Below are 131,485 nucleotides of genomic sequence, written 5' to 3'. Positions count from 1 at the left end.
GTAAACAAGGTATTCTCTAATCCTTTTACGTTATATACATTCATATTATTCCGGCATAACATACACCACGTTATATACATTCAATCATTATGTGTAGGGGTGAGCACAACAGGGTACCCTGTTGAAATTTCAGGAACCGGAACCTGTTGCAACAGGTTCCGATTCAGGTTACCCTGTAATTTTGAAATTTTAAATAAAATATTTATATTTTATTGAAAAACTATCTACTTTAATTTATAGTTGGGTTTTGATTGTTTTATAATTTGGGTTTAAGTTGTAATTCTATATTTATATTTTCCAAAAATTAGCTTGGAGTGTTTTATATTTTGGGCATATGAAGCATTTTCATATGGCCCATTTTCTTATTTTGGGTACCCACGTTAAAATTAGTGTGTACAGGGTACCCAACAGGGTACCCGTTCTAAAAATTTGTTACTCGGAACCGGAATCTGTTGCAACAGGTTCCCAAATTTGTTACCCGAAACCGTAGGTTCCTAACAGGTTCCGGTTCCAATTCAGGGCACCCTGACTTTTTACTCACCCCTAATTATGTGTATTGTTGAGTGTATATTTTTTATTTAATAGCACCTGAATAAATTAAATATGGAACTTAGGAGGAGTTTTTGCGGGATTGTTACCTAAAGAAGAGTACTTCAGTCGTGCTTTATATACGTTTGATATTGGCCAAAATGACATCACTACTGGCTATAGACTAAACTTGACCTCTGAGGACATCAAGGCCTACATCCCCGGTGTTATTGATCAATTCACCGAAGTCGTAAAGGTATGTTACATAGTTACACTTTGTTAAAATAATACTTTATCTGTTTGGAAATACTCGTAATTAGGGATGGAAATATCCAGTGGAGATGAAAACCCGAATTAAATGGATGAGAAACGGGTGATGGGTGAAGCGGGTGATGGATGCGGGTGGGATGCGGTGATGTTTTTTAATCTATCACCCAACCCACCACCCGTTTATCATCCGATCTATCAACCATTTATTATATATATTATTTTTATTTTTGTTTTAAACATAAAAAGGTGTTAGTAAATCCATTATTTATTAAATTTAGTGTTTGTTTAATTTTTTTTGTGTTACAAGTTATGCATGATGAGAAACATTTATATGTTTCGGTAGTAAATATAGGTATATAATATTGTTTTTTTTTGGTTAATTATTATTCATATTCTTAGGTGGTGAATTTGTAGTGGTTAATAGTTTTTACCCGAATATCACCCGGTCAACCCGTTTCATCCGCGGGTGATGGATGGACGGAATGCGGGTGACGGATGGACCGGGTGTAGCGGATGAGAATGGGTGATGAATGCGGGTGATGCTCCACCTATCCAAATCCCACCTATTTTCATCCCTACTCGTAATGTTGCATATGACAATGCAAAATTTTAATCATTAATATCTTAAAATCTTTTCAAGCAAAATTTATTCAAAGTAAAAAATAAATATTTTGAAAATACGCATTAAGCTGAATCTAACAAGATCTCATATGACTTTGTTGTCCTCCTCTAGGGTGTGTATGGAAAAGGAGGACGGGTATTTTGGATCCACAACACAGGCCCATTGGGCTGCCTAGCATATATGCTAGAACGCCTTCAACCTGCACCGGCCCAAATTGATAAACTTGGATGTGCAAGCCCATTAAATGAGGTTTCCCAATACTATAACAGTAAGCTTAAAGAGGCTGTGGTTCAGCTAAGGAAGGATATGCCTTTGGCTACAATCACATTTGTTGATATGTACTCTCTTAAACTCAACCTCATCTCCGAAGCCAAAAATTTTGGTAAGCATTTTTTTCCTTTCTCTTCTCAGTATTTTGAGAAATTTATACGTAGTAATTAAATTGTAACGTTATACTACCTCGGTTTCAAAAAGTTCTTTACACTTACTATTTGTACGGACTCCAGTGGAATATTTGACCGTTAATAATATTCTATTCTGTATGACAAAAAATTATAAAGAAATGATATTTATAAAACATATTTTGAGACGAATCTAAAAAGATATCTCATGATAATTTTTGATGGATATAATAGTGAGAATTTGGTCAAAGTTTTTATTTTTGAACACGTTTTACAAAGTGTAAAGAAGTTTATGAAACGGAGATAGTACAAGTTAAGAAATACGATCATGTCACCGGTTATAGTGTTGTACTATGGAAATCCGCGATCCCCCGTGTGTAAGAAAAGAAATACGGTGTAGGAAAAGTTATACAAGTTCTAAAAGGTTACAAAAAGACCCGATTAGACATATTTTGTTTCAAGTTTTTTTTTTTTTGGTCATTCTACCTCCGTTCCAATATGATCTTTACACATTTCGCTTTAGTTCGTTTCATAATGTTCTATACGCTTTGCTTTATTCTATTTTTGGACATTAAAATTTACTACTTTATCCTTCTTACCCTACAATATTTATAATTTTCCACCTACTTTCTCTTACTTTATTCATTTTTTTTTCTTACACTTACCTAAATTTTTACACATTTCTCTTACTTTATCTATATTTTATTTTATTTAATCAATTTTCTATTTTTGTCTTAATATTTGTGCAAAATGTAACTGTAAATATCTTTATGAAACAGAGGTAGTAAGATTTTCAATGATTTCTAATAAGTTAAATTATATGAAAATTGCAGGATTTGAGGAACCTCTAGTAGCTTGTTGTGGCAATGGAGGAAAATACAACTTCAACAGCACAACGAAGTGTGGAAACACAGACACTGTGAATGGCAAAGAGATTTTGATTGCAAAATCATGCCCTAATCCATTGAAACGGGTAATTTGGGATGGAATTCATTACAGTGAGGCAGCTAATAAGTGGATATTTGATCAAATAAGCAAAAATCCCTCATATTTAGACCCACCAATCTCTTTGAGTAGGGTTTGTCGACAGAGGCGGAACCATTAACCACATTGTCTACCCTCTTTAAAACAAATTTATTGTATACTACCTCGTGACCTGAGTTTAAAATCTTTTCTGAACACTTTAATTTTGATTTGATTATTTTATTTCCCATTCTTTTTAATTAGTTTGTCCACACATTTTTTTTTCTTCAATGTTTTTATTAATTCAACCTTTATTAATTATTGGAAAATTCGTTAAAAAAGACTTTTTATAACCCAAATTTTGCAAAAAATGACCTTATATAAATTTTTTGTGAAATCACACCTTAATGTAATTTTTTTTTTTTTGCGAAAGACAACCAAAAGTAAATTTCCGGCATTGACTGAGCTTTTTCGGCCATTGACTTGCGCGTGAGAAGCACGTGTGACTTTATTTTGCTAATCACACCCAAATTTCCTCCAAAATTCTAAGCTTTAAAACCTAAAGTTGGAAAAAAACTTCGAAATAAAATCAAGTTTGAAAATTCAAGACTCGGGAAAATCAATGTCTTTAGCCAACGTAAGCCACACGTGCTGCTCACGTGCAAGTCAATGTCCGGAAAAGCTCAGTCAATGCCGGAAACTTCCCTTAGGTCCTTTCTCGCAAAAAAAATACTTTAAGGTGTGTTTTCACAAAAAAATAATTATATAAGGCCCTGGCTCGCAAAATTTGAGTTATAAAAGGTCATTTTTAACAAATTTACCTTAATTATTATCATGATTTAAATTTTAACTAAAAAATATACTCTTATATTGACATTTTTTTTTTTGCATCAAATGGACAAATATTTAAAAATGAATCGATAGGATAATTTAATGCGGTTTTACATGTTATTAAAGAAAATTGGAACTGTTATACTGAGTATTATAATTTTGCACACCCTCTTTTCAATTCCGAGTCACGCCATTGCTTGTCGAAACTCAAAAGTATAAGTAAACTAGGTTAGGTCCCGTGCAACGCACAGTTATTACTACTCCGTAAAATATTTTATTATTTCAATAGTATCCAAATAAAAGACTTGTGATATTAGGAACACGTGAAAGTAAAATAGAATATATGCAAAAGTATGAATTCATAGTGTATAAAATAAATATCCAAATAAGTTAAATATGCATATTAGTACAATACAGAGTACAAAGTTAAGGATTATATAGTTGTATACCACTTATTATTATTATTTTAATTAACATCCGTACTCACCGTGTACTATTATTAGACTAACATTAGAAATCAATTCTTCAATATTATATAAATTAATTAAAAAGTTATAACAATACATAAATAAAATCAAATTGTAAAGGAGAAAATAATATTGATTCATCTTTCCTCCAATAATATATCATGTACTACGTAGTTACATTTATGGTTGTGAGAAATAATTCCCCTCACTTTCATTGATTGTGTATTGTAAATATGTATACAAACTATTTGTTGTACAATAGCATGATATGAGGCTATTAATTAGGAATCTAATTAATACATAATATTTACAAAATAACTGCATCAATGGTAATTCAATTATATTTTTATTTCATGTTTTATCTTAGTTTCCTAAATAAAATGCAAAGTAAAATCTTTTAAAGAAAGTTTTAAAAAATATATTTTGGCGGGAAAAAATCGCACCAGGAAATGACACGTGTCATTCCTGATGTATCTTTTAGTATATAGTAATAGAAGTAATAGATGGGCGATCAAGACTATGGTCATCATGTTTATATGTGCTCTGCTGTATGGATTATTTTATCTGAGCTCATTTGATCTTATGATATTTAGAATGTAAACTCGAATAACTTGTGTTTTAGTGTAGCTTAATACAACTCTTGACTTATTAGTTATTACTTAGTCATCTATAGAGTGAAATATCAAATAATCTATAAAAAGAATTGTAATAAGTTCGTGACTACTACATCTGTTTCAAAATGATCTTTACATTATCTGATTTAGTATGTTTATTATATTATTTACACTTTACTTTATTCTAGTTTGGACAAGAAAATTTATTACCTTACCCTTTTTAGTTTTTACCCCACAATATTTACAGTTTCCCACTTATTTTCTCTTACTTCGTTTTTTTCTTACATCCATTCACATTTTTGCACATCTCTTATTTTATCCATATTTTATTATATTCAACTAATTTTTTTACTTTTATCTTAATATTTGTGCAAATAGTAACCGTAAAAATCTGTATGAAACAGAGGTAGTAATATATATAGTGCTCCAATAGGTTGCTTCAAGTAATTATTTTGTTTGTGTCTTAGCTATATCTTGTATTTGAAAGAAAGACTGTTTATTTTGGCTCGAAACTATTTGCCCAAACTCAAAAAAGTTAGGCGTGACTCGAAAGAGTATCAATCAGAAACTCAGAAAGGACCGAAAATAGCAAACTAGATAAGCTAACATATTAATTACCTGCCCTTCTTACATGAAATTACGGAGTATGAAAATAGAGAATTTATTAATCTGTTTCATAATGATTAATTATTATTTGTACAAATATTAAGATAAAAGAGGGAAAATGTATAGGTGACGAATATAATAAAATGTGAATAAATAAGATACATGTCAACATGTGTAAAAAAATGAATAAGTGTAAAAAAAAAAGTTAATAAAGTAAGTGAAATGAGTGGAGACTGGAGAGTTGCAAAATACTGTGGGGTAAGATGGAAAAGATAATGAATTTTTAAGACTAAACATAGTATAAAGTACAATATAAAGAACATTACAAAATGGAATAATTAAAACAGAAAATATAAAGATCATTTTGAAACAACCGAGGTAGTGCAAACTCGATCGATTCTTCATATGTACGTTCACAGTAACAAAATTAATAAAAGATATACCCGTAGTTGTATAATTTGAGAGGATGGCATCTTCATTAATTGTAAATTCAATAAAAGATATAATTGCAATTTATATTCAATGTTATTTGCTAAATGGATCGGAGAATAACATTGTCTCCGATGTAATTGCAAGATCGATGATCGATGTGTAGATAATAAACATACATCCGTCCACGTACTCTTTTGCAAAACTAAATCATGTAACAACGCAATCAATATAGAATTAAAGATAAAAATAGAGCTAGATAATAGTATTCCTCTTTTTTTTTGGAAAAAGATAATAATATTCCTTAATTAATAAATAGGAGTAACCAAGAAAATACCGATAACAATAGTACGAGTACTTTATAAACGTACTTTTATTTAACATAACATTTTCGGTAACGAACTTAGAAGTTGCTTGCATAAAAAAAACTAAGAAGTAATAACCCAGTAGTAAAGTTGAAATCACACACAAAACCCAGTAGTAGTAAGAGTAGTAATGTAGTAGAAATTGCTCAACCTCATGCATGATGTATCGATATATCATGATTGTGATTATGACCATTTGTGGACCAAGTATACTGCATGGTGGAGCACGTGCCCTATCGTTATTTTTGGCAAAAATGAAATAAGTTATACAAACTTACAAAGCAATACTCCCTCCGTCCCGGAATACTTGACCTGTTTTCCTTATCGGGCCGTCCCTTAATACTTGACCTGTTTCTAAAAATGGAAATATTCTAACAATATTATATTATTTCTCACTCCACCCCTATTAACCCACCTACCCCCTACTCCATACAAAAAATAATTAAAAATTCAACCCCTACTCTCCCCCAACCCCACCTCTTAACCAACGCTCAGATTGTGCAGGGGTGTGCATGGTGCTCTTGGTGCACCTGTCCCAAAACGCACATAAATAACAATAAAACGCAACAAAAATAAAAACCGCAAAAAAAAAGAACATTAACAAAAGAACATTAACAAAAAGAACATTAACAAAAAGAACACTAACAAAAAGAACACTAATATTGACAAATCAGACAAAAGGTACAAATATAAAAAGCAGTTATATTTTTTCTTGTTCTTTTAAGTTCAGGAAATGTTCTTTTCCAACCAATTTACAGTATGTTCTAATTAAAAAATAAAACGACGAACCTTTGATGAATTTTAAAACCAGATTTATAATTTTTCTTGTTCTTTTAAGTTCTGGAAATGTTCTTTTCCAACCAATTTATGTTCTAATTAAAAAATAAAACGACAAACCTTTGATGAACTTTAAAACCAGATCTATATTTTTTCTTGTTCTTTTAAGTTCTGGAAATGTTCTTTTTCAACCAATTTATGTTCTAATTCCGTTATTTTATTTATCAAAAGATATCTGAAAACAACACTATAAATATGTAAAAAGAACAATTGCTGATTCTAAAAAAGAACACACTGTTTTGATGCCACAGAAATAGAAAGTTATAAGAAAAGAACATTAAAATTTAAAAAGAACATAGAATTAAGAACGAGAAAATTTACCTTAATCACCCGATGCACCTTCATCAACAGCATAAACCTCTTTGAATGAATAAAAAAATTCAAAAAATAGCGAAATTGAAATAGTATTTCGCTTAATAAACTAGTTTTTGTAAACGTAATTCAATTAAAATCACATTTCAGAGAAAGAAGGAGGAGAAAATTTGTTTTGAACTTTCTCTCTCATAAAATCTCTCTTTTGTTGGGAGAAACTAAAAGCACTCCTCTTTCTCTCTCAAGAATGTATTTCTAAAATGAGAAGTTATGAATCCAATAGGAGAAATATTATATATATAGAAAATGAAAAATAAAAAAAATAAAAAAAAGAGGGGGAAGGAGAAGAAATACAAGCCATGTTCATGATAAGAACGGTGCACTTGTTTTTTTTTTTTTTTTGGGTTTTGTTGTTCTGTTCTTTTATGTTTATTAGATATAAATCTTAATGTTCTTTTATGTTTGTTCTTTTTTCAAAAGTACAATATTGAAGAGCAAAGGAAGCTTTTACTTGACCCGCAACAAATGATGTTAAATCTTCAAAAACAGCTGAAAGAACAAGAAGAAAGGCTGAATAAACAGAGCAATTCCTCAAAAGAACAAAAAGATGATGAACCTAAAAGAACATTATAAATAAAGAAAAAGAACATTATAAATACAGAAAAGAACATATCATGTAGAACACTTATTTTAACCATGTAAAACAACATTACCAATAAAAAAACGAACAACAATATAGCATAAAAGAACATAATAAAGTAAAGAAAAAGAACATTAAAAATAGCAGAAAAGAACATATCATGTAGAACACTTATTTTAACCATGTGAAAAAAGAACAAAAAATAAATAAAAGAACAACAAAAATGGTAAAAGAACAATTTGATCTGAAGTGTGTAATATCAAAAGAACAACAAGTTAAAGCAAAAAAGAACAAAGAACAACAACCTAAAGCAAAAAAGAACAACATGTTCAATAATTACTTTCTGTATTATTACAATCTCTTAATACATATATGAGAACCAATATATAAAAGAACAAAAGATAAGACTAAAAGAACATATAAAATCGAAAAAAGAACAGAAATCAAAATCATCAGAAATATATAATCAAGATACATTAATCATCAAAATTATCAAAATATAGAATCAAAATACATTAATCAAGGTTATTGAGAAATGCAGAAATCGAAATGATCAAAAAAATCAAAATAAATTGAAATGATGAAAATAATGAACATGGAAATCAAAATCATCATAAATAAGTAATTCGTTTTAAAAAATTGAAAAATTACCTTCACAAATCGGATTATCAGCAGAGGAATTCAAATTTGAAGAAGAAGAATCAATAGAATTTGATATTGAAGTAGAAAAATCAACCAATATCTGAGAATTTTCTATTACTTTCTCTCTCCTCTTCACAGTTTCTCTCTGATTTCCATAGTTTTTCTCTCCCCTCTTCACAAATTCTGATTTGAAAATTATAAAAAAGAAGGTATATATACCAGAAAAATAGAGTGAAAAACAAAAGAACGAAAAAAAAGGGACAAAGCAGTCATTGTTCTTTTTTTAACAAAAGAACGTTTGTTTTTTTTTAACAAAAGAACAACGTTTGTTCTTTTTTTTTATCAAAAAAACAACGTTTGTTCTTTTCTTCTCCGGATTCAACAAGATATCCGCGTTTTATATTTATTGCATGTCGTTTGGGCACCAGTGCACCAAGAGCACTGTGCACACCCCTGCACCATCATATTTGCGCCTCTTAACCCACCTCCCACTAACTACATTAAAATAATACTCCACTATCAACTACTACCTATTAAATTAAATAAGTCAATTCAAGTTCTTTAAACTCTGTGCCGGTCAAACCGGGTCGAGAATTCCGGGACGGAGGGAGTATATATCATCCGCACGTGCACCACTAATAGGGAATTATAGTGGTGGATCAGTAGTTAGATCACTTTCTGTGCACATGTTCCGTGTTCGTACCAGGCTACCAACGGGTGCATCTGTATGATTTTTCAATGGTTTTAACCCCTTTTCTTTCATTGTTTGCTTTTCTATTCGCTTTGTTATGTGTATTTCTCGATGGTTTACCCATTTTATTTCATTTTATTTATTTGTCTTTTTCATTTTTTCTTTTCATTTGCTTTTGCTTTCCCCCTCCTTTTCCTTTTCCTAATTTCCCTTTTAGTTGATTTGCGGTACAATTTTTGTTTAAAAGGACATTTTGTATGGCGAATGAGGCAAATTGAATCAGCCCCACAAGTTAGATGTCATGTGCAAAACAAACCTTTAAATTTTAAATGTAGCAATTAAGCCCACAACGATTATATAATGTGAGAGTGGGGGATAGCTCAGTTGGTTAGAGCTTCTCTCCCGGTTCCAGGTGATCCTGGGATCGATTCTCATCCCCGCCATTCTTGGCTCATTTGCACCAAAAAACAACGATTATATAATGTGCAGTAAATTTCCTAGGTTAATTTTCCCCCTAAAATTATAATTGTCACAAGAAAACCAAGAGGTTAATTTCCCCCTTGAATATATTTATATTTGTATTACGGATTATTGATTTACTGTATTGTGAAAGATTTTTTTGGTACTTTTTTCACCCAACTTGTGAATAGAGGTGCTTAATTTCAGTGTTTTCTCTCCATATTAGTGTTTCAGTGTTTTCGTGAATGGAGGTGATTAATTTTTCCTTTTTATTACCAAAAACAAAAAGAAAATAAAAATGAATTCTTGATAATCTCAAACGAGACATTTGTATTTGGAGAGATAAGAAATTATTGACGGTAATTTCGGTTTTCAATTTTTTTCCTTACTAGATCGTATAATTTTATTTTCCGGTTACAATTTCAATTTCCGGAAAAATTGGACGGAAAATGACTAAAAGTACTTAATTACGCATTGCTTAATAGTTACGGGGTTAATTTGCTACAATTGAAAGTTAGATGACTGATTTACACATTACACTGAAGTTATGAGGCTGATTTGCCACTTTCCCCCATTTTGTATCGTAAACTTAAGTTTGTAATAATATGCTATTCTACCCATAAATTTCGGAATTCGACAAATCTAATATATACATATATAAAGGAGGCATATTTGCTGAAATATTAGAGCGCCACCTAGGATTACTATTGGTTTCGGCCAATGAAAAATAAGATTTCTAATTTATTTTTGAAATTTAAAAAATCGTGTGCCATGTAGATAATTATTAGGTGCCACGTAGATATTTTAATTAATTAATTATTAATATATACAACTCCATACAAAAACAAACACTCTAATAATTAAAAAATAATTCTAAAATAAAATTCATCCAAAATAAAAACACTAAAAAATAAAAAATTTCCAAAATTAAACACTAATCTAAAAAGCGCCACCTAGGATTACTAATGGTTTCGGCAATGAAAAATATGATTTCTAATTTATTTTTGAATTAAAAAAATCGAGTGCCACTTAGATAATTAATTAGGTGCCACGTAAATATTCAAATTAATTAGTTAATTACTGGAGTAATATATACAATTCCATCCAAAATCAAACACTCTAATAATTAAAAAATAAATCTAAAATAAAATTCGTCCAAAATAGTTTCGGCCAATGAAAAATAAGACTTCAAAATTATTTTTGAATTAAATATTCGAATGACACGTAGATAAATAATTAGGTGTCACGTAGATATTTTTATTAATTAATTTCTTATATACAATTTTGTCCAAAATCAAACACTATTATAATTAAAAAATAAATATAAAATAAAATAAAATCCAAAATAAAAAAACCAATCTAATCTAATATATAAAATATAGCAGTAGATATATATAGGAGTTTTATTTTAACGTAACAATTTAATAGAAACCGTGCATCGCACGGGTTAAAATCTAGTGTACTAAAATTTTGAACCACAAAGTTATTTCAAAATTTTCATATTAGCTAAAAGTTAAACAATTATTTACGGCTTCTGAAGTTTTATATTATGTGTCCTACCATACTTAGATTTCTGGGTCCGCCATCGATCATGATAATATGTATTGGCAGTAGATATGTGGAATATTGAAATTCCAAAATCTCTATAAAAACTTGAGAAGATCGGTGACAAGTATCATACACACATTGGTAGAATTATACTCACACGATGAACGACACGAGAAAATGGGCGTGGGGTGCTTGTACCATTCATCCTCATTTGAAAGCCACGAAAAACATGACAAAGAAGAGAAATATAATTCAATATCCAAAATCAATAATGTAGCCAAAAAGTTGAATGGAGTGAAAAAAAAAATCACAATAAGATCTTGATTCAATATGGTAGCAAAAATACGCAAATGTCGGAAGAACGGAAGTTCATAAATTTGTGTGCTAATTGAAAGATTTGGTAGGTATACTACCGCTAAGAAACCCTAATTCCATATCTTTGATCTCTTTCAAGAAATCAACCTATTGAGTTTATTAATTTAATTTAAAGTTAATGATCAAGTTTTTGTTTGTGGAAATATACAATTACATTTTGTGGTGTATTATGAGAGTTGTACTTTATTTAATATTGTAATTATATTCTTCTGTTTTCTTGGTACAACTTGCCTAGGTTTGTAGTTAGTTAGTGCTAACAGGGTATTAATACCATTTTGTACACCGATTTATTTTTTTCATCAAAAACAAGATAATTACATTTTATTTCTTTTCTCCTCCTCCCCTAATTACAGTCAGTTTTCTTGATTGTTTTCATGTATTAATATTTAAATTCTCATTTACTTTATATGAATATGAAATAAAAACTAGCGTGTGGCCCGGGCGATACCCTAATTGCTACTTTGAATAATTATGTTTTACAGAAATTTAAATTTTGACTATGTTGTTATTTTTAATTTGTATCCCTCTCAATCACACCTAATAAATACAAATAAAATTTATTTATTAAATTTTTTCATAATTATATATTATTGTTTACGAGTAATAAATAATACTATGTTAATGAATTTAATAACATTCATGTGTGTACACGAGTCCTAAGCTAGTAATAGAAAAATTGGGTGTCGAATCTGAAATTTCGGAATGCATAAAACACGCAATTGAATATTTGTTTTCTCGAATGGGATCATGATATCCAAAACATCATATTTTAAAATATGAATTTTTATATTGTTAAAGTGTTTATTGACACGAATAAGACAAAACCCACATGTTTTAAAACATCTAATCACATTTTGTGATATCTTAATATTTTAATTCTCATTTACGAAGTGTGTCACATGTCAAAATATCTACAGGAAACGATTTGTATTGATATGTAATGTAGACAAATCGTATATTTGATCCGATCTGAAATATTTCGTATTAGATATCTAGAAGATTTCTAATCATAAAATCCGTTATGAACAAAACCTATTACTAATATGAAATTTACCGAATATAAATAAATCGGATATTGGTTATTCTTTTCCCCATGATATTCATGTATTTTTTCTATTATTTTTTAATAATAGAAAAAATGAGAATCGGTTCTGAAATATCCGAATGTTTAAAACACACAATTGAATAACCGTTTTCTCAAATCGGATCATCTGAATCACGAATCGAGTCAACCGGGTCGAACTTTATTTCGCATCTGTACAAGCTGGTCAATTATACAATTATACATAGCGCCTAAATCACTTTCCTCAACCAGAACACAAAACTCCAAAAATAAAAACTTTACATCCGATCAGTTAATAAAAAAAATGGGATCGAAATGTGGAATGACAAAGAGGGCAATGAGATTTGGCGTGATTATTTGGGTAATTTTGGTAGTTGCCAATAATTTGGGGGTGTCATTAGCGTTAACAACTTCCAAAATCAAGCATTTCCCAGCAATTTTCAACTTTGGTGATTCGAACTCCGATACCGGCGGCCTCACTGCGGTGTATGGACAGGCGCCTCCTCCCAATGGAGAAACCTTCTTCGGTGGTTCTGCTGGCCGTTTCTGCGACGGTCGCCTCGTTATCGATTTCTTAGGTACTCCCTTTATTTTTATTTTATTTTATTATCAACTTGTTTTAATAATTTAGTGCTCGTGAGTCGTGAGTGAGTCGAGATGTTGTTTATTATGCGATTGGTAGTTTATTACATTTTTAAATTAACGGTTTGCTCGACAAAATTAGCTATACTCTGGAGTAATTGTTTTACAAATTACAAGTGATTAGTTATAAAAGCAGTGTTTAAGGTACTTCACCCGTTAATCTAGAGTCCACTATACTCCAATAAATCCAAAATTTAAGTCGGTTCTAGGCTATACTCCTTAACAAATGTGGTTGTATTCCAAGACTCAAACCAATGACTTTGATTACGATTGAACAAATCTCCAAGTAACTGATCAAAACATTTGTTGGTAGCTACTATGTTACTTGGACTTGGGTACAAGTGTCGGACACAGGTATGTGTCCAAGTGTCCAACTCGGCTAAATTGTGAAAAAAATTCGGGATTTAAGTCGAAAATGAAGTGTCGGAGTGTCCGTACCCATATCAGAGGGTCGAGGATCCGACACGGGTATTTGAGGTAAAATGAAGAGTTTGAGTACTCCGTAACATAGGCTACGGAGTACCCCGTATATATAAGGGCGGTTGTGTACATACGTAGTACTCCTTATATTGAACCATTGTGGATATTCAAGTAGTAAAAGGGAAACAAAAATGAAGTATCACTATTGAAATATAATCACACATCGATTTGTATACTTTATACGAAGTATTTAGTATGAGTCAATATTATCACTTTTAGCTTCTTATATGTAGCTTGCATATATCATTTCTCAAAAAGAGTTATTGAGGTAATACTAAATAAACACGTGGGCTTTTAGTAAATAAATAAATTTACTTTATGGCCATTTTTTGTGCAATGATTATATTATTTGTCAATTCTATGAGCATTTGTTTGTGATTATTAAAAAAAGATGAAGTTGATGCAACAATACTCTGTAACGGACTTACATTTGATTTGGTTCAGCTGAAAGTTTGGGATTAGCATATTTGAGTCCATACCTAGACTCAATAGGCTCAAATTTTAGCCATGGAGCCAATTTTGCAACAGCAGGTTCAACAGTCAGACCTCAAAACACCACCAGGTCTCAAAGCGGATACAGCCCAATCTCTTTGGACGTCCAATTCGCCGAATACTCCGCCTTTTATAAAAGGTCCCAACTACTCCGGAAACACGGTAATGCTATTTCCTTTTACCGTCTTATTGTATAATCAAATTCCGCCATACCAAATTAAGCTTATGTCAAAAAAAATAAAAAAATAATCCGGCATACATACACCACGGACACGGTGGATGTGTCATGTGGCACAACGTGCATTGTGCACGTGCTCCTAGTGGTGCCGCAGGCCTACTGGCCTTGTTAGACAAGGCTTTGTTCTCTTCCCCTTGTTCTTATTACTTACTAGATCATACTAGGAAAAAGAAAAAGAAAAACCACTAACATAAAACATTCAAACTAGAACAGACCAGATCAGACCAGACCCTAACTAGAACTTCGAAAAATAAGACCAAACCAGGTGAATAGAACAAACCTAATTCCGTGCACACTCTACATTGTTCATTGTGGAGTGTATCTGTGTTTAATTACACCCGAGTAAACATACAATTTTCGATTGTGTATGCCACAAATTAATTGAAGAAATGTTATTTATGATATGGTGATGATGTAGGAGGATTTTTTGCGGGGTTGTTACCAGAAGAAGACTACTTCAGTCGTGCTCTATACACCTTTGATATTGGCCAAAATGATATTACTGCTGGCTACAAACTAAACTTGACCACAGAGCAGGTCAAGGCCTATATCCCCGATGTTGTTGATCAGTTTTCCAAAGTTGTTAAGGTAAGCATAGTCCTATATAGCTTAGGCTTTGTTCTGTTCACATTATTTCCACTTATTTCAGGAAAAATATGTTCAGTTAAGTTCAGTTAAGTTCAGGTATGATAAGTTCAGGAAAAATAAGAGTTGATCAAGTATAATTTCTAACTAAAATAAGTTTTGATAAATTCTAATAAGTTCAGATAAGTTCAGAAAAATTAAGTAAAAATCAGGTGAATAGAACGCACCCTTAGCTCGAGTTGAGTAATTAGAATGCAGTAATACTCTGTACTTCGTATATACTACCTCCGTTCCTATTTATTCTTTACGATTACTGTTTTCACGCGAATTAAGGGTGAGCAAGTGGGGTAGTTATTTGCAAGTGGATGAAAGTGACAATTTATTAATTGTGCAGGGTGTGTATACACAAGGAGGACGGGCATTCTGGATCCACAACACGGGCCCATTGGGCTGTCTACCGTATATGCTAGACTACTTTATCTTTACACCGGCCCAAATTGATGAGTTTGGATGTGCAAGGTCATTGAATGAGGTTTCCCAATACTATAACAGTGAGCTGAAACAGGCTGTGGTTCAGCTAAGGAAGGATATGCCTTTGGCTTCAATCACATTTGTTGATATATACTCGATCAAGCGTAGGCTCATCACCCATGCCGAGAGTTTCGGTAAGCCATTAATTTAATTACTTTTCACTCGTCTCCATCTTAGAAGCAACGAGGGAGATTAACTATAGGTACAGTATAACCGGTTGTACCGTAGACAATTAGACATCCTATAAAAACAAAGGAAAACGCTAACAAGTTCTAAAAGGTTACAAAACACCCTAATTAAACAAAAATTAGTAGTATATTTCAAGAAAGAAGCTTTGTTTGTCACTACATCCGTTTCAAAATGATTTTTACACTTTTCGTTTTAGTTTGTTTCATAACGTTCTTTACACTTTGCTTTATTCTATTTTTGGACATGAATACCCCTCTCATCCCACAACTTTTCAATCGCTTTCTCTTACTTTATTCAACATTTCAACTTTTTGTTACAATCACCCACATTTTTACCCATCTACCATACTTTATCCATATTTTATTATATCCACTCACCTTTTCATACATTTTCCCTATTTTTTCTTAATATTTGTGCAAATAGTGATTGTAAAGATCATTTTGAAACGGTGGTAGTAGAAATTTTCATGAGCTTTTCAATCATCTATATTTATATTTTCATTATTTTTTGGAATCATCACGTCTTTTCCTTTCTACTCCCTCCGTCCCTTAATACTCGCACCGCTTTCCTTTTCGGGTCGTCCCTTAATACTTGCACCGCTTCTTTAAATGGAAATTTATACCAATATTATATTATTTCTCACACTTACTTACTAACCCCAACTACACACCTATTTCCTACAAAAAATCATTTAAAAATTCACACCCCCACTCATCACTCCCACCTCTTACACATTTTCCACTAACTATATTAAAAAAATACTTCACTATCAACTAACGCCCATTAAATTAATAAGTCAATTCAAATGTCTTAAACTCCGCACCGGTCAAACCGGTGCGAGTATTAAGGAACGGAGAGAGTATTCAGCTTTGATGTATGGATATGGAAATTGCAGGGTTTGAGAAACCTCTAGTAGCTTGTTGTGGCATTGGAGGGAAATACAACTTCAACAACACAATGAGATGTGGAAGCACAGAGATTGTGGGTGGCAAAGAGATTTTGATTGCAAAATCATGCAATAATCCGTCGAAACGAGTAAATTGGGATGGAATTCATTACACTGAGGCAGCTAATAAGTGGATATTTGATCAAATTAACAAAAATTCCTCATACTTAGACCCATCAATCTCTTTGGAAGTTGCTTATCAAAACCCAAATGTGTAAGAGTTCGTAAAGGGGTTACCGAGATTATGTTCATCAAGTTTATGTGAGCTCGACTGTGGCCCTGTTTGGCAATTGGCTGTTGGCTGTTGGCTGTCGGCTGTTTTACTTGGCTGGTTTGACTGGCTGTTCAAGTTGGCTGCTTTTGTTGGCTGTTTGACTATGGATTGGTTACAAATATGTTTAGTAAAATCAGTTGTTGGCTGTTGGCTGTAGCTATGTAAAATGACATTTAAGGACATTTAATGTCTTTTATTCATTTTTCAATACATACTGTGTATTGTGTACGGAGTAAAACGTAATTACAAATAAATAAATATAAATTAAAAATAAATTACTTTATGCAATAGTATTAATAAATTATTATTTTAATTAATAATTACGGAGTAATAATTAATAACTAATAATAAATAATCAATGATTAATAATTAATAATTAATAATTAATAATTAATGATTAATTATTAATTAATTATTCACTTTTAGTTATTAGTCATTAATTAATACTCCGTAATTATTAACTTTTAATTATTAATTATTAATTATTAATTATTAATTATTAATTATTAATTATTAATTATTAATTATTAATTATTAATTATTAATTATTAATTATTAATTATTAATTATTAATTATTAATTATTAATTATTAATTATTAATTATTAATTATTAATTATTAATTATTAATTATTAATTATTAATTATTAATTATTAATTATTAATTATTAATTATTAATTATTAATTATTAATTATTAATTATTAATTATTAATTATTAATTATTAATTATTAATTATTAATTATTAATTATTAATTATTAATTATTAATTATTAATTATTAATTATTAATTATTAATTATTAATTATTAATTATTAATTATTAATTATTAATTATGAATTATTCATTATTAATTATTAATTATTAATTATTAATATTAATTATTAATTATTATTAATTATTAATATTAATTATTAATTATTAAATATTAATTATTAATTACTAATTATTAATTACTAATTATTAATTATTAATTATTAATTATTAATTATATTACTAATTACTAATTATTAATTACTAATTATTAATTATTAATTATTAATTATTAATTATTAATTATTAATTATTAATTATTAATTATTAATTATTAATTATTAATTACTAATTACTAATTACTAATTACTAATTACTAATTACTAATTACTAATCACTAATCAATAATCATTAATCACTAATCACTAATCATTAATTATTAATAATTAATTATTAATCATTAATCATTAATTATTAATTATTAATTATTAATTATTAATTATTAATTATTAATTATTAATTATTAATTATTAATTATTAATTATTAATTATTAATTATTAATTATTAATTATTAATTATTAATTATTAATTATTAATTATTAATTATTAAATTAATTATTAATTATTAGTTAATTAGTAAAAACAAGGACAAAAAAGTAATTTAGATAGTGAAAAGCCAAAAGCCAACTCCAAAAAGCTAGTGTTACTAGCTTTTCATTTTTGGCGAAAAAGCTGGCTTTTCAGTAAGCTAAAAATCCAGTTACCAAACACATTTTTTGGCTGTTTGACCAGATTAAAAAGCCAACAGCCAAAAGCCAACCAAAAAGCCAGCAAAAAGCCATTTGCCAAACAAGGCCTGTATTTATTATTTTATCTGACTTTATTTGATCTTCAATCATCTTAACTAGATTAAATTGATTCCCATATAACTTGTTGAATTTGTGATATACTTAATTAGTGTGACTAAATAATATAAGTTAGAAAAAGTTACTCGTGTCTTTATGATAAACTTTTGACTACAAAAGACAATCACGTAGGTGTTATGATCACAAACTTGGATACCTATTATCGACTCAAAATTTTACCATTTCGCTCGTTGAATTAACAACTACTGTATATTTTTAAGCTTTTTGATACACTGACATAGACTCACTAGGTTAGATAATGATTTATTTTCAATGAACATTGGTAAAAAGAATCAAAAGATGTTTATTCTTTAGATTCTTTTGATTTTTTGACATAGATTCAAAAGTTGGACCATCATTCCTAGAAATTAAAAAATAAAATAAAATGGTATTTCAACAATTACCCAATCTTCTTTCCATTTGTGGGCATCTTTGACCATTATTTAGAAGCCCTTTACAAAGTCTTTTAGCCTTTTTAGGTAAATCACGTACTCTTGTGTTTCATTGACCAATTTTGACTTCTTTTCTGCTAATATAGTTATGTAGGGATGTCAGTGGGGAGGGTTTCGCGGGAGGCCCGTCCCGCATCCGTCCCAAGTAGGCGGGGATGGAGGTAGGTTTGGCGGGTGATGGGGAGGGGTTAGGTATAAAAATCGTACCCGCCATGGGTGATGGGGCGGGTGTGGAATTTGTGTTGTACCCGCCCCATCCCCGCCCCACCCCATCCCATCCCCACTTGCCCCGCTTCATACCCGCCATGGGTGATGGGGTGAGTTTGGATTTATTATCATCTTTAGGTGATAATATAAATTTTAGTGAGATTTTTTATGTTTTTTGTTTGGATTTTTTTGTTATGACGAGTATTTTTTTCGATTATATAGGTTACTTTAGTCATAAGCTATTTTTTTTCTATAGTTAACTTTTATTACTCCGTATGACCGTATATATGACAAATGTTTGCTAAATAAGAAAAATTAGGAGGGTATTAGCGTGGGTATGAAGCGGGGATAAGACGGGGATGGATACCCAGTTGGGTGGCGGGGCGGGATGGATTTTAGCTTACACTTGTTTGGGCGGGGATAGGGATGAATTTTGTACGCGCCATGGGTGATGGGGCGGGGATGGAAATGAAAATTTTAGGTGGGGATGGAGATGGAGGGACCTACATCCGCATCCGCCCCGCCCCATTAACATCCCTTATATGTCCCCATTAACTAATCCATTACACTCCTTATCATCAATGATATGCCTTAGCTTTTCCTCTTATCTTAATTCTCACATGTTTACGTGGGCTAGCTCTAATTATTTGGCCAATTACTCTCGTGTTTATGTCTCCCTTTATCATAATACACGTTACATCATCAACAAATGTTTGGATCATTGGATAAGTAGGCTATTCCATGATAACTAAGGTTTCTAATTTGATATTTAGGAACCCAAAAGTCTTGAATTATTTATTGGATTTCAGATCTGAATTTACCAAGAACAGCTAAAATGTTTTATTTTCATGGCAACTTTCAAGGTTTTGTGAATCATAACATTGCCCATGGCCCTTTAGCTCTTAATTCTAAGATATCAATTTAAATTAATACTACCATTCTTGTCTTTAGAGTTGCATATGTATAAATTTAAATGTAACTGATAGATTATGTAAATAATCTTATGTAATCGTAGATATTATTCTGTACATACATATTAGTGTACATTAAGAAGGTAGATTATACACCGAATCAATCTACGAGATACACTAAATCAATCTACGATATACAGAATAATATCTACGATTACATAAGATTATTTACATAATCTATCAGTAACCATATAAATAAGCGAATGAGAAAGGTTTAATACTTAATTGACAATATACAAACATGCATATATCAAGTTCCGATAAGGTATTATCCGGTGGGAAAAAACCCTTTAATATTGGCATAATACATATATCTTCTCAAACATGTTACATCAAAATTAATAAAACTCTAAAAAAAAGATTATATTTCAATACACCAAATTAAAACGGGTGGAATATAATTAATTTTGCAGAAATTTTAATATTTTCTTATGATATAAATGTATAAATAATTATCAAGTACACAAAAAAGCTCTTTAAATTACATGCCCATCATTTAATTATGTCCCATCCTCAAATTTATTGAGTCCCATATTGTCACAACCTAAGCTCCCTTATTGTTGTGGGCTCTTCCAATAATCCCATGTGACATGACCAACCTTTGTTCCCCTTCTCTTCAATTCCATGAAAATGCTTCCAAATTATGATAACAACAATCGTGCACAAGCTTTCAGTCTTATCATCGTCGTCGTTATCATTCAACTTTCCAAGCATAAAGAAACAACCTAAACTCCGGTGAGCCACTACTCCAACCATACTCCCTACATGCAGGATCATCTGCATGAAATGATAACGACGACGATGTCGATGACGACGACGACGGTGGTGACGACGACTTGAACAAGAACATAGCGTGTCGAGGACCAGACCCGAATATCCAATCATGAACATCCCAATACACTTCAATCTTAGTCTCCTTAACATCAATCGATTCATTCCCTCTAAACTTCCATTGTAGATGTTTAACTTGTGTTGCTAATTTCCCATCTATCTTAATATCCATTTCAGGACTACTACTAATCCCTTCACAATCAACACCCCCCTTATTATTATTAATAATATTATTATTATTATGATTATAATTATTATTATTACACTCAACTGAAATCTCATGACATTTCCCTCTTTCATGAAATTTAACCTTAGTAGAAAACCTTTTCTTACCAAAAATATGCTCTTTCCTAGAGACTAAAACAGGGTCAATAAGAGCGGGCCTACACCGGGTTCGCCGGAAAGCGTCCTTCTTCATGTCTCCGACTACGAGAACCACCTCCTCGTCGGAAACAATGGCGACGTAGTAGTCCGATTGAGGCTCAACCTCGCCGTTAAACTTGGCCGCCTTGAGATCCCAAACAATGCCGATGACTTTCCCGTCAACGACAAGCTGTTTGCTTCCTTGTTTCCTCCAGAAATACCACGGCTTAAGCTCCACCTTGCTGTGGTAGTGATCGGTGTCGCGAGGGCCGTCGACGGACACCGAGAGGCCGTGGAGGAGGAGGTTCTTGCACCATGTGATGGTGACTAATCGAGGTTGGCTTGCGATTTTGGTGCTATATACCGACATTATCAGGCTTTGTGGAGACCCTGACCCTGACCCGGATCGTGATCGGGTTAACGTGCGGGTGGCGGCGTTGGTAGCGGCGGCGGTGGTGGTGGTTGTTGTTGGTGGTGCTGGTGGTGGTTTTGGTGTCATGTAGGCGTGTACAGGGGAAAGATCATGCTCAATAGGTATACCTATAGGGTCATGCATCATTTTGTGTCACACAAATATACAAAAAAAATAACCTAAGTCATCATTTTTGTATAACAAAACAGAATGATAATAAATTATATAAGGATTTATATATATGATTCAAGAAAATAATATAAGGATTTTATATTATATTATTATAAAATAAATATAGACAAGGCTAATCAATCTTACCAGGAAGATGTTGTCCTGTATGCTGCCAAGAGGATATGATCCTGGCCTCATTGTTAGATGAATTGGTATTTAACCAATTTTCCAACTGGCAAATGTAATATAAAGTTGTTAATTAACAGTAATATTCGGAGTTGAAGTGAGTAATTATAACAAACCTTCCCCTTTTTGCATGGTTCGATGGGGATTTTCGGATTTTTAATATCTCAAGACAGGTAGGTACGTATTGAAAGGTAAACTGTCACGATATTATATGTCCTTGTATGATGTTTCTCACTCTGTGTTAGTTGTCTAACTAATTAAGAGAATATTTTTTTAATGGGTAATATTAGAATCATGATTTCATCAACTTTTTAATATGATTTGACGGCGATTTTTGTACTTTTAATATATCAAGATAGATTTGTAAAAAAATGGCGAGCCGTCATGATATTGTATGTGATTTTTTCCTTATTTAAGGTTCATCATGCTCTATAGTAGTTGTCTAACTAATTACGCGAATAATATTTTAAACGGATAAAAAGTAGGAATGATTCATGATTTCATCAACTTTTTGGAGGAGAGGAAACACATCCCTTTATTCACCAAGATGTAAAGTTTGCAATTCCTATGAACAAACACCAAAAAGCAAGGGAAAGAAAGTAGAGGTGGGAGATGTTTTAGGCAAGAGAACATGTGATGTGGGACTAGTAGACCAAGGTATAATTTAATAATTCAGTATAAGATTATAAGGTCATGTTTGGACTAACAAGTTTGGATTTCCATGATATTATCTTCATTTTTTAAAAAATAAAATAAAATAATGTAAAGGAGAGTTTTGTTCATTTAAATGTGGGATTTTGTCCAAATTTTCATGTATTCCAAACAATTATTCTTTGATAATATAGTAAAGAATTAATGGGGATTAGATATGGGCATAACAAGATCCATTCTAGTAACTTTCAAACTCCTTGACTGATGTGTTCAATAAATCCTTGAAGACATGGGTTCAAGGTTTAGTCCAACGTGTCATTTTCGATGATTGAACGAACTAGAAGCAGGATTTTTAAATCGGAGTGTAGACATGTTATTAAAACAGTTATTTAGTCTATATTAATTACTTTTTCTAATAAATATAAAGTATAAATATTTTTTTTTCTACAAAATTGGGTGGTCGGCTGCCCACCCTTGACACCCCCTGTCTCCGCCACTTAAGTGTGAATGTAGTTTCTTGTTTCCAAGGGTCACACTCACACCAAGACCTTCGCGAAAAATCAAGATATTTTATAATAAATCGGAATAAACACAACTTTGATTTGTATTCTCATAATAATCCGAAGTGTTTTAATTCTGCATTAAGACATTTGTTAGGACAATTCTAAGGAGTTAAACATGATTGTGAGTTATACCAAAAATAGGACCCCCCCCCCAAGTTGGAATTGGCAAAGAGCCAACCCTAAATGTTAGTTAAAAGTCATGTTCATGGTTAGTTAATTGTTGTTCCTGATTAACAATGAAGATTTTCAGCTCAAACTATGTTTGAATTATGTTCAGAAATCAGATTTACTATATCTATTATTAACTAACTTGATCAAATATTACAATGTGAAAAACAGAGCATTTTTAAGGTTTTCCTAATCTGAAATGCTTCAGATCAACTACCATTACAGTAATATCATCCATACTACCCCTACTTACAGCCAGATTCACAAGCTTTTTACAAGCAGCTACAAGTCCATCAGAAACAGGTCTCTTATTCTCCCTACTCGGAGATTGAGTGTTCATGCTCTTGTGCGAAAACACTGAAGTTCTTCTCATCTTTGAAGGAGGACTCTCATTTTCGTTGCAGAAGTCAGAAAAACCATTTTTAACTGTACTAGTACTTTCTGTTTTCCTGTAACTTGGAGAAGGGGAGAGAATTTTCATGTTTTCATGCGAAAAAACAGATGTTTTTCTTAACTTTGAAGCAGGACTCTCATTTTCGTTGCAGAAGTCAGAAAGACCTTCCTTTACTGTAATAGTTCTTTCTGTATTCCTGTAACTTGGAGATGAAGAAAGAGTTTTCATGTTTTCATGCGAAAAAATTGATGTTTTTCTTAACTTTTTTGAAGGAGGACTCTGATTTTCATTTTCCTGTATCGAGCTAGAATTTTCTGTAATCCTGCAGCGTGGAGATAGAGAGAGAGTTGTCTTCTTTTTCTGTTTGATTAAGGAAACTCGTTTCACTTTGGGAGAAGAGCTTGTGCTGACAAAGACATATCCATCATCATCATTCTCCTTTAGAGTTCTCTGGTTTTTATTATCTAAATCATCCAATGAAACTTCAGGTTTCTTCTCAATTACACAGGATTGCTGCACAATGTCGATGGCCTCTTGGTTTCCAACCTGTTATATTGACAAACTGATTTAATGACTGTTTTCACACTCAAATTATGACTCCAATTCTAATTCAAATAGCATGATTGTAAGGCGTAAGGAATAAGTTATGTGATTGGTGCTCAAAAGTTAAGAGCACTGTCACATTCACAACAGTTGGAAGTTACCTAACTACCTTACACTCTTTCAGCTGAATGGCTAAGTTACTTTTCGTTAGCTTAGGCTCCGTTTGTTTCAACGAAAAATATTTTCAAGGAAAATGATTCGTGCAAAACAATTTTCAAGGGAAATTAGTTTTTCATTTGTTTGTTTTCTTACGAGAAAAATTATAAAGAAAAAGAACGTGGAAGTGGAAATGAGAGGAGAGAAAAGGAAATAATGAAATATAAGGGATTAGAGTAGAAAATGTGGCATTCCTTCTTTTCAAAAGGAAAGTTGGTTTTCCTCCAGAGAAAGTTGTTTTCCACCTATAGGAATTGTTTTCCACCCTTACCAAAACAAACAAAGGAAAATGGGAAAATCATTTTCTGGAAAGGTGTTTTCTGTCAAAACAAACGGAGCCTTAGTTTCGGCAGTTCTCTCTTAGTAAAATAACTAAGCTAAGGGAGTTCAAACAGATAGTCTGCAACTCATGCATTATAGAGGAACAAACACAGAGCCACTTTCCATTCAGGCAAACTGATAAGCACAAGATGCATAAGAAATGAGAACCTTTCTAGGCTTTTATGATAATTACATGACTATATATATAGGACTAAATTTATAAGCGAATGCACATTGTCAACGAGCAAAATATATGAAGTGTGATAAGTTATTACTCGTACCTCTTCCCACAGTCCATCAGAAGCTAAGACAAGAAAATCCATATCAGGAGTCAGATCCAAAATTGTTGTATCAGGCTGTGACACCACCCAATTTTTGAGATGAGCATCTCCAATACTTCTCGAAACCGATAATATCCCGTGAACTCTCCAAGCTCCCTTGTGGAACTCTACATATCCTCCCTATACATATATGTGAATAACCCCATTAAAGCACAAATATTTCATTTCTTTAATTTGGCACTACATAATTTAACATATGACCATGACAAAATAGCAGTAATAACAGATACCTTATCCTCAATTCTTTTTCGTTCTTCCACCATCTCGGCTCTATGGTCCTTTGTGAGAGCCTCAGCCACCCCACCTCTACATAGAACAGCCCTGCAGTCTCCCAAATTCGAGACAACCATTTCCGTCCCTTCAATCAGAACAGTCACGCAACAGGAACCACTGCCTACTTCCTGAATAGAAGAAAAAGGGGAAAAGGGAACACATCAATAATAATGATTCACATGCAGCAAAGCAAACATCCAGCTTGAAAGGAAATTAATCAAATACTTCTTCTGTCCTACAATCACCATCCTGTTTAACTTTCTACAAATGATGAAAAGTACTACTAATGATCGGTATTTCAACAATACTGTGTGTACATGGACTACAACTCTACAAGACTACAAGAGAATGTTACATTGTAATGATATTCAAAACTACAGCTTTTTACATGGAATATCTTCATTGCAGAATGAAAACTGCAACATTATCCTAATTCCTCCAAATCAGTTCATATTTCAACACGAAAAGAGATTTGCACAGAACTTGCAAAAATGTGTCCATAGATCATTCAGAGGAATAGTTCTTATACCAAAGAACAGGCATTTGACCAAATAAACTAATGCAAACAGAACAAGAAAGAAAAAGAAACATATCTTTTTGCATAATCTTTTGAACGAATACTACAAGAAAAGCTTAAAGTTCAGAAATTTATGGTAAACTTTAGCATATAAAAGATCAATTTTCAAAGTTGTGCCAAAAAGTTACCTGATTCAAGAATTCTCTATCTGTTTTAAGATAAGCAGCTTTTACTGCTTCCTCCTTAGCCATATTTCCAACAGAATTACCAAGCATCTCAATCACATTCTTGTGTAAACTCTCTGCTACAAACTCTGCCGCTTTTCTTCCTCCATGCCCATCATAAACCCCAAAAAACCCCTGCAAAACCAAACAAATTTCACTAGTTTAGCAGCAGAAAAAAAAATCAAAAAACAAAGCGGCATTTTAACAAACAGTTGGTGTGCAGTATTTCACCTTCTTGGTATTCCCATTAATGCAAGAAACAATCTTGTGGGTATCCTCCATAAACTTCTTCTTACCCTTAATCGAACAAACCCCAACACCCAAATCCTCAAAAGAACAACTTCCGTCATTTTTAACAGGAGAACACCCAAATTTGATCTGGGTATCAACTGCAATTTCCTGTAATACCTTAGGGATCTGAATTTTCGGGGGTCTTTTGCGCTTCAAAGAACAAGCAAAACTGGGGTTTAAAGATTCTGACGAAGGAACTGAAAGACAGGGTTGTAAATCTGCAACTGAAGTACCCATTTCAATTGAAAGAGGTGAATTAGGAGAGAGAATTGTGATTTGGGGACTTACTGAAATGCAGGGCATTTTGAGGAAGAAGACTCAAAAGTTCTAAAATTCTAACGGCTAGAAGAAAAGGGGGGTTAAAAAATGGAGAGTGGGTCAAAGCAAGATGATCGTAGGGCTACTATTGCGTCTCGAGCCATTAAGAGACGCAACTTTAGGAGTTAGGGTCTATTGCCTATTGGTCTAAGGATGAGTGTTTTAAGAAATTGAATGGTCAAATGTTTTGAATTTAGCATGGTGGGAATTTATCAAACTTAGTCTTCCATGGCTTAATAATTAATGTGCTCACACTAAAATTTCATAAAATATATAGATTGACTATGATTAGGCGATAGAGAGTTATGGTTTTTAAGGATTGTAAGATGACTTCTTTGTTGAAAATGAAGTACAAAAGTAGTTCTATCGGTGGTACATATACCATAAAATTAGGTGGACAATATAAGTCATTCTTTCATATGAAATATATAGATTTTGAGGGGGAAAAATTGAAAAATAAGATGAAGTTTATGTTCTAGCAATCTCAGACTGTCGCGGTTTGTAAAAAGTAGGTAGACAAACTATAAATGAAGACGATGAGCCGTTTAATAGAGGTCAAACTTGAAAATCAAAAAAAGTTGAACTCGATATTATATTGTTTCGAACGGGTCGATTTCCATATTATCGAAACTAAACTTTAATCCTACTAAACCGACCCGACTTGTACCCAGGTTAAAGGTAGGGGACTTTAATTGACCTAACTTGATTTGAACATTATGTTGTCACTCTAATCACACTATATTGTTATGAAAAAGAATACAAGAACAAAAATATAAGCACACTTAGTATCTTTATATTCACAGGGTGCGTGATGTTACTGGACAAAACATGACGCAACTGAATTCGATTGACAAAATTGAACATGGACTAATATTCATGTATAAAAAGACGAAAATATATATAATTGCACATTTGAACTTAACAAAAACTAGGCCTTTAGAGTTTCCTCTATAAAAACTACATTAATAGGGCTCACATTAGGCACACCGCAATCTGGATACGAAGCAGATACAATATCACACGTCATTGGGTGCTTACTAGATACGCCACGTTTATTTTGGAAAAGCAAATTACAATTAATTTATTAAAATTTAGCCTAAACACGACACTATGAGCAAAAACCGACTAACTAAAATGTATGGGATCTATCTTATGCTAAATATAATACTAGGTCGAGCCAACCTACGACACACCATAAGAGATATACGAGATGTGCGGACTTAGACCACATTGTTTTTATATAAAACATGACAAGACACGGGACGACAAAATACACCAAAATCAGTAAATGTATCTTTTTGAGTTTGGACATGTAAGCACAATACAATAGTAAGTGGTAAGTGGTAAGTGGTAAGTGGATTAATGCATGCATGAGCCACAATTCTTTTCAATTGATCTCAACAGACCGATGAATCGTGAACAAGGTATAACTAAATCCAAATCTTACAAGTTTCGCACAAGCCACATTATAATACAACCGAGTATAACCCTCAGCTTATGTGATTGTGGTTAAAAGGCCTAGCCTAGTGCCACCTTTATGCTTTTGTGCTGAAGTATTTTAGTAGTTTGTGCTAAAAAAACCCTTTATGCTCCGTTTTATTAGACTTATTTTAACTGAACTTATATTATCTGAACTTATCTTATATTAAAAAATTTATTTTGTCTAATTTTTTTTTTGAGAGGAGAGATAAGCTAGTTCATTAATCAAGGGACAAAGTGTCCGTCAAAACATACGGAGAAATCTCCGAAGGACAATAATTTTCCCACACTTGTTCTACACCAAAAGGAACAAGCTTCGCAAGGTGATGGGCAACGAAATTACCATCCCTTTTGACATGCGACCACTTAATACTTTCAAAATAGGTGCTACAAGAAAAAATATCACCTAGTACGCTATCTAAATCAGAAAAATACATCGTGCCCTTTGTTAAACGAGAGATCCGTGCCTGGCAATATGAAATAAACCTATTTGTATGTAAAAATATCTGAAAAAACTTATTTTTGTTGAACTTATATTATCTGAACTGATCTGAACTTATTTTATCTGAAATAAGTCAAAATAAGTCGAACAAAACAGAACATGATAAAAGAAAGGGAAAAAAAAGAAAGAAATGAGGGGAAATGAGAAATTAGTTACACTCGTTAGTCGTTACCAACCACCATTTCTTATCGCCACTCTCCCTCCAAGTGATTGAGATTTGAGAGGCCTATTTTCTCACGAACACCAACACAATCATTCAAACAAACAGGATAGAGAGAGTGTGAGGATGCTTCTACTTTCTTCATTCACTCCACAACACTCAATTCTCTCAAACCCATCTCTCTTTTGCCCTAATTCCAACCCCTTTAACCATTTTCATTCCCAAAAACCCCAAAATTGTTGCTTCAAATGCTACTCCTTTTCCCCAATTCATTCAAAACCACCATTTTCAGCTAATTCCTCATCTTCGTCTTGTTCTACAGCTACTTTGCGGTATGTAAATGACCCCATTTTAGAGGAGGAAGAAGGAGGGGAGTGGGTCCCTTCTGCCTCGGCATTGGCTGCTGCCATTCGCAAGGCTTCCTCTTCTCCCATTGAATTTACCCAGAAAATTGTAAGGGACTCTAAATCTCAAGGGATTGTTCTTCCTAGCCCTGATTTTCAAAGGCTTTGCCTTGATCAATTGGCCCTTTTTCGACGCATTGTGGACCCCAATGCCCTTCTCTCTGTAAGTCTTAATTTTCCAGCTTCTTTCCTTTTAGTTAAAGCTATTTCATTGAAACTTCTGGAAAAAATTGATTTTATAGGATACCCGTTTCATAATAGGAAAGAATAGTTGAGTTTGTGATTTGATTTCTGGTAGATAAGCTAAGATTAAATGTTTTTAGGTTAAAGATGTTGTTTGGGGTTTTTTTTGGGGGAGGGTTAAGTGGTTGTTTGGTTGAAAGTAGGAAGTTATGCCTCATAGTAGAAGTTGTTTTCCCCCTGTAATTTAATTGTTTGAGGAAGTGCAAATAGTTGTTTGGTTGATCTGGGAAGTAAATAGTGTGTTCTACTTATTCAAGGACTAGGTAAAGTACTTCCTCGATTTTGTGGGAGGTTGAAAATTCAGGTTTTTGGCAACCAGATAACTCTATAAGTCTATAGTATTAAATTTCCATGCCTTTTTATGCTTTCTCAGTTTTATTGTTTTGTTGATTTAAGGTAAATGCCTTTAGCTTATTGTTAATCATGATATTTTAAACAACAAAGATGAAAATAAAAGGGCTAATATGGTTATATTAGTTTGGTCTTCAATGAAGATTTATAAAACAATGAAAAAAGGAAGGAAAAAAGAAATAAATTCATCCTCAGAACATTTAGCTCCCAAATTTCATCTCTGCGATAACAATTACAGCCGATATCTCATCACATGGTTGTATTTCTTCTAAAATACCTTATAATTTTCCAGTAATGTATGCGGTTTTCTTTCTGCATTCACCTTCAAACTGACCAGAAATTTCAGAGTTAAGGTAAGAGAAAAACCCTATTCTAGCAAATGAGATGATTGATTAAGTACTGCGATATTCTTTAACTTCAATCTTCCCCCTTGTAATATTGTTTCTCTTGTTTCCTGCTGGTTCTGTTATTGACTTAAGTGAGGTTGCTGAGCACTTGATGTTTGGGATTTCTTCTTGATTTCGGATTATGATATGATAGTTGTTTGATATCCTTTTACATGATCCTTATGTTAGTGCAGATTTATGTGAGGCCTGCTGGTAGCTATGTTATGGATCGGTTAGAACTCCGACGTGTTACCTTTTATCCATCCGTGGATGGGGCTGATATTGTCATATTAGTTGGTGATTTCAGTGTTCCAGCTGGCCTGCGTGGTGCTGAAGCTGCTCTTTCTAACCTGCAAGTACGCTTCTTAATTCAAAGTGCAAATTGAAGGTGCCTTCTGATTTGTTCCACATGGGATCTTTCATTGACTTATCTTTGATTTGATTGTCTTATGAGTTGTAGGCCAAGGCAATCCCTGAGTGTAAAGCTGTTGTCTTCCCAATGGTCAAACACCCATTTGTTGTTGGGTTTTTGATTGTTGAGCTTCCCGGTGTGGAGCCTGGAAAGGGGTCTCATGATGCTTCACAATCACCATTCCCAGAAGAGTGCTATAAATTGCCCCCTACATTTGATTTGAAGGCGACAGATATCCCACTATGCAGTGGAAATCCGCTGACGTTCTTCAACCTATCAGCTGATCAGATATTAAATGCCATAAACATTTCTCGCTCCCTGGCTATGGCTTATGTTATGGATCAGGTAATCGTCTCCGTGTACATCCTCTTTTCCTTCTCCATCTATGTTGAATGTTTGTTAATTCATTTCATATCCAATTGGGTTTAATTGTCACTGGAATCTCTGATAGTTTATGATTTGACACGTACTAGCTAGGAACTACTATGATGAGTGTAAAAGGAGGGGGAAGTAAAAATATGCTATAGTAATCTATCTGTCCTGAAAGAAATCACTAATATCTTGATTCTGATCCACTCACTTCCACTTGCCATTTTCATCCATTTTATTTTGGAAGATCTACTCGCTTTTACTTTTCTTTCTCCTACTAAAACTGAAACCCGCATGGGTAGTCCCTCTCCTGAATGCTCAGAAATTCAGAATAGTATTCACTCAGGAAAACAGAGGTAGGAGATTGTAATAATATATTGGAGTTCAAAAGTTCACGGGGATAGGAGTTTATTGTGTTTGATTCAACTTTAGTTGTGAAGTTGTTGAATAGAAAACTTCAAAGGGTACCTGAGGGTTAAGGCTTGTAAGGTGATCTCCCTCTAGCCTCTAGGCCATTTTGAGAGACTTCAGGTGCAAATATCCTTTTCTTATATTTGGGCAATTTTTTTTTTTTATCAATCCTCGTGTTTTTTTTTTTTTCAATATGAATTGCTATTAGGATTTGGGAAGCATTACTAAAAATAAAATAAAATATTGGTCTGTCTTAGGCTTATGCATTTTTCTGTTTGCCTTATGGCTACGGTCCAAAGACCACTATCACCTCAATTTTTTGTTCCCTGTTAAAACATGACATCGATGTACTCATTGGAGTTCTTTTTAAACCTAAGGTGGTTTAGTTGAAGATCAGTACCTTGATAAGTGGTTGGTGGTTTCGTTGGTGCAGAGTAAGAACCATGGAATCCTAAGGAGAGGGGGGTGGGTTAAGAAGAACTCGGTGAGACTTTTTAAAAAAATAAATAAATAAAGTGGGAATAAAGCACAAATATGTAGCTAAATTCTTTGGGAAGGACCAATGAGGGGGCATGTGGTGTGAGTAGTAGCATTGATTCAGACAGCTGATTGAACCCTTTAAGAGAAAAAGTTTTGAGTCAATTATTGTTTAAGAGGGACCAGTGAGGGGTAGGTATCATTAATGACATGTTTCAGGCAGTTGATTGGACCCTTTATCCCAATGACTATGACACTGGGATTATGAAGTTAAAAAGTGTGCGCAAGAAAATTGCATGATAATAGAACCAAATGCACTTTCTTAATGATCATAGAACATTACATTAACCTTTCCACACAGTTCAGTTCGAGTGATTGTGACCATGAAAAAAATGGTTTCATATATAGTTTCAGTGATGAAGCTACTATAAGGCTGCTAGCTGTGGAATACCGAATACTTCACACCATCAGTTAATGAAGTCCAGTAGCTGGAAATTCGGCAAAAGAGTGTGGATCTTGTCAATTGTTTCTATGCATGTTATGGTCTTTTGTTTGGAATTTTCTGTATAGGTTATATTTGTTCAAAATCTGGAGGGTTGTGTTAGGAGTCTTAGGATATTAGGAGGGTTGATGACTTACTTTTGTCGGGGCTTGCTTGGTCCTTCCAATTCTGCATCGCTTCTTCAGTTCCGTTCTGTAGACATAGGACCTCGATGCAATTTGGGTTGTTTTTTTTGTACGGATTAAGTCGCTGCACTGAAAAATCCCTTTTCTGCTCAATAAAAAGAAAGAGAAGCAAATGAGCCAATAGAGCAGCGGCCTGTGTAGGGAGGTTTTCTATTCAAAGATAATATTACATTGATGGCATGGATTTGATTATAAGCTGCTAATTTCCGTTTTGCGACAGCACATTATATTACGCTTCTTTGATTTGTGATCGTTACTACAATCACAATTCACAGTCACACCTGCAATTTAAACTCTGTAACTAGATGGTTGGTGAGACTGCAGGTGTTTTTCTTCTAAAATTATGCCTTCATTTTGGTTAAAGAAATCTAGCTTTTAGTTTATTTGCAGGATCTGTCTTTAACTTGTTTTTTCTTTGTTCTAGAAAGCAATGTTGCTTCAACAAACATCTTGGCAAAATAACATCCGGATGAGTAATCTTGTTGAACAAGTATGATATCTTTTTTCTCCCTTTTTCATTTTTCAAAACCTTGCTCTTTGATGACCCCACGTGAACTCATTATGTGTAATGTTTTGTCCAATTATCATCAGATTCGTGGGCCATTGTCCAGCTTACAGACTCTATCTAAACTGTTGTCAGTTCAAATTAAAAGAAGTGAGGTGCATATTCTCTTCTCCTAAGGCCTGATTTATGTTTTTTTACCTTGTCTTGTTCCTTTTTTTAGTTGCCAGTGTAAACTGATGACTTTGCTCTTGCAGATTGCTCATGACATTGTTGAAAACATAGTGGTCCAAGGTGATCGTATACGTGACACTTTGGAACAGCTGCAGGATGCTGTTCTCTTGACCAAGGTGTACCCTCTCTCTGTTATATTAATTTGACTTTTGATTTAGCTTTTTTCCAATCTTCGTGCTTTACAATTTCATGTCAATAAATCCATCACTGATTTTATGTAACTCATTGGTCTTCCTCGGGGGAAGAAGAACATGAATTTGAGAATGGAAAGTCATTAATCTGCTAATCTGTAGTTGTTAAGGTTTGGCTTTGCTGGGCTCTTTCCAGTTTCCTTAAATATGAAGGGAGTGATCCCCATTTAGAGAACATTGTTATTGAACATAGCTTAAAATAGATGACTGGAATTATGCCGAATTGATAAGGTTTCCGGTTATCTTATTGAATATAACATCATGTGATCTAGCTCTCTTCTAGTAGAGATATTTTATTGATGGTTCTGAAAATTTGGAGAATGGGGTGTTTGGTTGTCAAATAAGTCAGAATGAATGCAGAAATATGCTGCAGCAAGTAGTGTCGGTCTAATATATCCTACTGCTGATGGATTGAATGGATGAGGAAATCTGTAGGTGGAGAACCTAACATTATATGTAGGTGAAGTTGGGAAATTGTGAGGCTGAATATTTCATTCAAAGAATTAAATGACAATAATTTGTGTGTTTGTACTTGATTGGCATGTTATTTCAGAGTGATGTCTTTATCTCTCTTTGTTAGGCAACGAGAATGCTTGGTAAGGATTATTAAATGTTGCGACTTGCGAGCTTTTCAATTGTATAGTGACCTAGGCTGTCAGGGTTGTAGCCATTTAGGTCATGTACAAGTTCAAGCTAGCTCAACCCAAAACCAGTTAGCAAAGGGAGGATTCTAGGAGTGGGACTCACACATGCAGTATACATGGGGTTTCTACCGTATGCCTCAGACATAATAACTAATAAGCCCCATTTAATTTTGAGCTACACGACTTTTAAGTTCTAACTCCCCATGATGAAAGGCTCAAAATTTTGAAGAAGCCAACTCGGGTTTATCGCCATGTGTGCCTCCAATATTGTAAATGTTTTTGGCTGCGCCCTTGAAGAAGGAAAGTAAGAACACTCATAAGTCCAAATCTCAAAACTATTGCCAATCCAAGGAGAAAATTTTAGGCTTATAAGGTGAGAAATTTCTCTCCCGTTTTTCTATGTTTGACTGACTTGTGTACTTGCGTATTTAGAGTTTTAACAAAAATGTCGCAAATTGGATGGTACACCCGGGTGCATAGCCTGCAAATATGTGACTTGACTTAGTTCCTTTATCATTCTCTTCCTTGGAGGTAGGAAAAAGACTAGACATTTGGGATTTCTCAAGTATTACAAGCTAGTTCTTTTGCTGGTTTCCTTACCTAAAGAAGTTAGGGAAGAGAAGCTGAAGCATCGGTGAATCTGATTTGACTCTATTATCTTTCTCTCTCTTCCATCCCCCTTCAGAGCCTCCATTGCTAAGGAATCTTTGCTACATACATGCAATCCGCTGGTATATGGATTTCAGATGTGCAGCTTTGTTAAGAATTGTTTGATTATCATGTGTTTATTTTAATGTTTTCCCATAATTGGGTTCAATGGCCTGTACAGTGGCTACTAGGATTAGCCTGTTCGCATGAGGGCCGGGCAGCTTTAGGGCAGGGTTGATTTGTTGGATTTAAAAAAAAAAGTTTAGCTAACATGATGTTATGGAAAGAAGAAGAAGAAGAAGAAGAAGAAGAAGAAGAAGAAGAAGAAACCTTTTTATGGGGTTTGAGGCTGTTCTTTTAATGACTCAGTTCTGACCCACTGATGGATCAGGCTGTTCTATCTATCTTATATACAGGCCTTTGAGTTTTTTCGGGATTAGAAATTAGAAAGGCTTTTATTTTGTTTCCCACTTCAGTCTTGTGCAGAACTTCTGTCTAAAACAAACAACAAAGCCAAAGCCTTATTCCTAAAAGGGCCAGATCGTCTGCATGAAAACTTTGTTAATATGATTCTTATTTATATCCTTGTTGAATAAGGTGTTTTATTAGCCTGTAAGTGTTACAACATATTTTCCTATATTTCTAATATATTACGGAGTATAAGTCAATAATATCCTCAACAAGGAATTTTCTACAATTTATGTGCAGAGCTCTTTCTTTTTGTCGGCTTACTTGGTGATGCATGTTCTTGGTTAGATTTCGATTTTAGGTTGGAGGATACTTTTAATTCATGTTAGGAACCATTTATTTCCCATATTTATAAATGTGCAGTACTTAATGCAGAAGTTGTATTCTTGGTAACCAGATTTCTGCTTCTTGTGTATTTTTTGACACCATGCTCTGCCATTTTCTTGGGATCGCTATGGTGTCCTGTTTTGGTTGCATAATTACTCACCATTCATTTTTCCATAGCGTGAAAAGCAGAGTGGTTTAAGCAATTTCTTGTTATACTTAAACTATGTTTATGCTTTTGAGAAGCAACATTTCACTGCATCATTCATATATTTCCAGGCTAACATAATGAGGTTCAATGAAGAATCATTAAAAAAGATGGATGGCTTGACTTATGTTCAACCTGAAATGAGAACGTTTGAGTTACCAAAGGATATGCCGTCTCACACATCTGCTGATAAGACCAGATACTCTAACGAGTCTGATCAACAACGTTCTCTAAGTTTGTCTATCAAAGATTCAGAGATGCCCATGCCACCATTGGCACTAGCACCTTTACGACAGCATAGCATCAGGTACATGTAGCACCGATTCTTATTTCTTTTTTCCAACCCCCCTTGGCCTAGGCCTCTAGCTTTTTTCCATGACCACTAGGCCATGTTGTTGTGAAGTTTTTTCTTTGAGTTGTGGCATTCGATTAATTAAGGTCCTTTCTATACGGGAGATTATGTGGAGTTCATTAGCACTTGCTTTTGGATAGAAGAGGAATAGATTAGGGCACGTTCGGTATCACTGTAAGTTTCCAGTTTTTGGTTTTGGAAGTCATATGATTGAGATTGAATCATGAACTAAAAATTAATCATGTTGATTTTGAAATCTGACAACAAAAAACTGGAAACTACTTTTTGTGGTTTCATAATTTGGTTTTTAGTTTTGTGAAAAACAGAGAACTGGAAACAAAAAACAATACCGAACGGTGTTCTTCCTTGATGAGCAATCTGGATTTGCTATTGTTCTCTTTTTTTTTATAGAAAATTTCCCGTTTTCTTATGTTCTTTGCTCTTGTCAGGAAGACCGTGCAATGTTTCTGATATAGTGGTGGATTTGGTTGGAGCTGCACAACCACTTGCTCAAAACCAGAAGCGTAATTTGAAATTAAGTGAATTCTCCCAATTCCTGCCAGTTGCTGTTGAAGAACCTGCTCTGCGTCAGGCCCTCAGCAATCTATTAGAGGGTGCACTTTTGCGCACAAATGTTGGAGGAAGAGTTGAAATTGTCTCTGTTTCAGCACCTGCAGGTGGTGCTCTTGTTGTCATTGATGATGATGGCCCAGATATGCACTACATGGTAACATCATCTCTGTATTTTTTTGAACTACCCCCTCCGTCTAAAGATAATTAATTGTCTCAATGTCGTAACCTCTTAAAATCAAGCATATATTTGCTGAAAGACGATTTTCTTATAGCTGGACATTTTCCGGACTCAATTGTGTAATCTTAAGGGAGTCTTAGGCCCTGTTCTTTTTAGTTTCAAGACTTATTTGACAGTTCAGTTCAGTACATTTCAGTTCAGTACAGTTCAGGAGCGTTCAGCTCTAAAGAACAGGGCCTTAGTCTCCCTGCTACGTTGTAGATTTACATGCATTAAGTTAACATGGATAACAATTACTATTGCTGTTTAATTCCCGGTGACAAGTCTGAGCACTCACTTGCTTCCTGTAAATCTGCAGACACAGATGCGTGCGCTAACACCATTTGGGGAAGAACTATTCTCAGAGCAGATGATGGAAGATAACATGACATGGAACTTTATTGCTGGACTCACAGTAGCACGAGAGATACTTGAAAGCTACGGTTGTGTCCTCCGTGTCATCTCTCCTCGGAACACAGATGCTGCCCTCGGGTCAGGTGGGACCCGAGTGGAGATTTGGCTTCCTTCTTCGACTTCATAAATCACAGTGCTCTCCAGCTGACAGGGCATAAGAAGGTTTGGTTATTCAAGAAACCCTTCTCTGATGTATAGTCCTCTTGTAGTAATATGTTCTCATTACAAAGCAGAGCATCTGCGACCTGTAAATAACCCCTCCTTGCAGTATCAGGAAATCTCTTGTATGTTGGTGTGTTATAAATCTAGATAACATTGTAACTATAAATTATTGACAGTTATAAATTAGTTTCAGGCATTATTATTACTCTATAAATGAAAGTTTGAGAAATCGGAAGGAAACCTCTAAGCAAGTAGACCTGTTCAACGGGCCGGGCATATCCTAAATTTTTGTCAGATCGGGCTTTTACTGGGCCCCAGCCCATTGAAGAGGTCTACTCTCAAGTAACCTGGTTCAGTGCAGGAGGACAGAGTCCCGCTGTAGCGTCTAGACCCTGTAAGACGGGTTAGCCAACATTCAGCTGCTCAAACTTCCTCCTGTAACGTGCAAACATAGCATAACAGGCATATACGGAGTAATGCTTTATTTTTGAGTTATTTAGTCTTTGACATTTCAATGTCAATGTTCAACCTTCAATTCTAGAACCAGGAATGTATGATACATAGTGTACATTACGCAAATTTAGGTAGATCTGCATATAGAATTAGGCCAATTCCAACTAGTCAATACTGTATTGTTTTACTTATCTCGGTTCAAATCCACCATTCAATCTTGGTTTCTACTTTCTACAACTATTGACTTATCATAAAGGCGACTAACGTGACCCATAGGGCAATTGGGCAAAAAATATGCAGCCCATTCGGGTATAATGATCAGGCTGGGCAGGGCTTCGGGTCAACGTGGCATTCCTTTTGGCTCAGGCTTTGCATCGAAAGGTTGAAAGTCCAAAAATTCTCCGTACGTGAAATTTTCGGGCCACAATCAGATCAGGCTCTTTTGTCCACTCTACATTATACCTTAAAGAAAAGGTTTGGTCGGTTCAGGTTGTTGATGAGGTGTAATCTCATTACCTTCATAAAATTTTATCCGAATACTGCTCCCCGAATGAAAAGGTAGGGGGTTCATAGCATGTTAATTAAGTCTAGTCTCTCTTGGTCAACAAGAGGACTTCGTGTAACCGTTCTTGAGGGTGTCTTGTTTGTTCGTGAGCATTTCCCCCTGCTTACAAGATCGTTGCAACCATTTCGTGAAATTGCCATCTTTCTGTTTCTTTTGTCGTCTTTCAGGTTTTACAATCCCGGGGTTCTCCTTACTGTTTATTGCCCAAACTTCATCCCAAGTGAAAAAAGAAATGTGAATGTGCAAGGTGGAGGAGAAGATCAAAGGCCAACAAGCAGAGCTTCAATTATATTTGTAATTTGTAATGTTCTAGTTTTAATGTGTATTTTATTTCTGTATTAATATGTTGAAATTAGCGTTTGTCAAAAAAAGAAAAGAAAGAAAAGGTCGAAGTTTTCCCAAAAATCAATACTATTTTTAAAAAAAACATTTGTTAGATCTGTATAATTATTATTCTATCTATTTCTCAATTATTTCTATAATACTTGTAAATATAAATTGCAAGGGGTTAACGTTTGTTCTAGTTATTGAATTGCTTAGTTGAGTACTCCGTAAAATACTATGTTGTTGGTTTGTGTGACTGCTACTCCGTAGACCGTAGTAATGGATGCAAGTCCATGCAACATGCGTATAAGAAAAGTACGGCCCTTGTTCTAAGCAAAATGAGTATATACGTGTCTTGTTGAGGTTAATTACGTAGTACTTGTTGTATTTATTAATGTGTACTTATTTCTTACGAGATTTATGTTTAGTGTAGTTTAATAGTACTTGTATTTATTAACGTGTACTTATTTCTTACGAGATTTATGTTTAGTGTAGTTTAATATATCTTTTTATTTTAGTTAGTGTTAACATGTTTCAATTGGTGAAGTCATAAGGTTGTTACTCAAAATTCAAAAGTTCCATGAATCGATTCCTATTTGCACCACTTGTATTTGCTGACGTACTCATTTGATGGTATAAATTAACAAAATCGAAATTAAAATCGGTGAATTCACGTTAAAAGGAGTCTAATCCAATTAGTCTCCATACCAAATGTTATACCATTCTGCTATTCTGGTTCGTCTGTTGCAACGTATTATCATTTGTCCTGTCTCCGTTTCCTGGTCCCTTGCTGAGATTCGGAGTTTGTTGGACTCTCTGTCGGCTTTTGCGGTTCGCAAGGTGGCTCGTCCTCTGGTTGAGAAGGCTCATATTTTGGCAGGTCAAGCTAGGCGTCGGCGTTTTATTTCGCTTACGTTTTAATTTTGTTTGGTTTTGTTTTGTTTCCTTGTCCTCTTTGTCCAAAAAAAAAAATAAAAAAAATGTTATACCATTCAAACTATACAATCATGAAGTTTTTTGTTCATTGTCTTTAACCTTAATATGAAGTTTTTTGTTCACTTAATATTTTTCACTTTTTGTTCATTGTCCATATTAGGTTTTTAAAAAAAAAAGTAAGTCCACATAAGTACTCCCTCCGTCCCTTAATACTCGACCCATTTTGACTTTTTACACTATTCACATAATTTACTTTGACCCTATTTTATTTCTAGTATATGAAAACAAATGTTAGTATATAATATATTGTTGGATTCATCTTAATATATATTTTCAAAATATTCATATTTTATACTCCCTCCGTATTTATTTAAGGGATACACTTGCCTTTTCCGGCCGTATTTATTTAAGAAATACACTTGCCATTTTTAGTAACTTATCAACCTCACCATCTAATTAAATAATATATTTACACCCCACTCCCACCCCTTACTCTCTAAAATGACATGGTCCCCACTTGTTTTTCTTATTAAAATACTTACTCAACCCCACTTGTTTTATTACTTTATTTCATTCAATTCTTTTTCTTAATACCCGTGTCCGACCAAGTGTATCTCTTAAATAAATACGGAGGGAGTAAGTTTTTATAATATGTAATTAAAGAAATTGGTGGTCAAAGTTGTGCATTGGCAATCATGTCCAATCAAAACAGGTCGAGTATTAAGGGACGGAGTATTATTTTCTCCTTTAGTTAAAAAAAAAAATCAAAAATATGCAAATATACATAATATCCCGAGATAAATTTATCTTTAATTTGACGTTTGAAAAGCAATAAAAGAATAATGACAACATAAAATTCAAAGACTTCCGTTTCTCAAACTTCACCAACTAAAATAGTTAACAACCTACATCCACAAAGGTAACTAACCGATTTGAAATGTAAATGACATATTTTTAAATCTTGACTTATTAGAGTTAGTGTTTACTGTTTAGTAAAACCTCTTTTAAAAAAACAAAAGTTGGTACCATATATTTGCGCGCTGTGTCCCTTATGAAATTTCCAAACTTGCAAATAGAATTTGAAAACACAACAAAGAATAATCAAAACCCAAAAAAGAAAGTTCTCTCTTTCTATATCTCTCCAAGAATAGAGAGAAATTCCACGAAATTGTTGCCTTCAAATCACGAGAGAATTAAACACCTCAAATCAAATTAACATTGTGAGAAAAGAAATCCCCAGAAAAAAAAAATTAAAAAAAATTAAAGCCCTTTCTCAACAGAAATCTTCTGTTGAGAAGGGTGCTAAATCTTGTTTAATTCGATTTATTTCCGAAGTGGGTGTTGTTTTCTCGTGATTTTATCACTACCCACATAATTAATCTCCCGCATTTTCCCTGGAAAAAAAGAAAAAGATTTCAGTTTGTGAATTCAAATTATTTTGAGGTGCGTTTTTCATGATAAATAATTGAAGTTACTTTTTTATGGTAATATATAGTATTAGTTGTTGTTACAGTTTAGAACTCTAATTAATCACGGAAACTCCAATATTTCTTTGTTTTCTGGAAAACAAAACTTTCGTTCTAGGTTGTCTGAGTATAAATTTGCATTAATTAGTGAAAATTAAATAGTGCTTCAATGAAGAGAAGACTGATTGTCGGGTAACTTATTTTATACGTTTTCCTGATTTTATTTTGATATTTTGGTATGTTTTTCTGCTAATATATAGTTGTTGTTACAGTTTACTTATATTAATTTTTGGGATATGGGAAATTTATTCATATTTTTAATTTAGTAACAAGGGTTTTTGGTCAAAAGGGTAATGGTTAACTTAGTTTCTGGGTTACTTGCCAAAATTTCAGATTCATGATCACACGATAGCTTGTTAATGGTGTTGCTTGTTTAATACTTGGTAGAAAAATTAAAGCTTTAAAAAGCACATGGCTAAAAAAATTTGTCTTTATCTTTCATAAGATTGATTTGCTTCTACTTGTATAAATTGATAGGTCTTGTACTCCATGCTCATAGTTTTGTTTGGTCCTTTGCTTCATAGGTAGTGCGTTTTTTGCAATATTTCATGGTCCGTTTTTCGTTCGTTTGGCTCCATTGAAATTGAGTATTGAAGGGTAGAAGATTGTTGAGATTACTTTGGTGATTTAGTACCTGAAATTGTTGTTTGTATGTCACATAGTGGCCGCGATTTTTGGCTTCCAAGGTAGAATGCATGAATTGATGCTTATTAGTTGTTAATTTGTTATGTACTTTCTTATGCTCTTTTTCTTTTACATATATAACACTTTTGCTTTGTGTTCTTTGTTCTTTGTTCTTTGTTCATACTTCAATCTGTATATTTGCCTTTCTTTTGTTGCTTTTATGGGTATTTTCAAAGCTTATGTTCTTAATTAGAATCAATCTTTCTAATTAATATTTCGTTTCTTAATAGAATCATATCTTTCTAATTAATGTTTCCTTTTGTCTTTGATCTTCTGATCTTTTCTTTATGGTAACATATCACTGAACATTCTTCCTTGAACTGTGATTAAAAAGGCCTTATTTGTCTTTGCTTGGATTACTAATACTCAATTACAGGATCGTAAAAAAGAATTAGAAAGATGAGAAACCTTGGTAAAAAATCTCAAACTTTCAAAAAAATATGTTTTTTAATTTTGAACCTTGTTGGGTGGTGCAGAATGGGGAGCAGAAAACCGAATGACTCTTTGCGGCTTATTTTGACAACTTCCATTGGAATTATTATTGGATTTATAGTTGGTGTTTATATTTCACTCTTTTCAGTTTCTAAGGTATGCAATTCTATTTAATTTCCCAATCATAAAATATATTTTACATTTTTTGGTTTGATTTCAGTATTATTCATTCCAATCCATCTGAAAAATACAGATAAATCCAGTCATGAACTGCCTTCCTTTGGCAATTCGGCCCTTTTCTGTACAACAACTGAGCGATGGTGTTCAACAAAACCAAGTGTTAAATGATACAACAAAGGTAACTTTTATGTCATTGCTTATAATTTGATACAAATTTTATTATTTTACATGTTAAGCCTGAGAAATCAGGGATGAGGATAGGAGAGTTGCTTTGATAGTTTATCATTGTGTTCTCTTTTTTTTTGGGTAAGCAAGTTTAGATATATATTTCAATTCCCAAACATCTTTTTACAACTCAAAGGGGAGAGGGCACCATGAGTCCATGAACCATCTAGGATGGACCCTGGTACAAAAACCCAAACCACAAAACCAAAACCTAGGCATAGAGCTGTAAAAAACTGACCCGACAAATAATCAACCTGATCGAACCCGACCTGCACCCGGATGATAAAATGACCCGACCTGACCCGAGACCCGAGATGACCAGACCCGACTCGAGTAACCGTTTTGACAGCTCTAGGCATACTAGCCTAAAAAAGACCTAATTACATCAAAAGAATACATCATTTAAAAATGTTATTAAACCAAATTCTATCTTGAGAGCTAATCCTAGGATTAGCACTATATTATCTATACTTGACATCTCCTTTTAGTTTCTTTATGAAACTGTCTATGCACACTAATTTTTGGTGGCAGTAAACTTCATTTCTGGCCTGCCACAGTTGGTAAATCAGAGCTACAAAACATGTTCTATAAACCCCTTTTCTGAATTTGGAGCAGTTTCCATTTCTCAAGCCTCTGATTAAACCTTTGATACTGACAAATGATATCCCAGGCTACAGAACCAGGGACATTGCAAGCTGCTTTTCCATGCCACAAGTAGGCTCTACAAATAACATTCGTAGATTTTAAAACTGTTTTGGGAAGAACCATTTATCATTGTGTTCTTGAGCCCAATATACTTGGATGCTAAGAAGAACCATTTATCATTGTGTTCTTGCTTTCTTGTGATTGATGATTTTGGTTTGATTTAATTCCTTAAAGGTTGCCATTCCCATTATCCCGTGTTTTAGATGGTTGATGATTGTAAGTTTTATTTCTGATAAGCAATTCAATTTTTCCTGCTTACTTTCTGCAAGAAAAATTTGTGTTCAAGCATATATTACACTTATCATCTGCTTGAACCTCTAAATTAGTGAATGATGCTGTTTTATCTCCATTAATCTACTTTGTTTGTCCAATAATCACAATTGTCTATTGTACAAGTAATATTTCCTGTTACACGGTGTTTTACAGAAACCAAATTCATCCGTGTTAAACTGCTATTTAGGCAGTATGACACGGATGAATTCTTCATATTGATACTGACAAATTCTTCCGTATAATTTACTTGTGTTTATTGCTTTTAGGCATTTTCATTCTGGTGTATGAAACTGGTCTTTTACAGTTGTTATTACTTGAGATAATTAACTGAAAGATTTTTGTTATTGATCATCAGATACCAAAATGGATCCAAACAAATCCCAGAGGAGCAGAGAGACTACCGCCAGGGATAGTTGCGTCTACATCTGACCTCTATCTCCGTAGACTATGGGGTCTTCCTAGTGAGGTATGTCAACATGCTTACTACTTGCTTGACAAATGATGTTTAATTTGCTTCTCACATACACTTTTTGATTAATGGATTCTGAGTGATGTTCTGAAGGCAAAGTAAGAAACATGAGTGTATTTTCAACTTCAAAGATCTCCTGATAATATAATTCTTCAATTCACCTGGTCCATGCCTAAAACAAAGTTAACAACTTGTTTCTCATTTATTTTGGCATGTTTATTATGATTATTATGAAGAAAACATCAAATTGGTGTAGTTGATATATATTGTGCTTGAATAATGTGATTTTAAGTCACAATTCAATTTTAAAACATAGAGCTACCATGATTAAAAAATGGTTACTATATCTAAAACATTTGGTGTTATAGTCACTATATGAACAATAAATGTCACTATGTACGTAAAATGGGTATTAGAGAAAAAATATTGGTTGGTTTTGGTCCACACTAATATTATTGTGGACCAGGGTCCACGCAAGAATAATCCCTCCTGATATATCACGTAATCAGCACAAAGATTGATGTGTTTTTTCCTAGACAGTTGAATTTTGATTCTAATGTTGGTTCAAATTGGCTTTGCAGGATTTGAAAAGCAAACCTAAGTATCTTGTAACCTTCACAGTTGGTATAGATATGAGAGAAAATATTGACAAAGCAGTTAAAAAGGTTTCCTTCTAACCTTCAAGTCCTTCACCTTTCCTAGCATATCATTAACTTCATCGTTGTAGTGATTTTATGTTCTTTTTTTTTTATGGTTGCACAGTTCTCAGACAACTTCACCATTCTGCTCTTCCATTACGATGGTAAGACAACTGAGTGGGATCAATTTGAGTGGTCAAAACGCGCTATCCATGTTAGTGCTCGAAAACAGACGAAATGGTTAGTAGTTCTTTACTTTTTTCACAAGGCTGTGGTTTACTGATTCAGATTATGTTTCATATCCTAATCCTTTTTCATTGTATGGTAAAAGGTGGTATGCGAAACGGTTTCTACATCCTGACATTGTAGCACCATATGATTACATCTTTATCTGGGATGAAGATTTGGGTGTCGAGAATTTTGATTCTGAAAAGTTAGCACTCTTTCTGTATTCAAATGTCTTGAGCTATTTACTTGGTTAAATTTCCATCATTTAAATTTGGTTAATGTGCAGATACGTTGAATTGGTTAAGAAACACGGTTTGGAGATTTCGCAACCTGGTGTAGATCCTAAGAGTCCATTTACATGGCAGATGACAAGGAAAAGACATGACAGTGAAGTTCACAAGTAATAACTATATGAGATAGTTTACCAAAATTCGGTCTTTCTTTGATAATTAACCGAAAATTGAGTTCTTGGTTGTTTCTTGGGTGCACTTTTGCAGGGAAACAGAAGAGAAACCAGGCTGGTGCAAAGACCCACATCTACCCCCTTGTGCCGCGTAAGTAAACTGATTAGTATGGTTTAGGAGCAATTTCTATTTCTAAACCCGATTTTGTTTTGAAAATACATTTGCACAATAGGGGTAACTGATCTTAATATATACAGATTTGTAGAGATTATGGCACCAGTGTTCTCTCGAGAAGCATGGCGTTGTGTTTGGCATATGCTTCAGGTATACAATACTGTCTAAATTCATGGTTGTGGAGGAAAACTAACTTAGTTGATAAAGTTTTTAAGGGTAAATCCCAACAATGTTTAACATAATCGCAGATTTTCATGTGCGATTATGTTAAAATGTTGATTGTGACAGATTTGGGTTGGTCATTCTCATTTCCCTCCGTGGGCCGAGCCAGGCCCACTCTACATCGTGTCGGGCTGGACCAGGCTGAAAAGTTCAAAACAGGGCCCAAACCCACAGGTTGTCGTGCCTAAGCCTAATTTTACTAAATTTAGCTTGCCTAAGTGTGTAGGGGTAAATAAAAAGATTTAGGATCGATTCATATTTGCATAACTAGGTGCATTAATTTTCGCCATGTTAGAGCATCCCCAATGGTTTTAGCTAGGGACTAGCTTGAAATTTATAAAAGTTTCAAGCTAATAGCTAGACCATTGGAGTGAAAATAATAAATTAGCTTGGCTAAGCAAATTAGCTTAAACAAGCTAATTTGCTTGGCAACTAGCTTCCAAAATTTCCAAATAATAAATTGACAAGTGGAACAAGTGGGACCAATTTAAACAACAAGCTAGTTGCTAGCCATTGGAGCACAAATTAGCTAGACAATGAAATAGCTTGAAATCTTATGTGGCATAACAAGCTAATTGTCAAATTAGCTTACCATTGTAGATGCTCTTAGGAATATGGGCATAATTCTTCTTATTCTTAACTGCATGCTCTAATTCTAGACTATGTTTGATCAATAAAATTGCAGAATGACTTGGTTCATGGATGGGGCATCGACTTTGCCCTCAGAAAATGTGTAGAGGTTTGTGGCTCAATCTTTGAATACACCAAATGTGTCTTCAGAAAACACTTAATATTTGTGTTTACTAAAATTCTTTGTTTTGCTAATGCAATAAAAACAGCCTGCATACGAGAAAATAGGAGTTGTAGATGCTCAATGGATTGTTCATAAACGTGTTCCATCACTCGGTAACCAGGTAAATTTTCTTCAAGTATAAGAATTCTCTCTTCCTTTTGCTGTTGCATTTTCTGTTTCATTTCCTCTGAATAAAAGTTACTGATACTGTCAAATGTGGTTTATGTCAGGGCGAATCAGCAGACGGGGTTTCTCCTTGGCAAGGGGTATGTAAATTGTTTGTTCTTCGTGAATTCTGTTAAATATGAAGGATAAATTGTTTTTTTACCACCTATTAAAACCGAATAATTACTTTTTACCACCTAAAAACTAAAACTTGTATTTTACTACCTTAAAGGAATTAAAAGTTATTTTTTACCACCTAAAAACGGAAAAGTAGATGAAAAGGTTATGTGGGGCCCACTAATTTGATTTCCCTCCAAATTTTTACACACTCTCTCCCGATTTTCTTTTCTCCTTTTACCTTCCTTTCTTTAGTGCCATTGAATTTTCAATTTCGTGAATTAATGGGAGGAAAGATTATGTGAATTCATGGAAAAGAAAGAAGCAGGGGAAGAGAAAATAGTTATATACGAAGTACATGAAATTGTGGAAGATGAGAAAATATCAGACACATTACCGTTATTATGGCCTCTTACATAACAGTTTCATCTATTTATCCATTCTCATGTGGTAAAAAACAAGTTTTAATTTTTTTAGGTGGTAAATGCAAGTTTTAGTTTTTTCAGGTGGTAAAAAACAAATTTTCAATTATTTTAGGTGGTAAAAAACAATTTGCCCAAATATGCACGGAACCCTAAGTTTTTAATCTTTATCTAGTGATTTCTTATTGGTGTTGAAGTGTTGCTGATCCTTATTATCGCAGGTTCGGAAAAGATGTGAAAGGGAATGGAAGATGTTCGAGAGCCGGCTTAACAATGCCGAAAAGGCACAACAGAAGGAAATCGAAAGCTCCACATAAGTCCCGGTACACCGGTAAATGGCGAAATTTTGTGCAGGAGTTGCTATTAAGCAAAAGGAAATTTGTAGGGAAAATGATAGAAACATAAGATATAGTTGTACCAAATTGTAGGTCTATACTGGTGATAACAGGCAACAATTTTGTCCATAGGGCTCTGGTATTTTTGAGGGGTTGACAATGTTCTTTGTCAAATGTGTATAAATAAACAATTTTTAAGGGGGAGATATGTAATTTATACTTGCATAGTTATAAATTTACATGACATTTTTTAAAAGATTGGTGTAAAACCTATGTGGCTAGGACTGTCTTTGCACTCTTTTCTCTTTGGAGAAATTATTCAAATTACAAAGAAAATCACATCTGAATAAGAATACATCAAGAGTTCGAGAGTGGAGACCGAGATAGATAATTTAAGAAAAAAAAAATACTCCGTAGAGTTTAATTTTGTATAAACCACTACTGATTTCAGTTCAACTTAACTTTTTACATACTATCTCCGTTTCCAAAAGTTATTTTAAGGAACGGAGGTAGAACAATTTGATAATGTAATAATACAGTAAATCAGTGAGACATTACAAAGCTAGCCAAAAAGGCGAAAAATGATCGGTTGAATACAAAAATGTCACTTAATAAGTTTTAACATTATCTATAATTTTTTATAGTTTGCCAACTAGTAGGGGTTAACGTAATACAAGAACTCCATGATCGCAAAAACAAGATGTCATAAGTCCACAATCAATTAACAAGAGGCTTAGTTTACTTAAAACTCCATGCCAATCAAATTTGTGTTAAGTAAAACTCCATGTCAATCAAATTGGGTTAAGTAAGGGTCTGTTCACCTCACCTTAAAAGAAAAGAAAAAAAAATCCAAGTCTAATAAGTTATGATAAATCACTTAGTAATTATAATTTCAATAAGTTTCAATCGGAATATTTTTACTATCAATGCAATATTTTTACTATGAAAATATGAAGATTTCCTACCTTTTTTTGGAAACATGTATAATAGTTTATATAAGTTAAATATTTTAGTTTCCAGTTTAAATCATGACACATAAGCATGTCAGGTCATCATTGTGACATGGCTTAAAGGTTGCGACCTTTATCATTTTCGTTATGGAAATTTTTAAAGCTTATGTTCTTAATAGAATCAATATTTCTAATGTTTCCTTTTGTCTGTCTAAATGTATGATTTTCTGATCTTTTCTTTATGGTAACATATCACTGAAGATTCTTCCTTGAACTGTAATTAAAAAGGCCTTCTCTGTCTTTGCTTGGATTAATACACAATTAATCAGGATAGTAAATAGAATTAGAAAAATGAGAAACCTTGGTAAAAGACCTCAAACTTTCAAAAAAAATTGTTGTTTAATTTTGAACCTTGCTGGGTGGTGCAGAATGAGGAGCAGAAAACCGAATGATTCTTTGCGACTTATTTTGACAACTTTCATTGGAATTATTATTGGATTTATAGTTGGTGTTTGTATTTCACTCTTTTCAGTTTCTAAGGTATGCAATTCTATTTAATTTCCCAATCATAAAATATATTTTACATTTTCTGGTTTGATTTCAGTATTATTCATTCCAATCCATCTCAAAAATACAGATAAATCCAGTCATGAACTGCCTTCCTTTGGCAATTCGGCCCTTTTCTGTACAACAACTGAGCGATGGTGTTAAACAAAATCAAGTGTTAAATGATACAACAAAGGTAACTTTTTCTGTTCTTTATCATTACATGTTTGAAAGCTGTAATTATAATTTGATAAAATTATATTATTAACATGAAGTTTCTGACTCCAAAGCATATTTTTCATTGCTTATAATTTGATAGAATTTTATTATTTTACATGTTAAGTTTTAGAATCAAAGGAGGTTGGTTAAAGTGGAAAAGCGCAACGGGATTACTATGTGATCCAGGCATGCCCCAAAGATTAAAGGGAAAATTCTACCGCACGGCAATTTGACCGACGTTGTTATACGGCACGGAATGTTGGGCAGTGAAACAATGCCACGTGCATAAGATGAATGTGGCAGAGATGCGCATGTTACGTTGGATGTGTGGGCATACAAGAAAGGATCGTTTGAGGAATTAGATTTTTAGGAAGAAAGTAGGGATTGTACCGATTGAGTTTAAGATGACGGGAAATCGTTTAAGATGGTTTGGGTATGTAAGCAGAAGATCAAGTGATGTCCCAGTTAGGAGGCTAGAAGGGTGGCAAAGTGATAGAATTGCAAGGGGTAGGGGAAGACCTAAGAAAACTTGGAGGAAGGTGATTGAGCACGATATGAGCCTATATGGGATTGAAGAGAATATGGCGTTGGATATGACAAAGTAGAGGGAGACAATATACGTTGATGACTTCATTTGACTTATACATCTTCCTTTTTGACTCTCTTACTTTCACTTGCGTGTTTTTTAAAAAATAAATTATTTTAGTTTATTTATTAAAATGCTAGTATGAAATGTGCTTATTTTACTTATATTTATTTTAAACTTTATTTATTTTATTATCCCCTATAATATTTCCCACTCCTTTCTGATTTGATTTGTCACAATGACGATCTCTTAAGACGATTCATGTTAGCCGACCCCAAATCATTTTGGAACTAAGATTTTGTTGTTGTTGTACATGTTAAGTTCTAAGAAAATCAGAGATGAGGATAGGAGTTTGCTTTAATAGTTTGTAATTGTGTTCTTGCTCTCTTGTGATTGATGATTTTGGTTGGATATAATTCCTTAGGTACGTTTGGTTCACAAACTGGTATGGGTTGGAATCAGGAATGATATCAAGGTGGTATGGTTTTGGAACTTGATTCTTAATACCATATGTTTGGTTCAAATTGGGGATGAGTTTTTTCTTTTTGTTTGATACGTGGAGTAAAGGTATGAGCGATACCCACCTCCCCCTCTAGATTTCTAAACCCCATACCTTTTGGGTTTGAGGTATAGGTTTAAAACTCTTAGAATTTCCAACCAAACACATGGTATGGGTTTAGATTATTCTAAACCCATACTTCATACCTAAAATCCCCAAACCAAACACCCCGTTAAAGTTTTATGTCTGATAAGAAAAATTCATATTCAAGCATATATTTTGGTGCCGGAGGAACACTTATCATCTCCTTGAACTTCTATATTAGTGAAGAATTCTGTTTTATCTCCATTAATCTACTTTGTTTGTCCAATAATCACAATTTTCTATTGTACAAGTAATATTTCCTGTTACACAGCGTTTTACAGAAACAAAATTCATTCGTGCCATACATTGCGGACAAATTCTTCATACTGATACTGACAAATTCTTCTGTATAATTTGCTTTCTGTTTATTGCTTTTAGGCATTTTCGTTCTGGTATATGAAAATGGTCTTTTAAAGGTCTTATTACTTGAGATAATTAACTAAAACATTTTTGTTATGAATTTTCATTGAGTATCAGATACCAAAATGGATCCAATCACATCCCAGAGGAGCAGAGAGACTACCGCCAGGGATAGTTGCATCTACATCTGACCTCTATCTCCGTAGACTATGGGGTCTTCCTAGTGAGGTATGTGTGAACATGCTTAAACAACTTATAAAAATTGCAAAGATTTATGTGTATTTTCCTGGACATTTGAATTTTGTTTAAAAATGCTGGTTCAAAATGGCTTTGCAGGATCTGAAAAGCAAACCTAAGTATCTTGTAACCTTCACAGTTGGTATAGATATGAGGGAAAACATTGACAAAGCCGTTAAAAAGGTTTTCTTCTACCACTTTCTAGCCCTTTTAACTTCATCGTTGTAGTGATTTTTATGTTCTTTTTTCTATGGTTGCACAGTTCTCAGAAAACTTCACTATTCTGCTCTTCCATTACGATGGTAAGACAACTGAGTGGGATCAATTTGAGTGGTCAAAACGCGCCATCCATGTTAGTGCCCGAAAACAGGCGAAATGGTCAGTAGTTCTGTATTTTTTTACAAGGCTGTGGTTTACTGATTCAGATTATGTATCATATCATACTAATCCTTTTTCATTGTGTGGTAAAAGGTGGTATGCAAAACGGTTTCTACATCCTGACATTGTAGCACCATATGATTACATCTTTATCTGGGATGAAGATTTGGGAGTTGAGAATTTTGATTCTGAAAAGTTAGCACTCTTTATGTATCATAATATACTATAATGTCTTGAGCTGTTTACTGTGTGTGTAGCTTTCATCATTTAAACTTGGTTAAATTTCCAGATACGTTGAATTGGTTAAGAAACACGGTTTGGAGATTTCGCAACCTGGTGTTGATCCTAAGAGTCCATTTACATGGCCGATAACAAGGAAAAAAAATGACAGTGAAGTTCACAAGTACTCACAGCAATCTTTTTTGGCCACAAAATTCGGTCTTTCTATGACAATTTACCAAAGATTGACTCTCTGGTTGTTTTTCGGGTGCACTTTACAGGGAAACAGAGGAGAAACCAGAATGGTGCAAAGACCCACATCTACCCCCTTGTGCCGCGTAAGTAAACTGATTAGTATTGTTAAGGAACAATTTCTATTTCTTCAAAACCCGATTTTGTTTTGAAAATACATTTGCACAATAGGGGTAACTGAATACTGATCTTAATAAATACAGATTTGTAGAGATTATGGCACCAGTGTTTTCTCGAGAAGCATGGCGTTGCGTTTGGCATATGCTTCAGGTATTCATAATTGTGGAGGCTAATTAACTTAGTTAGTAAAGACTTTAGGGGTGATTCCCAAGATTTAGGATCAAATCATGTCTGTATTACTGAAAAACAACTACTGCATAACTAGGTGCATTAATTTTCGCTATGTGTTTAAGTACATGGACATAATTCTTCTTAAAAACATTGCAGAATGACTTGGTCCATGGATGGGGCATCGACTTTGCCCTTCGAAATTGTGTAGAGGTTATTGGCTCAATCTTTCAATACACCAAATGTATACTTCATATTGTTTTGTGTGATTTTACTGATTTACAATGTCTTTGTTGTTTTGCTTACGCTTAAAAAACAGCCTGCATACGAGAAAATAGGAGTTGTAGATTCTCAATGGATTTTTCATAAACGTGTTCCATCACTCGGTAACCAGGTAAATTTTCTTCCTTTTCTGTTTCATTTCCTTTGAATAAAAGTTACTGATACTGTCAAATGTGGTTTATATCAGGGCGAATCAGCAGACGGGGTTTCTCCTTGGCAAGGGGTATGTAAACTGTTTGTCCTTTGTAAATTCTGTTAAATATGAACCCTAAGTTTTTAATCTGTATATAGTGATTTAAGTCCTTATTTACCGGTTGCAGGTGAAGAAAAGATGTGAAACAGAATTGAAGATGTTTAAGAGCCGGATTCACAATGCCGAGAAGGCACATCAGAAGGAAATCGGAAGCTCCACATAAGTCCCGGTAAATGGCGAAATTTTGTGGAGGAGTTGCTATTAAGCAAAGGAAATTTATAGGGCAAATGATTGAAACATAAGATATAGTTGTACGGTTGTACCAAATTGTAGGTCTATATTGGTGATAACAGGCAACAATTTTGTCCATAGGGCTCTGGTATTTTTGAGGGGTTGACAATGTTCTTTGTCAAATGTGTATAATTAAACAATTTTTAAGGGGAGATATGTAATTTTTACTTGCATAGTTATACATTTACATGACATTCTTTAAGGATTGGTTTAAAACCTATGTGGCACTCTTTGCACTTTGGAGAAATTATTCAAAATTACAAAGAAAATCACATTTGAATAAGAATACATCAAGAGTTCAAGAGTGGAGATCGAGACAGAGAAAGAGGTAAATAGACTTATCATGTGGGATTATGTTAAATTGGTTAATTGTGACGGATTTGGGTTGGTCATTCTCATTTGTTGTACCATATTTTGGTGAGTTCTGATTTCGCTCGGCTTTATTTTGATTTTTATCCGATCTTGACGACCATGTGAGAGATATTCCCTGATTCATTATTTGTATGATTGCATCTTTTTGTGTTTTACTATTAGCGACCTTGATAGTTTAAGTGTCATATATTTGCTATGTTCTCTTTCATTTTAGTAAGATAAGAAATCATTTGGCAACGCTGATTGTATGAGGCGTACACCTTAAATTTCTTACATACGAAATACAAAGTATATGAGAAATAAAATGTGCGCGTAATCCACCAAACACATCGGACCCACTCAACCCGCAAAACCCACCAGGACCCATCATGTTTGTGTCCATTTTTCCCGACACAACCCGAAACTCGACCCATCCTAAGTTAACTGAGGCGGATTGTGTGTGAAGTATCTCCGACCCACGACCCACCCATGATCCACCCAACCCGCCACATCCGCCGTCTCTAGGTGCATCCCATCTCTACTCTCTCTACATAGGATCACAAATATCTTAGCACTTATCTTTCACTATTTCTTTGTTTCTTTTCACTTTTTGAACTTTTTGATCGATTTGATATCTGGGGTGTAACTTTTTATTCCAGAAATTGAGCATTTCATATTTTAAAAGGATGACATGTTGGCATATTTCCCATCTTGCTCACATTTACACGGTTTTATAAAATGTCATTGTTGTTTTCTTAGCTCTAGGCCCTGTTCGGCAAAAGTAGCGGTAGCGGGTAGCAGGTAGCGGTTCAGTAGCGGGTAGCGGTCAATAGTAGCGGGTAACGGTTAGCTGTCAAAGGTAGCGGGTAACTGATATGAGTGTTCGGTAAAAGTAGCGGTTGATATTATAAAATAAAATAAAAGGTGAAATATTATTTAAAACTTTATTATAAATTTGTCAAACACTACCCGCTACCTTAAACGCTACTAATTTTAACGTTTGATAAAAGCTACTCAACCGCTACCTCTACCGCTAACCGCTACCTAAATCGCTACCTCGCCAAACACTTACAAATTTTACAAGTAGCGTCTTGACTCGGCCAAAACGCTACCCGCTACCTCAAAAGCTACCGCCGAACACGCCCCTAGTCTAAGCTAACTTAAGAAAAATACTCCATAGAATTTAATTTTGAATAAATTATCATCGAGTTAAGGTGATATAATTTAATAATTTACGATTTTACACAATTAGATCGATCAGGCTCCAAAAATATTCTAAATAAAACAAAATAGTAAGTAATTTGTAAATAATCTAAATTGAACGATTTGTTTCCTTTATCTCTTTCTCTTTAGGAGAACAATTTTTAGGTGAGACACTACAAAGCAAGCCAAAAAGGCGAAAAATGATCCGTTGAATAGAAAAATGTCACCACCTTAATAAGTTTTAACATTATCTATAATTTTTGATATTTTGCCAACTTATAGGGGTTGACGTAATACAAGAGCTCCATTAAAAACAAGATGTCATAAGTCCACAATCAATTAACAAGAGGCTAATTAATTTACTTAAAACTCCATGTCAATCTAATTGTGTTAAGGAAGGGTATGTTCTCTTAACCTTTAAAGAAAAGAGAAAAAACAAAAACAAATCAAAGTCTAATAAGTTCTGATAAATTACAATTAGGTGTTATAATGTCAATAAGTCTCAATTAGGTCTTATAAGTTTAATCTCCCAAATTTACTACTACCTTCGCTTATCTTTACACTTTCCGTTTTAATCTGTTTTTATAATGTTCTTTATATTTTGTTTTTTGGACATAAAAATTTTCTATCCTATTCCTCTTACCCCAAAACCATTTACACAAATTTTCACTCATTTATCTTACTTTATTCATTTTTTTCTTACGCCCACGCTCCCTTTTACATATCTATCTTACTTTATCCATAGTTTATTATATTCACTCACCTTTTTACACACTCTTCCTTTTTTATCTTAATATTTGCTCAAATAGTAACTGTAAAAACCATTAATAAACGGATTTAGTATCTTGTAATTAGGTCTAATATGAATCAATAAGTTCCAATCAGATTGATTAGACATTTTCAATAAACTCAGTTCAGATAAATTCAGATTTCGTCCGATAAAAAGGAAATACACAAATACACAACTCACGAGTCTATTGAAAGCCAAGTTGCAAAATCAACGAGCTGAATCAAGGGTTGGCTTAAAACAACCGACTTAAACACTAAACCCATCAAAATGATGCCGATTGAAAAGAGAGCATCCCCACCACCACCACCAACAAATAAAGTTTGTCAAAAAAGTCTATGAAAACCTACAATTTATCTTTTATTAAAATACAACAAAATAAAACAAATAGTTATATTGTATAATTTCATGATTTCTACAATTTCATAACCACACATTGAAGATAAACTTTCACATTTTTTTGTTCTAGAACAACTTTTAAAAATAAAAATTATCTCTATAAAAGTTTAATGCAAAAAAAACTTTTTGAATTTTACAAAAGTTAAAAAGAAATTTTATAAAATGGGTCATTTTCTTAAGCAATTAATTCAATTTAAACACATCAAAAGCAAATTACTTGTTATATTGATCAAAATGGGCACCCACAATGAAAAACAATTATATGGGCTTTGTGTACCATTGAAACTTCCTTGTTGCCTACTACAACGACGGCCCACACGTAAGCAACCTAAGCATACGCGTAAATCTTGGGCTTTTTTTTATTTACATTTACATACAATCAACAAAATCATTTAAGATCTTGTTCATATGATGAGACAAGTTAAATAAAATAAGGTATTTTAAAGGCAAATTTGCCAAAAAGGACCTTTTATAACTCAAATTTTGCGAGAAAGGACCTTATATAATTTTTTTTGTGATAACACACCTTAAATTATTATTTTTTGCGAGAAAGGACCTAAGGGAAGTTTCCGGCATTGATTGAGCTTTTCCGGTCATTGACTTGCACGTGAGCAGCACGTGTGGCTTACGTTGGCTAAAGACATAGATTTTCCCGAGTCTTGAATTTTCAAACTTGACTTTATTTCGATTTTTTTTTCAACTTTATGTTTTAAAGCTTAGAATTTTGGAGGAAAATTGGGTGTGATTAGCAAAATAAAGTCACACGTGCTTCTCACGTGCAAGTCAATGGCCGAAAAAGCTCAGTCAATGCCGGAAATTTACTTTTGGTTGTCTTTCGCAAAAAAAATTACATTAAGGTGTGATTTCACAAAAAAAAAATTATATAAGGTCCTTTCTCGCAAAAAAATTTACGTTAAGGTGTGATTTCACAAAAAAAATTATATAAGGTCCTTTCTCGCAAAATTTGGGTTATAAAAGGTCTTTTTTAACAAATTGGCCTATTTTAAAATAATTTTGTACAAAAACAGATTTATGTTAAAATAAATTGATTTAACTCAAAATAAATAAGTTTTTTCAGATGAAATAAGACAGATAAAAACAATTACGATAAGATAAAATAAGTTCAGACAAAATATGTCGACTGATATTAAAACATTCACTAAAATCAAGAAAGTTCTTTCTTTCTCTCTTAGTTGGTGACAAAAAAGGGTCCACATTCATCTACCTTGCCACATTTGCTTCTCCTATTGGCTAGTCTAGAATCAAGTGGACACGTGGTTAAGTGAAACTTTCCCTTTTTATTCTCATACCGCTAAAAATAAAAAACCCAAACACGCCCTTAGTTTTTACTCAATTTGATTAAAGCCTTATTTAAATCACTTATTTTTTTCATCTAATAAACACCTTACACGTATCAACACGTGTCAACAATCCCCCACCTCAACCCCTTCAACAAAAAAAACTTAACCATGGTTTACTCATTTAACCGATACATCTAGTTAAGTTTAACCAACAAAACCCCTTTCCCTTCCTTTAATCCTTACCCTTATTTATTATTGTCCCTCCCCTTCCTTCCTACTCCTAGGCCCTTCAAAAATTCTAAAATTTTCTCTCTCTAGAAAAAAAAAATTCCCTCTTTTTCTCTCTCTAAAATCTCTCTACTTCAGAATTGAGCTTTAAACGACAAAATTTAACATTTTAGAAAGATGGGATTATCAAATTTCCCAAGTCCATCAGAAGGGGTTCTACCAGTGTTAGTGATGAACACAGTAATGTCAGTTGCGATTCTGAAGAACTTACTGCGGTCAATTCTTCAATTGACAGGGGCGATAAACTGGGGTTTTTCGAGTAATTTGGAAGAAAATCAATCATCACCAACAAACGAACCAAACAGAATGAGGAGATTGAGGGGTATTTCAATTACACAGTTCAAGTATTTGTGTGCAGACAAGAGCAAGAAAAGTGACAGTAACAGTAAAATTCACAGAGATGGAAATTCCAAAATTGCCCTTGAAGGAGAGTGCTGTGTTTGTTTGTGTAAATTTGAGGATGAAGAAGAGGTGAGTGAATTGTCATGTAAGCATTTCTTCCACAGAAATTGCTTGGAAAAATGGTTTGATAATCATCACACTACTTGCCCACTTTGCAGATCCATCCACTAAAATTCAAGCTCTAATCTTTTTTTTCTTTTTCTTTTTTTTTTGTGGGGATAATTTAGGTTATGGGGTGATTGAGGTTGAGCACTTTTTTTTTAGGAGACTTTTTGAGGAGCCTTTTTCTTTGAAATTTCTCTTTTTTTTATTTTTTATTTTTTTTTAGGAAGAGGGTTCCTTTGGTTTCTTGGAACCCTTCATTTTTATTTTCTTTTATTTTCCAGCAAAGTAGAAAAAAACATAATGAAACTTTGCTGCTGTAGACTTGTAGTTGTGTTCTTGAGTGTTTGCCCAAAACACCAATAACATCAAAAAAAAAAAGAACAAATGAAGGGTTCATGAAATTTTGTTGTATATTATTATTATTGATCTTTGCTACTATCTCTTTTCAAGTAATGCTATATCAATTATTCGATCTCATTATCTCAAAGTCTTTAAGAGTATCACGTCTTAAACCAACTAAGCTAGTTCACATCCGGAATTTTGATTGATTTCATAACATGAAATTGTTAGTACCAACTAAGTTAGTTCACATCGAGGCTAAAATAAGTAGTGTGACTTCATAACATGCAAAGAGTTGTTCAGTTGTTGCTTAATATTATCAGCACTTCAACCAACTAAGTTAGTTGACGTCAAGGGGTATCAGTATTGTGATTTCATAACATCAAAGGGGTTTGGATGCTAGTTGTTGCTTAGTGTCACCGCTAAAACTAACTAAGCTAGTACACATCCATACAAACAAATTCCATAGTGTGATTTCACAACAGGCAAAGGCCAAAGGGCAGTTAGTTGTAGCTTGGTTTTTAGGTTTGCAACAAATGATATCAGGAAATCTTTTAAATTTTTTTTTAATGAGGAAAATGAGGGTTTTGTCTGAATTTGCAACATGCAGAGGAGGGCAGTAATGGTACTAGAAATGGTCCATCACAAAAAATTTAGGCAGTTTTATTTTTGGGGCATTTTAAGTTTTTAACACCCTTCTTATTTCTGTAATACTTTCTCTGTCTTTTTTTAGTTGCCTTATTTAACATTTTAGACCATTTTTCAAAAGATTGCCCTATAAAAATAAAATGATAAAAGAAATCATAATCTTACTCTTACTTGCATAATTTGGCCCCGTCAATTCTAAACAACAAGGGTTGGAAGGATATTTTCTTTCTACAGAGTAGTATTATTATGTGACAGTTTTAATTGGCTAAACACATGGGAAAACTTCCTATTCTTGGCACTATCAATCATTGGTGGCATCTCTCAAATTGAGTGGACCTGTTTCATTTTCTTAATTTTATAGCTATTGATTGACTGCCCCTCCTAAAATATTTATGTTAAAATGTGTTCTTTCTTTCTTTCTTTATGTTGTGGTCCTGCACTTTTACTTGGTGAATGTGTAATGTGTATCCAGAATAACATTTCCTGGGTCTTATAAAGTGTGCTAAAATGACACTTTTGTTGTGTTACATTACATTACATACTTTAATATCCTGTATTTTGGTAACTTGAAAGTAATACTGCTGGTGGCCTTGGTGGGTGCCCTGGTCATGGTCTCCTAACTATGAGTTGTGAGATGTGAGTTGTGAGTTGTAGACAGATCAACCAGATCAACTAGGTTCGAGTCACACCAGATCAACTAGGTTTGAGATCACACCAGATGTGAGTTGTGAGTTGTAGACTCTAAAATATGATCTCTGAGCTAGGTTCGAGTCACGGCCATGGATCAATATTTCAGTCCTGTTTAGTTCATTTCAACTTAAATGTATTACTATTTATTTTTGTCATTTCAACTTCATAAGAAGTTGTAATTATCATGGTAAAATCTCTATATACTGAATTTTCGAACTCTTTACAGTTTACACTTTACAAGCCTTGAAAATAGCAATGATAAGTACATGACTGAGCATAGAAAGGGCAGCAAATATGTACGGAGTAATTCTTTCCATGTGCTGATATTTAGTCTCTCTTATAGGATTTTAACTAATACTAAACCATATTCAACTGTAGGCAAAAATTCATGAAAATAATCCACTTAAATATTACATGCACCAATAACATTATTTTTAACAAGTGACTACTAATACAATGGCCAATCTTTCTTTTAACAAGCCAAAATGGTATACTATCTCCAAACAAATACAGACAAGATTTCTTTTTTCTCAAGACCTAGTAAGGAGTCGAACATGTAACCTCAAAGTACAGTAGACGAACAATTGATAATATCTAGACATAGGAAAGTAACAATTAGGCACTCATACATATAGCAATATAAGTAGTAATGTAGTATTATTTCTCCTTTATAATTTGGTTCAAAGGGGGAACATATAATAATACGGAAATCATATATTTGCAACCAGGCACATTCCTCTCCAGTTATGAACAGAAAAAGCAGGTGAAAGCTTAAAAATGTGCAGGTATTTAGTATTTACCCAACATTCATGTAGACCTTGCTGAGTTCTGACTTCTTTTGCTTGATGAATTCCTCTGCTTTGGCATCTACATAGACTTCTTCTTCTTCTTGCTTGCTAGCATTATCCTTTTGTTCAACATCGCCATCCATAATAATGCGCTTAAGCTTTTGTTTGATATATTCCTCAGCCTCAATATCGAAATCTTCTTCAAATTTTCCAGGACAAGTATTTCTCTTCACATACTTGCTGGTATTGCTATTGCTCGAAGATTTAGAGACATTGAGTTTCCTGCGAGGAGACAACAAATGAGAGAAGTATATGTCATACTCGTTTAATACAGTCATGTCTCACATATATATATTGTATACACTGATACACAGTCATTCACGTATAAGTTTACATGCATAGAATTTTAATTTTAGCAGTTTAGCATGATATTCCTGAAAACAATATTGGGCAGTTATGTTGAAACTTCATGTACACTAAAATCATAGTTTCCATTAATGAGACCTAGATTATGCTTCCTTAAACAGGAAAGGCAAGGAATATAACTTTACTTTTCGTATATGATTCTCTAAAGAATAAATCCAAGTGTAGGAGATTTAACTCTGTACAACACGATAACTCTTTCGCATACACAAGAATGTTCAGATAAATCTTGAAAAAGTACCTAGCAGCAATATTAGGTAATACACTAATCAATATTGCACTGTCATTATCAAGTTAGATATATTCCGATCAATCACAGATTGTTGGTTAACTTCATCCAATACGAAAGTGTTTAAAGATCATACTAGAAGCTGAGCTGCACACAACTTTTGTTAAGATTCCTAATTAAAAACAATTTTAGTCACTTTCGCATACCTATAAAAGTATTGTTTTTTTTTTACCAGAGCAAAGTTAAGATATGTATGGGTCAATAAGCATCAATAAGGGTTTGCTTTTACTTTTGTAGGTATGCAAGGACTTTTAGGTATGGAATTTTGTTGCAAAACAGGGAGATTAAGAACTCTTAAGTAACGTTCTTATCAATTCAAATCAGTAGGGGACCGTCCTTTATTATTAAAAAAAGGGAAAAATCTACACTATATCAATATTCTATTTCCCTAAAAACAATAAGGAATCCCAACTAATCAGTACCTAAATGCTGCAGATCTGGCCTGGAACTCTGGAAGAAACGTTATCCCGAGGAAGATTGTTGCAAAGTTCTACATTAAATGGATCAAACCAGAAGCCATGAGTAGCAACGCTTCAAATGTGGCCTGTCAGACCAAATAAAAAAACGAACATTAAAAATATTACATCAAAGAAATATTTCATAATACTATCTTTCTTGATGAAATGAAAGCAAAAGGGACGTTAAGACATACTCGTAGTAAAGAATAACAAAACTCTAACATAAGTTAAAGTTTTGGACTGTCAGTCCGATATCGGGGGCACTTTGGTCATGTTAGGGGTTCTTCTAAGGACGTTTTGGGTATACTTTGAAAGTTAATATTGGATTGAAATATCCAATGAATGTTACACACTTATGCTTCTCGTACTGTCATTAAAGATTCATGATGACCAATCAATAGTGACTATTTCCAAAATTCAATAGAGATAGCAACATAATCTAAAATTGACTGAACTATTAAATCACAAGTGGCTTATCAGATAAATATAAAAACTAAAGAACTGATACAAGATATAGTTCTTAGGTATTCTAAAGCCGGTCCGAACTACCATATCTTATATCTTATGAATAATGTGGGTCATCTGTATCTGATACATAAACCAAACATTAAGAATAGGAGATTAATCAATTAGGATAATGTAAACCAAATATAGGTATTAAAAACTGGAAAATCAATGGCAAAACACGGAAGCTGCTAGCGTATAAGAGCTAAAACATAAGGGGGGGGGGGGTAAAGACACCAGAATTCATCCAATGATAGTGCAATAGTTCAGAGGCTACAAGTGATGAACTTGCTATGCAGACTTTTCTGTAGCCAAAGTGAGAAATCTGGTGATATCAACACATCAAAATCAGTGTATTTGCTAATAGAACATGCTGAGCATCTATTCGCAATCTGTGTATTCACTACTCACTAGTGTGTCTTGCCCCCCAGAACTGAACTTCAGAGTCCTACATTAAGATTATAGTATACAAAGTAACTTATCATTGATTTTGTACATCACAAAAGCCTAATTACTCCAAAACACACGCAGTTAGAAAAGATGGCTCAGCTGGCCTTGTTTCTTAGTTGGGCCATCATTTCCATTATCGCAGTCTACAGTTTTCCAGCCCGCTACATCATTTCCATTAATCTAACAACTCAGATAGAAAGTTGCGGTGCCTGCAAAACTTGGGAATTGGAAGTCAAAGGACCTTGCAGATTTATCTTAAGATATCTGTGTCGGCAGTTTAGCCAAGAAGGTAATTAAGTGATTTATATAATGAAAAGACTTATTCTGGCCAGATCATCTTTGATAAGTCCAAAACTTCTTTCAGTATATTAGTTTGATACTTCTAAGCCACAAACTTTTCAGTCATGGACCAAGTCAGAGAAAAATCTAGTGCCTATCATATTTTTGTTCCAGATTAGTTGAACACTTGAACATACCTCTCCGTGCACGTGTATGCTCCATTTCATCCACAAGAAACCAAAAAAGAAAAAAGAAGGAAAAAGGGTTTCCTAAATACATTCACTCCCTGAACCCAAGACAGTTGATACTACTATGAAATTCCACAAGGTTGCGCGCGGGACTCTGGAACTCAGTTGACTGCAAGTCTGCATAGCACCGGGAAAAGAAAAGATGTAATCTGTGCAGGGCAAGCTCTTCTATAAAAGCAAAAGAGATATAAGGAAACTGCAGTAATTGATTGCAACAATCAGGCAGAAGAGGCATCTCAGGCAGCAGAAACCAGCATAATGATCGGTCTACATAACTAGAGAGACTACCAATCCATGCTAACTCTTTTAAGCCAGCCTAAAGAACAATAAACAAATTCACCATAATGAAAATCTATACAGCAATAATATTATTTCCTAGAAATCTAAAACAGATCACAAAATCTCCTATCAGCAAATAACCCTAATCAGTTATCATCTCCTTTCCAACTTTCGAGGAATTACTATGCAGCAATTATTTCAGGAACAGAAAACTCTATGGTAGTCTCCATGTGGTTAGTGTAAGGTTGATACATCTTGACTATCCAAAAGTTTCACTGCTATGTGCCTATTTTATGTCATATAGCGTATTTTGATTAAGAATGACCCCAAAATTTCATGCCAATGACCCCAAAATTTCATGCCAATGACCCCAAAATTTCATGCCAATGACCCCAAAACATGGTTATGGTAATTCAGATGCTTTCATGCCAATGACCCCAAAATTTCAATGGTAAGCTCACTGGTCTAGCTCCATGGCACCGAAAATGATTTACCAGGGTCAACCTCTCCACAAGTGGTATTACAGTGATCTAACCTTGTAAGTTGCCTGCAATGTCACATCACATGCCTTCACGAGTTCACGTATCAGTCCAGAAGGAAAATTACATTGCCCGTAAATTTGGGAGATATATAAGGCAAAGGACTTTCACAGACAGGAAAATCAACACATGGAGTATCTTTAGACAAAGTTCAAACCTACTTCTAGTCTTCATTTCCACAATCCAACCTACAAACTTTTCCGAAAGCATCTCAGCGACGCCGCGTAAGAAGACACCTGGATCATGTCAGAGAAAAAGATGTTTTGCTTTCAAAATAATTGAGCTAGTTCCTCCTTGTAATACACCAATACCTCCATTTTGAAAAGAAGGGTGTTTCCTCCATTATCTCCCACTTCCAAAGTTCCAGGAACCAAGAGTCCCACAGTGGAACAGTATTTATCTCTTATTACAGTCTAGTCACTCAGGTTACATGTGGCATTCTAAAACTTTGCGTACGGGTGCTCCATGCCTGTGGACATCCTTTCTGAGAATCCTGGCATATTTTATCACCAGCACATCCTCATCTACTTAACATCAGGTTAAATGGGATTAAACAGGACCAATCGGCTGGCCTTGCTTGAATTCAAGGATAAGATAACAGCTGACCCGTCAGGGGTTATAAGCTCATGGAATAATACAGTCCATACCCGCAAGTGTTAAGTTATTACTGGTGACTATCGCCATCAAAGAGTCTCCAAATTGAAACTCAATTCCTTGCAATTGGCAGGCTCCATATCCACACATTGAAAATTAAGCTCTTCAAAGATACCAGTTGAAAACAATAATTGCAGCCATCGAAGCCCCCCAGGTCCCAGGTAACAGCTATTTGCAGAGGCTGCAAATCCTATACCAGTACAATAATTCACCAAGTGATGAAATTCCACCAAATCTATCTAGGTGCTCTAAGCTTAAAACGTTTAATCAATAATAACCTTGTAGGACAGATCCACAAGGAGTTGGGCTCCTAGTCAAAACTTCATTTTTTTGTCACTGAGCAAGAACCACCTAACAGGAGAAATCCCTCTTTCTGAAATTTATCTTCGCTGCGCACTCTCTCAGCAGAAGTAAACAAGTTGATAGGTAATATCCCTGATTCTCTAAGCCAATTTAGCCAACTTAAACAACTTACATTTTTGGGGACTTGGTGCAAAGCACTTGTCTGGAACTGTCCTTCCCTGAACTTTCAGTCCCTTCTCTATTATGATATAGGGGATAATCAACTCCAGGGGCATCTTCCAACAGACTTTTTCATAAATCCCTCTTCTCTGTCTTATGCTTTAAATCTACAGTATCTCTAATTGCAGGGGAGAAATTTGGTTAAAACTTTGTTTTCTCATTGAGTAATGCCACAGATTTTCTAATCGTGAAAACAAATGACAACTATCTTGAAGGTGTTTTACCTAAATGCATTAAGCATTTGTCTCTCAAACTCAAAAAATTGATGTTGGAGAAGAATCATATCTCTGGCAGAATTACGACCTGTATTCAGAATCTTGACAGCTTAACAATTTACATTTAGATAATAATAAACTCTCAGGAACTATTCCAGGGACCTTAGGAAACCTGCAAAATCTGGTAGTGATGACCTTTTACCAAAACAAGCTCTTTGCCTCTCCGGGGAGATTCCAGCACCTCTAAGAACGTTGCCAGGTTAAACAGACTTCAACGGAAGATAAAATCCTATATTTGCAGCTTTTGATCTTTCCTTCGACATCAGCCTTAGATCCTTGTCAATATATCTGGGTTTATCTCAGAATCAACTAATTGGCACCCTCCCAAGTCCCTAACAGAAGTTGGTCAGTCTCTTGCCCCCAGAGGTAATCAACCTTACATCCTTGTCAATATATCTGGATTTCTCTCAGAATCAACTAACTGGCCCCCTCCCAACAAGGCAACAATAGTTGGTCAGTTGAAAGACTTAGGCATACTGGATATTTCTGATAAAAAAGTTATTGGGTGAGATACTGAGCAGACTAACGAGCTGTACAAGTCTAAATTACATATACATGAAGGGAAACTTCATCCAAGGGCCTATCCCCGCCTGTCCCTTCAACTTTGAGTACATTAAAAGGTCTTTGGATCCTAGAAATTTCCCGCAACAAGTTACCTTGGGAAAGCCTAGAATTTCTGAGAACTCTTGTTTTATTTAGACCTGTCTAACTATGGCATTGAAGGCAAAGTTCCAGTTGATAAAGATTTTAAAGGAGCACAATTTTAATTATGGGAAACAGTAAAATCTGTTGAGGGATACATGGGCTTCATATTCCTCCATGTGGCCTTAAGAGAAGCAACAAGAAAGATTGTCTAGCAAAGCAAAATTGGCCATTGCTATTCTATAAGGTTTCTGGAAGTAATTTCACTGTTATGTCTTCCTACATCTGCTGAAATACAGAAACAAGCATCAAGTCTATGCCATGCACTCGCTTTTACAAATAACCTACTTGGAACTCCACAGAGGGGTCAGAGCCACAAATTGATTCTCTCCGGAAATTCTGGTTTGGTGTGGGTAGCTGCATCTGTTTGCAAAAGGATCCTCCATAAATGATCCCCTATTGCTGTGAAGGTGCTCAACCTCCAACGAGCACCCAAAAATAGAGTGTGAAGCATTAGGAAATGTTAGATATCAGAACCTTGTGAAGATGTCACAACATGCTCTAGCGCTAACTATCAAGGTAATGGTTTTAAACCTCCATTTTATGAGTTCAAGCCTACCAGTAGCTTATAAGAGTGGTTACATCCAGTTGCCAATGGAGATGAGGCTCAAAAAGGGTCAAAAAAAGGTAATCTTCAGATATGCACTTGATTTTGCTTCTATGCTGGCATAACTCCTTTGATTCATTGTGATCTTAAGCCAAACAATGTTCTTCTAGACAATGAACTGAAGGGAACAGTACTTCCGGCCATGGTAGTACCATTGGTGTACGAGCAACAATAGGTTATCAGCTTCATTCTTTTCATCACATGTCATTTATTTGAGCATAACTTTTGCACCCAATATCAATCGAATGATGTTCATGGGTCAAACAACCTTCTTCAACTGTAGGATACTAATGTTGTTCTATATGAACCCTTTCATAATATCCTAGATTATGCAATTCATCATCAAATTCTTTCCCATTACCCAGGCTCTCAGCTGATTATTTACCCCACCAAGACAGCCATACCACATTCTACCAACTCGCCCACATGATTTTAACTTCAATCAGTAATGCCAATGTATTCTCGTCTTTTATCTAACTGAAAAAGTCGTATTACTCTTCTAGTGCTAGGTAAAACCAGTACTCTACGGTTTGTACTTTGTACACAATAGCTAATATAATCAATTTGCTATTTCCCTATGTACGAACATTGTCCTTGTTTTGATGATAACGTCCTACCGATAAGGTCTACAACATACATGACTTCATCTATACAAGCCCGAAAGACGGTTTGCTCCCACCCGAAAATAATACAGAGAAAACTCCTATACAATACAAACACCCTGATTCTATTCTAGGACGTCTCGAAAAGGCCGTCACACTAGTAAAAGGTCGTTTAATGTGACCATTTCATATCCACAAAATATGCATGAGGCGTCAGCATAATACTAACCATTTACTGGTTGTGATTAGAATTGCAAACAACTAATTTGTTAAAACTCTAAAGCTAAGCTAATAATTGCCAAAATCCTCTCTATCCACCAAAAATCAGTCGCAGAAACCCGAATTAATGAAGTCTTAGATCAGTAAGTGAATCATTAATGAAGTCTAAAATCAGTAAGTGAATCATAATACAAACAATCCAGTTCCGAAAGAGATAAGGAAAATTGAATTCAGGAATCGATAAATTCAATGAACTTTGCTAATTTTTGCAATTACTATGATTTATCAAGAAATTGAGAAAAAATTAAATTGAAAAACAGCATGAAATTAGGGTTTAAGATGCTCACAATCAAATATTTCGCTTCATATCCTGCGCTTCGGCTTGTGCTGTGAGTCGTCGACTGCGAAACGGGTGGCGTTTCATTGCTGAAAACCTTAGAAATGAAACGGGGAAGATGGAACGCCGGGAAAGTTAGCCGCCAGACCCGCTATATCCTTAGGTGCAAATTGGGCTCGGGCTCGGGCTCGGTCTAATAAAAATGAGCCGAACTTGAACAACTTTTGAAGCTCCTCCGTTAATACACAAGCTTGAACATGAACATATATATGCTTGTTCATTTAAGTGTATGAACAAGCTCATCTATTTATTTTCATAATCAAATTAGCAACATAATTATTTTATCACAGAAAAAAGTATTTTTAAAGTTGAATTTATATTGCTAAATTAGTGTACATTTCAATTTATGTTTTCAAATGGTTAAACTCTAAAGCGCAAATCTCATTTGAGGGGAAAATGTTTGTTTATAAACTCGCGCCGATTAATAAGCGAGCCGTTTACGAACACAAAACCCTTTGAACGAACAAAGCTTGAACGTACTTTTTGAGCTCGGTTGAAAGCTCGGGCTTGGACTCGCACTCGAGCTCGCAAAAATAAGATGAACATGATAGTACTCGACTCAATTTGTTTTCAATCCTACATATCCTCGGAAGTGGGACCAATACTATCCACAAGTACCCATTAGAAAGTTCGTTATCGAATTTCGCTATACAGGCCATTATGTTGGGCTTCATCCTGACTCTAATTCAAATAATTGCGGAGTACTAATAAATGTGTTGTAGCGAGAGCAATAAAAATAAACAAAGAAAACAAATATTATGTGGTTCAACAACTATTTGTAAATTAGGTCTACGTATAGAGGATATGAGGTTTTATTGAAGTAGATGAAAAACATTTACAACTATAAGTTAAGTTATGATCTAAAGAGTTTATTTTCCGTTACAATGATCAGAAAAAATTGCGAAATAACTTTTGAAAATGCCTATAACCCGACTTACCAGAAATCATAAGGGACTAACTTGTTAAATGCATACTCTAACACACAAAAATGTCTATCATTTTTGTGGTTTAAAGCTTAGACAATCATGTTTTATAATAGTTACTAACCTCAATTAACCATAAAATGCCCTCACTTGTTTACAAATGTTACTTCGACACTTTGGTTGACAGAGAGTGTCGAGTGTCAGCTTTCCCAATCTTCGACACAACATGGCACCTACATATTGACCTTGTATAAAATTTATTACAGAGTACATATATAGTGTCAAAGGAGAATACGAGTCTAAGCAAGTTAAGTTTACATTTTTGAAATGCATGGGCATTTCTTTCCTCAAGGACCCCAAAATCTAATTCTGTGTCATTTTACTCGTCTCAACTCTCAACTGCCATTTCCTATTTTTATTTGTGGTCCTTTATATATTTTCCCTTTCTTATTTCTTTCTCGTTATTGCCCCCCCAACTATTTTATCTGACCTATTTTAACCATTTGAAAAAATAAACATTTTATGTCTAGTCAATTTTTTACCTGCACCGACCTTAACCTCGCCGGCTCAACCCCACTAACTATTGGTGGGGGCCGGGCTGCGGTAAGTTTGCACCGGTGGGAGAAAAAAACAAGAAAAGAAACGTCTTCTTTTGCAAAAATTGGCATGAACTGAACTGAAGCCCCTTTGCCTCTGATACCAGTGAGCAAAAATGGCTTCAACCCATCTTCTTCCTCAGAGTTCAATTCTCTACAATTCTTTCAACAATTCAACCAAAAGAAGTAATTTTTCTGCATTTCGGATACATGGGTCTCCTTCAATTACCCAAAAGTTCAATCTTCGAAAGCACCCATCTTTCAAAACCATGTGTTCTATTGACCCACAATCTGAAAGAAAAAAACAAGTAGAGGTAATCCCTAATTTTTGTAAAAATTATTTTGGAATTTATGTATAATATTTGTTCTCATTTCTCAATTTATTATTATTTTTGTTTAGATAGTATTTGACCCAGAAGAAAGATTTAACAAATTAGCTGATAAAGTGGATAAGGAAGCTGGTCTTTCAAGGCTCACTCTTTTTTCACCTTGTAAGGTCTGAAATTGTCAAACTTTTCTTGCTAAATTCATTTAATTGTCATTTTATTTCAATTTGTTGGTGTTTAATTGCATGAGTTCTTGGTGTTTTCAATTGTTTTGATTTGTTGGTGCTTAATTGCATGCTTTCTTGGTGTTTTTGGTGTTGTTTGAATTACAGGTGAATGTGTTTTTGAGAATAACTGGAAAAAGAGACGATGGATACCATGATTTAGCATCTCTATTTCATGTATGTTCTTTCAATTATGGATTTTTCGTATTAATTTCAAATTTCAATTACTTAAATATAGTTTGTACATATCATATGAATTTGAGCTCATTAACGAACCATAACGGAGACGAGTTTTGATCCCATGTCTTTTGGTTACCACTATTAGGACTTGGGATTAGGTATGCAAATTGAGCATTTTATGAAGGATAATATCATAATATTTGTTGTTTTATCTTTGTTTTTTAGGTAATAAGTTTGGGGGATAAAATTAAGTTCTCTTTGTCACCTTCAAAGATCAAGGATAGTCTATCAACAAATGTGGGTGGAGTTCCTCTTGATGATAGAAATCTGGTAAATGCTGCAGTATGTAGTCTACATGTTGAATTGTGCTACAAATTATGTTTTTGATGGCCTGAAGTTTAAACTTTCATCTTCAGATAATCAAAGCCCTAAAGTTGTATCGGCAAAAGACTGGCAGCAACAAGTATTTTTGGGTAATTGAATGTATTCAGATACTCAAAGCCCTTAGAAGTGAATTCTGACATTTACTTCAGAATGCAGATAAGGTATTAACCTTAGTAAATGTGAATGTTGATGAACAGATTCATCTTGATAAGAAGGTTCCTACAGGAGCCGGGCTTGGTGGAGGAAGTAGCAATGCTGCTACTGCACTTTGGGCAGCGAATCAATTCAGTGGTGGGATTGCGACAGAGAAGGAACTTCAAGAATGGTCAAGTGAAATAGGTTCTGATATTCCTTTTTTCTTCTCTCGGGGAGCAGCATATTGTACTGGCAGGGGTGAGGTATGTTATTAAGAGAGAAATAAACCAAATTATTAAGGGTGCGCTCTATTCACCTGATTTTCACTTATTTTTCTTGAATTTATCTTGTCTGAACTTATCTGAACTTATTTTACTTATAAATTATACTTGGTGAACCCTTATTTTTACTGAACTTATCTTATATGAACTTATTTTTCCTGAAGTAAGTGAAAATAAGGTGAACAAAACAGGGCCTTAAGAGAGATACAAACCAAATTTCAAGCAATTTACTCTTTCACTCGCTTTACTTTTTAGTTCCATTCTGAACAGTTATGGATTTAATCCGTAGTTTTTTTCTGCTTCCTCTAATCTGCTTCTATTTTCTAGGTAGTTAAAGATATTCCACCACCTATACCTTTGGACACTCCAATGGTCCTAATAAAGCCTCAAGAAGCATGCTCCACTGCTCATGTTTACAAGGTACGCAGTACTGGGGTAGCTCTTGCAGAATGTTACGAAGTATATGTGTAGTGAAATCTTCGACTTCTGAATAGCATGTATTTATAAGAGTATTTACCATTTCCACAGACCTTTCGTTTGGATCAAACTCGCGAGGTTGATCCGTTATCTTTGCTGGAGAAAATTTCGAAAGAAGGAATCTCTCAAGATGTCTGTATCAATGATTTGGGTAGGTATTACATAGGAATTTCAACTGGATTTTCTCTGCCTCTTATTTCAGTTAATTTCAAGCTAACCTTTGGGATGGTTATATCAGAAGCTTTTATCCTAGGAAATGAATACAACTTTGTAATTATGGATTGGGTTGGTGATACACTAAACAGATCAGAGTCAGACTAGATTTGGATGATGTTTCATATATAGTGTAGTTATCCTTTCCGTGAAATTCATAAAGTTAACTGTAATTCTATTATTATCACTCATATTCTGTTTCTGCATGGAACCTATACAGAATATTACAAAAATTTAGTATAAGAAATCTCAATATATCCCTTGGCTGAATCTCTAATTACAACATCTCCAGAGTCCCCTGCATTTGAAGTGCTTCCAGGTCTGCGAAGATTAAAACAGCGCATAATTGCAGCCAGCCGTGGACAGTATGATGCTGTTTTTATGTCTGGAAGGTGAGATTCTGTTTGTATGTTAAAGCTCCCTGTACATGCTAATGTTCTTAAATGAATTTGAACAAGCTTATGTCATACTTCGTAGAATATTTCAGATCTAAATGAATACTGTGCTGAGCCATTACCCTCAAAACCCTTGTTTCTGCAGTTTAAGTGGATGGAACATGCTTGCTTATTCAATAACGTCATATAAATGTATAATGCATTCATTAGTTCCCTACAATTGCAATGTCTTTCCAGACAGTAGGTTTCTCGCAGACTACATGTAGTTATGAAGTTATGAACATAAACTCCTATTTGCAGTATACTACAGCTCTTAAGTTCAAATTTTACATTTTAATTTATGTAGTGAAAATGTGAAATGATATTTGGAGTGAAGATTAAGGCTCCGTTTGGTTTGGTGTAAAATGTTTTCAGTGTAAAATGATTTTCCATGGAAAACAATTTCCAAGTAAAAACACAATTCCAAGTGAAAACACAATTCCAAATTATTTTTCCTTTATTTGGTTCCTTAAAAGAAAATGGGAGAAGATGGTGAAAATTGAGGGGAAGAAGGGGGAAGGAGGAAAGGTGGAAAAGTGGTTTTCATCCCTTTCAAATGGAAAAGGTTTTTCCATCTTTGACGGAGTTATGGAAAATTGTTTTATCTCTTGCCAAACCAAACAACGTAAAATGATTGAAAGGGGGAAAATCGTTCTCCATGAAAACGTTTTACACCCTACCAAACGGAGCCTAAAAGAAAAAAGACTATACATTTCCGCAAGGATAATGGAATTTGGGTCACAGAATTTATTTAGTGAAAGGATCAGCTACTCATTATTATAGCTCTTGATACTGTATAGACTGCAATGACTGAAAGGATCTTCTATAATATGCATTAATGTGTGGTGCAACCGTAATTATTCTTTTGCATTATGTTCAATGCAGTGGAAGCACTATTGTTGGGATTGGTTCTCCTGATCCACCACAGTTTATCTACGATGATGAAGCATACAAGGATGTCTTCTTATCTGGTATAGTTTACGCAATCTCAGATGAAGATTTTCCTTTTCTGTATTAAGAACCTGAAATAAAATGATGAATTTGCACTGTCAAATTACCTTATTCTGTACCTCTCATGTATCTTTGTGCTATATCATTTTTCCCTCCAAGCTAACATATGGAGTTCATGCATTGTTCATGCAGAGGCTACCTTCATCACCCGAGAAGAGAACCAATGGTATTCAGAACCTTCTTCAAGTAGTTCTGCCGACTCAGTCGCTGAGTTTTCCCGTCCACTTAGTGATGGAATTACACAGTAAACGTGATGGTATTTTCCGAACGATTTCATTTGCACCATATTTGTTGTCAAATCCTTTCGTAGTTGACAGTCAACTTTTTCTCTGTTTCGATTAATTTTGTATCTTTGTATTTTTTTAGATTTTACAGAAATACCGGGACATGTCTTCTTGCTGCTTCAGTTAACTTTGAGGTGAACTTTCCGAAAGAAAGAATATTTCATTGTATAGAGCAAACGGAAAACCTATCATTTTACTGTTGAATGAAGGTTAGTATACACATTTTGATCTTTCAATTAAGTGAATTGTATTCTAATGTTTCAATGAAAAACTTCTTCTCTCTGTAACATTTGTTCTCCCCGGTCACACATCAAAGTTTCTGTTACTTATGACTATGACCTGTAAGGCTGTAAGTCTAGACCTGTCAAACGGTTTTAGGGTCGGGTTTCCGGTCGGGTCGATTTTTGACAGGTCTAGGCTGTAACTCTTAAAAGGAGGAAATAAATATGTTCTTGCCTTGCTTTTAAATTCGATCATGGTTTTACCTATATTTTACGGATAGTAATCGAGTATATGGTGATAATATGCAAGAACATATATAGGTTATGCTTTTGGAGATCTCCTTGAGGCTCTGATGAAGGATGTCTAATGAATAACAGAATTAGACAAGAAAAGTAAATAACTTCAGATGACCGCAAACAACGTTAGTGAAACAAACGAGTGTGCTTAGTTGGCAAAAGATGAATCTCTCAAAAGATTGAAAGTGACAAGTAAAATGACAGGCATTATTATGTAGTTGAATGTTGAGTATTCAATCTCCATCATCAATACTTGTGGACAATCCGTTTGCTATGTTCAAACTTGAGGTGCTCGTGGTGGATGAATTCCTCAGCTTCAGCATCAACATCTTCTTCTTTTTGCTTCTTTTGAGCACCATTCTTATGGTTTCTCTGTATGAACTTTTCAGCATCAGAATCAATATTGTCTGCATATTTGATATACCCACTTTGATCCTTTGGAGGTTCATCTTTGTGCTTCTTCTTCGGCATTGAGAATAGGTGCGCGAAATAAGAATCACTTTCATTCAAGTTATTCATTTTGGTAGCTGATGATTTTGTTGTAGATGATGATTTTGTTTTTGAGTCACAGACTTCTAAATCTAATTATATGAAGTAATTTTTAGATGACTGACTGTGCTCCCTTTGAACAGAATCGTATTCCTTTCTGACTTTTTTTGCATGTGCAACTGAGTTTCTATTGCTGATGGCAGCTGTGATCGATGCAGATCTTGTTTAAGAATTGGTTTATTATCTGAAGATTCTTTGATGCAAGACTTTTGTTTTATGTTCTTTTGTTTTAGGAACATTATTATTACCTTTCCCCTTGTTCATCAACTGATAAACTTTTGTGCATTAGCTGATTTATTTGAATTCGCTTGTGGATCTTTCACTATTCACCAATATTTCGCAATTAAATCGGTAGGAAAACTTTTAAAAAAAAGGGAAATAAAAAAAGAAACAAAAAATGTGAGGTTAAATGAATAAAAATTGATAAATGCATATCTTGAAAGTCTATTTATTTACGATTATGTCGATTTGTACTATTAATTAATATTCGTTATTGATTAAGAACCACTCGGGGATTATTGTATGATCGATCCGTGCTATTGCTCCCTCCCCTCACGCGGCTCACGCCTCGTTACTAAATTTTAGTTAGGGGTTAAGAGCCTTATTGTTAGTCATGGGCTCATGGCCTTGTGGATCTAAGATGATTCCCACAAAACTAGAAGGGTATAATGCGAATTGTAATTTTGTTTTAGAGTACTGTATGTAACTAGTGCCGAAGTTAAGCTCTGTTTTCTTTACCTTATTCTTATTGTGTTGTTTATTAGACCACATCAGAAAAATTCTGACAAGACTAAAAATTATTATCATACCAGATAAAGCAAAAAATACTAACATAAAACATTCGTCTAGTCCATACCACACCAGATCAAGAATTAGAAAAATCAGACTAGACCAGGCCAGATGAAGAGAACAAAGTCTTAGAGCAGTCATTGTTTACTAATCTAAGTGACATCCATTATTGTTTGCGTTTGGTAAGCTATCCAGTGTGCAGATGATCGTTGATGGTATCGGGCATGATACAAGAAACCGAAGAAATATTGACTGAAGGATGTTGAAATTGAAAGGCTGCTACCTACATTCAACTTTGAGAATTCCAGAGTAACTTGGGATATTCTCTCCTTCATAAGTATTTGAATTAGTTTTATTTTTTTGTGTTAGTACCCGGTTCACCCTTATGGCTAATTCGGATTCGGGACGAGTTATAGGTGGATAGGTTCCAGTCCACTCCCAATTGTTGTTGCGGGGGATCGAACACGGGTTCTCTCAACCAAGTTTAGCCACAATATATCACCACTGAACTAACACGCAATTGGTCGGGTATTCGAATTAGTAATAAGTAATACGTAGCTTACTTTGGATATCCAGAGATCTTATGGTAGGCTAGCTGGTAGCAAGGGGAAATTCAAACAAGGAATAAAGGGTATACCTAAAATGGTGTACACTTTCTACTTTAAGAAAAAACTCATTCAACAATCAACGCTACTTTTGGGCGGCAACTATTTTTCAAACGGGCAAAGGGTATCGGATTCCCTCATATCATTAATCAATTTGCATGTACCACACACACTACCACGTAAAATCGATTGCTTGCATATAAATAGGCCTTCGTCCTAGTTTGTATTTATATATTTGTATCATAAAAACTCGAGTGAAAATGAAGCAGCCAAAATCTAATGTTAACAACAACAATAGCATTTATAGCCTAGATGAACGCGATAGTTACTTCCCTTACATATTGTCGCCTTATAGGGATTCGAAAATCCACCAAAAGAAACCACTAGATAGTCGTTTCAAGGTGGAGAACGCGATCAGGCATGGTGATTATAAGAAATGTCAAGGGGATATTGATTGTGAGGCCGAGGTTTTTATTCGACAGAAGCGCAAGAAGTTTGAGCTTAGTAGTTCTACGTTTATAATTATCGAATAAGACTATTGTATTATGCATGTTGTTTCAATAATGATATTCATCCTAATTTTTAGTTACTTGTAAGTTGTAATGCATGTGAAATGCAAGTTAGTAGCCAATAAGTTGTACTACCTTATATTGATTTTTTATTTTATGCTATTGTTTTGTAAGAATTGTGACTTGTTCTTGAAATATATTCGAATTTTTGAATTTCATTGCAAATGTTTTGTTGAAAGCTTTTACTTATATATTGATTTTTTATTTTATGCTATTGTTTTGTAAGAATTGTGACTTGTTCTTGAAATATATTCGAATTTTGAACTATGAATGAATTTCATTGCAAATGTTTTGTTGAAAGCTTTTACTTATGGATTTTGAGATTCAATCTCATTTTCATCAATATTTGAATCAAATTATAGTAGTACGTGGGTTCTTGAATCCCGTTGCGTCAATTGAATCAAATTTAATTCACAAACATCACGATGAGTTCAAACTCTTGAATTACCATCAAGATTGATTAAATTCAATTTCATTTTGAGGTTAAAGATGTATGTTTTCGGTCCGCAAAACTTAAAATTGCGTTGTTTACTTGGATGACTTGAAGCTGCTCTTCGCTGGATTTCCATCAAGATGAGTCCTTAATAAATATAATACCACGTATGTGGTTAAAGGTTAGTGAAAACCAGGTGAAATGATAAAGGTCGCAAGTTGCGACAACATTTAATTGTCGCAATTTTACGTGTCGGAGTTTAATTGGTACATACATATAAGTGCCACGTAGGTTATGCGTCATCATGATATTTTTTCTATGAATACAATATTTTTACTATGAAAATATGTAAATAAGATATTTGATATAAGGAAGGAAACAACTTAGAATATTAAGATATTCGATGAACATATGCTAGACTTTAAGTTATCTCTAGCTTATTTTATTTGAACTTATTCTTATTTTATGAAACTTATTCTTATAAGTGATTCGCTAAACTAAACTTATATTTTATTTTCGAAACTGGATAATATCGAAGAGTTTTTAATTAGTATTAACACACCATGATCGATCTCACGAACATGGTTAATCTAATCAATATATCACGTTCAATTTACTGAAAGTTACGTAGTTTTATTGATAATTTACAACAATTAAACTTTCGATCACACAAGTGAAAATTATACTTGGTATTCAAATACGTGATTACGCATGTACTGCGTACATTTATACATACGTATTCCACGCTATTTAATTAATACTTCCAAAGGCTTAGCTCAAATTTCTGATGCTTCTTTCTAATAAACTTGTCAGCTTCATCATCCACACTTTCATACCTTTTTTCTGCAACTCTACTATAACCAATGTGATGCTGCTGCTGCTGTTGATGTTGCTGTTTCGTCGCGTTCTTGTAACGTTCACCATGGATGGGCTGCTTCTTATTCTTCTTCCATGGCGACAATACATGCGAGAAATATATTTTATATTCATCTAATATACTCTCTGTACGAACAACCTTACTTGTACTCCACTTTGATGATGACATTCTCGATTTAATTTCTCGACTATCTAGCTTAATTTGAGTTAAATGTGATTAATTATTGTAGTTTTGTGAAGGATGATAAATTAAGAGACCTAAATAGCCATATTTATACGTGAGATTTTAGCTCAATTTTTGTTCAAGTTAATTGGCTACACACGTTTTTGCGCTCTTTCTAGATTATTTAATTTATTTGATTTCTAAATCCATCCAAATCTATTACTATATAATAAAAGATACATCAGAAATGATATGTGTCAATTCCTGGTGCGATTTTTTCCTGTCAAAAATCATTTTCCCAAAAAGTGTATCTGTTTTGTTTTATTTTTATTCTTTACCTTTTTTATAAATTAAACTATTTATGTATGTAAACAAAATTTAGTTTATAAATTATGGAAATAATAGATACGACGTAGAAATAATTATTCTAAATTGGTAATATTTTAGTCAAATCGCTATATTAATAATAGAAAATATATCACTCAATATTTTGGTCAAATTACCATATTAGTATTTTAAATATGCATATTAGATGAATAAATTTAAATGAATATGTTAAAAATGTTATTACTATACAGTAGTTTGGGGGATATTCAGTTAAATATTTTGTTAAAAAATGATTAAAATCCGTGCGTGCACGGGATCTAATATAGTAATTATAATAATTAGGCTAGTATATACTCTAGAGAATTTCAAAAGCATACTTAATATTTTTTTTTTTTATTTTTAGTTCGAACTTAGATTAATTAGCTTGAGACATTCCTTCTTTAATTTAATTAGCTTTATGTGGCATATTAGCCGAGCCATGGAATGAATCCAGTCATATCATTGAAATAATTTGAGAAAATTATAACGAAAAGGAGGCACCGCCCGTGTTCTAGGGAATCTTGCTTTAAAAAAAAAGTTTGGTTAGAATTTTAATTTAGTGTTCTAGGCTGCCGCCTAATTAGCAATTCCAGTATGTTTTTGCTAATTAAATTGCTTCATTTGTTTAAAGAATAACTCCATAGATTCAAGATAATCCATTAACATCTAGTTAACTATACCGCGTCACGCCCGCAAAGTGTCGATTTTTTAAAAATACTTTTTTCATTTAGAAATACAAAATTAAAAAGAAGGTGCAATTGTCAATTTATTTTTACTATATTTGGTAGAAATTTGATGTTATGGTGTAGATTTGCCTAATTTTAACGACATTTTTGGTGTTGTCGCTTTGGAATAAAATGTGAATATCTTTTTGTAGATGCACTCGCTTAATAAATCATCATAACGGCGTATCTTTTGCATGCATGAATCAGTATTCAGTAAGGATCAGGCAATCTCAAATGTCATTCTTAATTGGAAATTAAAATTGTTAAGTATTTAACTAATGATACAAAGGAATCAATTAAGTAGAGAGTTGGGCATGACCCTCAATAAATAAAAATTGAGTTGGGCACTTGGGCATGGTCAGGCTGCCACGGCCCGATCATAAATTGGTCCGACATAACATGGCCGGACCTGCATGCTATAAGCCCGACACGACATGCACGTCAATTGGCCATGGTAGTGTACTAGTGTGCATGCATGGGCATCATTTTAGAAATTTGAAGAACACAATTGGCCGGCTTCTTAACATGGCACAAACTAGCCCGATGTGGCACATGAAATGAGTTGTGCAGTGTATGAGCCTCAATAAAGAGAGACATGATCGAGCCTGACCCATGAGACGGGTCGTACACGTGCCTCATTAATACAAAAGAGGCACGAGTTCAACACACGAGAATTGAGAAGAACTATATACTACATCCGTTTCACAAAGTTCTTTACATATTGGAAAACGTGTCCAAAGTATAAAAACTTTGACCGTAAATTTTAACCATTATATACATCCAAACGTTACATGTAAGATCTTGTTAGATTGGTCTCGGAAATTTTTATAATTTTTTCATATACGAAATTGGATATATTAGTAGTTAAATATTGCATTGGAGTCCGTGCAAATAGTAGTTATAAAGATCTTTTTGAAACGGAGGCAGTATGAACCTCATTTATAGAAAAAAGACACGAGCTTGGCACATAAGAGATGATGAGACGATATGTGCATAAGTCTCATTTATAGAAGAGTGGCATGAACTAGGTGCAGACGTGCTAAGTTGAACAGTAGCTTCCAGAAACAAGCAAGCATGTTGCATGTACATAAACAATTTTCAATCCGGTTCATAACATGCAGATGAGCATTGACTCTTGTCGACTTTAGGTTGTGAAACTCAGTCAACTGAAATTTTGAATTGTCCACCTTATACGTCACATAATTATTTTATGGAAAAACAATATATAGACATAGCCCTTTTTTTATGAGCTTTATTTAACTAACTGAAATAAACGAGCAATAAATAATATTTAATATTTAATTCAAAATAAAATAAAATAATAATATTTAATATTGACACTATTATAATAACAATAGTAGTAATATATAATGATAATAATGTATAAGATTAAGTAATAATAACTATAATAATTACAAATATTAAGAATAAAATTAACTAATTCAAAGAAAGATGAGCGATTTCTTTGGAACTGAAATGAACCGAAAGAAGTTAAACTGAACTGAAATATATAAAATTCAAAAGAATAGGACCATTGTAAACATCATTGATCTAATTAGTTAAAGTTCACATTTAATTGAAGGAAAAACACTGATATTTTTATTAATCAGAATAAGCACGTAATCCGTACTTGTACATTATTTTTTAAGAGATATAAGAAGAAAAAAAAACATAAGAATTAAGGCCGGTATCACGAGGGGAACAACTATACACTTCACACTTGTACACTGTATTTGTAAGCCTAAACAGATTGATTAAACTTAAATCATTGTCCAAATACATCCAATACGTATTTTAAAGAAAAAAACAAATTTTATATATATAAAAAAAAAAAGCAAATTCACATCCTTCTTATCCAAAATATACAAATTAAAAATAAAAAATGTTTCACATCATTTTTTTGGACATAGTTTCACATGCATGCATCATTTAGTATGGGTAGAGTTCCAAATGCTGAGCTCAAACTTCTGATGCTTCTTCCTAATAAACTTCTCAGCTTCATCATCCACATTTTCACACCCTTTTTCTGCCACCCTCTTACCTCCATCCTGGTGGTGGTGGTGGTGGTTGTGGTGGTGCGCCTTCGCCGCTGCGGTTGTACGCTCAGCATTGATACGTTGCTGCTTCTTTTGTAAAGGGGACAAGACATGAGAGAAATATATGTTATATTCATCTAACATACTCTCTGTCCTTACCACCTTACTTGATTTCGTGTACCACGACATTTTCTCTTAATTTGAGTTTAATGTAAATAAATTTAATTTATAATACTTGGATATTTCGGGATTGTGAAAGATGAGAAAATAAGGGACCTTCGACGGTTAATTTATAGGTGTGCATGTGTTTTGGTTCAACTTTAGTTTTATTTTTCTATATTAAAATTTATTCGAAATTAAATCTATAAATAACTCCCTCCCTTTTTTGACATTTACCAATTTCTATAAATTTTCTAGATAATTAAAAAAAAGCAATAGGCGTCGTCTATTCTGAATGTTAATTGGTTTTAGAAAATGCTTTGTTAGATTTCTATAATAGTGTTTTAATAAGATGTGCCTAATAGAGTAATAGTTACACTTTTTTGGTTGTGACGCGCGTGATTACTTCATAAAGGTTAGGGAAATTGAATTAAAACAAACATTGAAGCTTCTAAAATTTCAATAAGAGGATATACGAAGTAGGATGATGATAAAGGTCGCAAGTTGCGACAACATTTAGTTGTCGCAATCTTACGTACGTGTCGCAGTTTAAATGGTACATATAGGCGACACGTAAGCTAAAAGTCATCATAATATTTTTACTATCAATGCAATATTTTTACTATGAAAATACGAAGTATGTAAATAAGGTAGTCGGTATAAATAAGGAAACAAATTAGAATATTAAGATTTTCCTAGCTTTTTTTTGAAACATTTAAAATAGGATATATAAATTAAATATTTTAGTTTCCAGTTTAAATCATGACACATAAATCTGTCATGTCATCATTGTAACACGGCTTAAAGGTCGCATGTTGCGACCTTTATCATTTTCGTACGAAGTAATATGGAATTATGGATGTATATATAATTAGAAAAATTATCACTAGATAAATGTGAATTTTAGGTTATTGACATTTATATTATTCACTAGTGGTGCATCCGTGCATGCATAATTCATTGTGCTTGAAATTCACTAGAAATATATATAGTTGTATCTTGATAAATATTAAAAAGGGGCTAAATATAAGCCCTCACGACCACCTACAGCCTACAGGGCAGTCTAGTAGGGTTCCATCCGAACACTTAAATTGCTGATATAGGAGTAACCTGTAACCCACTAGCTAGACTTATAATTAAGTTAGTTATCCTTCATCAATTTCTTCAATGTAAGACAACTAGTCCCAACTCACATGTGAATTATTTTGTACAGCGCAGCTAGTTTTCGTTTTGGACAGGCTAGAAAGGCGTTCATGCATATTCCTCTACCTCAAGGTTTTGAAATTAGTTACAACTTGCATTGGTATCCACTAGTTGGTAACATGGGGGAAATTCAATCAAGGAATAAAGCAAAACCTAATATATTCTTTTTCCTCATTATATCTATATATTCAACTAGCCATCTTAACTTGAAAATCAACTGTTATTCAATCTATTATTCCCCTTTTTGACGGGAAGTGTTATACGTTATGCCCACGTAAAATCTATAAAAGCAAATTCAAAGGGCATTAGATTCCCTTCAATAAATCATACTTTTAATAGCAACCATACAATCATTAATAATTTCTTATCTTAGCTTAGCTTGCATATTCTCTATATATATAGGACTTAGTTTGTATATAAATTCATTCATTCGACTTATATAAAATCGATCAAATTAAAAAGAAGAAGCTAAAAGAGCGAGTGGAAATGAAGCACCCGAAATCCAACCTCAACAACAACAATAATAACATTCATAGCATAGATGAAAGTGAGAGTTACTTCTCCTACATGTTGTCTCCTTACACGAACAACCACGATAAGGTGGAGAGCGCGATCAAGAATGGCGATAAAAAGAAATGTGAAGGGGATGTTGATTGTGAAGCCGAGGTTTTTATTCGACAGAAGCATAGGAGGCTAGAGCTTAGCAGGACTATGTCCATGATTATCGAATAACATGCATTTTTGTTTTTTTTTTTTTTTTTATTTTATTTTATTTTTATAAGGAAAGAAAATCAGGTTAGACTTTCAGGGACCGGAGGACTAACCTGACTCATCATTATATGCTCGATTGTGGCATAGAATATATGTATTTGAGTTATATTCTTTTGCAATTGCGTGTAATATAAGTGGTAATGCTAGTATTATTATCAAGCTAATTAAGCTAGCAATATAATATAGGGTATCTCTAAAGGTACTTGTTTTTTGAACATCATGTATATTTTTTTCCTTTTTCTACATGCCTACTTGTAACTTGTTGAGATGAATGAGATTTATATATTCTAAGTATTGAGATTTCATATATAGCAAATCTTTATTCGAGGTGAATAAGCAAAGGTGCATCAATATCATCAATATCATCAATATGATAGCAATTTGAGCTGACTTATTCCCAAATAGGCCCCTATTACATTGGAGGAGACATCCATTTTCTGAGCTCAAACTTCCTAAGGCAATGAGAGTTCAATATATCCACTTATATAAGTTCAAATGAGGTTCCATATTAAAATCAATTGATAATTATATGAGCTGGTATGATTTCACAATAACGTGAAAAAATTGACGATTTCACAAATAAGGTAGAATGAGGAGGAGAAAAGATAAATAGTGGTAGAAAAAATGAAGAAGGTTATTGGAGATATTTAGGAAATGCCATAAATGGAAATGCAAGATTCTGGAAGTATAAAAGTAGTTTCTTCAACATATAAATACGAATGCAGATATTTTTTAATTTTTTTTTGTAATTGTGATTGAAATATCTTTTTGAAAATTATTAAGTTAAACAATCGAACTGACAAGATTAGTCTCCAAAAACTTAAGGGCTGGAATTGAAAAAAATATAATGGCTACACTTTTATTGTAGTCATTGAAAAGTCTTCCTATATTAATGACTTGTGTAAGATATGTCTTAAATTAATTTTAAACGAAAATGATAAAGGTCGCAACATACGACCTTTACGCTGTGTCACAATGATGACATGGCATGCTTATGTGTCATGATTTAAATTGAAAACTAAAATATTTAATTTATATAACATATTATACATGTTACAAAAAAAGATAGGAAAATCTTAATATTTTAATTTGTTTCTTTCTTTATATCGACAACCCTATTTACATATTTTCATAGTAAAAATATTGTATTAGTAGTAAAAATATTCTGATGACGCATAGCCTACGTGGCGCCTATATGTGCCAATTAAACTGCGACACGTAAGATTGCGACAACTAAAAATTGTCGCAACTTGTGACCTTTATCATCACCCAATTTCGAATACCCTCGGCTCCCCTTTGAATTTTGATTGTATCGCCCTAGGTTTTTTCTTAATTAATTGAAATATAGAGCGCATTCAGTTATTATTTTAATTAAATTAATCAATAACCATATATTCCGATAATATGGGTGATTTATACACGTTAGAATCATTAAAGCAACAATTTGAACCCTTCTTAGTGAGTTGCAAAGGTTTATAAGTATTGTTCATCCCCTTCTTTATAGCGACATCGAAAGTTAAGCTTTAAATACTCCATTATATGTATTCCGTATAAGACTAGCTTTTGACATGTAACTAATGGTATACATCTAACTGTACGTCTTAGTTTAGCGGTTAAGATTGACCATCCGATCCGAATTCGATGATATAAAACAAATTAATAATAATTGAGGTCCAAAACTACGACCTAAAGCAAGAAAATTTAAATACATTAAAAAAAATACTTGAACTAAAATTTGAAAGGATTTTAGAACTTCTTTTTGTATAAGGCCATCTTCTTGGTACACTATACTTCTTTTAGGCGGTTGTCGGATTCTTTTTATGTATGTAGTACAATGTAGCTGCCTAGTTAGATAGAATTCCAACATCCCAGCTAAGCTAATGGATCTCAAACTAAATTCTTCAATTAAGATCTTTGAGTTTGGTCATTTTTGGATGAATTTGGAGGATTATTGCTTATTCTCTTTTACTTTTACAAGTACTTCGTATTAATTAAGTCTATTTATGCTTTTGTATGCATTGGATGTGCATGATACAAAATAATTGAAATTATATTGGATGCACAATTAGTAAATTCCTTAAGCACTTTAATGGTATAGCTGCGTTATTCGTGCTTTTATTTCGCTTAATTTCTAATTAAGGCAATTGGATGGTGCATAATGTTTACTCCGTATATTTTTTCGTGTGTTTGGAATTGAAGAAAAGAGTCCTAATTAATCTTATGCCCCTGCATTAAAATAATGGTTGAAAGATGACAAATGTATAAGATTTTTTTTTTGGTGTACCACCCGGTTCACCCTTAGGGCTAATTCGGATTCGGGGCGAGTTCTGAGTGGATAGATTCCATTCCCCTCCCAATTGTTGTTGCGGGGGATCGAACACGGGTCCTCCCTACCAAGTTCAGCCTCAATCACCACTGAACCAACAATCAATTGGTACAAATGTATAAGATTAGTGGAATACAGCTCGGATGTACCCATAAACACTACAAAATTATGCATTATTAGAGACGGATTTTGAGACGGATACTATAAGCATCTCAAACTTGAGACGGATTATTAAAATTTCATCTCTAAATTAAAATTGAGATGCAATTGTATATGGAGTTTCATAAATTCCATCTCAAATTTTAATGGATTTGCCAGCATTCCGTCTCAATTTTTTTTGAAACGCCCTCTATAGAGACGCCCTATTCCGTCTTAAATCCGTCTCTAAACATCATTTTGAGACGGATTTGGACCGTTTGGAGACGAAATTCCTCGTCTCAATAAAATGATTATTTTGTAGTGAAAATTAAGGTTTTGGAATGGAATCTCACTAGACATGATTGCGAGTTATCTCCTTGTTTTGTTTTGTTCTACCTATTTTGACTTTTGCCAATTCACATGTTTAAGTTAGTGGATTCTCTCAAACTATAAATAGTTGCAAGATTCTAATTAAACAGGAAAGCATTATAAAATATGGGGGGGAGTATTAAGATTTGAATAGATGTCCCTTTTTCATGATGTATTTACGACTCTCTTTGATTTATATAACCCTTTATACATATAGTACGAACAAGTTTAACCTTGTTTTCAAGAGTAAGTTGTGTTTTATAAATTTTGTATTTAATTTACATTCACTATAAAGTAATGGGAGCTTCTTCATTTTTCATGTATATATGTTTAAGTTCATATTATTATTGCATAATTCGTCTACTAAAATTCGTTCATCATGATTAAGTTCATATGTTTCAAGTGGAGACAATTCAAAATAATACTCTTGGTAGATAGTGAAAAAAAACATAATACTCCATAGTCCATAGTATAAGTAAGTGTTAAAAAGTAAATACATGTGACATTACATGATCGATATAGATTTTATATGTGTAAGACGTACACATTCTTATAAAATAAATCGTATCATATTCAATTTTCAATACTTCCAAAGGCTAAGCTCAAACTTTTGACGTCTTCTCTTAATAAACTCTTCTGCTTTGGCATCAATATCTTCTTCATAACCATTCCTACCACCGTCACCGTGTCTATATTGTTGTTGCGCCGTCTCTACGCTCCTACGACTATTATCATCTCTTTGCTTCGTCTTCTTCAACGGTGACAAGACATGAGTGAAATAGATGTTGTATTCATCTAGCATACTTTCTGTACGAACCGCCTTACTCGATTTTGTGTATGACGACATTTTCAATCTTTTTCTCTTAATTAATTAGAAGATTAATGAATGTGATTAAGAGTTTTGTACGTAGTGTGTTTGTTTGATGATTAAACCTTCGCCTTGGAAGGCATATATATAGTTATTGTTCGTTAATTAGGCACATTTACGCACGTTTTTCATTTGTTAATGATTGGAATTTTATACCTAATTAATTCTTCTTAGTTAAATTTTCACGTCCAACAAATCCCATGCAAAGCACTTAGTTTTTACTTAACTTAACGTACTAAATCAACAATCCGTGAACTATGGACCGTGGTGCACCAAAAGAACATATGTGCATAAGCAAAAGAACATGCGATATAATATTTCACTTTTTTGTTATAAAAATAATATTTTATTTTACTATTTATTAAAAACCTAAATAAAAAAATACTCATGCTCTTTTTTCTCGTAAACAGATGTTCTTTCAATTACATACTAGTGTTCTTAAGGTACACCATGCTCTATGTGCACCATGGTCCACCTTCGAAATTGCGCTAAACGAACCAATCTTCTAACTAATGTAGTGATAAGACTATATGATACATACACGTCGGAATCTTTAATTAGAGCATATATATGCGTATAAGCTAGCTAGGTTCGATGTTTTGATCTATACGGCGCGTCATTTTGTCCCTTTCGGCTGAAATAATGAAATTTTACGTAAGATTTTAGAACAACTTAATTAATTAAATAAATCTACGTAAAGTTATGTTATTTATTAATTTGTTTCAGGCGCCTACTTGCTTAGATTGGATTCCATTGATAGTTAATTAGAGTTCATCTGCTTCACTTGCGGGATAATTTGTAGAAAAGTGTTAAATAAAACTAGTGAACTAACTTTTTTTAAGTAAACGTATTATTCTCTTTGTTACACCTTCGCATATCTACATAAACTAGAAGTGGAAAGCCATGATTTGTTCCAAAAAGGATGTACAAATTAAAGGAAATTCCTTACATCACTTTGTTTTCTTCTAATTTTTAATACCTGTAGGCATAAACGCGGCTCGCAAGAGTGCTCCGAGGTATCACAAGCAGGCAACTTTCTATAATTTGGGATGGCCTTGGAGCACTCTAGCTAGCTAGCCGCGTTTAGCCGTTTATACACTATGTTATAATAGATGCAAATTAAAAAAAGATTAAATAACGTAATAAAGAACTCAGAGATTTAACGTGATTTATTAACAATGTGTTAGCTACGTCCACAGGTAGAGGGGAGGAAAATTTTATTGATCTTGAGGAGTACAGATTACAGAATACGACTAGATTATGACCAATAGAGTTTATATAGTATTCACTAGACAGATGCGAAAAAGCTCAGAAAATAGGCTCAAAACAGACCCCCCCTGCTAGGGCGTTGCAGTAGAGGCTTGACCGATTCAATGCATTATTCTAACACATTATTTTTCATTTTATTTTCCAATTCGTTGTGGGCCTACTTGTGGCATACATTTTTTTTTTTATGAATGTACACTTTGTCAAAAGGGATTTTTGCACCATGCAAAGCATCTCGATCTGGGATTGATTTAAAAAAAATTACCTGTAGGTCAAAACCTCATTGGTAGTTGTTATATACTCCCTCCGTCCCTTAATACTCGCACCGTTTCGACTGAACACGCTTGCCAATGCACATCTTTGACCACCAATATTTTTAACTACATATTATAAAAATTTATAAAAATATTAATATTTTGAAAATATACATTAAGACGAAGCCAACAATATATTATATACTAACTAGTAGCATAAACTAGCAACTTAGAAACTCAAACATATTCGTTACCAGTTGTTTGTTTCAATCGCAGAATGGACTCTATATCCTTACCAGTGTTTGGTTCACTGCATTCCTAAAAGGTAATTTATTTTTCTTTTTAGAAGTTCGTTTATTCATTTATAGTTGTCCATTATACCACTTTTGACACTTTTTTTTTTTTTTTTGCAGAAGGAAATTTCATACAACAGACACTAGTCCCTTTGCCTAGTCTTTAAAGCTAGATTATGGGCTCTAGTTAACTCTAGGAACTTTAGAGATGCAGAAATAATTTAGTTCATTCAAGTTTCTAATTATATAAAAAAAGATAAATTCATTAAGAGGAACTAGTCATTCAAGTTTCCTGGCGTGTTCATGTTATGGTAACAAATTCAGATTATACAAATGATAATATTCAAATGATCTGAGATTTGATTATACAACCTAGGAAAGAATTTATTTTTTTTTTCAAATATCATTTGCTTGTGTAGAGGAAACCTCAGTCACATAGTCACATTCATGATACTCATCTGCATATGTAAATCAGGAACTGTAGATTATTATCCTTTATAATCTAGTGAACAGAATCCATTTTAAGCATCACCATAGCTGCATTTGAATAAACTAAAACCAATATCGTAACTCCTTCCCACTGCCAATAACAAAACATTATACTAGCAAAGACTCTACCTATTACCTAACAAACCTTACAAATACCACACATAGTCCCTTTCCATTCAAGGATCAACAAACATCAATTGGAGCACACAAATAAGATACAATGAGTAATTGAATTTACCATGTAAAACATCATCAGCCGAAGAAGAGGAGACCAAAGATGAAAGAACATATAGATATTAATGCGTGTAAACCAATAAAAAATTGCAGAAAACCGCCATTAACATCTTAATTTTCCTCCACATTAAACCAACTTCAAACTCTATAAACCGAGATCTTTCAATTTCTACATTCAATAATGAAAAAAAAACACCTTACTGCAAGTTACACTTCGTATATAGTATCCCACAGATATCCAAGCACTTCTTTGAAGGCAATATCAAAAACTGAAATTGTGCCAGCAAAAACCACACAAAAAATTAAAAAAAATATATCAGAGAAAGTAGATGATACCAGTAAGCAAAAATCGGTCTCCTCTCGAACAAATCGCAGCAGAAATCGTTCTTCTCTCAAACAAATCTCAGCAGAAGTCCGTCTTTTTTCGAACAAATCCCTCGGAGTTACGAACTAAGCATAAACAAGTTGAGAAATTCAACCACTTTCGACTAAATTAGGATAATCTATGAAGGAATTTGGGAGAGAATCAAGAGCAACGAAATATCTGAGCATCTATTGATTTATTTTTTTGGGAGAACGAATTTGGGATTTTAGGGATTATCTTAAACACTGGCTCCTGAAAAACGAATTTGGGGATTTAGGGGTTTATGTTTTGGAGATTCTTCTTTTTATGTTTTACTCCGTATTATTTTCGTCCAGTTATTTGATCAAGGAAGGCGACTTTTAAAACTCGTCCTTGTATTATTATCAAAAAAGGCAATATCAAACAAGTCGCCCTCTTTGTTATTACATAAGACAACGACAACAACTCGCCCTGGTTGGTTATTTATTTAAAGGCGATTAAATACTCGCCCTCTTTGCTTGAATAATATCGCCCTGGTTGCTCTTTGTTTTTGTAGTGTTATATACTAATATTTGTTTTCATATACTAGCTAGAAATAAAATAGGGTCAAAGTGAATTATGTGAATAGTGCAAAAAGTCAAAACGGTGCGAGTATTAAGGGACAGAGGGAGTATATATTTATGAGAGTACACAGTTTTGGTACATTTCTAACATTTCTTATCATGCTTGCTTTATTCTACTTTTTGCATACTGGCCTCCTTTACTATATTGCCCCTCTTATTCCAAAATATTTACATTTTTCAACTCGATCTCTCTCACTTTATCCACTTTTTTACAATCATCCATCTTTCAATTCAAAAGCATGCAGTATGGAATAATGTTAATTATTAGACCTAGTGTAATTTCATGTTTTAGTGCAATTTCATCTTTCGAAACGGAGATAGTAGATCAAAATCCCAAGAGGTATTAGGTTATATTATTTGTACGACGGAGTATAAATTCTTTCATATGTAACGTACGGAGTATTTATTTATCAATACGCGCGTATATTTAACCAAATCACTGTCCAAGATACATCCAATTAATACATTTATGTTAAATAATGAAAAATTACAAAAATACATATATTCATGCATGCATGCATGCTTCACATCGATCATTTACTATGGCTAGACTTCCAAAGGCTCAGCTCAAACTTCTGATGCTTTTTCCTAATAAATTTCTCAGCTTCATCATCCACATTTTCATACACTTTATCGGCCACCCTCTTACCTCCATCCTGGTGGTGGTGGTGGTGGTGGTGTGCCTTCGCCGCGCAGCTCGTACGCTCAGCATTGATACGTTGCTGCTTCTTTTGTAAAGGGGACAAAACATGAGAGAAATAGATGTTATATTCATCTAACATACTTTCTGTCCTTACCACCTTACTCGATTTTGTGTACCACGACATCTTTCTCGATCAATATAAGTAAATCTTTCTTTTAATTTAATTTAGCGCTAAATGTGTTATAATTTGTAGGCTTAGTGAAGCTAATGATGATGTTAAAATTGAAAACCTAGGAACCATATTTATACTTGTGTTTTTCCTTCTTTTTTCTCTTTTAAAAAATTAAAAATAAGGATGTGGCCGGTTAATTGGATCGGACATACACGTTTTGATTATCTAAATTAAACATGCAAATTCTAAAGCAATCACTCTTCAATATGCCGCCTCTAAATTCCAAGCCAAACAATAATATATCAAGCTAGTATATGCTCTTCGGAATCTTTAAAAGCATATCATATAATATGTATTTATTAATTTATGTCCATTATTGTTGATTGTTAATAATATGTGATTTGAGTTACGTCATTAGATACGTACATTGTCCATCGACGTCTTTTAATTACAAAAGTATACTACGACGTCGTTTAACTAATTAGCTTAATGATGCTAGCTCTCTTTAGCTTTTGCTGCGCAGCCAGAGATTAAACTACCTAAGCTTGTTGATAAGCCATTATCCGTGACGGAATTTAATTAAGCTACTCAAGCTAGTCATTATTGAAAAACTGAAGGAAATAAATTTAATTTGAAGGTGCGTGGCAGTCTTATCTGAATTTTTCTTTGAGAAATATGTTGCATGTGTTTTTTACTCTTTGAAATATGGATGATGTTACTTAATTGTTTGGCTAATTGATTTTTTGCATATAGATATTAGATAAGTCGATTATAACAATCATTGAGATATAATTTTGGTCTAATACAACCTGGAATTGCAAAATTATGAAATAGTTTAACTTAATCGAATTGACATACTTTAATTCAATAATATTAAAATATATACTACGAAGAATGTTTAAAAATATGATAGTCTAAGAATATTTATTTTAATGTTAAAAAAATGTGAGTATGTGACGAATAATATACAGTATACATGATAATTAGATTTGAATGGAGGAAGTATTTTCCATCAAATATAATTCGGGTGACAGTTAATTAGTTATGGCCGGAGTGGATAAGCATCATTGATAAAAACTGAATAATATCGAAAAGAGTATAATATATATAAATAATTGTAGCAAAAGTATCAACAATTAGCTGGTTTGCCCGAGTGGTTAAGGGGGCAGACTTAAGATCTGCTGCACATAAGTGCGCGTGGGTTCGAACCCCACAGCCAGCATTTTTGTAATTTTCTTTTTGAAATCTTCCCCCCATTTGTATGTATGATCTTATTTGCAAAACTAATATGGATTCACATTTGATCCTTAGAATTTTTTTATTTAGGGTGTTAAGTGTCAATTAATATCATACAAACTAACTAATTTCATAAATAAGTTTTGTTAGAAATTAAACGCAACTTAATTAAACCGACGATAACTCGTGTCGAAGTCCAACGATAAGCAAGTCCACATCACTTTAGGAAAGTAGTTACCTAGTATTGGCTTATTATTTAGTTTCCTAGTTTATGTAGAATTGTAATTAGGAAATTAATAGTATTTTGGTATGTAACAATCTCTATAATTATTTGGAATTAGAGAACAATTATAGTTCTAGTAGACGTGAACATAATATTATGATAATATTTGAGGGGAAGAAATTTAAATTTCCTCATTAAACATGTGTGTCTTTAGTTATTGTTTTTGCTGTTTGTTGTACATTGTATTTGTAGGATTTTTTCCTAATCGTTTGTCGCACTTGTTTGCTTATAACAAGTTGAAAATAATACACATTAAAGTTGTAACCTTATGAACATGTGAAGAACAAGGTTTGCCCAAGTGGTCAAGGGGGCAGACTGAAGATCTGCTGCACACAAGTGCACGTGGGTTCGAACCCCACAGTTAACAAATACTTTTTCGATCCGTAGAAATTTGTGTATCACAAACTAATTTGATAAATAAGTTTGAAATAATATGCATAACATTTTTAACCTTATGAACATGTGAAGAACATTATCCCAGTTAATTATAGATTACACCCATTTAGCGAAAGCAAACTTTTGATGTCTTTTCTTAATGTACTCCTCTGCTTCGGCATCAACATCTTCATGCTGTTGTTGCATAATGTTCTTACTGCACACAGTCTTCTTCTGGTTTATGTTCTTCAATGGTGCGAAGACATGAGAGAAGTAGGTGTTGTATTCATCTAACATACTCTCTGTACGGACTAACTTACTTGAATTTGTATACGAAGACATTTTCAATCTTTTTTCTATTTGGATTAGAGATGGTAATTATTGTGGTAACTAAGAGTTTTGTAGTGTATTGTTTGATGGCAAAACACTCATATTCAAAGGACATATATATAGGTGTTGTTTGGATCATTTTTCACTCTTTTGCTTTGCATGTGTGTAGTTCTTTTTTGCATTAAAATTAGGGTGCATAAAACACGTTTTTCATTTGTATATGGTACAAATTATATACTAATAATTATAATTCTTTCCTAATCTTAAAAGGAATCTAGTTTTTTTACTTGATTTAATTAACTGTTCAATAGTCTGCTGCCATAGTTTTATTACTTATACTTTTGCATATAGGTGTTGTTTGGTTGATATGAAAAATCATGGAAAGTGAAATGTTGTAGTGTTATTGCAAAAACATGGAGAGTGACACTTCCTACCAATTTCTATTTCCTACAAAATAGAGGAAGCTATTTGCCTAAGTCTCCCATATGTAAGTGGAATTCCTATAGGAGGTTATTTCACAAGTTCCCATAGAAAATGCTAACACATGGAAATTTTTTATTCTTAGAAACTTTTACTTCCTGTAGTTAAAAACGTTACCTACTATGTGATGTTGTAAATAATCAGTTACCGATTTGATTCCCCACCATAATTTGTAATTTGTGTATTCGATTAAAAAAAATGCAATAAACACATTAGAATCATAAAAACATATGGCTTAGGCCTTTAGCTATGTGAATTTAATATTACCAAATCTCGTACAAGCATTATGTTTAAAATAATGCATGTATGTCACAAAAGTATGAAAAGTAGGGTTCCTTGTTTTCTATTATTATCTTTTCTGCTTGTTAAGATTCCTTTACTAGAGTACGTATAGCTGCCTAATTACTAGAGCCGTTTTACTAGCTAGCCGATTAACTGTAACTCCCTTTATTTATATTCAGAATAAATATTTAATGGACGAAGAAAGTATATAATCATATAAGGTCCTATTCTTTAGAGCTGAACTGAATGCTCTTGAACTGAACTTAACTTAACTTAATAGAATATTACCGAAATAAATAATAAATAATAAATAGTTAATAGCAAAATAATAATAATAAAATGTTAATTAATAACTAAAGAATAATAAATAATTAATAACTAAATAAGTATATAATAAATAATAATAATCTGTAATTGATTACTAAATAATTATAATAAAATTTAAATATTAATATTAATAATAATTCATAAGTTAAATTGAATTGAATTGAACTGAACTGAATGCTCCTGAACTGAACTAAACTGAACTGTCAAATAAGTCATGAAACTGAAATTAAGCCAAAAATAACAGGGCTAACTCCTCTCCAATTTAGTGATATATGCCGAAATCTTGATATTATAAATTACAAGTACATCAACATTCTAACTTAAAGAACCTTTCCTATACTAGTATAGTGGTATGAAATAGCTAGCCAATTAGGTGTAATTTTCAATTGAGCAACTAATAGTCACCGACGTACGGAGTATCTATCATCCGTTAGATGTGAGTATGTGACTCCTCCGCATTTATTTTTGTCCACGAATATAATGTCATTTTGATGATAGTGAATTCTAAGTGGCAATTGCTGTGAATGAATGTGTTTGAAAAACGATGTACAAAAAGTAAATTCTTTGGAGCACTCACTTTCATCTTATTTTACTTACTTCGTCAGCATGACCAGAGGTTGGAGCGCGATTTCGGTAATACAATACCTAACGGTAATGCTGAGAGTGATGAATAGCTCAGTTGGTTAGAACTTTCATCTCGGTTTCAGATGATCCTGAGATCGATTCTCATATCCATTCTTGTGGCTCATTCGCACCCAAAAAAAAAAAAAAGCAAAACCCCTAACATTAATGCTTAGATTTTTTTCTTAAGCCGGTAGATATAAATCATTAGACGTAGTTACATGATACGAACCTGACATAAATTAAGCGGTTAGAGTTTAAATGTTTTTATGCCAAACATTAAGTTAAAAGGTATCGTGTTTGATTTTGATAGAGTATAAAACTAATCTTGGCAAATGCTTTCGCAGTTGATGGTTGAAGCCCCAAGATTAGTTTATACTCTATCAGATTTTTCTACTCTCTCTAAAAATAAGAATTGAATTTTCGGTATATTTATATGACATGTTCTTACCTACTAAAATTATATGTAATTTTTTTTAAAATTGTGCCAGCAATCGATGACAAAACTGAATACGAGTAAACAAAATCCAAACTCAAGGGTTAACCACGAAAAATTGTGTGTTCATTATTGCTCTGATACCATGATAAGTCTCATTGTACAAGTCGAGCTCAATATAGGAGGGGAGTCTGACCACATACAAATCAGATAAGGTTCTATCCTAAATCAATTGGTTATAAGTCGGAGTTACCCACCAATCTTATATGTTAATAGACCTTACTCTATTTCAATTCCATGTGAAAATATAATAGTCTCAACTCGTATGTGGTTTAGCGTTCTTAACCGAAATTAATAATGTATGTCATACATTTAAACCCATGTAATATCGATGTCATTGATCTAATAATCACATTTCATACAAAGTTTGCAATTATCTTTCAAATATGATAACATTAATTGAATAACTTGTGTACAATCAGAAATCAAATTTTATAGAAAACAATACACTTTTATTCTTCCCCTGCCCTCAATCTCAACCAAAAACAGGACAATGTACATATCCTTTCCCAGTTAATTCACTATTTCATGCATCAATCAGAACTCCTAGAAATCCATTTGGTGAACACAAACTTCTGATGTCTTTTCTTAATGAAATCCTCTGCTTCATCATCAACGTCGCCTTCATCAACTCCCCTGCTACTACCACCATAATACTGCTGCTGCTGTTGCTGTTGCTGCTGTTGCATTTTCGGCTTTTTCGACTTCTTCATCTTCCTCAATGGTGATAATACATGAGAGAAATAGATGCTGTATTCATCTAATATGCTCTCAGTTCGAACCACCTTACTCGAATTCTTTGTTGATGACATTATGTTAATAATGTTTAGCTATAATTTCTCTTTGAACAATAATAAGTATGTTGGTTTATGAGTTTTGATTTTGTGAGAGATGAGTAAATAATACTCATGGGAAACCACATATATATATAGGCTGCATCAGGCCAAGAATTGCGCACGTTTTTCACATGTTGATAAATTCGGCCACTTATTTGACGGCAGTGCTTAAAAGAACTTTAGGATGGATGATTCCCGTATCCTAGTGCAGTACTAGCACGCACCCCGCTTTTCTATCAGACAAAAATTGTTTCGTGTATCATATCCTTGTTTAGTAGTGTGTATTGCAACTTTTTTATGTGAGATAGTGCACCTTATTCAATTCCCAAATGCATTTTAGAAAATTTAATTGTTCCCTAATCAAATACATACGACTAAATAATTATTATGTACATTTTTTTTCCGGCTAACAAGCATTTACAATTTTTTGTTTAGTTCCGTTCTGAAAATATCGCACCATAGTTGACTTTTACTCATCTTACCATTGACTCTTAATATTTCAAATCGTGTCTAAGTAAAACTTAGAAAAATTTAATATTTAGAAAATATATATCGAAACGAATCTAATATGGCCCCACATGAATAAAATTTTATTACGTACAAATCACAAAAAATCGTAGCGTGAATAGTGTAAAAAACAAATGATGCGACATTTCCAGAACGGAGGAAGTATATATTAATGACATGTACGCTTAAAATTAAAGATAATTAACGATCAAAGAGTAATCGTTACATACTTACATGAATCTCCAACTGGCTATTGCATGCACCCCGCTTTTCTATCTGACAAAAAATGTTTCATGTATTGTATCCTCATGTAATAGTGCACAGTTGCGCACTGCAGCTTTTCTATGTGAGAAGGTACACCTTATTCCCGAATGCATATAAGAAAATTTCAACAATCGCAGTCAAATATACACAACTAAATAATCACTTCTGTACATTTCTTTTTTCAACGCTTCAACCTTGCTTATACACTAAACCAAGCAAGCATTCACAATTTTTTTTTTGTTTAGTTACATTAATGTTAATTACACGCTTAAAATTAAAGATAATTAATTAACGATCAAATAGTAATCGGTACATGAATCTCCGACTGACTATTCTCCGATTGAAGCAACCGAGAATCACTTTTAGTTGACGATGACATTGTATTCAAATCAAACCCAAAATCATCCTGTAAATGAGCAAACGGATTAGGAGGTTCATCAATCTTAACCCCACCTTCCAACATCCTAACAACAGAACTCATCATAGGTCTAGTATTAGGCAAATACTGAACACACCAAAGCGCCACCTTCACCATCCTCTCCGCCGTCACCTTATCCTCCTCCGCCGTCACACCAACCACCGCCAACATCTCATTCAACTCACCTTTCTCAAACCTCTCATACGCCCACCTCGGTAGCCACTCTTGACTCGTCCCACTTAACTCAGCCACATGATTCCTTCTCCTCCCAACTATCTCAAACAAAAGCATTCCAAAACTATACACGTCACACTTATAAGTAACAGGGTACGGCGTCCATAACTCAGGAGCCGCGTACCCTGGTGTTCCCCTACACCCCGACATAACCACATGTGTACTATCCCTATTACACAGCATTGCTAGCCCGAAATCAGCCACCTTCGGGCTTAGTTTCGGGTCTAGTAGTACATTCCCGGGTTTGATATCATAATGTATTATTCTCTTTTGGCATTCCTCGTGTAGATAGGATATTCCTCTTGCTGTTCCTATCGCGATTTCTTGTAGTTTATCCCATGGGATAATAGATTGGTTTCCTTTGTTGTTTTGTTTTTGGAATAGTAAGTCGTCGAGGGATCCTTGTTCCATGTACTCGTAAACTAAAGCTCGCATAGATGTGTCGAAACAAAAACCGTAAAGTCTAACGAGGTTTATGTGATATGTTCTACACATTGTGCTAACTTCTGCCATGAATTGTTCTTCAACCCTTTTGCTTACGTTTTCTTTGAGTACTTTTACTGCGACTTGGATCCCGTTTGGGAACTCTCCTTTGTACACCACACCAAATCCTCCTGATCCTAGTACCTGCTCCAAATAAATTAATTAATTAATTGCATAAATCAGACCAGCAAAAGGAAAAATCAGACCAGACCAGACCAAGAGAACAAAGCCTTACTCCTTAGCTTTGTCTTTGAAACTACTCTTTATGTACAAAAATTTACTACATATGTATGAGTATATAACGGTCTTATGTGTAAAATCAACTATTTACAAAAAAAAAAGTTGCACTTTTTAATCAATTAATTACATATGTATGAGTATATGACGTTTTTTAAAAGACTTACTCAGATGAATAAAAAATTATGGACATAGACGTAGTTAACCCTTTGTTTTGCTTAATCCATCTTACATCTTTACAAAATTTGACAAATCTTTGAGTCGGTCAAACTCAATTTACAGATAGTGCATTTTTGTCTGACTTCTTCTAATGGGCTACGAGATTCCAAATAATTTAAGTTTGGGCTTTCTTGGTCAAATACCGGCCGAGTCAAAAGGCTGACGAGGTATACAAAGTCAACACTCAAAACACTATCACTTTTCAAATTCATAAAGTCAACAAGTTATGTATATTTCGTACATAAATGTCTAACAACTATACGGGCTCATGCTGTCATGCATTGTTGAGTTTGTTCCTTCAAAGTAATTTTTCAAAAGAAGGAAAACTCATTTGTCCCGCATTTATAAAAAAAATCACATGATACTTTCTTTAAATATACCACTACCCGTTAATGATTTATTAGAAGACTAGAGAGATGGGACTAGTAACCACACGCGCACGCCGGGCCCCACCCACAAACGCGCCTAGCGTGGAGTACTACGTATTAAACATAAGGTAACAATGTTACACACAAACAATGCTAATTATGGAGTACTACGTATTAAACATAAGGTAACAAACTCAAACATGCATAATATAACCGGTTGTACAATAAAATTATTATGTTACGCACAGACAATGCTAATTATGGAGTACTACATATTAAACATAAGTTATCCAAAGTTTTGGATGAATTTAGCAAAATGGCTTTAGTAGAGGATCAAATTTAAACTCTATAAATAGAACGAAAATACATATAAAGGACTACCAAAATTCATTAATCATCACTGGTATGTACCTTTTGAAAGTTTTGGGTGCATTGAGTTAGCTCGTTCGCAGAGAACCGAGTAGGCTGCTCTCGGGCTATGTCACTGATGAATCGCTCCATGGTTGCCTTGGCCATGTCGGTTTCATAAGCTTGTAAGGGATTAATATTACCTTGATTGTTCGAGTTGTTACCTCCAATGGTCAATTGAGCTTGTGCATATTTGGGAATAGCATCTCCTGTCCTCTTTAAGCAGTAGATTATTGCAATTACTATTGCTATTGTAGCAATTACACTCACAACGATCGAAACTGCAACAACAATACATAAGGGTCATCAACTCACAGAAAACATTCATACCAGACCATACCAGATCAAAACAGAAACTAAAAAACTCATATCAGACCAGGTGAAAAGAATAAAGCCTACTGTTATTGCATTACTGGTCTTGTTGATTTATCATATTGTTATTGCATCACTCATATTCCGTACTGTCAAATTACAACTCAACCAAAAGATTAAGCTGATGGTTGAATCCACAAGCTAGATTAGTTTTATACTCTATCACAACTACATAGGAGTATTAGATTGCGTTGATCAATTCCGACCCAGCTACAAAAAGATGGAATATTTTTGTTACAAGCCTTTCCCCGACGACACCGACAATATTTTAATCGTTTCTAAATACTTGCAACACTTTATATTTTAATAGGAGCTCACTATTTCTTCTTTATTGTTTTTTTCTCTTATTATCTTCACTAATAACAATTCTTTATTGTTCTTCTCTCCCACTACTTCCACTTGCTTAAATTCTTTGTTATTTCTCTCTTCCATAAATAAATAATATTTATTTTCATATATTAATTCCACCTGCACATTAGTTTATTCATTTTCATATATTAACACTATAAGAATTTGTATCATTATTGACAACTCAATAATGAAAATTGAAAAAAAAATATAAGAGTATATAAAAAAAATGAAAGTGATCAAGTTGAACTTTACCAATGGCTGCCGTACTAATGGAGCTAGCTGCATTATTAAATGAATCAAAACCAGGATCGCCACCATTGCCAAACGAAGTTGTGCTCATTTCTTCTTCTTTCAATTAGCCGGCTTCAATTCGATCGAGATGATAACAGGGAACTTAATTTGCTATAATAATGAAAAGCTCGAAATTGGCAAGATGGATAATGAAACTATGAAATTGTGTGCTTTCTAATTTTAATTGTTTTTAGTCCATTTTTTGTTGAATATTTCCAAAAAATAAATTTCACAGTTTGAATGAATCAACTATATGACTATATCCATAAATATTTGTTCAACTTGACTAGTCTAATTTATTGTAGTAGACGCAATTACTTACAGCACATATTAGGACAATGCAATACAAGTTTTCTAGTCCAATTTTGTGGGCTCAATATTTAATATGTTATTTTTACTTAAAACGTAAAAATAATAAAAATAGGTTAATTTTAAACGAATTCTGATTTTGATCACAAGTTAATATATTATACTAGTTCATGGTTGAGTTATGGTAGTAAAGACAATGGAATTATTGATTCCCATAATTGATGAGGTACTAAAATGATTTATGCTTAACTCGATCAAAATTAATCAGCAATTTCCGAATTAAAATATCTGACCTCAAATTTTCTATAACATATTCAAATCAGAAGTTATTAGATTACGTAAATTAAGTTTTAACGATTAAAGGTCTTATAAGTGAGAAAATATTATCTATGATGTTTGGAGAAGAGTACTACGTAGTTTTAATTGTATGAAGGGGTTTGGAAAGATGAATTATTATTATTATTTTTAAATATAATAATAATAATTAATAAAAATAAAAATTATTCGTGTGCTATTTTTTTTTTTTTTTTGCATTTTACTGATTTTTTAAAAAAATAATGTTGGTATGCAAAAAACTGGTATGAGGCCCCAAAAGGTGAAAAAAATATTCGGGTCCTGAACAGTGAAAAAATCAAAAGTTGGACCCTAACCTTTGGCTTAATTTATTATTTGAGTGATAATATGGTTAACGGTGGATTAAACTATTGTTAACTGGCCGAAAAATGAAAATGAGGTCCCATATGGTGAAAAAAAACAGGTTAAAGTCCTAAAAGGTGAAAAAATCAAAGGATTGTACCCAACCTTTAACTTAACTCAAATACGAAGTATTAAGGGACAAAGAAAGGAGGTAATTAGTCTTACACGGTACATAACACAATACACTTATAGTCTGATACCTTATCTTATTATGGAAGTAGATTTTACACTCAAAAGATTTATTTTGACACTCTAGACTCCCATTAGAACATAAATTGGCACTCTTTTACGAAGGGAGTGTCAAAATCTAGGGATGTCAGTGGGGCGGGTTTTGTGGGAGACCCGCCCCGCATCCGCCCCAAGTAGGCGGGTGATGGGACGGGGATGGGTATAAAAATCGTAACCGCCATGGGTGATGGGGCGGGTGTGGATTTTGTGTTAAACCCGCCCCATCCCCTCCCCGCCCCTCCCCATCTCCACTCGCGCCGCTTCATACCCGCCATGGGTGATAGGAAGGATTTGGATTTATTTGTTTGTAGGTAATAATATGAATTTAGGTGAGACTTTTAAGTTTTTTTTTGTTTGGATTTTTTTGTTATTACGAGTATTTTTTTCCAATTATATCTGATACTTTTAGTAATAAGGTGTCTTTTCTAAAGTTAAATTTTAGTTACTTCGTATATATGGCAAAGATTTTCTAAATAAGAAAAATTAGGCGGGTATGGAGCGGGTATGGGGCGGGGATGAGACGAAGATGGATACCCAGGTGGGTGGTGGGGCGGGGGTGGATTTTAGTTTGTACTTGTTGGGGCGGGGATGGGAATGAACTTTGTACCCGCCATGGATGATGGGACGGGGATGGGGATGAAAATTTTAGGTGGGGATGGGAATGGAGGGACCTACATCCGCATCCGCCCCGCCCCATTGACATCCCTATCAAAATCAATTGACAACATCGTTTTAGTGTGATATGTCATATGTGTACGTACACAACAAGTATCGAATTAAAGCTGCAATTGGGCAATATATATATAGGAAGTATTGGCAGCCTAGTCGGGTTGCCACTGCTCCAAGACAAGCCTCTTCACAGTCTAACTTTATTTATCTACAATACCCTCTTTTAACTGTCCATGTTACATCCACGTTATATAGGACCTTACTGAACCATGCATTACCTATATACGGTTAGTCAGTTCAGCTACACATGTCTTTTCATATACTGTTACATATACATATTTAACGTTACATATAGGAGTATATATATAAAAGTAAACTTATTTCCTTACAAAAAAGGACATAGTCTTGCTAAGCAACAACTTCTTACGCTTCTCTTGGATGAAAAACTCAGCATCACGATCAACATCTCCTACACATTCTTTTTCATTTTCACCCTCCTTCCTCGAGCTCTCCACCTCAGGGCTCCGGCTACTCGATGTTTGATGCCAGCTACGCTGATTTTGAATGAAAACCTCGGCCTCACAATCGACATCCCCCTCAAAACTACTCTTCGTGGTACTCGAAGGTTGCTGCTTTCGTTTCTTGTTCTTGTTCTTGTTCCTCCTAAACGGCGATAATATGAAGGAGAAATAACTCTCTTGATCGTTTAAAATCCTAGCATTTTTTTCGAAATTGGGTTGTTGTTGCTTCATTTTAATTTAACCACTTTATTTATTTATTTGTTTACTATGTTTACCTCAACACTTCAACAATGTCCAATATATATACACAAAATTAACCTAGTATAATGCATGTTATTTGATACGATGAAAAGGAAGGAATCTAATGCTTATAGACTTTTAACGTGTACATGCTTAAAAAACTCATGTTAGCAAAAATCGGTGCCTAAAGTTGGCTTTATGATTGGGTTAAATTTCCATATTTGAGGAAATATATGCTAGATGAATGAATTTGATAGATAAACTTAGTACATAAATGTATGTTTTGCTTTATTCCTTGATTTTCTTTTTGGATGTTTGGTAGCCAACCAATGTATTTGAAAAACATTGAATTTTGCTAATCATGATCATTAATCCATTATTAGGGGACAATCATCTTTTATTTTAAGAAGAAATTTCATTATAAGGAACAAATTCAATTGATGAAAACACATAAAGAATCTATAAGTCTATAACACAAAGTAGGGATTAGATAATTGATCAATAATTTCTTCATTTTCTTAACATTTGCAAATTGCTAACATTTTAACTTATGCGGCACGGCGTACTTTCGTGGGTTATTGACCTTTTGGATTAAATTCTGGTAAGATTATTATAAGGTCGAATCATGTTAAAATATGATCCATGAAACATCAGGCCGTATTAGGTCATTTCCCAGTTTAGTAAGCTCAATTTAACCATCAGTTTCGATCAGTTAATTTAGCTTGAACTCGGCTCGAGCTAATAACATGTTCAGCTAAATTTAGGTAGGTTCATAAATATTTTTTTTAACACACACTACAAAATTATGGATTATTAGAGACGGAATTTGAGACGGAAACTATTAGCATCTCAAATTTGAGACGGATTACTAAACTTTCGTCTCTAAATTAAAATTGAGATGGGATCGTATATAGAGTTTCAAACTTTTCGTCTCAAATTTGTAATGGACTTGCCAAAATTCCGTCTCATTTTTTTTTGAGACGTTCTCTATAGAGACGCCCCATTTCGTCTCAAATTCGTCTCCAATCATCATTTTGAGACGGATTTGGACTATTTAGAGACGAAATCCCTCGTCTCTATAAAATAATTTTTTTGTAGTGACAAAGGAAAAAGATTTATTATATTAAGGCCTTAGCCAATAGAGTTTGTTACATCATAGAAAAACTTTACAAAAGGCAGGGTTACTGCGCTTTCACTGAAGACTATAACAAACTCCTACTGAACCAAAATGAGCAAAAGACGAGACATCAACAGCAACCTTAGGTAACCTCGTACATACATATAAGATGTTGTAAACTCGTACTAACGATCGTGGTGAATTAGATTTGAAATATTTCTAGGCCCCGTCAAATGCATCCGATCTATTACATTATACTTCCTCCGAATTTTAATAATCGCATCGTTTGTGTATTTTACACTGCACTATTCACATGTTTCATTTTGACTATTGTTGGTGATTTATATATAAGATAAAACATAATCATGTGAGATCTTGTTAGATTCGTCTTCATTTGTATTTTCAAAATATTAACTTTTCATAATTTTTGCTTAAAGAGAACTAAAGATATTAATGATTAAAATTGTACATAAGCATGCGTACGTGAAAATGGCCAACGTTGCAAGTATTAAAAATCGGAGGAAATACTAAACATAAATAAGGAGTGTTAAGTGTCACCTCGTGGTGCAAAAAATTTCAGCCAAAAACACTTTCCCTTAAATCTCTATTTATGTATATTTGTTTATTTTCTATCTTTTTTATTAACTGTTTAAGTATGCAAAAAATATTATAGATTATATGTCACATAATAATAATTTACTAAAAATGATTTTTGTTAATATTTTTGTCTTAATAATAGAAAATATATTTACTCAATATTTTGGTTAAATCAGCATACAAGTATTAATATATCAAATATTTTGATCGAATTAGTGTATCAAGCATATAAAATACGAAGTATGTAATACATAGTAGGACGGAAATTACATACTCCGTATGATAATTAAATGAGTATGTTCAAGATTTATTAATTTTGCAGTAACTTTATGGAACGAGACAAATGTTTTAGTCAAATATATTAATTAAGGTGGTAATTTACTTTTGAAATTGAACTTTTCAATTAAAGTGGTAATTTCCGTTTTCGACGTAATCCGTTTATAACTTGCTTATAATAATTACCCCGTAGATAGTACATGAAAAAAAAAAATGTAAAAGGCGACAATATTTATTTTGCTATACGCATCATCCTCGTACAAAATTTTGAAGAGGAGGCATGCATACTCATACACTTAGGTGTGAATACAATGATACGACTTAACTTAATACGAAAAGTCGATAAATTAACTAGCTTATTTCCTTAGAAAAAAGGACATAGTCTTGCTAAGCAACAACTTCTTACGCTTCTCTCGAATGAAAACCTCCGCCTCACGGTCAACATCCCTTGCCGAACACCCTCTCTCGGTGGAGCTTTCCACCTTCCGGTGGCGGCTATTCGGTGTCCGATTCCTCCGCTGCTCTCGAATGAAAACCTCGGCCTCACAATCGACATCCGGCTTTCGTTGATCATTATTCTTGCACTTGTTGTTCTTGTTCCTCCTAAAAGGCATCAACATGAAGGAGAAATAACTCTCTTGCTCATTTAAACGACGAGTATTGTTCTTGATCATTTTAAGCTACGTACCTTCTCTCTCTACAAGCTTAAATTATTTATACAACATTTAGCAAGAGCATTGTTCTGAATTTGTCCCCTAGACTTCTAGGTATTTCCTGTTGATTGATTGATTGATAAATTAATTACGGCAAGGAATCTAATTCTATTGATCAATTAACAAAAACAATGTATAAAAAATTTCATGATTAAAGAAATCGATGCGAAAATCCGACAATTTTATTTGGTTAAAATTCCAATTGAAGAAAAGTTAGCTAGTTTCATTAATTTTTTTTAGCACATTGTAGGTTTTCCTTTATTCTTGAACCGTGAAAGACAAATTATTATGGCACCTTTCTAATATAATGCCTATGTTAAAAACGTTATAGGACTACACAAGTGTATCAACCTCAGTACCTCACCAAAAGATTTCAAATGGACAAAAAATAGATCTTGTTTTAGTATTCGCCAGTTTTACCATATATCACTACAAGAAATTGTACCATTTACGACGGGACATCCCGTCGTTAAAGGCCAATAATCGTTGATTAATGGCGGGATTTCCTGTCGCGAACCCGTCGTAAAAAGGGGGCCGTCGTTAATGGAAAATCCCGTCAAAAACCCGTCGTAAAAGACATTTGCGACGGTTGTTCCCGTCTTTGTTTGGTTGTTAGCCCCGTCGCAAAAGGCTTTTGCGACGGGAATTTTAACCCGTCGTAATTAGGTTGTCGTTAAAGGTACAAATGCTATATGTACGTAATATCACTTAAACACCAGGTCAGCCCGAAAACCGCAGGGCCATGTACGAAAAAAGCACGGCTCGTAAGGGCTCTGGCTGCATTTTTTAGTAAAAACACGACACTCATGAAAAACCACGAAGCAGAGTGAAATTGTGCTTAGGCACGACAAAGGGGCATGTAAAATTCGTTTAAACATTATCTTTATAAGTTATTCTCAAACCCTAACATACACTACAAGATTTTGTATCTTTAATGACAACCTAATTACGACTGGTTAAAAATTCCGTTGCAAAAACTTTTTGCGACAAGGCTACAACCAAACAAGGACGGGAACAACCGTTGCAAATGTCTTTTACGACGGATTAACGACGACCTTCTTTTATGACGGGCTCGCGACAGAAAATCTCGTCATTAATCAACGATTATTGACCTTTAACGACAGAATTTCCCGTCGTTGATGATACTATTTCTTGTAGTGATACTTTTTTGGTCACAAACTCACAACCGTTGTAAGCAAGTTTTCTTTAAACCACTCCTTAATTGAAAGCCTAGATTCGATTCTAAGACTGGCTGATTGTGGATGTGGTGGCTTATATTCTGAGGCTATCAATTTTCGTTTCTACTTTCTAGGTCGATGTAATTCACTTTTAGTAGCAACATGCCTTAGATTTTGCATCACAAATTCTTTTCTTCCAATATTGTTCTCTCTATCCCTCTTTCTAGCTAATTTTAGCTTTTGAAACATAATATAATTGCCGCAATTACAAGTGTATACCTCAGGCTAGAGGCCCCCACTAGAAGCCGAAATTGAAATAGGGGTTCGAGGAACTTAAGCAGCTCGATTATTTGGTTCCCTTAATACTTGACTCAGTTTGACTTTTTGCACTATTCACATAATTTATTTTGACCTTATTCTATTTTTAGTATATGAAAACAAATGTTAGTATATAATATATTGTTGGTTTCATCTTAATATATATTTTTAAAATATTATTATTTTTATAAATTTTTATAACATGTAGTTAAAGAAATTGGTGATCAAAGTTGTAAATTGGCAAGCATTTCTGATCAAAACAGGTCGAGTATTAAGGGACGGGGGAGTAAACGGTAATAAAAGGTGTAACAAAAATAGACTTATTTATGGTACGTATTGCTCAATAGTTCATTCCACGTGTCCACCTCCAAATGGTACAAAGTATAAACCTAAATGAAAAGAAAAGTTTGTTACGCAGTACTAATAACACGTGCAAGGGTGCAAGTCAAGGAAACTGGAAACGGACCACAATGCTAGAGCATCTATGATAAAATGTAAGCTCGCATCATAGATGATGTTGATGTAACTCAAGATTATACGATTTAATTGGGTACTCGTTTCTAACAACACAAAAAACACATGTTATAATTAAACAATGAGATCTTGCCTTAATGGTTAACACGGAGAGTATGTGTACGGTAAATCTCGAGTTCAAATTCTTCTGACTCATTTACAATTTATATCGCCCTTATTACTCATTCGCACCCAAAAATAGAGTATAGATTTTATCAACATAGTTTGAAACGTTTAGCCAAATGACATCAATGTCATTATCTGATCTATTCCATTAATTACTATCATCTACCAAAAAGAGTTTGATTGATAAATTAATTAAATGCGAGCTAAAAAATAAATGGCAAATAAAATTGATGTAGGATAAGAAGATTCTTTAGCACAAGGCACAACACATCCCTATAAGCTAAAAGCTAAACTCTCAAAGAATCATTTTGCTTTGCATCAAAAAAAAAAAAATCATTTTGCTATAACTCGGTTTATTGTATGTCAAGATGAATAATTCATTAGCATAGTGATGAAGGGGTAGAATTATCCTTTTCAAATTATATCAAACTATTGATTTATCCCTACACATATCATCGTGCTATTATGAAATAATTCTAGTTTAGCGCAAACGAGATAACACATAAGGGATAAGGGGATTCATGTTTGAACTTTGTCTTGTTTAAAAGACCATCTGACAGTTAGTAAACTGTCAAACTACCATGTCGCGTCATTTATTTCATACGAACATGGAGTATGTTAGATATTAGTCTTCAAGTTATGTGAGTAGGAGTATTCTCCCACATGGAAGAGAAATGAAGTTTTGGTTGTCTTTAAATATACCCATGTGCCTCATTTATTGAATATGAGATGGCTTGGATTATTGGGCCTAGTGGAGCATTGGGTTTGGTTTGCTAGTATTGGGTTAGTAATATAGCTATATATTACCAAGGGTTAGTAATATAGCTATATATTACCAAGGGTTAGTAATATAGCTTGGTTTGCTAGTATTGGTTATTAATTAATTAATTTAAATAGAATAATACAAAAGGAAGTTATTTAGTAACTGGCATATTGGTTTTCCTATTTAATCCAATACATTAGGTTAATGTTAATGACGTTCTTCACATCTCTCGGTGTTTAACAGATTAAGTGTCAGACAACCAAATAGGCCTTAGGCCGTAGATCGACTAGATCTTTCCTTATAAGTATGTAGTATTTGAATATATACTATAATTAAAGTTAAGCGGAGTACAACATTCACTCGTACTTCTAACAATAACATAACAAAAGGAATCAAATTAGGGTAAATTTTTTAATTTATTTAACAATAAATAGGGTAAGTAGCTAAGAAAACCTGAGGTGTACGTACAGCCTATACAAGCTAGATGTCACTACTCACTAGCACTTCTCATTACAAGAATTGAAACTAAAAGGATATATAAATCATTTGCATACGTATTAGGTACATGTATATAAATAACACCCTTATTCAATAATAATCATGGGCATTGTTTTGTTAAGTTCAAACTTCTTGTGCTTTTGTCGAATAAAAACCTCGGCCTCACAATTAACATCCCCTTCACATTTTTTATAATCGCCATGCTTGATCGCAGTCTCCACCTTGCGACAATCTATTGGTTTCTTCTCGTGGTGGTGGACCTGGTGGTTGTGGTTGTGGTTGTGGTTGTGGTTGTGGTTGTAAGGCGATAGTATATAAGAGAAGTAACGCTCACGTTCATCTATACTATGAATATTATTGTGGTTGTGGTTGTGGTTGGAGTTGGATATCGGGTGCTTCATTTTCACGTTGTACTCTCTCATTCGATAATTAACTTGTTTTTTCTTATGAATTGACTCGAGTTTTCGATTAAGTCTAGGATGAAGCCATGTATTTATAGTAAGTAGGTGATCCTAGATTTCGTGTTGTTTGTGGTTATTTCGAAGTGATAGGAGGGAATTGGATGCTCTATTGCTTTAATTTACGTGGGGATCGATTGAAAAATACTTCACGCCAATTAAAAAGGAAGTGATTATTGAAAAATATGATTGCGTTGAATTTTTCAAGTTAAGTTAGCTATATATAGTTGAATGAATCTTTTAAAGGAGAAGGAATAATACATTTTTTGTAGGTTAAGCTTTACTCAGTTCCTTGTTTGAATGTTCTCATGTTATGAGCCTACTAGAGGATATCCAATGCATGTTGTTATTCCCTTCGTCCCTAGTTGTTTGCTTAATGCTTTAAAAGTACTTTATTTAACATATGTTGTGTGGAATTAAATAGAGACAAAAATGATGGGTCAAATGTATTTTATATGAGTGTAAAGCTGTGGCCCTATTAACTTTTATGGTAATTAAAAAATCTTTTAGAGACAGACTAAAAATTCAAGTACTTGCTAAAACTCTTGGATGATTTGCTACTACATCATTGTCTTTAATTCGACGTCATAACTAGTATCTTACAATGAAAAATTACCTTATAAAAAAACACCCTATTAACTAGTATCATTCGTTAACAAGTTTTTTTATAAGGTAATTTTTCACAAAATCAAGATCGTATTAGGTAGTTTTTGACAAATTTGCTTTTTGAAACAATTATGAATGCCATTCAGATGAATACACATGTTACAAATAAAACATAAACCCGTTTTTTAGCCTCTCTATTATATTTCAGACAGCGCGTCTCATGTGTGACCAGCCACACCATCAACTTGATGGTGTGACGCGCGTAGCTAATATGGAGAAAGTTATTGACGGGTGTTACTTGACTTTCTATGATGGTGTTACTTATACATTAAATTCGCGGTTAATTTTTTATATTTTTTTTGCAGTTTCTTGAATTTCATGTTAGATGTTTCTTGTATAGACTGGTATTACTTGAGTTTTTATGCTGGTGTTATTCGTTGTTACTTTTCTTGTTTTATTGCAGTTTCATGTTAGATGTTTCTTGTATATACTGGTATTACTTGAGTTTTTATGCTGGTGTTATTCGTTGTTACTTTTCTTGTTTTATTGCAGTTTCATGTTAGATGTTCCTTGTATATAGACCGGTGTTACTTGACTTTCTATGATAATGTTACTTATATGTTGTATTCGTTGTTATTTTCTTGTTTTACTACAATTTCTTGAATTTCATGTTCGAGGTTCCTTAGATAGACTGGTGTTACTTGACTTTTTATGTTGGTGTTACCTTTTAGTTATTGCAGTTTATTAAATTTCAAGTTAGAGGTTTATTATATAACTGATGTTACTTGACTTCCTAGGCTAGTGTTACTTATATATTGTTTTCGCTGTTACTTTTCTTTTTTAATTCCATTTTCTTCAATTTTATGTTAGAGGTTCTTTGTATATATATACTGATGTTACTTTATTTTCTATGCTAATGTTACTTTATATCCTTGATGATGTTACTTTATTTTCTGGGCTTTAAACACGTTGGGCTTATTTATAAGTGTGAACATGTCACACCATCAAGTTGATGGTGTGGCTGGTCACTATTTTTTTTTTTGGTGTAAGAGAGGGGTACAAAACACCCCTAACAAAAAGAAAACTCAAAGAAAACAGAAGTAAAACAAAAAGGGGAGGCCTAATTAAGGAGTTAAACTACAGCAAAGAAGGAAGCACAGAGAACAATTCGCGCCGAAGCAAACTGCAGCATCAGCCTTCCTGCATTCCTGTCTTTTACACCTTAACTTGGCACCAACCAAGAATGGGTTAAACCACCCAAGTCCTCCAATAAAATGGTTCGAAGGTCCACCGGGACCGCCTCAAACAGCTTCAATTTTTCCTCCGAGGTAACCCCGAAGTTGGCTAACCAATTCGCCGCCCGGTTAGCTTCTCTATAACAATGTGTAACCGTAACTTTCCACTCCTTTCTCTGGATTAAGGCCTTACATTTTCGAATGATGTGTATGTAGGGGGAGTGCATTGGGGCATCCTCCAACATCATCCGAACCACCACCTCCGAATCCACTGTCAACTGGATTTTTCGATGACCTCCATTCCATGCTATGGCCAATCCTCGAAGAACCCCTAGCAGCTCTGCTTTAGTGCACGAACTCGTCCCACAGTTCACCGCAAACACTTCATGGAGCTCTCCTCCATACCCTCTTATGACACCTCCTGCCCCCGCCCTTCCTGGGTTCCCCTTCGAGGCTCCATCTGTATTCAAACGTACCCATCCCTCCCTTGGATAATCCCACCTTATGAACCTTTCTTCTCTTTTTTCTCTTGCCTGCCATACCCATTATACTATCTTTCTTTAGAGCTCTAGCAATCTCACCCATTCTTGTGAACAAGAAAGCCACTTGATCCACTGGAACCGATGCCTCCCTGTTGAAACACCTTTCATTTCTCCACCGCCACAACCACCAACAAGTCACTGCAAACATCATTGCCCAGTCCTCCCCACGCGCAATGTTGCAGCTGTCCACATTAGCTAAAATCCAGTTTGTGAAATTGTAGCTGTCCATATTAGCTAAAATCCAGTTTGTGGCTGGTCACTATAACTCTATAAGACTTGAGGTATTTCAGATGAGTCCTGATCCTCTAGGGTTTTAATAAAACTCTACAAGGTAGCGTTGTATTTAAACCATACAATTTAAAATCAATGGCTCATATTAGTGGGAAGGGAAAATCATGGAGTGGATATGTTGATGAGAAAAAATAGGGGAGATTTTGGAAAGATAATAGACGAATCATTGATTTATTATTCAATGGTCGATATTGTTCAAACTCTACCCTATACTGTTATTTTAGAACTCTAGAGGGTCCAAAAAAATGGAAAAGTATGAGATATTAAATGACGCAATGAATTTAATTGGTTAAAATAATAATTTGACAAAAAATTTGATAGAATACTAAGTCATTTATGTGATAATATAAAAGGAAATGTAAAGAACATTTTGAAATACCAAAAAAGGAAAACGTAAAAAACAAAAAGAGACGGAGGGAGTACCTGATTAGATGAGTTGTTTGGTAGAATCAATGGTTTAAGGAGCTGAAATTTATAAAATAATTGTATTAAATAAAATATTAAAGGTAAAATACATGAAAAATTAAGGCCTTAAATTGAAATGCTACTTTTGAGTAAAGTTTCAATTTAAGTCAATTTCAAGACCTTATATTCTATTTAAAGTGCTTGACAAACCGCTCTAATCATTTAAGAGACTTAAAATTTCAGCACGTACGTACCTTATCAATTAAGACGTCTGAAATGACATGTCAAACAGAGCCTTATAATAAATATATGTTTCCTTTTATCTTGTATGGAGTAGATTATAGTTGAAAAATAGAAATTATAATCTAATGATATCTTTTTCTTAATTAAAAATATTACCCCATGATTTATATTATTACTACGTACTTATTTGTTAATTTAACAAAATATCTTTGAGCATAAGTGTTTACGTCCCATCGGCTTAAAACAAGCAATTAGTTTATGTGTGTTCATTTAAGGCTACTCCATATGCCTACTAGATATTGTATGTTGTCAAAAAAAACAAAACTATACCCACCATGTATACTATACTTCACACTCCGTATATTCTAGGTACAATACTCCGTATATGTTATGTATTTGATATATTTGTATTTATTTTTTTTTTAATATATTTGCATTAAAAGTTGGATATGATTCATAGTCTATGCAAGTATGCATGTTCATTTAATACGAAATTGTTTCGTATGAGTAATTTTATCCTTTGTTAAAAAAAAAATCAACGATTACATAATCTATAATATTGTAAATTAGAATAAATTTGGTGAATGAATTCTTATAAATTATGAATACTAGTATTGAAGCCCGTGCGATGCACGGGTTTGTAAATTTTCGTACATTTTTGTCTTATTATATCATCGTATAGAAATAGGCGTTTCAAGTTGGAGTATAAATATGTACTTAATATTTAAAATATTTATCTAGTTATGAAGTAGTTAGTTCTATCATGGTAAAACTCAAGTTAGTTATTTAGGTGATCTCAACAAAATCATTAAAAAAAACAATGTTACTCCATTTCCTTGCTAAATTTTAGCACAATCCTTCTTCTTCACAACCAGGCTACTCGACAGTTGTATTACAACAAAGACAAAAACTGGGAAGGTGTCCAAAGTCCCGCTACCTTTGCTCTGGGGTGCTCATTTGTTATACATAAAGGGAGTTTTTTTGGAGAGCAATCGAAGCGCCACGTAGGATTTTCATGTCATCAAACAATAATATTATTTATTACCAATAATATTATTTAATGCAGTAGCTCTAAGATCCGGTAAAAGATAATAAGAGATAAAGATAAATAAAGCTCAGTAAAAGATAATACGTGAAAATCAGTAATTATCTCTCGACATAACATACACGTAATACACGATTAATTTATCATATTTAAACGCTGGTAAGTAGGATTAATTTATAGTATATAGTATATAGGTTTCAAAGCTGGTAAGTCTTACTTAAAATAAATAACCAAATAATAAAATCATATTCTAAAATACTCAACATTATATTAGTAATTAAGTAAATAAAGTGAAGCAATGTTCAATTATTCAATTATTCATTATTCATCAAATGCATAATTATCTTCTACCTTTTAATTAAATTAAATCATCAGAAAATAACAAATTCAATAGATTAACCAATTTAAAGGTTGATTGTAAAATATGGAGTACAAAAATAAAAAATGGATGAATTTTAAAAGTGTTTGAGAGGTTTACTTTTATTGAATTTAATTTCACGCGCTCTAAGGAAGACATTTGCATGGCTCCCTTGGCACGTGCGGCTTGCACTTCTCTATGGGCGGAGAGCCATTTTTATTGGGGAATTGAACCATTGTAAGATACGCCCTCACATCGACTTTGAAGAATACTACGGAAGAGGTTCCAGTATACCACGTACTATTCTAATTCCCTCTTAATCTTGTAGTTGTTGTCTTATTTGCATTGTTTTTTTTTGTTTCTGTTTGCTCATTTATTTGGGTGGCTATGTAATTGAAAAAGAAACTTAGCTTATACATATATATAAAAACGTAGAAGAAAAATAGGATAAAATTTTGCTGGAACAGAAATAAGATAAAATTTTGTGGGAATCTATGTTTATCATTATCTACCAATTTAATCATGACAATTGACAAGACTCTAATTTCATTTATTTATTTTATAATAAACCTAGAATATTAGTTAATGATATGCGATGACGTGGAAATCCTACGTGGACGCTCTAAATACTCTCCAAAAAACTCCCCTTTATATATATATATATATATATATATATATATATATATATATATATATATATATATATATATATATATATATATATATATATATATATATATATATATATATATATATATATAATATTAGATTTTTCAGAAATAAAAAATTACATTATTCAATTTGTAAATTAGGATTCTAAGAGTATGTTTTAGAAGTACATATTAAAAATTTACTTTTCAATTCAAAAATACAACACGCCGCACTTACGACACATTTTAAAGATCGTAACTCGTAACTCTCACAAGTTACAACCTTTCACACCTTTGTCACTTTCGCAAACATATTTGAAGTACAACCCTAAGACCCCAAATTCACACAACTTTTGATAGAAAATATTTTATTAGGTTGATTAACAATGTGCACCTTATTATGGAGTAGGATTGAATTTGGAGATAAACATTGATCAAAGAAGCTCAAGTTTGAATATGAATCTATTTTTTCTGGAAAAAGTAACAAACTAAATTCATGTATAAACTTAATTCACCTCTGTAATTATCGTTTTTGAATAAACCTCCCCTTTGCTTTCCGAATTGCGCAGTTCGATAAAATCACATAATAAGATACACCCTTTATTTAATCCTGATTATTTGCAGGAGCTATAATCAGAATACATTGAAGATGAACAAGCTAGGGGAAGAAAGACAGAAATAAATAAAAATAAATGAATAGGATTGTAATATAATGTGCAAACTTACTTCCTATATATATATAAACGAAATGTAAAGACACACACTAAGCACTAGAAAGTATTTCAAACTAAATTTCTGATTTGTTTCAAAGTTTTACTTGTTTTCTAAAAAGGAAAATCATGGTTTCACTTCTGAATAAGTTGGTTTCATTTCTTTTAATTTTTTGGAGGAAGTTGGTTTCATTTCTGTTCAGTAACAGTTGGAGGAGAAGAATGTATTTTCTTTGTTTTAGTAGTATAACAGGAGCTGTGGCTTATGTTTGGTGTTTGGCTATCATATTCGACAGATCCAAAAAGCCTAATGTTATTGAGGTTTGTATTTTTTGGAATTGGTTTTCGAAAAGAAAAAAACAATGTTGATACACTAGTAAATGGTAGTGTCAATTTGGATGTGTTTGTATTTGCGGCTGTTAGTGTTGGTGTTCCTCTCTTAGGTTTACATTTTTATATGTTTTGGAGACGTGGAGATGTTTTTATTAGTAACTTTGTCAACAAACCCCTCCGTCCCTCGGTTTTAACTCTAGTATTTGCTTTGACAACCATTAATTCTTTCAATTATCCCGAGTGCTTTTAAAAATCATGAATACGAAAGTTATGTTGTTGGCATATGTGTTGTGTTTTGGGCTTTTGGACTCCAAATGTTTTTGCAAACTAAATCTGATTTTGGTCTTTTCGCTTGTACTTCAATGTGCGCCACAAAGTTGGAAAGATTTCATGGCTTTTGGATGATTTTTTTTAATTGTAGTTTTGTTTTACTACTTTTCTAAAATCACTTATAACCCTCTAAAAGATCAAGTCCACCTCCGTTTTACGGATCAAAATCTTAGACGTTTGGCGGGTTTTGAATTGAGACGATTGAATGAGGCCGAAGTCAGGCAAAATGTAGATGCAGTAAGAGGAGCTTTTTGGACAGCAAATGAAATATATATTTTGCTACGTTTGGAGAACGTGTATAATAATAATATTCGACGCATGTTTTATAGGCATCAATTAATTCCGATTTCTTCAATAGAGTAAAATGTAAAGTCCTTATTTATATATGAGTTGAGGCCCCATATTTCTTTTTCTGCATAGGGCCCATTAAACATCAGGACCGACACTGTAACGAGATTGACCATTTTCGTTAGTGGAAGAAGGAAAAAATCTGTATCAAATTAATGAGCAAATAAAAATAGTGTTGGTTGTACACTTGTACAAAAAAATAATTATTTGATATAAGCTAGTTAAAACAAAAACAATCAGACATAAAAAATAATCAGCCCGTTTGGTCCAACCATATTGGGTTGAATTCTTCTAATGACAACATGATAGAAGATCATCGTCCTGCAGACTACAATAAACAAAGACAGAGAGTATGAATTCGGAGAAGGGACATAGAGTTGAAGAAGGTTGTTCTGTAACTTGTGTTGTTTGATCTTGAAAAGTAGTAGTACGGTTGGCGTCGCTAGGGTTGAAATAATTACCGTAGATAAAATTGAGGCAAACACAAGTAAAAAACACGATCCAAAAATGAATGGATTGAAACCCTAATAAGTAGTAGGCAGTGGAAAGTGAAGCTGCCATAACAAACTTGAAATATCCAATTTCGGGTACCAACGTATCATTATACAAACCACGAATTCGATATGTTTCAGCCATACAAAAACTCTGAATTGAAAAACCTAAAATCCCTATAAGAGTAAAATACTTATCGGGATGCATAATAATATAGAAGCTGATGAACCGAAACCAAAAATTAAACAAACAAATAAATCTAAAAATTCTCACACTTTTGAAAATCGAATGTGTAGGGTAAAAAATTGTTGCAAGGGACAAATGTTGTACCGTAAAACTCAACACAATAATCAAGTCCCCCATGTTAAACTTGTGTGATTCAGTCTTTAAATTATCGGCAATTCTAGCTACATAGGTGTAGCTCGACCACAGAAGACCAGATAGTAAAGATACAACGAATAGGCTATGAAGGATTGTCACTTTCACAGATACTGACCAAGTATGCCACTTACTCACATCATACTTGTATTCTTCTTCAATATCCTCTACATTCATAATGGTATTGGTGGAGATACTAATTTCCAAACAAGTGCGTGAAAATAAATGTATTAAACGGATGTGGTATTTTTATTTTTATTTTTATTTTTTCAAGGGAATCAATACTTATGAATACTTTTCTTTGATTTTAAACACAAATTTGTTGTTTGGTTTGTGCGGTAATATCGTTAATTTTACTCATTCTAGTCTATGTATGTTTGTTTCATATTTTTCGCTATGAATTAATTTGTTATTAATTTTACTCTTTCTAGTCTAGATGTTTGTTTCTTATTTTTCGCTATAAATTTTGTTGTTACTACTTTTACTCATTCTAGTCTCCTTATGTTTGTTTCATACTTTTCCCTATAAATTATGCTGAAATTTTGTTGTTTGATTGTTGAATGCAACTTCAAAAAAATAATAATAAAATAATAATAATAATAATAATAATAATAACAAAAAATAATAATATCAATACACGAATTACCCATAACAATAACTACATACGGGGAGACCAACGCAATTTAGAAGGTGGACAATGGTGTACAGTGAGCATGATGCACCTTAAGAACACTAATATATAATGTATCTAGAAGTATCTTATGCATGTGATGTGTAATTATGTAATATTAGACAAGTGTAGAAAAATCTAGAAACTAGGATATACGAACTATAAATATGTTGTATGCATAAGTTGAGAAGTGGGCCAAATAAGATAGCTCCCACACAAAGTATGAGTGGGTAGAAACAAGAGTTCTACCAAAGATATAAGTGAGAGATATGGGCTCTCGCAAATATTGTTGTACAAATCTTGTTAATATAACCAATGATAAAAATGTAATTTTTTTATAAAATTGAGGTCCATCAAAACTTACGCGTGCGTCCTCAAATTTTTATCACATGTATGCATATAGTAGTGTTAATCAGTAATTATGATCACCATGTTTAATGGTGATTTCTGTCTTGGTAGCCTCTAATGGTTTATATGATCACTCGTAAATTTTGTTGTTAATTTTACTCATTCTAGTCACTTTATGTTTGTTTCATACTTTTCCCTATAAATTATGCTGAAATTTTGTTGTTTGATTGTTGAATGCAACTTCAAAAAAATAAAAAAATAAAAAATTATCAATACACGAATTACCCATAACAATAACTAAATATGAGGAGACCTTAAAGGACAATGACCTTTTCTTTCAAACCATGCAAAATTGACATGTTGCGTAACCAAATCACATCAAGAATGCATTCAACATTAATTAAATTAGCAAAATTTTAGCCAAGACTGTTGGAAAAAGTATATTAGACTAGAGTAGAAACAAACTTAATTGATTATCACATGTATATATATTAAGGCAACAAACTGATTTTTTCATAGCTTATATAATAAGAAATAAAATCAAAGAAATCTCACAAATTTTTGCTTATTTCTATACAATTACAAAATTAAACATACACTAATTGGATTTTCATAACATGACACCCCTCGAATATGTAAAGCATCATCGCCTATTATTGATTCTTGTAATGCTTATCAGCGTGGTGTCGTCAATTCTTTGCTTCTATAGCTTTTTAATATTGCACATTGAAGATGATCATGAAACTGTTCATCAACACTACTACATTATTGCAGGATGCTTAGCTTTTGTGCCACCAATTATTATGTGTGTTACACTTATATTCATAATATTTGTGATCAAAGAGGGAAATGTAAAAGATTTACACCAATATTTGAAGATTCCATTCTCGATCTTTTCATTAAAATTTCATGTGAAATTTCTTATATCTTTTAGTAGGGTAATTGTATTGTTTTTGGCATTGTTTCAAATATTACAAATCTCGAATAAATCGTCGTCAGCAGGGTTTTACGCAGTATTAGGATCATTAGTTGGGAGTTTTTGTTTGGCTGAGTATATGAATTTGTTGGAAATTCTTCAAGTAATCGATGTTGGTATTGAGAAAGATTTCGGGTATTTCAAGTTTATAATTGCAAGTGCATTTTGTGCGGTTCAAAACTTGTACGGATTTGGAAAGTATATGGTAATTGTAATGGTTACAAGTATGTTCCTTTATTTGATGCATGGCTTGATATTGACAAGTTCGCACGAAAGAGTGCGTCAAAACCAAATCGCCGCCGCTAACGACGACGACGAGAACCACCATGTCGATGGTCTCAATCCTCCCTCCGCGGCTGCAATTCTTCAAGTACAAGTATAATATGATCTAGCTGAATTACTCACCCTTCTAGAATTTAGATGCTTCAATTCTTTAGTAGACTAAAGTATTTGGTTTCACTCACTCACTCATAATTATATGATCAAATATTCATATTGGGTCACTACTACAAAAATGAGAATATAGAGATGTTAAAATAGACTTTATAAAGCGTCTCAGAGGCGCCCTCCTGCTCAACGCTTTATAAACTTTATAAAGCAGTTGGAAGAGGCGCTTTATATGCCTGATTAATATTTTTTTATTTTGAAAAGTGACAAAGGCAGTTAGTTAAAGACAATTTTACCATAGCCATAACTAAACAACACTCACTGTAGATTAATCTTGTCTATTGATTTTGCTGACTTTTAATTTATCTATAAACACTTTTATAATGAAATTAAATTAATTTTTCGAAAATGATAAAGGTCGCAACATGCGACCTTTAAGCCGTGTCACAATGATGACATGGCATGCTTATGTGTCATGATTTAAATTGGAAACTAAAATATTTAACTTATATAATATATTATACATGTTTCAAAAAAAGGTAGAAACATCTTAATTTTCTAATTTGTTTCCTTATTTATATCGTCTACCTTATTTACATATTTTCATAGTAAAAATATTGAATTGATAGTAAAAATATTCTGATGACACATAGCCTACGTGGCGGCTATATGTACCAATTAAACTGCGACACGTAAGATTGTGACAACTAAATGTTGTCGCAACTTGCGACCTTTATCATCACCCTTAATTTTTAAAATAAAAATACCCCACTCGGCGGTGGTGGCTCGAATGTTAGCTGAAAGAGTCACTACTACCTCCCCTTACTTTCATCTCATAAAAAAATATAGAACAAGATCCAACACTGTTATAGAGAAGCTAACCGGGCTGCAGATTGGTTGGCTAACTATGGTGTGGGCTTATCACCAAAGATGGTTTTGCTCGAGGCGGCCCCGGTGGGTCTTCGTGCTATTTTATTGGAGGACATGGGTGGCATGGCTCTGCTTAGGAAGGTTCCAGCTGTTGCAGCTTGAGTAGGAAAGCTTTCTAAGGAAGATCCCAAGTAGTGTAGTAGTGTGCTAGATTTCTTTATTTTCTTTGCTCTGTTTTTCTTTTTTGTTACGTCTCTTCCCTTTCTGTTTGGTTTGATTAGTGTAATTTTCTTCTTTTAAGGGCTCTGCCCTTCTCCAACACCAAAAGAGAAGGATATTTGTATATTTGTTTCTTTTAAGGTCCCATTTGTATATTTCCTTAAAGAGAAGGATATTTGTATATTTGTATATTTTACTCTCCTAGGGAATTTAAGCTAAGCCTTTCTATCCAGAATTTTTGTGTGGCTGAAACATACCGAATTCGTGGTTTGTATAATGATACGTTGGTATCCGAAATTAGATATTTCAAGTTTGTTATGGCAGCTTCACTTTCCACTGCCTACTACTTATTAGGGTTTCAATCCATTCACTTTTGGATCGTGCTTTTTACTTGTGTTTGCCTCAATTTTCTCTACGGTAATTATTTCAACCCTAGCGACGCCAACCATACTACTACTTTTCAAGATCAAACAACACAGGTTACCGAACAATCTTCTTCAACTCTATGTCCCTTCTCCGAATTCATACTTTCTTTCTTCGTTCATTGTAGCCTGCGCCAAGATGATCTTCTTGGTAATATTTTTTCAAAAATAAAAAATAGAATAAAGAGGGCGACTTTATCAAGTTACCCTCTTTGATTTTGAACAAACAGGGCAAACAGAATTGCCCTATTTAAACTATTTTAGAGGGCGAAAAACAATCAAAGAGGGCGAAATTTAAGTTGCCTTCCTTGTTTTCATACAAAGAAGACGAAAATTATTTTCCCTCTTTGGGTTTGATAAAAAAAAGGGCGAGCAAATGGAGTTGCCGTGGAAAGCTAATAGGACGAACCTAACAGGGCGAGTTAAGGGCGATTTTTATTTCGCTCTTAAAAGTTAAAAGGGCGATATTTTGATCAAAGAGGGCAACTTTTTTCACCCTCTTTGATCCTGTTTGTTGTAGTGGGTATGTCAAAAAGAACATATTAAAAATTACAAAAAAACTGGTTAAAAGTTACAAAAAAATTTGGGTAAAAGTTATCCCGATTATACACCATATGTGTGCAATAACTATTGTATGTGTTGTGTTTACATTTATATATAGAGAATTATTTTATATAATTATATAATTATAACAAGACATGTTTGCACATTTCAATTTATTTATTTATTTTTGTCTTTCTCTGAAATAAATGTGTCATTCACCCAAGGTGCATTAGTCTAATACCAATATTCGGATTAATTACGAATAATCAATTCAGTAAGATCAAGTGATCGGAACAGCTAGTTGGAGCAATATTTCCAATCAGTGAGTTATAAACCTTATTAGGCTCACAGCCTACTCTTGACTGAACCTACAAGGTCACACCAATGACATAAAACAGATCGCCGGATTAAATGAATCGAAAATTCATTTAATGGCTTTAGGGAAATTAGTTCAGAAATAATTATACGATAAGACGTTGGATCGGAATCGTATATCGTGTTGCGTATATTCGTAAGATAGGCAAAACGAACAATCGTATCGTACGACGTTGGATCGTAACGTATGAAACGATCATTGTTCATAATCCGACCAAAAGGGCCAACATGTAGTATCTTACAACATAAACTTTTTATAATATATTTTATTACAACATCTTACTAAGGTAGTTTATAAAAAAAAAAAACTCGATTTTATAAGATAGTTTAGGTAGGAAAATTGTACAAGTTTACGATCTTTATATGTTTATTATGATGATCTCATATAAAATGGAAATAGATTTCACAATATTACGATCATTAATCATTAAAAAAATTCTTATTTACCCGATATATGTAAAGATTATCTAATTTTTAATGATCTATTTTTTTCATTTTAATAAAAAATACTCCTTTAAAATCACTAATAATGTTTATCCATCAACATTTAACCTTTAGAATGTTTATCCATCAACATTTTTTTTAATATAAAAATTATAAAAAAAAAGTAGGTAAAATATACAAAAAAGAGGTAAAAGTTATCCCAATGAAAAATAAAAATTATTATGCACTTCATATGTGCAAGAACTTTTGTAAGTCATTATCTCTATTTATATATATTGTCTCATTGACTCATTCTAAATAGACCACCAGTTTAGTAAGTAAAGGTCCTACATATGACTATATGAGTGTACCGCCGAGTGCCGACACAAGAAAGTTGACTACAACGTATGAAACTAATTCAAGTTGCAATAATAATGCATTATATTATCTTCACCTTCCTAAGCTTGGTCCAATTATTAATTTTGGTTCTACAATAATTGAATACCACTAGTAGTACTATTATTCTATATGACTATATATATATATATATATATATATTTATTTATTATTATTATTATTATATATTTATATATATAAATATATAGTAATACCATGCATCCGTCCTCCTTTGTAGATTATGCACACAAATTCTAAATTGCTTGTTTTTAATTTCTCTCTCTCTATATATTGTCCTTTAATTTCTACCCCTCAAAATAGTTCTAAATCTTCCCTTTTATGATCAGTATGAAGCTACCTTGTTTTCTTTATCTAGTATGTAACACAACGCTTTGAATCCTACTTTATTCCTAGAACTAGCTAGAACTATGTACTCTCTGTAAGCGGTAAATCAGTATTGGGCCAGGGGAAGGAGATTTGAACGTATAACATATTGTATACTAACCTTTAGTTTAAATTTAACATTATAGTATAGTGACTATATATGTATAACATACTTAGGATCAGTTCCCCTCGTGAGGAGAGTTTTTTTAGTTTTTACTTCTTACCTTATTAAATACTCTGTATATAAATTAATTGTGTTAACTAAGTAGCTAGGGGAGATTTTTTTGGTTTTAACAAGTTTTTCTGTTCTATATGGATGCAATGTTTTGTACTTCTCCGTTCTTGATACTTCCTACACTCTATTTTAATTGCAACGTTTCTAACACGCACGTTCACGTTCTTTTGTAGGTAGTAGTAGTAGTGATGGCTAGTAGACAAGCCGCAAGCACAAGCTTAACTACCTATTGGAATTCCCATTTGCAAGGTGTTTTCATGCCACGGTCGATTAAGGACTACCTTCCTTCTAAAGGTGAGTTGTACTACTACCGTATACGATATTAGTTGACAACTTCACAATAAAAATGGGCTGGGCTGAAACGGGCTCAAAGGGCCCGACTTGGACCACTACAAATTCTTGTACAACCCGGTCCAACCTAGTTTCGGCCTGGCCCATTGAACCGCTCTAGTTGACATTATTTGCAACTTAATTAATTGGCTAAGGCTCTATTCTGTTCAACTTAGTTTGAATTATTTCAGACAAAATAAGTTCAAATAAGCTTAGTTAAGTTCAGATAAATTCAGATAATATAAGTTCAATAAAAATGGAGTAAGATTTTTCATACATTTTCACACACAAATAAATTTATTTTCAGATAAAATAAGTTAATTAGAACGGAGCCTAATCTAACAATTATTAATAATGTGTATGATCAATACTAGGGGCGGAATTAGGGGGGCTGGCGGGGGCCATGGCCCCCATGATATGTTTGAATATTACTCCGAATATGTACAATAACAACACATGTTTCATATAGCGATCAAGTGGTTATTTTACATTTAAAATAGAGGTAGTTGGAGATTCAAGGTTCAAATCTTGACTCCTTCACTTTTATATTGGTGGCAGAAGGCGAAAGCACTTCATCATCATCATCCTCTCATCAGTTTGTGAAGAACAATCTTAATATATCAGAAGATGTCAACATTATCAGATGCCATGCGTCGAAAAGGCCACCAAAAACGACGAAAATGGACTCCATTACTTCATTGCATTTCCTAGAGAGTGATCTTTCTAACAACAACAATCGAGTATTATTATATCCCCGTTTCCCAAACCTCCACTCCAACAACGGTCATTTCTTACCAAGGACCATTATTGAACAATTTCCAACCCTAAAATCCACCAATTTACCGAGTATTCTCTCTCGATTTTCAATCACCCCAAACTCTCCGGCCACCGGAGTGATTAAACACACGGTGGAATTATGTGAGTACGCCGCCAACGACGATAACGTATGTGTCACGTCACTAGAAAGCATGGTTGATTTTGTACAATCAACCAAACACGGTGTTATTCGAGCATATTCAACAACAATTCAAGATAAATATTTCAAGGGTAATAATGGTAATTTGCAACCCTTTCGTATAGTAAAAGTAAAGAGGCTATCAAATTCAAGGGTTGTTAATTCTACGGTTAGTTGCCACAAAGCACAATTTCCGTTTGCGGTTTTCCTTTGCCATCAACGTGTTGCCACGGTGGCGTACATGGTTACCCTAGAGGGAGTACGTGACAAGATGACTAGGATTGAAGCCGCCACCGCGTGCCACATGGACACCTCTGAGTGGGACCCTCTCTTTCCTGCGCTCGTCGCTTTGAAGGTTGCTCCGGGAACGCCGGTTTGCCATTTTCTCAACCAGAAGAGTGTGCTTTGGGTTGTCGGAGAGAACTAAACTTATTCCGGAGGCGACTTATATATTTGTGTGCTTTTATTTTGTTTGTAGTTTGTGTTTCGTTGCACGAGTCAAAAAGCTATTTTTATGAGAGTGCAGGTTGATGTTTAAATTAATTATGAGTTTATTATATGTTTCTATGGACCAGTAATTGGTCTCATAACGTTATATCCTGTTAAAATTAATGTTATTATTATCACTCAATGGTAATGTTCACACACGTACCACATATATACGTGGGTCTCAAAGTTAAAGTGTACGTCACAACTCACAATACCTTAGATAATATCGTCAATATGTTATATGTGCGCATGGCTAATCAGTAATCAGGACTACCGCCTATATGTTTAATTTATAGACTCATGAGTTAATTCGTGACTTAAACACAAGTGAAGCTTATTAGTTATTTCCTACCACGTACGAAGTATTAATTAAGTACAATCAGATTATTGATAATACGACATATTCCTTGAATGTAATGCTCAAAATTAGTGCATTAGAGTACATTTAATTTTATAATATATTGCTTTACTACTATCGAGCATGGTCTCATAGTTAATTATTAGTTAAATAAATAATTGGAACAACTTAGCTGGATGATACGTATATACGAACTAAACATTTATCACGGACCACAAAACTCACCCCACGCCAGCGGACCGCATTCGCCAAGGCCCATGGCCCGGCCCGCGCGCGTGTGTTGTGTGTCCACCCATGCACTCACATGCTTTCTTAAACAAATGATTCCCTCAAGTCCCCAAATATAAACATTGAATGTGGTTTGTGTTTTTCCCATGTGGGACTTTCCATATTCCCACATTTTCTCATTTCCCACTCATTTTCTTTTGTATTATCACTATGATTTCCAACAAAAACTAGTTGTTATAATTAAAATAAAAAAAGGTAATGTTAGGATGTTGTTTGATTAGAGATCATTCAATTCCTTAGTTATTAATGGAGTAAATAGAACATAAACTTCACTACTAGCTAGACTTATAGTTTCGTAAAAGGTAGCATAACGAGCCTTACATAGTAAGCAAATAATTAGGAACTCGTAGATTGGGAAGCTCAAGGCCTACCTTATTATTATCACAAACACATATAATTAAGTACGAAGTATATATATACTTAAAGTAACTAGCTAGCTAATAATAAGCTAGATGCATGCATGCTTATAGTATTGTTACTCAGTAATTATGGGCACCATCGTCTTGCTAAGCTCAAGCATCTTACGCTTACGTCGAATAAACATCTCGGCCTCATAGTTGATATCCCCTTCACATTTCTTATGATCACCATGTTTAATGGTGATTTCCATCTTGGTATCCTCTAATGGTTTTTTTGAATGGTTTTTCTTTCTAAAAGGGGAAAGTATGTAAGAGAAGTAACTCTCACGTTCATCTAAGCTATAAATGTTGTTGTTTTTGTAATTGTAATTTGATTTTGAAAACTTCATCATTATTTATTAATTACTAAGCTCAAGTTATTGTATGTTAATTTACTAAGATAATGACCTATATTTATAATACTTGGTTAATTGTATGTGGTTTCTGTTAATTGATGAATGACTGAAAGCTAGGGAATCAAATACCCTTTGGCTTATTTTATCTGGGTATGGAAATATACTTTCACCTAAAAAGTAACCTAGCTAAAAAGTAAATGATGGCAAAAAAAAACAGTTGATTTTGAGGTTAACCTAGCTACTTTAATTACCATGGTTAGGCGAGGAAATCATTTTCAAATGGCTCGTTTGGTATCAGTGTTAGTTTTTGGTTGCATTGGTTTTTTTTATTTTAGCGGAGTTGTTAAAATAGTACGTTGTTAATAGTTATTTAGTATTACGTACAAGATATACTCCATATATAGACTATACGAAAAATCTAAAATTAGCTAGTTATTTATACAAATCATGTTTATTTTAAAAAAATCATTTCTGGAGCACGGTGCGCATATGTTATTTACTCGGTTATATGTACCTACTAGCCTTATGTGTACGATGTACCCCTCATTTAACGTTGTATCATTTAGTGTTGAGGATATAACACAGTTATTTTAGAGGATCGTATTATCATATAACTTTACTCGATATGTTACCTTCTTAATTACTAAGTACGTAGTACTGCTCTTTTGCCCCATCTTGAATCTACTTTAAATTTTGTCAACAATTTTGGTAGAAAAATGCACGTTTTAATATAAAGTTTGCTTACTTTACACCGTTAATATATACTTCTATAGTAGTATATGAGTATTGTTCTATTATTTTGAATCACCTTTAATTTGCATATTTCGTAGTACTATTCAAAACTTTGTGCAAATCATCATCATTTTCAATTACCTTTGTAGTTTTTTTCGTTTGATTAGACCACATCGGCCAACTCCACTTAGCGAGCTTTTTTTTTGAGCGAAATGACACTCATTTGTTTGTATTATACTTAGTCGTGCGTACTATTTGTAGTGTATTATCCTCGGAGTATATTTTATTTCTTTATGTCGATCATGTGTTGTTGGCTTATTGGCCGGCTTGTTGCAAGTGTTCAAATGCATTAATTAATCTATCACAAGTTGATGGAGCCAGTAGGAAACTCACCTTGTGATTCAAATGTCATACTAGGTTGCATCAAAACGGATACGGACATGGACACGGACACAATACGGGTACGGAGATACACTATCTTAAAAATGACGGACACGGGGACACGGGAAAAAATAATATTCAAATAATATAATATATCAAAGAAAATTAAAATAATTAATAAAATAATATGCAAAAAGTAATTAAATTTATCAACGACGTTCAAATAAGAAAATAGAACTATACTACATAAAATGACACGATAATCATCTCCTCTCACATCCCTCATTTTTTTAATTCCCTTGTAATAAATATCACTCCTAAAAAGTAGACGAAGATTGTTATGAATGAACATCAAGCCTTCATAAACATAAGATCATATTCACATAATGGATGGAGCTGGAGTAACCACAAAGGAGACCGTAATTAATGTCATGGTGGCTTGTAAATCTGGTCTATGTTTATGAAGGTTGTTGATTGCTCAGGAGACATTCGAGGGAATTGTAAAAAAGAGATAGCAATCTGAAATATTAATTAATATTGAAATAAGTGTTCAAGACGTGTCCATCGTGTATCCAGTCGTGTGTCTCGTGTCCTAATTTTTCAAAAATAATCGGACACGTGATTTCGCGTGTTGGACACATATATCCGCGTGTCCAAGGCGTGTCGGTGTCCAATACGTGTCGGACAGGGGACACGGCAGCCCGATGGTGTGTCCGTGCTTCCCAGATGTCATAATGTCAAACTTCATCAGCAGCGTTATACTTATAAGAACATGGCTTAAATATTGACATACGTAGTTGGGACAGACTAACTTTAAATAGACGATGTATGGTTCCATTTTTCTTACCCAAAACAAAATTAAAAATTCCATGAATATAATTAAGTTCAACTAGAAATTTATTTATTTTTCTCTTTTAAAACACCTTGAGCAGGGATATGATTCGATGTGATCCTAATGGGAGAAATCCACAAAGAATCAGAAGCAAATCCGGGGAAATAAAGATGTTTCCTTTTCACGATATTTACAATAGAAATCAATAAGTAATGTACATATCGAAATGGGTAAAATAAATTTTTAATTTGGGAAAACTACTAACGTTGTATGGAGTATATAAGACCCGACAATTTTGTAAAGACTACAGAGCAGAGAGAAAAATATTAAGCATTAGTCCAAAAGCATGATTTATCGAATAATATTAATTTTTCTCTAATAATAGGGGTACGAAAAATGACAACTAAATCAATTGATTAAAATTTTAAACAAGTAATACGACTTTTCAAGATCTTAGATCATATTACGTCTATAATATTTCTCTATAATATTTTCGTTACTGAAACGTTACACACATGAAATCATAAGAGGGTAAAAGAAACACAAATTTGATGGTTCGTTTTTGAAAAAATTATACCAACCATCAAAGAAATATTCGTGGAATTAATTTAAGCGTAGTGTTCATGAACCATAAAATTACCAAAAATAGTTGAGCAAGAATATCGACTAATATCCACAAAATTAAAACTCTCAATAATATCCATTGAAACACTTGTCAACTTGTCATTTTCCACCCACATCTTTCCTTGATGATTTTATCTTTGCTATGAATGGAAGCTTCATCAATCATGCTCTCTCTGTATTTTGATTATTTTGATTATTCTTTGTGTGTGATTCACAAAATCATTTTACCTATGTTTTACTAGTTTTATAAATTACCGGATTAAAATCTCCCGTCAAGAAATTTGTGTACCATAAATGTGTCACTTTAATTATAAAATAAAATGTGATTGACTAAATACAAATATCAATTATGAGAAAAATTGTGAATTTTTTTTTTTTTTTCTATTTTATTATTACAAGTTTACATGTACTATAGTTTTCAACTTTTGATGGTTTAATTTTATTGGGTTAAATGGATTTTAATGTGCAGCTGGCCCAATCTCCGTGGCAAGCCTAGTACATACAACAAACACTTCTCAGCCCATCACTCAGACCCCTGGAACCATATTCGGTTTAAGGGGTGGACCCGACCCCGGAGGCCCGTTGTGTACTTGTGACTTGTGAGAGTGTGTGCATAAGGAGTGGGGTTGTTAGGCTTATCGTTTTACATGGTAGAAGAGATGGCCAACGTGGCGGGTTGAGTGGATCATGGGTGGGTTTGGTGGATCGTGGATCAGGGATAATTGAAACACGACCCGTCTCGGTTAATTTAGGGTGGGTCGAACCGTGAATTGTGTCAAAAAATTGACACAATACAAGATGGGTCGTGGTGGGTTGTGCGGGTCAAGTGGATCCGATGTGTTTGGTGGGTAACGACAGGTTTTGAGGCTTAGTGTGACTAGCTCTGATGGGTTTAGACGAGTTTAAAGAGCTTATTTGGGTCAGGTGGATTTCGACGATAATTTAAGTGTCAAAAAGTAATAAATTTTACATGAACTTTATGTTGTTCACATACTCTTATAAATGTGGTCAATAAAAATTTAAACAATAAAATTAAAATTTATTAGCATTTTAAATATAAAAAATTGTTTAAACTAGGAAGACAAGTCATGTGTGTCATAGGGTTAGGTGGGTTGGGTTCATGTGTTGGATAGGATGGATCGGGTGTGCTGTGGTGGGTTGTGTCGGGTTTTATGGGGTGGGTTGAAATGGGTTGTGTTGGAAAAACTCGACACACGGTACACCAATAAAATATTCGAGTTGATCGGGTTA

At 33.5% G+C, this 131,485-nt stretch overlaps 11 protein-coding genes, 1 long non-coding RNA gene and 1 other non-coding gene across 24 annotated transcripts in view; 9 read left to right on the top strand and 4 right to left on the bottom strand.

The window, feature by feature from the left end:
- Positions 1 to 3,044, top strand: part of LOC110792735 (GDSL esterase/lipase At3g26430-like) — a 4,506-nt gene extending 1,462 nt beyond the window's left edge. Inside the window, exons 2-5 of the mRNA XM_021997569.2 lie at positions 1 to 9; positions 615 to 784; positions 1,532 to 1,802; positions 2,655 to 3,044. The exon at positions 1 to 9 is cut by the window's left edge and continues 174 nt beyond it. Coding sequence (XP_021853261.1) covers positions 1 to 9; positions 615 to 784; positions 1,532 to 1,802; positions 2,655 to 2,926 — 722 coding nt within the window. The 3' untranslated portion in view covers positions 2,927 to 3,044. The remainder of the gene's footprint in view (positions 10 to 614; positions 785 to 1,531; positions 1,803 to 2,654) is intronic.
- A 9,842-nt stretch (positions 3,045 to 12,886) lies between these two features.
- On the top strand, positions 12,887 to 17,315 carry LOC110792874 (GDSL esterase/lipase At3g26430-like). The gene is made up of 5 exons (XM_021997697.2): positions 12,887 to 13,241; positions 14,230 to 14,439; positions 14,934 to 15,103; positions 15,495 to 15,765; positions 16,716 to 17,315. Exons 1-5 carry the CDS (start codon positions 12,968 to 12,970, stop codon positions 16,982 to 16,984), a joined length of 1,194 nt encoding a protein of 397 aa, XP_021853389.1. The 5' UTR covers positions 12,887 to 12,967; the 3' UTR covers positions 16,985 to 17,315.
- Positions 17,316 to 20,604: 3,289 nt separating this feature from the next.
- On the bottom strand, positions 20,605 to 22,417 carry LOC130461673 (uncharacterized). Of its 2 annotated transcripts, XM_056829844.1 has the most exons (2): positions 22,253 to 22,417; positions 20,605 to 22,062 (listed from the first exon to the last, which is right to left on the bottom strand). In XM_056829844.1, exon 2 carries the CDS (start codon positions 22,019 to 22,021, stop codon positions 21,023 to 21,025), a length of 999 nt encoding a protein of 332 aa, XP_056685822.1. In that variant the 5' UTR covers positions 22,022 to 22,062; positions 22,253 to 22,417; the 3' UTR covers positions 20,605 to 21,022. The 2 variants fall into 2 exon arrangements, with proteins under 2 accessions (XP_056685822.1, XP_056685820.1); XM_056829842.1 differs by lacking the exon at positions 22,253 to 22,417 and having other exon boundaries at positions 20,605 to 22,246.
- Positions 22,418 to 23,772: 1,355 nt separating this feature from the next.
- Positions 23,773 to 29,108, bottom strand: LOC110792729 (probable protein phosphatase 2C 14). The gene is made up of 5 exons (XM_021997558.2): positions 26,734 to 29,108; positions 26,467 to 26,637; positions 25,719 to 25,889; positions 25,429 to 25,608; positions 23,773 to 24,613 (listed from the first exon to the last, which is right to left on the bottom strand). The coding sequence occupies exons 1-5, from the start codon at positions 27,094 to 27,096 to the stop codon at positions 23,852 to 23,854; spliced, it is 1,647 nt and encodes a 548-aa protein (XP_021853250.2). The 5' UTR covers positions 27,097 to 29,108; the 3' UTR covers positions 23,773 to 23,851.
- A 270-nt stretch (positions 29,109 to 29,378) lies between these two features.
- Positions 29,379 to 38,148, top strand: LOC110793308 (chloroplast sensor kinase, chloroplastic). 2 transcript variants are annotated; one of them, XM_021998175.2, is made up of 9 exons: positions 29,379 to 29,819; positions 30,831 to 30,992; positions 31,097 to 31,393; positions 33,417 to 33,482; positions 33,584 to 33,652; positions 33,752 to 33,844; positions 36,283 to 36,518; positions 37,017 to 37,290; positions 37,673 to 38,148. In XM_021998175.2, exons 1-9 carry the CDS (start codon positions 29,379 to 29,381, stop codon positions 37,892 to 37,894), a joined length of 1,860 nt encoding a protein of 619 aa, XP_021853867.1. In that variant the 3' UTR covers positions 37,895 to 38,148. The 2 variants fall into 2 exon arrangements, with proteins under 2 accessions (XP_021853867.1, XP_021853870.1); XM_021998178.2 differs by lacking the exon at positions 37,673 to 38,148 and having other exon boundaries at positions 37,013 to 37,178.
- A 3,112-nt stretch (positions 38,149 to 41,260) lies between these two features.
- LOC110793289 (uncharacterized) lies at positions 41,261 to 48,455 on the top strand. Of its 3 annotated transcripts, XM_056829816.1 has the most exons (15): positions 41,261 to 41,650; positions 42,258 to 42,419; positions 42,894 to 43,005; positions 43,103 to 43,207; positions 44,588 to 44,698; positions 45,283 to 45,366; positions 45,464 to 45,579; positions 45,671 to 45,772; positions 45,854 to 45,967; positions 46,065 to 46,121; positions 46,229 to 46,295; positions 47,053 to 47,106; positions 47,207 to 47,281; positions 47,391 to 47,426; positions 48,086 to 48,455. In XM_056829816.1, the coding sequence occupies exons 2-15, from the start codon at positions 42,385 to 42,387 to the stop codon at positions 48,179 to 48,181; spliced, it is 1,164 nt and encodes a 387-aa protein (XP_056685794.1). In that variant the 5' UTR covers positions 41,261 to 41,650; positions 42,258 to 42,384; the 3' UTR covers positions 48,182 to 48,455. The 3 variants fall into 3 exon arrangements, with proteins under 3 accessions (XP_056685794.1, XP_021853858.1, XP_021853852.1); XM_021998166.2 differs by lacking the exon at positions 42,258 to 42,419 and having other exon boundaries at positions 41,262 to 41,650; XM_021998160.2 differs by lacking the exons at positions 41,261 to 41,650; positions 42,258 to 42,419 and adding an exon at positions 41,728 to 41,865.
- Positions 48,456 to 49,529: 1,074 nt separating this feature from the next.
- Positions 49,530 to 53,839, top strand: LOC110792721 (uncharacterized). Its single transcript, XM_056829805.1, has 13 exons — positions 49,530 to 49,689; positions 49,787 to 49,891; positions 51,621 to 51,731; positions 51,840 to 51,923; positions 52,003 to 52,118; positions 52,212 to 52,313; positions 52,408 to 52,521; positions 52,619 to 52,675; positions 52,793 to 52,859; positions 53,037 to 53,090; positions 53,197 to 53,271; positions 53,347 to 53,382; positions 53,480 to 53,839. The coding sequence occupies exons 1-13, from the start codon at positions 49,579 to 49,581 to the stop codon at positions 53,573 to 53,575; spliced, it is 1,128 nt and encodes a 375-aa protein (XP_056685783.1). The 5' UTR covers positions 49,530 to 49,578; the 3' UTR covers positions 53,576 to 53,839.
- A 4,107-nt stretch (positions 53,840 to 57,946) lies between these two features.
- LOC110793283 (probable E3 ubiquitin-protein ligase XERICO) lies at positions 57,947 to 58,864 on the top strand. The gene has a single exon (XM_021998146.2). It carries the CDS (start codon positions 58,090 to 58,092, stop codon positions 58,543 to 58,545), a length of 456 nt encoding a protein of 151 aa, XP_021853838.1. The 5' UTR covers positions 57,947 to 58,089; the 3' UTR covers positions 58,546 to 58,864.
- A 1,932-nt stretch (positions 58,865 to 60,796) lies between these two features.
- Positions 60,797 to 68,576, bottom strand: LOC110793274 (uncharacterized). Of its 2 annotated transcripts, XR_002534662.2 has the most exons (4): positions 68,342 to 68,576; positions 63,545 to 63,712; positions 62,079 to 62,200; positions 60,797 to 61,226 (listed from the first exon to the last, which is right to left on the bottom strand). It is a non-coding gene; the product is annotated as an uncharacterized lncRNA (long non-coding RNA). The 2 variants fall into 2 exon arrangements; XR_002534661.2 differs by lacking the exon at positions 63,545 to 63,712 and having other exon boundaries at positions 68,342 to 68,563.
- A 1,269-nt stretch (positions 68,577 to 69,845) lies between these two features.
- LOC110793264 (4-diphosphocytidyl-2-C-methyl-D-erythritol kinase, chloroplastic) lies at positions 69,846 to 75,253 on the top strand. 6 transcript variants are annotated; one of them, XR_008921781.1, is made up of 14 exons: positions 69,846 to 70,224; positions 70,311 to 70,406; positions 70,569 to 70,637; positions 70,866 to 70,970; positions 71,057 to 71,113; positions 71,222 to 71,422; positions 71,768 to 71,860; positions 71,969 to 72,068; positions 72,423 to 72,522; positions 73,450 to 73,535; positions 73,708 to 73,831; positions 73,942 to 74,068; positions 74,767 to 74,857; positions 75,010 to 75,253. XR_008921781.1 is itself a non-coding variant. In XM_021998129.2 (12 exons), the coding sequence occupies exons 1-11, from the start codon at positions 70,027 to 70,029 to the stop codon at positions 73,821 to 73,823; spliced, it is 1,221 nt and encodes a 406-aa protein (XP_021853821.1). In that variant the 5' UTR covers positions 69,846 to 70,026; the 3' UTR covers positions 73,824 to 73,831; positions 73,942 to 74,146. The 6 variants fall into 6 exon arrangements, 1 of the variants encoding a protein (XP_021853821.1); XR_008921784.1 differs by having other exon boundaries at positions 74,402 to 74,857; XR_002534657.2 differs by having other exon boundaries at positions 74,767 to 75,253.
- A 17,525-nt stretch (positions 75,254 to 92,778) lies between these two features.
- Positions 92,779 to 92,861, top strand: TRNAL-UAA (transfer RNA leucine (anticodon UAA)). The gene has a single exon. It is a non-coding gene; the product is annotated as a tRNA-Leu (tRNA).
- A 4,959-nt stretch (positions 92,862 to 97,820) lies between these two features.
- On the bottom strand, positions 97,821 to 101,281 carry LOC110792866 (rust resistance kinase Lr10-like). Its single transcript, XM_021997685.2, has 3 exons — positions 101,019 to 101,281; positions 100,047 to 100,324; positions 97,821 to 98,955 (listed from the first exon to the last, which is right to left on the bottom strand). Exons 1-3 carry the CDS (start codon positions 101,104 to 101,106, stop codon positions 97,972 to 97,974), a joined length of 1,350 nt encoding a protein of 449 aa, XP_021853377.2. The 5' UTR covers positions 101,107 to 101,281; the 3' UTR covers positions 97,821 to 97,971.
- A 22,808-nt stretch (positions 101,282 to 124,089) lies between these two features.
- Positions 124,090 to 126,454, top strand: LOC110793252 (BURP domain-containing protein 5-like). Of its 2 annotated transcripts, none has more exons than XM_021998115.2 (3): positions 124,090 to 124,247; positions 124,665 to 124,785; positions 125,383 to 126,454. In XM_021998115.2, exons 1-3 carry the CDS (start codon positions 124,212 to 124,214, stop codon positions 126,201 to 126,203), a joined length of 978 nt encoding a protein of 325 aa, XP_021853807.1. In that variant the 5' UTR covers positions 124,090 to 124,211; the 3' UTR covers positions 126,204 to 126,454. The 2 variants fall into 2 exon arrangements, with proteins under 2 accessions (XP_021853807.1, XP_021853802.1); XM_021998110.2 differs by having other exon boundaries at positions 125,380 to 126,453.
- Positions 126,455 to 131,485: the final 5,031 nt, after the last annotated feature.

This window comes from Spinacia oleracea, chromosome 1, assembly GCF_020520425.1.
Source record: "Spinacia oleracea cultivar Varoflay chromosome 1, BTI_SOV_V1, whole genome shotgun sequence".
NCBI classification, from domain to species: domain Eukaryota; kingdom Viridiplantae; phylum Streptophyta; class Magnoliopsida; order Caryophyllales; family Amaranthaceae; genus Spinacia; species Spinacia oleracea.
This window is presented reverse-complemented; position numbering and strand designations above follow the sequence as displayed.

Coding starts and splice junctions, on each gene's coding strand:
- LOC110792874 (XM_021997697.2), top strand. CDS start 12,968: ATGGGATCGAAATGTGGAATGACAAAGAGGGCAATGAGATTTGGCGTG. Junction 14,440..14,933: donor CCAACTACTCCGGAAACACG/GTAATGCTATTT, acceptor GTGATGATGTAG/GAGGATTTTTTGCGGGGTTG. Junction 15,766..16,715: donor CACCCATGCCGAGAGTTTCG/GTAAGCCATTAA, acceptor TGGAAATTGCAG/GGTTTGAGAAACCTCTAGTA.
- LOC130461673 (XM_056829842.1), bottom strand. CDS start 22,081: ATGATGCATGACCCTATAGGTATACCTATTGAGCATGATCTTTCCCCT.
- LOC110792729 (XM_021997558.2), bottom strand. CDS start 27,096: ATGCCCTGCATTTCAGTAAGTCCCCAAATCACAATTCTCTCTCCTAAT. Junction 26,638..26,733: donor TTAATGGGAATACCAAGAAG/GTGAAATACTGC, acceptor TTGGTTTTGCAG/GGGTTTTTTGGGGTTTATGA. Junction 25,890..26,466: donor ATAGAGAATTCTTGAATCAG/GTAACTTTTTGG, acceptor TCTTCTATTCAG/GAAGTAGGCAGTGGTTCCTG.
- LOC110793308 (XM_021998175.2), top strand. CDS start 29,379: ATGCTTCTACTTTCTTCATTCACTCCACAACACTCAATTCTCTCAAAC. Junction 29,820..30,830: donor ACCCCAATGCCCTTCTCTCT/GTAAGTCTTAAT, acceptor ATGTTAGTGCAG/ATTTATGTGAGGCCTGCTGG. Junction 33,653..33,751: donor TTCAAATTAAAAGAAGTGAG/GTGCATATTCTC, acceptor TTGCTCTTGCAG/ATTGCTCATGACATTGTTGA.
- LOC110793289 (XM_056829816.1), top strand. CDS start 42,385: ATGTCACATAGTGGCCGCGATTTTTGGCTTCCAAG. Junction 46,122..46,228: donor CATCTACCCCCTTGTGCCGC/GTAAGTAAACTG, acceptor TAATATATACAG/ATTTGTAGAGATTATGGCAC. Junction 47,107..47,206: donor CCCTCAGAAAATGTGTAGAG/GTTTGTGGCTCA, acceptor CAATAAAAACAG/CCTGCATACGAGAAAATAGG.
- LOC110792721 (XM_056829805.1), top strand. CDS start 49,579: ATGAGGAGCAGAAAACCGAATGATTCTTTGCGACTTATTTTGACAACT. Junction 52,314..52,407: donor GAGAATTTTGATTCTGAAAA/GTTAGCACTCTT, acceptor TTAAATTTCCAG/ATACGTTGAATTGGTTAAGA. Junction 52,860..53,036: donor GCGTTTGGCATATGCTTCAG/GTATTCATAATT, acceptor AAAACATTGCAG/AATGACTTGGTCCATGGATG.
- LOC110793283 (XM_021998146.2), top strand. CDS start 58,090: ATGGGATTATCAAATTTCCCAAGTCCATCAGAAGGGGTTCTACCAGTG.
- LOC110793264 (XM_021998129.2), top strand. CDS start 70,027: ATGGCTTCAACCCATCTTCTTCCTCAGAGTTCAATTCTCTACAATTCT. Junction 70,971..71,056: donor CTCTTGATGATAGAAATCTG/GTAAATGCTGCA, acceptor TTTCATCTTCAG/ATAATCAAAGCCCTAAAGTT. Junction 71,861..71,968: donor CCACTGCTCATGTTTACAAG/GTACGCAGTACT, acceptor CCATTTCCACAG/ACCTTTCGTTTGGATCAAAC.
- LOC110792866 (XM_021997685.2), bottom strand. CDS start 101,106: ATGAGCACAACTTCGTTTGGCAATGGTGGCGATCCTGGTTTTGATTCA. Junction 100,325..101,018: donor CATTAGTACGGCAGCCATTG/GTAAAGTTCAAC, acceptor TTGTTGTTGCAG/TTTCGATCGTTGTGAGTGTA. Junction 98,956..100,046: donor GCACCCAAAACTTTCAAAAG/GTACATACCAGT, acceptor TATTTGGAGCAG/GTACTAGGATCAGGAGGATT.
- LOC110793252 (XM_021998110.2), top strand. CDS start 124,212: ATGATCAGTATGAAGCTACCTTGTTTTCTTTATCTA. Junction 124,248..124,664: donor TACCTTGTTTTCTTTATCTA/GTATGTAACACA, acceptor GTTCTTTTGTAG/GTAGTAGTAGTAGTGATGGC. Junction 124,786..125,379: donor GGACTACCTTCCTTCTAAAG/GTGAGTTGTACT, acceptor TATTGGTGGCAG/AAGGCGAAAGCACTTCATCA.